General features: G+C 44.8%; 4 protein-coding genes across 10 annotated transcripts in view; all 4 read left to right on the top strand.

The window, feature by feature from the left end:
• Positions 1-25,881, top strand: part of KHDRBS1 (KH RNA binding domain containing, signal transduction associated 1) — a 39,000-nt gene extending 13,119 nt beyond the window's left edge. Inside the window, exons 3-11 of one of the 2 annotated variants that reach the window (XR_013557662.2) lie at positions 378-494; positions 2,976-3,122; positions 5,782-5,915; positions 6,629-6,830; positions 7,339-7,406; positions 8,167-8,225; positions 10,556-10,748; positions 13,374-13,433; positions 25,572-25,881. Coding sequence is in view for 1 of the 2 variants with exons in the window: in XM_078452125.2 (XP_078308251.1) it covers positions 378-494; positions 2,976-3,122; positions 5,782-5,915; positions 6,629-6,830; positions 7,339-7,406; positions 8,167-8,225; positions 10,556-10,653 (825 nt within the window). In the remaining variant the exon portion in view is untranslated. Of the gene's footprint in view, positions 1-377; positions 495-2,975; positions 3,123-5,781; positions 5,916-6,628; positions 6,831-7,338; positions 7,407-8,166; positions 8,226-10,555; positions 11,920-13,373; positions 13,434-25,571 lie in introns of those variants that run through there. The other variant, XM_078452125.2, reaches the window with a different exon arrangement.
• Positions 25,882-34,820: 8,939 nt separating this feature from the next.
• On the top strand, positions 34,821-53,406 carry TMEM39B (transmembrane protein 39B). Of its 3 annotated transcripts, XM_060625683.2 has the most exons (9): positions 34,821-34,949; positions 36,608-36,734; positions 37,243-37,462; positions 38,057-38,140; positions 38,459-38,613; positions 45,687-46,023; positions 46,960-47,147; positions 51,413-51,533; positions 52,950-53,406. In XM_060625683.2, exons 1-9 carry the CDS (start codon positions 34,946-34,948, stop codon positions 53,190-53,192), a joined length of 1,479 nt encoding a protein of 492 aa, XP_060481666.1. In that variant the 5' UTR covers positions 34,821-34,945; the 3' UTR covers positions 53,193-53,406. The 3 variants fall into 3 exon arrangements, with proteins under 3 accessions (XP_060481666.1, XP_060481667.1, XP_060481668.1); XM_060625684.2 differs by lacking the exons at positions 37,243-37,462; positions 38,057-38,140; positions 38,459-38,613; XM_060625685.2 differs by lacking the exons at positions 34,821-34,949; positions 36,608-36,734; positions 38,057-38,140; positions 38,459-38,613 and having other exon boundaries at positions 37,350-37,462.
• A 3,054-nt stretch (positions 53,407-56,460) lies between these two features.
• Positions 56,461-122,656, top strand: KPNA6 (karyopherin subunit alpha 6). Of its 3 annotated transcripts, none has more exons than XM_060621845.3 (14): positions 56,461-56,591; positions 106,679-106,812; positions 107,707-107,799; positions 108,203-108,302; positions 109,154-109,248; positions 110,222-110,353; positions 111,537-111,625; positions 112,515-112,614; positions 112,932-113,095; positions 113,282-113,360; positions 114,999-115,124; positions 115,417-115,544; positions 116,579-116,757; positions 117,367-122,656. In XM_060621845.3, the coding sequence occupies exons 1-14, from the start codon at positions 56,588-56,590 to the stop codon at positions 117,552-117,554; spliced, it is 1,611 nt and encodes a 536-aa protein (XP_060477828.1). In that variant the 5' UTR covers positions 56,461-56,587; the 3' UTR covers positions 117,555-122,656. The 3 variants fall into 3 exon arrangements, with proteins under 3 accessions (XP_060477828.1, XP_060477829.1, XP_060477827.1); XM_060621844.3 differs by lacking the exon at positions 56,461-56,591 and adding an exon at positions 86,216-86,320; XM_060621846.1 differs by lacking the exons at positions 56,461-56,591; positions 113,282-113,360; positions 114,999-115,124; ... (1 more) ...; positions 116,579-116,757; positions 117,367-122,656 and adding an exon at positions 86,214-86,320 and having other exon boundaries at positions 112,932-113,099.
• A 2,610-nt stretch (positions 122,657-125,266) lies between these two features.
• Positions 125,267-139,902, top strand: TXLNA (taxilin alpha). 2 transcript variants are annotated; one of them, XM_060621843.3, is made up of 11 exons: positions 125,267-125,401; positions 125,990-126,199; positions 126,822-127,160; positions 128,602-128,693; positions 131,802-131,972; positions 133,330-133,524; positions 134,152-134,271; positions 134,506-134,580; positions 135,083-135,175; positions 135,588-135,683; positions 136,401-139,902. In XM_060621843.3, exons 2-11 carry the CDS (start codon positions 126,022-126,024, stop codon positions 136,725-136,727), a joined length of 1,686 nt encoding a protein of 561 aa, XP_060477826.1. In that variant the 5' UTR covers positions 125,267-125,401; positions 125,990-126,021; the 3' UTR covers positions 136,728-139,902. The 2 variants fall into 2 exon arrangements, with proteins under 2 accessions (XP_060477826.1, XP_060477825.1); XM_060621842.3 differs by lacking the exon at positions 125,267-125,401 and adding an exon at positions 125,416-125,513.
• The last annotated feature ends 1,640 nt before the right edge of the window (positions 139,903-141,542 follow it).

Raw genomic sequence — 141,542 nt, 5'->3', positions numbered from 1 at the left:
TTGTCTGTTCTGAGGTTAGTCACTGCATTACCAATATTTATGTGTGTTAAAATACTAAGGGTTGTAGTGTGATAATATGGAAAGAGCACCAGATTACATTAGGAAACCCAAGTTCAAGTCTAGGAACTGCTACTTCCTAGTTGTATAATCTTAGATTATTCACCTTTTCAGTATATCCTCAGTATATCTTTCAGTAAAACGGGAATGGTAACTCCCTATTTTACAGGGTTGTTGAAGACCAAATGAGATAACATATATGGAAATGCTTTATAGGAACATGGGTATTTAGAAGTCTTTTTTTTTTTTTCCAAATTTTTATTTAAATTCTAGTTAGTTAACATATAGTATAATAGAAATCTGTTTTTATTTTCTGTCAGTTCAATTTTGTGGGGAAGATCCTTGGACCACAAGGGAATACAATCAAAAGACTGCAAGAAGAGACAGGTGCCAAGATCTCTGTTCTGGGCAAGGGCTCAATGAGAGACAAAGCCAAGGTAAGCTCACGTGAGTGAGGCAAGAAAACATACCTTCTGGAAGCCAACACTTGTATATGTACAGGATGCAAATCCTTTAAATTTGCCTTGGATATAAGAGATTATAGACCAGGTTAATTTACTTGTTTGGCAACCCAGAAGAGCCTAGGTGTGCCCTGCTGGTTGCGTGGTTTTCTTTTCCTTCTGGTTCTTAACTGTATAGTAGTAATAGAAGCAGCAGTAGCAGTTTTCATGTTAGTAAGCTTGTCTGTGAAAACTTGGAAGGGGGACTGGATGTACTAAAACTTATCCAGACTAAACACACTAAAATGTGAACAGCACATTCCCTTTCCGGTAATATGGAAAAGTGACAGCAATAACGTGTCTGCAGGCGAGTCTGAGGACTGGTTGTTTGGGTTTGCTGTTTTGTTTTTTTTTTTTTAGCCAGCTGGAATGTGAAGCCCACTAAAAGAATTTGGAAAGGAACCATGAGTAATCCTGACAACAGAACCTAATGCTTATATGTTTTTCCATGTTCTAGCCCCATAGGCTTTGTGTTTGTAAGTGCTAAAAAAAATTCCCACTAAAACGGTATTATCTTCTAGGGTCAGCTGTTTGGATGAGACATAACCAGGGTACAGCCTAAAACTTAGTTATTCAGGGCTCCTTTTATGTAGCCTGAATTGACAAACATTGTTTTCTCAGAGCCTCTTTTTGTCCCCTCACATTTCTCACTAGATGAATACAGTTATGGTTGAAGTGTGTTATTCTAGCTAATGAGATTTACATGAAATTTCTTCACTCTATCCTGATTTCCTTCCTCCCTTAGAACTCTCCAGACCATATAAGCAAATAAGAAGAGCTTGTGCTGGGACACCTGGCTTGCTTAGTCAGTAGAGCTTGCTACTCTTGATCTCAGGGTTGTGAGTTCAATCCCCACATTGGGGCTACAGATGACTTAATAAATAAAAAAAGTTAGGGGCACCTGGGTGGCTCAACCAGTTAAGCATCCGACTCTTGGTTTTAACTCAGGTCATGATCTCATGGTTTGTGAGTTTGAGTCCTGCATCAGGCTCTGAGCTGATAGTGTAGAGCCTGGCAGCATGGAGCCTGGTTGGGATCCCCCCGCCCCTTCCTTGCTTGTGCTGTCTTTCAAAAATAGATAAATAAACATTAAAAAACAGAGCGGGGGGAGGGGGTGGTGCTGGGTGGCTCAGTTGATTAAGCATCCGATTTTTTTTTTTTAATGTGTATTTGTTTTTGAGAGGGAGAGACCCAGAGCTTGAGTGGGGGAGGGGCAGAGAGAGAGGGAGATGCAGAATCTGAAGCAGGCTCTAGGCTCTAAGCTGTCAGCACAGAGCCAGATGTGGGGCTCGAATGCATGAACGGTGAGATCATGACCTGAGCCAAAGTCAGATGCTCAACCGACTGAACCACCCAGGCGCCCCAAGCATCCGACTCTTGATCTTAGCCCAGGTCATGATCTCATGGTTTCATGAGATCAAGCCCAACATTGGGCTCTGTGCTGACAGCGTGGAGCCTGCCTGGGATTCTCTCTCACCTCTCTCTCTGCCCCTCCCCCACTTGCACTGTATCTCTTTTTCTCAAAATAAATAAACATTAAAAAAACTTTTTTTTTTTATAGAGAGAGGTAAATTTTTTTTTTTTTTTAATTTTTTTTTAACGTTTATTTATTTTTGAGACAGAGAGAGACAGCGCGTGAACAGGGGAGGGGCAGAGAGAGAGGGAGACACAGGATCTGAAACAGGCTCCAGGCTCTGAGCTGTCAGCACAGAGCCCGACGCGGGGCTCGAACTCACAGACCATGAGATCATGACCTGAGCCGAAGTCAGACGCCCAACCGACCGAGCCACCCAGGCGCCCCGAAAACTTTTTTTTTTTAAATAAAAGTTAAAAAATGAAAAGCTGGTGTTTAACGGCTCTACTTGGGATTTAAGAGCAAATGCTTGGCAATGAATGGATGAATGAATGCATGCATGCTTGGCAAACTGCTATATCTGAATGGAGACTGGAATTAAGTGAGTCTCTTCTATACATCTAATAAGAGCTCCAGTGAATGCACCGAATTCATGACCAAATATTGAAAAGATATGCAAATGGCATTTGACTCAGTTCTTCTCTCTTGTGAAGACAAAAAAGTGACCCTATTTTTGCATCCATGACCAGAGCCTCCGTTTTCCCCTTAGAACCACTAACTGTACCAGAGAGGCTTCCTGGTACAGTAGGAAGAGCACTGGACTGGGACCTTTATCTGTGTCATCTTGGACAATGCACCGAATTCAGTTAACTGTTTAGCAGACCGATTATAGGTTTAGTATGTTGTGTGAATTACTGTTCTCCAGACCTTGTTTTGCTTTCTTCTTACACTTTTACTATTTCTCTCACCTGTTTAGGTTATTTTTTGCCGTCTCATTGGACTGGAGGTAACGGCATCATTTTCTCGCATTCACGTGATGATGTTTTTCTGCATTTTTTCCATAGGAAGAAGAGCTGCGCAAAGGTGGAGATCCCAAATATGCCCACTTGAATATGGATCTGCATGTCTTCATTGAAGTCTTTGGACCCCCATGTGAGGCTTATGCTCTTATGGCCCATGCTATGGAGGAAGTCAAGAAGTTCCTAGTACCAGTAAGGAATCCCACATTCTATATCTTTGAGCAAGAGAGAACTGGGATCTAGTGTTGTTGCTAAGGCAGGGGTTCTTAATCATGATCTCTGCATAATCATGATCTCTGAAATTGCATATCAAATTCTACATTTATGTTCACTTTTCTGCGGTAGTCTGTTAGTTGTACCTAGTTCTTAAAGCACTGTGCCCCAAACCCACTCTATTCTTTAATATGGTTTTAGTTATATAGCCGTATCTGTTGTCAGTATTTTGAGTCCACAGTGTGTCTGGCATTTTAACATCTGGTTAAAAAAGATTGAACAGAGTCTTCACTGAGCTAAGTGTATTGATACTAGTGTGGAACTGGGAGGTGATGATGATAAAATGGCTAAGATAGTCGTAAACCCCCCTGTACTCAAGGAATTATGTACTAGACTCTAGAGGGTTAACTAACAGCAAGAAGCTTCTAACATCCAGTGTTAGTGGATTAAATTTTGACCTAGGTACATTCAGGACTCTTTCTCCTGGAGGAATTTACTTACATAGAGTTTGATTTGAAAGAGGCATGATTGTTAACAGGCTCGACTATCGATGATATTAAACACATGGGTGTGCATCTCCTTCTGGAATGTAACTGAGGCCCAGGAAGAGTTGGGACAGACCAAGTTACCTGTCTTGGATAATTATTACCACCTGGTCAGAGGGTCCATTCTTTGAATAAGTAGAAAATGGTGTGATTCTTGCCTTTCAGCAAGTCCTGCTAGTTGTCAGAGTTAACATACTACAGTTGAATATTTAATGACCAAGGATGAATCTGGAACCTTAGGAAGCATTGAAATACTATTAACTAGAATTGGGTAAGCATCACGTTTGCATCACTAAAACTAAGAGGAGTTGGAGATACAGTTCTTGGTTTTCTTGTGTACGTAAAGTGAGGAGTTGAAACTAAACGTGGTGTCAGCAGATGTGAGAATAAGTAGAGCAAAAATTTACAGGCAGTGTGTACCTATAATGTTGAGCTCCACGAAGTCCAGCCCCGTCTCAGATGTCACAGCAGCGGCTTTGCTTCCAAGTACCTCCTCTTCGTTAGAATGTTTAAACACGAAACAGCTGATTTAAAATATCTGAGAGAAAAAAGAGCCGGTAAATTTTCCCTTGATGGAGTTCTTTTTACTCGTTTTGAGGTGTTCTATTGAAGCATCCTAGCCACCCGGTTTCTGAAGGAATAGGGGGAATGCCCGTCTCCTCTTGATCCTTAGTCTCAGCATATTTCTCAAAAGGGGTAGCTTTACAAGGCTTTCGTGTAAGTGGATCTTCTGAAAAGATGCCTGCCAGGCAGATCTGGGTTTCCTCAGCCAGAAGAATCTAGGCACGTGGGCTGTCATTGGTCATTTGACTCTCCTCTGTGGGTCTCAAGCGTCAGTAATGTGTAAGGTAGGAAGGAGGTGAAGATTAAGCGGGGGGCATCTCTGTGGTAACTAGAATCATCTATTCTCGAAGCTCTGTCCACCTGGGATATATAAAAAAGCATGGAGTGTTAAAACTGAATGGCTCTCATCAGGAAATATTGAAAAGATATGCAAATGGCATTTGACTCAGTTCTTCTCTCTTGTGAAGACAAAAAAAGTGACCCTATTTTTGCATCCATGACCAGAGCCTCCGTTTTCCCCTTAGAACCATTAACTGTACCAGAGAGGCTTCCTGGTACAGTAGGAAGAGCACTGGACTGGGACCTTTATCTGCGTCATCTTGGACAAGTTATTATTTCACTTTTCTGAGCCTCAGGTTCCTTGTTCATCCCAAACATTTGTTAAGTATCTGGTAGGTGCCTAATACTATGCTTGGGTCTGAAGTTACGAAAATGGCTCCTTTCTCACAATCTAGTGAGAAAGACAGACAATTCTAAAATGACGTGGTAAGTGCTTGGGTAGGGAAAATACACAGTGCTCTAGAAAAAGAGGAGGGAGTGGGGGTAGCATCAAAGAAAGTTTTTCAAAAGAGGTAGTATTTTAGATTAAGTCTTCTAAGAGTAAGTTTGAGTGTTTCAGGTGGACGAAAAAAGGCAATATAGTCTGATGATTCAAAGCCTAGATTTGGGAGACAGGTAATTTCTGAATTCATATTGAGTCTGCCACTTACTAGCTCTATATCCTTAGGCTGGTGGCTTTATATGCCCTGATTCTGTTTCCCAACTGTAAAATGGGAAGATCTGCCTACTTAACTCAGGGTTACCTTGAAGATTAAACTGCAGAATCTATAGAGAGCTTATTATAAAGTGCCCAATGCATAGAGCCTATCTAATGGTAGTGGCTTTTACTGTTCCAGGAAGAGGAAGCTATTTGTATGGATGGATGTACAAGTATGCCAGGTTCTGAACTACAAGTTATTTTACATGGCTTGAAAGGAGGTTGTCCATGGAGAGTGGATGGAAGTGATCTTGAGAGCTAGGTAGGGACCGATGATGAAGAGCTTCAGCTGAATAATGAGGGGGTCTGCCATCAGGACTTTCCTCAAAGAGGTGACAGGTAGGGTGCCATTTGACTTCAGAGAGTGCATGACCTGAGTCTTCATCCAGGCATTCAGATCTGGTCTTAGGATCCAAGGCTTATGTGGGCTGGACGACTTCTCAGCAGAAGGTGGAGATGTAGCACAGTACTCCTCATTATCTTTCATTTGCAGGATATGATGGATGATATCTGCCAGGAGCAGTTTCTAGAGCTCTCCTACTTGAACGGAGTACCGGAGCCCTCTCGCGGACGTGGGGTGCCAGTGAGAGGCCGAGGAGCGGCACCTCCTCCTCCACCTGTTCCCAGGTAAAAATAATGGAGGTGACTAGAAACAGGATGTAAATTTGACTGCCAGTAGCATCTCTCTCTTAGTGGTGCTCCAGCTTAGAAGGGGGCCTCAGGATTTGTACCATCAAGAGTGGAATAGTAGATGTTGGCACTTTGGTCACAGTCAAGTGCAGCTGTCCTGTTGAAACTTCTGCTTTTTTAATTTTGGACAGTTCTAGCATTTTCAAAATGGTCTCTGACTTTAGAATTTTACCTGTGACTGACCTTTGATAGAGTGTTCAGACTTCCCAAAGTGGTAGTCCGCTGATGAGACATTCACAGGTCCACAGTGGGACTGGGTCCTTTACCCACCCATACATTCCTGTGTGTTGTAATAATAGTTGATTTAAGGCATCGTGAAATCTGAACATTAAACTAACCTATGTTTTAAAAGCTCTATTTAAAGTAAATTTTCCAGGGCGCCTGGGTGGTTCAGTCCAACTGAATGTCCATTGAACGTCTGACTCTTGATTTCGGCTCAGGTCATGATCTCACAGTTTGTGAGCTTGAACCCCATGTGGCCCCATATTGTGCTGTCAGCACAGACCCTGCTTTGGGATTCTCTTTCTCAGTCTCTCTGCTCCTCTCGTGCCCTCACGTGTGCGCTCGCTCGCTCTCTCTCTCTCAAAATAAATACTTTTTTTTTTTTAAGTTTATCCTTTAAAAACATAAAAATAAATTCTCCTTTGCAGGGGCCGTGGTGTTGGACCACCTCGGGGGGCTCTGGTGCGTGGTACACCAGTGAGAGGAGCCATCACCAGAGGTGCCACCGTGACTCGAGGAGTGCCACCTCCACCTACAGTGAGGGGTGCGCCAGCACCAAGAGCGCGGACAGCAGGCATCCAGAGAATACCTTTGCCTCCACCCCCTGCACCAGAAACATATGAAGAATATGTAAGAAGTTTGAACAATGTGCCATTTCCCAATACCTAGAAGGTTGCCAAAGGCAGTTGAATGACAGGACCTAGGCCCTTAACATAGGTGGCAGGGACTGCCTGTAAGATCTGGAGTCTGCTCTCTTGTAGTGACTGTTACACTACAAGAGGATTTTTCCATTTTAAGCATGGTTTACTATGTGTGAATAGATTAAACAGGAAAGAGGCTGTGCCTTGATATATACAGTGTTTTACTAAGGGGTTTTTTCACTAGTTACTACTGATAATGCTGAAGTTCAACTTTTTACCTTGTTTCCTGCCTACATGTTTGGTTGGTTGGTGGTCCAGTTTTGTTTCATTTAAAAAGAAAATAACCCTTCCTCTCTCAGCCATTCCACAGTGGGTGTTAATTTTGGAGGGAAATTCCGCATTCTATTAATCCAGAACCCTGCCATACTCCCATGGGATGTAATTACCTCCCCTACTCTGTGTGATTCTGACTTTCGGTATCCTTTTATTTGTTCTAGGGATATGATGATACATATGCAGAACAGAGTTATGAAGGCTACGAAGGCTATTACAGCCAGAGCCAAGGGTGAGTCAGGCAACAGAAGTGCCATTTCGTGTCCTAGGGATGGATGGAGGGAGCTGGAGCAACAGAGATTTAGGAAGCACACATCTAGGGAGCGATGTGGCTTCTCGTTGGAGGGTATCTCCTTTGCTTTCCATGTCAGTAAGGCACACGGATCTGTTTCATTTAGATAACTGTGAATCTTATGGTGTAGAATCTGGAAATAGCAGATGGAAAATTCCTGAGCCGTGACCACATGGAAATAAAGGGAAAATGCCTTTAAAATTGTTTTGATTTATTATTTAAAACTATCACAGCCACATTAAAGGTGCATTAAAGTTTAAAAGGAAGCTAGAATCCCACTACCATAAGTGAGGTTATTTTCTGCACTTTTCTTAAATAACGTTTTTTGTGTATATGCATCGTATCTGTGATTGATTGTAAGCGTCTCATAATTCTACAGTGGGGACAGAACAGCATGTTTGTGTATTCTTTTCCAGCGAGCCCTATAAATGTGTGTTTGTGTGCACTGTGATTAAGATGGTCAGTTTAGAATTTTGGTTTTTCACTTTAAATTATGTGGTATCCATTTTTCTCTGCTATTGTCATTTTTTTATAAATGCATACCGCATACATGTTTTGGAAGTATTTTCTGGTTTGGAGATGGAGCAGAATTAGCGTTTTCCTGTATTATACATGTAGTAGAATGACTGAGATGTGGGGGAAGTGAAACCAAAACAGACTTAACTCTCGAGCTCTCTAACACTCTGTCTTTGACTTTCAGGGATTCAGAATATTATGACTATGGACATGGGGAGGTTCAAGATTCTTATGAAGCTTATGGTATGTCTTTATTTCCATGGTGGGCAGAATGTGCAAGTAAGTGCCAGGGAGAGTGCTGGTGACTGGATTATTGGGGGTCCGCCAGTCACCCACCTAAGGAGAAGACTTCAGAAAGCTGAGATGTTGGAGATGTGACAATAGCAGTGCTGCTCTTACTTAAATTGTGTGGTGTGCCATAGAAAGAGGAGCTCTTAAGGTGAGATGGGGTTACTGTTACTCTTGGAAAGCTAAGCGGATGTCTTAAACTAGGGCCCAGGTCCAGCTTGGCCTGGTTGGAACAGCAGACTTTTAAGCCAGTGTTGATCGTTTTCTACTTCAGGTCAGGAGAGATGGCTAGGCCTAAGTCATGTTGCAGGGCCTTTGCTGCTGGTGCTTAGGCCACATTGGTAGATAACAAGAACTTCATCGTATCTAGCTTTATTCTCCAGCCCCGCTTTGTTTTTTAAGAACAGTTTTAGCTCTCATCAAAAAGAATCTATGTAGAGGAAATGTTAGTTGAAGGGGAGCTAGATGGCAAGTAGCTGGCCAGGGCAGGTTGGATGCAAGAATAGTGCCTGTCAGTCTCAGATCTGAGGCCTTAGGGGCTGGAGCCAGGTCAGGGCAGTACTGGCACCAAGCTCCTTACTGGCTTGGAGACATGTCAGGTCAGTCCTTGATCCCAAGAGAGCTATAGAGGCTGGAATGGCAGCAGGACCAAGCTGTCTTCCCTGAGGTTTAGTTGAAAACACATTGCTCAAGAGTGTCCTCAAGAGCCAGTTATGGCCCTGGGTTAATGGGCCCCATAGGGAGTGCCATGTGGCAGTGGGTGCAGAGAGAGCAGCCTTTGAAATGCATGTATTTTCAGCATACCTGAGGGAATTCCAGAGTCCTTGGCAAGGGGCTCCTCAGTTGACAGGTCATCTTAACAGACTAGTTAACAGTCTCCCCTTACCCCTGGTTGAAAAGAAGGGGTGGGGAGCCTTTTCGAGCTGAGACCAGCTGAGCTTAATTCCTCAGCACAGTATGTAGTAGCCAGTCAGCTGCTTGCCCAGGGAAATAGTTTTTTACCAGTTCTCGTTAAATGGTACTGGACAGTTGCCATCGGTAACACTGCACCGCTCTGCTCGCATGCCACTATTTAGAAGGGCGGTGGGATTGCCCTAGGGTATTTCCCTCCATCGGCGAGACAGTACAATGGGGCCTCTGTATGTGTTTGACTAAATTACATTTCTGTTTTGCCAGAGAAGAGACTGGACTGAAAGAGGCAGGCTGCCTCTTTTGCTCCTGGTATGATGTTGCCACAGTTAATCTGTTACGATTTCTGCGTTTATAAACAGAATTAGAAAAATAAACCGTCTTGTTGGTACCAGAAGCCACTTGGAAAGTGATGGATGTAATATACCTATTACACTAAGGGTATAAACAAGCTTAGATAGGATTCTTTGGGACTTTAGATCCACATAGAGGTTTGAGACCTATAGTGATGGAGGCTCTTATTTGTGAATGCAGGCAGCTGGAGAAATACTTCAGGGATGAACTGGCTTGGGTAAAGTATGGGGGCGAGTGGGAAGAATAAGCTCATAAACACAACTCTTTTTCCTGAAAGGTCAGCTATAGAAGTAAGTGATACCTCCCTCGGGCTTTTCCCTGTGACAAAGGAAAACCATTTGAGGATGTCAACCATGGTGTCTGGCTTGTCTGGGCTATTGCCTAAGAAAGAAAATAGTGAATTCTCTTCATCAGTGCTATAAACGCATTCTGTTGTACTTCCCTCCACCAGAGCAGTGGACCAGCTCTGTTGGTGAGGAGGCCTCATGAAATGTGGCCCTTGTTTGCTTCTCCCAGAGAGCCAGAGGACACGCCTCAACAGGGAAACCTGACTTGCTGTTGGAAAGGGAGCTGCCTACTTCCATTCTGAAAGACTTCCCAAAGTTGCCACATTACCTGAGGCTTTCTGCCAAATTCCTTTGGGAACAGGAAAAAGGGCGTCGTGGACCCACTGAGACTGATTTTTGTTTTACTGTCTTGAGTAAGGTGTCGGGTTTATCCAGGTATTGGGTTATCCTGGAGTAGAGATCATGTTGCCTGTGGAGAACCTCTTTGCTGTAGATGACTCCAGGTCTTTTCTGAGCTGTTTCTCGTCTGCCCACTCCAAATTGCCCTACAGCTGGAAAATGAACTAAACTGTTCAGGAGGTCCAAGCAGAGCAAAAAAGCAAGGACCACTGGGAGGTGGCATGACACTGGAAGCGAAGCAGTGTTTCTGGTGATCTTTACCATATACTCTACTCCTGCTCATCCCAAGATGCCAGCGGCATGTGGTTTATTAAACTGTTCTTGCTTTCCCCACAGGCCAAGACGACTGGAATGGGACCAGGCCGTCGCTGAAGGCCCCTCCAGCTAGGCCAGTGAAGGGAGCATACAGAGAGCACCCATATGGACGTTATTAAAAACACACATGAGGGGAAAATATCAGTTATGAGCAAAGTTGTTACTGATTTCTTGTATCTCCCAGGATTCCTGTTGCTTTACCCACAACAGACAAGTAATTGTCTAAGTGTTTTTCTTCGTGGTCCCCTTCTTCTCCCCACCTTACTCCATTCTTAACTCTGCATTCTGGCTTCTGTATGTAGTATTTTAAAATGAGTTAAAATAGATTTAGGAATATCGAATTAATTTTTTAAGTGTGTAGATGCTTTTTTTCTTTGTTGTTTAAATATAAACAGAAATGTACCTTTTATAATAAAAAAAAGAAGTTGAGTAAAAAAAAAAAAAAAAACACCACAAACCTGTTAGTTTCAAAAGTGACATTGCTTGCTTTAAAGGTTCTGAAGTTTAAGGCTTGTTAACTTTCTCTTAGTTTTGATTTGAGGCATCCCGTAAAGTTGTAGTTGCAGAATCCCAAACTAGGCTACATTTCAAAATTCAGGGCTGTTTAAGATTTAAAATCACAAACGTTAACGGCAGTAGGTGCCACCATGTAAAAGTGAGCTCAGACGTCTCTAAAAATGTTTCCTTTAAAAGCACATGGCGGTTGAATCTTAAGGTTAAATTTTAATATGAAAGATCCTCATGAATTAAATAGTTGATGCAATTTTTAACGTTAATTGATTTAAAACAACAGCAACAACAAAATTAGGTTTGTAAAACTGACTTTTTCATTATGTGGGTTTTGAAATCTAGCCCCAGACATACAGTGTTGAGAGATACTTAGCGGGGAGTACGATTTGAAGAGGTTGATTTGGGGAGAGGGGCTGGCCACCTGGATTGAATTTGATGCAGAGCTTTTTAGCCATGAAAAACCTTTCAATAGTAATACTAATAATTAAAATTTCAGTATTTAAAAAGACAAAGTGTTTTGTCCATCTGAGATTCTGCACTCCATGTAAAGCTCACTTGGACACTTAGAGCCACAAGCTGATGATTTTTTTTAAGTTGACAGTTGTCAATATTGAACTGTTCCCAAGGTAGTTAGTGAAGTATGTCTCAACACTAGCATGATATAAAAAGGGACACTGCAGCTGAATGAAAAAGGAATCAAAATCCACTTTGTACATAAGTTAAAGTCCTAATTGGATTTGTACCGTCCTCCCATTTTGTTCTTGGAAGATTAAATGCTACATGTGTAAGTCTGCCTAAATAGGTAGCTTAAACTTATGTCAAAATGTCTGCAGCAGTTTGTCAATAAAGTTTAGTCCTTTTTTAATCAAAGTAAATGTGATGAATTGTCATTTTTTTTTGGGTGGACAATAAAATAGTTTTCTCTTTCAAATAAACTTAAATTAATTCTAAAGTTAATGGGCTTGTTAAAAATTTGGAGACATTCTTAAAAGTGGTGGGGGGGATTTTATTTTAAGTTTACCAAAAAAAAGTTTATCGAGTTGTTAAGTTTTAGTTTAAAAATAACCAAAGCTTTTTCACCCCCTGGAAGTTGTTGACAGCAGTTTTATCCGTCCTATATCACAAGCTCTAATTTCTGGAGAGAAAAAACCCAACTGAGCCGAAACTTGGATTGGTTTCCACACATAGGCCTCAGTATTTAAAGTGCCAGCCACCCTCGCTTGCACCTTCTGTAGAGCCCCCAGGTGGCCCTAAGAGTGACACCAAATAACCTCTGTGAGCTTGGAAAGAGATAGCACCTGCCTTTAGATACGACAGTTCAGCAAACCCTGGGTGCCCTTAAGGGTTTCCCTTCCAGTCCCAGAAATGCTGTTGACAAATCAGCTGGGCTGGGGCAGGATCTGGCATGTTAGGCTGGCTCTGAACTCCCTCCTGAGAGACCAAGAGAGGAAATGATGGAATTGGTTGGCCCTGTTTCCACTCCTCTGTTAATTCTCGGGGTTCTCATGCCTTCCCTAAGGGAGCCACCTAAACTGCTCGGGGGTGAAAAATCCTCTTGTATGAAGTGCCAAGCTGCCTGCAGCAGTGCATGATGGACATTTTTTTTTTTCTTTTTAAAACACACCAACAAAAAAATGTATTTGTAGATTGTGATAAAGTGTAAATAACTGAATTTTCAACCATGGTTTGAAGTCAGCTTTCAGGGCATTATGTCTTGTTTTGATGAAAAGAGATCACTCTATACCCCCCTTTTTAAAGGAAAATTATCGCAAGAGAATCAGGATGTGTAAAGCTAACATGCATCGCAAAAAACCAAAGGTAACCTAAATGTCTGATTTTAATAGCACATATTTCTCTTTTACATAAACTGTGACAGCAACTTGCATAAACAATTCTTTAGCTGTTAATTTTAATGTTAAAACTTTGCAAAACTTGTTTAATAAAAATAGCTGTAAAAAGAAAAACCATATGCTGCCGCATAAATTAGCCATAACTCTTAATAATCCTGCCCATCACAAGTGAACTGTAATGTAACCTGGGCACAAAGTCTGACATCTTAAATGACACATTGTAAAATTTCAATGAATGTAGATTAGACCTGCTGCTCCCCAAAGTCAAGCTTTCTGCTCAGCTATTTAAAAATGTACAAGGATGAGCCCCTATAGGTCCCCATATTGATATTCACAATGAAATGTTACTTAAAATTTCTTTAAAGTTGCATGTTTCTCTCCTGTAATGTGTAAACTGCATGCAGGATCTCTATCTTTTATTTTGTATGTCTTTAAAACTTCCTCTTCAAAAGACTGACCTCTTACTTCTCCATTTTCAGGTGATTGAAAACTCCTGAGGCATTTCCTGGAGTAGAATGGGTAGTGAAGACCCATGTCAGGTAGGTTAAGGTGATTTCTGCTAAGGATGTGGGACTTTTATCCTAAGTATAAAATAGTTTTGCCAGGCGGTGGCCTGGAAGGTGATCAGTGGGCACACTTTTCTTGCCTGTCATCCGTACGTATCCTATTTACAACACAACTATGTTTAAATGTTGGTTTACGATCCATACTGAATTTACTTGTTATGATCGTAGTGTCAGCTTCTATTTATTAAATCCCACTCTATCCTGTCAATAACTTACGAGGTGGGGCACTGTTTCATTTGGAGTTCATTGGTTATAAGCAACAAAGTGACTAGATAATGTAAATAAAAGGGCACTTATTAGAAATGTGTTAGGGGCTCCAGATTTAGTGTGAAGGCTAGAAAATCTGGCATGGGAACCAGATTGCAGAGAACTGGGACAGCAGTGGTAGATCATTGGAATGTTCTTGAAGACAGGACTAGCTATTTAGGTGCTATTGCAAGAATGAATGAACTCTAGCTGTGTTTGTTTGCTTTCTCCCTTGAGATTCAAGTTCTAGGGAGGGAATGTCAGACTGTATTAGCTTGAGTCACATGTTCATTCTTTACCAGGATGTGGGAAGAAAAAACTAATTATGCAAAAGGAAGCCAGAATGTTATTAGGAAAAAGGAACGGGTACTGGGAAGCCAAAAAACAATTGTCCAGTAATATTTGTATATTACAGAAGTAACTGAGACTTAATGAGGTTAAGTACTTCCCAGAGTCATATAATTAGTATGGCTAGTAATCGAGCCCAAGTTTGTTGCCAGAACCTAACATCTTAACTCTCTATATTATACTGCTTTTAATCTAAGGAAAGAGGTATTTCTCACCCTGAGGTATCCCTCAGAAAGGATAGTGTGGCATAGTAGAAAGGGCATGAGACAATGACAAAGAGAGTTGAATCTCCAAGCTTTGTTAAGTGACCTGACACAAACCACTTATTTCCAAATCTAGGGAGGAAGATGGTGATAATGTACACCTTAGAGTGGTTGGCAAACTGAATGAGTTTTGGTATGTATAAGGCCAATCAATTTGGTGTCCTATATATAGTAAATATTGGTGTTCTGGAAGAAAGGTTAACCCCCTGATTTGGGTAGGCGAGGGCTCCGGCAACTGAGCAAGCCTTCCTGCGGATTGAAGCTGTCGAGGAGCTAGGTGGATGATTCATCCCTCTGCTCCCAAGAGAGTTGTTAAGGTTAAGAGGGCACTGAAGGGAAAGGACCAAACTAGTAGGCCAAAGGCATGTACAGCCTTTGACGGTGATATCTGCCTTCTTGGGAGATCACGTCTTCCTGACCTGCTTCTCCCAGGAGCCTCTGAGATCTGGAGACTCCAGAAGACCGTGTGTGTTGGTCATGGTTCTGGGCACCTAGGAAGTCCTAAGTCTGATATTGATTATATGAACGGCAAGGCAATTTTAGGGGAAAGTCCCTGAATACAGAGAATTAGTCTTGACTCTTCCCGGGGGTAGTCTTAAGAGCAGAATTGGGGGGATGCTTCTTTCTTCATTTGGCCTACAATTTGTGCCTGGAAAAACAGGTTTTTATTGTTGGCAGATCTGGATCTGCAGCAAGTGGTCTGCTTTTTCTGAGTTTGTAGCTTAGTCAGTTAGTCCCAGTGTTTTCTATAGCTTTCTGTCACTACCTGTGAATTTTTATTATTACAGTCCTGTAAGCTTTAGATAAGCCAGGCAGGATTGGGGACCTGTCCTGACTCTGCTTCATCATATGTCTCTGTTTTGACGAAAACAAAACCTTTAATCCCTCTCTGGGCCTCAATAAAGTTGATAATAGTAGTTAACATCACTGTGTGATAATATCCTAAGCAGTTAATAAGAATTATCTCATTTGGTCTTCTTTTTTTTTTTTTAACGTTTATTTATTTTTTTTTTTCAACGTTTTTTTTTTTTTTTTTTTTTTTTTTTTTTTTTTTAATTTATTTTTGGGACAGAGAGAGACAGAGCATGAACGGGGGAGGGGCAGAGAGAGAGGGAGACACAGAATCGGAAACAGGCTCCAGGCTCCGAGCCGTCAGCCCAGAGCCTGACGCGGGGCTCGAACTCACGGACCGCGAGATCGTGACCTGGCTGAAGTCGGACGCTTAACCGACTGCGCCACCCAGGCGCCCCACGTTTATTTATTTTTGAGACAGAGACAGAGCATGAATGAGGGAGGGTCAGAGAGAGGGAGACACAGAATCTGAAACAGGCTCCAGGCTCTGAGCCGTCAGCACAGAGCCCGACGCGGGGCTCGAACTCCCGGACCGCGAGATCATGACCTGAGCCGAAGTTGGCCGCTTAACCGACTGAGCCACCCAGGCGCCCCACATTTGGTCTTCTTTACCTTTCTCTCTTAACTGTTATAAAACTTGAGTAACATAAAATTTATCATTTTAACCGTTTTTTTTTTAAGTTTATTTCTTTATTTTGAGATAGGGGAAGAGTGCATGTGTGCGCACATGTGCAAGGGAGGGGCAGAGAGAGAGAGAGGAAGGGAGAAAATCCCAAGCAGGCACCACGCTGTATGCATGGAGCTGGACATGGTGCTTGATCCCACAAACTGTGAGATCATGACCTGAGCTGAAATCAAGAGTCAGTCGCTTAATTGAACCACCCAGGCGTCCCATTTTAACCATTTTGAAGTGTACAGTTTGGTGGTTTTTAGAATATCCACAATGCCGTGCAACCATCACCACTATTTGATTCCAGAAAATTTCCATTACCCCAAAAAGAAATCCCATACCTGTTAGCAGTCACTCCCAATTCCCCTCTCTCCCCAGCCCCTGGCAACCACTAACCTACTTTTTGTTTCTATGGATTTGCTTCTTCTGGATGTTTCACATAAATGGAATTACATAATATGTGCCTTTTGTGATAGGCTTCTTTCACTTTGCATAATGTTTTCAGGGATCATCCACGTATCATTACAGCATGTATCATTACTCTTTTTTTTTAATGTTTTTATTTATTTTTGAGACAGAGAGAGACAGAGCATGAGCACGGGAGGGGCAGAGAGAGAGGGAGACACAGAATCTGAAGCAGGCTCCAGGCTCTGAGCTGTCAGCACAGAGTCCGACGTGGGGCTCGAGCTCACAGACTGTGAGATCATGACCTGAGCTGAAGTCCGATGCTTAACCGACTGAGCCACCCAGGTGCCCCTGTATCATTACTTTGTACTAGTGATAGGAAGCATACTACTTCCAAAAGCAACCCGTTTCATTTAAGACCGCTGCAAGTATTAGAAGTGTTCCCTCACTTTGAATGAGTCACTCCGATAACTTATACTGGTTCTACCTTGGACACCTGAAGAAATAGCCTGTCAAGCACTTGAAGATCCTTTTCATTCGTGTTTCTTTTCCAGTTCCAGAAGGTTTTTTTGTTAGACTTCCTAGATCTGATTTTCAAGAACTAGTAATTTGGATTTTATGTGCTGGCAGTTGTTGGGTTTTTTCATTTTGTTTTTGTTTTTTTGTTTTAATGTTTATCTTTGAAAGAGAGAGAGAGAACGTGAGTAGGGGAGGGGCCGAGAAAGAGGAAGACACAGAAACCGAAGCAGGCTCCAGGCTCTGATCTGTCAGCACAGAGCCTGATGCGGGGCTCAAACTCACGAACATTGAGATCATGACCTGAGCTGAAGTCAGACACTTAACCGACTGAGCCACCCAGGCACCCCTATACTGGCAGTTAATGTTTACTCAGATCAGTATTAGCCCCTGTAAAACCTCTGCTGCAAGCCAAATGCTGCCCGTAAGCCTACCAGCTTACAGCCTCTGGTTAGCTTCTATTAATACAAATTAAAAGACATGTTAGGATTATTGAGATACCATATGGAGATGTGATCCCCTATTGAGAATCACATGGTTGTGATTCATCCATTTAAAGTGTACAATTCAGTGGTTTTTAATATATACAGGATTGTACAGTCATCACCACATTCAGTTTTAGAGCATGTTTATCACCCCCCAAAAAGAATTCCCATGCCTCTTAGCCATCTCCCCCATCCACTTGCCTTCCCAGCCCTAACCAACCACTCATGTACTTCCTACCTCTGTTGACTTGCCTGTTCTGGACATTTCGTGTAAATGGAATCATACAACATGGGATCTTTTTTGACTGGCTTCTTTCACTTAGCATAGTGTCTTCAAGCTCCATCCATGTCGTAACACGTATTAGTACTTTATTCCTTCTAATGTCAAATACTGTTTCAAAATTGGATGTATATTGCACTTGTTATTTATCCGTTCACCCACCGATGGACATCTAGGTTGTTTCTGTTTTTTGGCCATAGTGAAAAATTCTGTGGGGCTCCTGGGTGGCTCAGTCGGTTATGTGTCCGACTTTGGCTCACGTCATATCACAGTTCATGAGTTTGGGCCCCGCATTGGGCTTTGGCAGCATGTGGAGCATGCTTGGGATTCCTTCTCTCTCTTTGTCTCTGTCTCTCTCTTTCTTTCTCTCTGTCCCTACCCTGCTTGTGTACTCTCTTTCAACATAAATAAACTTTAGGGGCACCTGGGTGACGCAATAGGTTAAGCATCCACTTTAGCTCAGGTCATGATCTTCCATTCATGGGTTCGAGTCCCGCTTTGGGCTCTGTGCTGACAGCTCAGAGCCTAGAGCCTGCTTTGGATTCATTCATTCTCTCTCTCTCTCCGTCTGTCTCTCTCTCTCTCTCAAAAATAAGCATTTAAAAATAATAAATAAACAAACAAACTTCAAAAAAATACTGGGCACCTGTGTGGCTCTGTTGGTTGAGCATTGGACCAGCTCAGGTCATGATCTCATGGTTCATAAGTTCGAGCCCTGCATCAGGCTCACTGCTGTCAGCACTAAGCCCACTTCAAATCATGTGTCCTCTTCTCTCTCTGCCCCTCCCCAGCTCGTGCTCTCTCTTTCAAAACTAAGCATTTTTTTAAAAAAATACTGTTCTGGGCATTAATGTACAAGTTCTGATGTGGACATATGTTTTCAGTTTCTTGCACGTACACCTAGGAGAGGAATTGCTGGGTCAGACGGCAGCCCTTTGCTTAACTGTTGGAGGGACTGCCAGAGACTGCACCATGTTCCCACCAGCAATGTATGAAGTTTCAAATTTCTCCACCTACACTTGTTATTTTCTGCTCTGTTTATTGTAACTATCCTGCTCGCCGTAAATTGGTATCTCATTGTGGTTTTGATTTGTACCTTCCTTAATGACTAATGTTGTTGAGCATCTTTTCATGTGCTGATCCCCTATTTGTAGGTCTTTTGTGGAGAAATGTCTATTGAAATCTTCTATCAATTTTCACATGGGACTATCTTTTTATTATTAAATTGTAAGTTCTTTATATGGTCTGGTGCTAGACCCTTGTCAGATAGGTGATTTGCAAGTATTTTTCTCCCATTTCATGGGTTATCTTTTTATTTTCTTTGGTTGTTTTTGTTTTATTCTGTTTTAAGTAGGCTCCATGCCCAACGTGGGGCTTGAACTCACAACCCTGAGATCAAGAGTCTCATGCTCTACAAAATGAGCCAGCCACGCACCCTTCTCTTTACATTCTCTGAACCACAAAAGTACCATTTTGATGGAAGTCCGAATTATCTATTTTCTTTTGTTGCTTGTGCTTTTGCTGTCATAGATACCACTGTCTCATTCAAAGTTCCAAAGATTTATACCTATTTCCATCTAGTTTTATTTCATACGTTTAGGTCTGTCGCCCATTTTGCATTAACTTTTGCATATGGTGTGAGGTGGGAGTCTCATATTCATTCTTTTGCATGTGGATATCCAGTTGTCCCAGCATCATTTATTCAAAAGACTGTTTTTCCCCGTTGGATGATCTTGGCACCCTTGTCCATACTGGCACACCAATGGACCACAGCGATATAGATCTACTACCTTTTAAAATATGTATTACTAAAAGTTACTGATATAATTGGAGTAATTTCTGACAAATAGTAGCTACTCAATAAATAATAGCTGACTGGATTATTTTGGCATCACTAAAGGCTAATAGTCAGTCATGGGGCTAGGATTTGATCCCACATATGGATATCTCCAAACCCTGTCTTTACCCTGCGTTTATACTTCTGGCTGCTAAAGGGGAAAGGAGGCTAGCTATTCTAGCTGCCATGCTTGGCCATATGTAGTTCTTCCGAGGCTTAGAGGCTGTGCTCTGCGTGCCCTTTCTTCCACTATCAACATCCTTTGCTCCTGTCCCCATCTCTCTCCAGGGTTTCTATCAAACCTGCAGGGTGTTCATGGCAATGACTGTTGCTGCTAAAGGAACACTCTCACCCTTTCTTACCTAGGGATACTACAGTTATTCAAGTAGCCTTAGGGTTTGTCCCTTCTTGCTTTCTCTCCCACCCCCTTCCACCCTGTGTCCCAAGCCAAGAATGAAGGTAAGGATGCCTCAGCAGCTGCTAGGGCTCTCTGGCTGCTAAACATGAAACAGACTCAGACTGTGTTTTGTTTTAGGAACAGCAGCCTCAGAGTCAAGACCCAAAAGCCTCTTGCCTGCACATACACAGAGTTGCACTGTACCATGTGAATAGGGGAGTAGGGGTGGTGTGGTAGTAGATGTTTACACTGAGGTTTTTGAAACTTAAATACTCCCTGCCTGGTCTCAAACCCCAAAGCTCTATGTCCCTCAAGGCTCACGGGCTCCGTCTTTCTATGTTCTTGTGCCTTGTGAGAGCCTGTACAGGCTGCTATGTGCTGGCAGTGTTACTGTTAAGTAGTCATTTAAATTTTTCCTTGGTCTGGGGCACCTGGGTGGCCCAAGGGTCCGACCTTGGCTCAGGTTATGATCTTGCAGTTTGTGGGTTCGAACCCCACGTTGGACTCTGCTGACAGCTTGGAGCCTGGAACCTGCTTCAGATTCTGTGTCTGCCTCGCTCTCTGCCCCTCCCCCACTCATGCTCTCTTTCTCAAAAATAAACATTAAATTTTTCCTTGGTCTGTTTCCATGCAGTGATCTTGACCCCACTTGGTAAGGGAAGGAGAAAGTGACATAGGGAAAATAAGCAGCTCTTCCTGGCTAAGGGAGGAGCTCTTAATTCTAATTTGAATGCCTCCTGTGTGTCCCTATTTGGTAAATGAGGCAGCTGATACTAGGAGAGGTGAAGTAATTTACCATCATTGCGTAGCAAGTTGTGGGGTGTGCCTCTCAGGATTTTTATATACTGAAGTCAATTCTCTATGCTGAGAGCACACTGCTTCTGTAAGATGACACCATATTTCATTGATACTGAGGCCATTTTTTATAAGCTGTATCAAGTACTGCAAAGAAAGAAAAAATACTGCCAATTAAACCAACACAGTAGTTTGTTTTCATATCAAGTGTAAGATGCATCCTGATTTCAGCTGTTAAAATCCGAAAAGAAAATGTATCTTAACTATTGCATTTTGTCAGTTCTAACATTTATTCTTTGCTATGTGTATGTATTACCTTATCTACCTATAAAGTAGCTATTATTGTCCCATTTTTACACAATGGTGAAACTGAGGCCCAGAAAAATTAGGTAACTTGTCCAAGGTCATGCAGCTGTTAAGTAGCAGAACTGGAATTCAAGCTCAAGCCGTCTGATTTCAGAGTCCGTGATCAGTTTCAACTACTAGATTGTGCTGGAATTTTAAAAAGAGTTTTACTTGTCAGCTAGAACCATCTCGGCCTATACAGTATTCTCTACTCTGGAAGGAGGCTGCTTCTGCAGGTATATTATTGCTGCTGCAGTGAACATTGCTGAGTCCACGTAGGTCCTTATTCTGGCTGTTACAGGTCACCGGTCTCCATCAGTTTATGGTGTCTACCTTTCAGAAGCTCAGTCTAATGGAAGAGAATAAGTCTTCAGTAGTCACGTAGTGTGTGGTTGTGCTCTGTTGCTGAACTGAATATCAAGGAGGCTGGGGGAGCTGTCCGAGGAGTCTTAGGGAGCATCGGAGAAGGGGAGTGACATTTAAGTCAAGTCTTAAAGGATAACCAAGAATTTGCCAGGCAGACAGATTCACCTAGCACCTTATTATGGCTTTAAACAGACTAATGTCAGTGCCTGCTGCCTCGAGAGGTAGTTTCACTAGCTTTGGAGCCTTAGGTGAGCTAGCCTCCCTGAGTCTCACTTTCATCATCTGCAAAATGAGAGGTTATCGTTTATCGAATAACATTGTTGTAAAGATTGAGTGAATGCCTGCAGAACGGTCATCGTGCCCTGTAGCAAGCACTCAGTAAATGTTAACTATAAATAGAGGCTGCGCGAGTAGGTTGCTGCCCATTTTGAAAAGCTAAATGTTAGGCAAAGAATTTGGTCTTCATCCTAAAGGTTAGGGAGCTGTTAAAGGCCTTGAGCATGAAAGTGACTTGAACACACCTGTGTTTGCAGTTGAGCCCAAGGTAGGTAAGAAAGGAAAGCAGAAGGGCAGAGTTTGGTAAAGTGGCACCATTTCTTTGCCAGAGAGTGAAGGGATGTTGTCCCCTCACCTTGCCTGCCTTCTGCTCTCCTCCTACCAGAAGCCTTTTGGTTCTTTACCTTTTTCAGAAAGAATAATCCTGTCTCCTCTCAGACGTTTGGGCTATTTGAGGGTGGGATGTTAGGCCTTTGCCACATGTCATGGGAGGCTTCCCACATCCTGTCCCTTTAACCCACCCTGTGAATTGGAGACGAGAACTCAGTCCCTCTGATAGAAACTTCACTCTTAAGGAATGTTGCTTCCTCACTCTGGGACCTGAATGCGTGAAGTCTCTGCCTCCATTTTAAGCTCTTAATTCTAGGCTAACTCCACTGGAATTATCATATGCAGCGACCCACTTAATTCTCACAGACAACCCTGTGAAGCAGGGATTAGGCTGGGAAACTGATGAGTCCGGGCTAGGATGACCAAAGGGCCCAAGAGCTGGAGTTCAGACCCATGTCTCTGCTCTTACTTAACTGCCTCCTGGTCTCTTCTCTGTACCTACAGTGGCCACCAGAAGATCTGCTTACACTGAAAGTAGTTCCCAGCTTTGGTGCACAGGATGGATACCCCGTGCTGTGTTTCCAGATTCGTGAAATTAAAAGAATTGAATATTTCTAAGCCTTCCCTTTCTCTCTCCACAACCTTCATGTACCTCTTGCTCTCTGGATTAATAGTCATTGCATGTTTAAAGCTAGCAAGCATCTGATGAATATTTAATAGCCTGAGCAGACAGGCTGGATACAGCTGTCTGAGACAGCAGCTGTTGGGGGGAAGGGGAGGAAGTGCACTGCCCTGCCTAACTACTTGTTCTTTTGTTCCCTGGGCTAGCTCTCGTAGGCTCCTTAGGAACAAAGGCCTATCTATGGTGGGCACTGCACCCTAGTCCTGTTGTGACCTGATTGCTCCCTGAGCTTCCAAGGAGGCTGCATTCAGGCGGCAGACCAAACCTTGTGGGGACTGGGGAGGTGGGGGGGTGGGTAGTGAGCAGATAAGTTCACTGACCTCTAAAAGCAATTTTCTGACCCCTGGGCTGAAAGTCGTCTCCTCTGTAACCTGTGCTGGCACGAGGGCGGAGGCCATGTTCTCATCCAGTGTTCCGCCAGCTGCAGCTCTCCATTCTGAGAGGAGGGAGACTGTCTCTGGAAGGGACTTGGATTTCATAACCATGCTGCTGAGGGTCAGCTCCTTGACATTCCCTGACCGCACATAGCAGCTTCTCAGCAGTGGGTATACTGCTGTGGTGAGAGTCTTTGGCTGCTGTCTCAGGCAGGAGATGGGCAGCTAGGAACTTCTCAGACAGGGACACAAGCTATCCCAGTGCTTCTCCCCACCTACCCCCAGGGAGCTTGTTGCTACAAGGAGGCCTCGTCATTTCCAGGGCAAACTTGGGGAGGATATGGAGACTCCTGAAAAAAGCCAGCTCATTTGAGACGTGTCCAGGCAGAGTCTGAGACACAGCCAGGCCATCAGCCCGGATCAATCACCTAAGTAGAACACGTTGCTAAGAAATTGGGACATCCTCCTGTTCTCAATACTGCATTAAGAAGCCTGTATGAGCTGTTGTTCCCTTGTTAACCTCTGGAGCCCACTTAGCACCTCAGTCTCTTCTCTCCAGACACTGTGGTGTGAGAACTTGAGATAGAAGAGTTTGGGTTTCAGATACAACTAATTCCTCTCAGGCTTTTGGCTCCTGCAGCCTTCATGCTTCCCATTCATGGCCAAGCTTTAGGTACAGAATGGATGCTCTCCGTTTCTTAGGCTCTCTGGGGTTGGAGTTCAGAAAAAAAGTTCTGCATCTGCCTTTGAGAAAGAGAAATACCTTGTGCTCTGATAGGATTCTTCATAAGCTTCTTTCCAGAGGTCAGTATAAATGGCCACCCCTTTCATTCATTTTATTAAAGGCATTAGCTGGGGTGCCTGGGTGGCTCAGTTGGTTGAACCTCCGTCCAACTCTTGATAATCGATTCAGGTCATGATGTGGGGTCATGAGATCAAACCGTGTGTCGGGATCCTCTCTCTCTCTCTCCCTCTGCCCCTCTCCTGCCTTGTGTGCACTCACTCTCACTCTCTCTCAAATAAAAATAAAATAAGTGCATTGGCTGATATATATTATTAGAACACCTACTATGTGCTAGACACTGGAGATTCAGTGGCAAGTAAATAGGATAAAATGGTTCCCTGCCTTCACGGAGCTTATATTTCTCAAATATGTCTTGAGTGTCCTCAAGACAGACACTAAACAAATATTAACCTCCTAAATAACATACATCATCTCAGTTTTGACAAGGGCTATGAAAGGAAAGAACAAGGTGCTGTAAGGACAGACAACAGGCGCACTAGCCTAGCTTGGGGGTTCTCTTTAAAGAAACGATGTTTAAGCTGACATCTAAAGGAAGGGTTAGCTAAGCAGACGGTTTGGGTTTGCGAGATGGTTTGGGGAAAGGATACACAGCACAGTCTACCCAGAGGGCAGTTTTGAGGCGAGGTAGGAACCTGGACCTTATTCTGAGGCCATCACTGAAGACCACTGAATCCAGGAGTGAGGTGTGGGGAGCAACATGATTAAATTTAAACATCACTTGCTGGGGCGCCTGGGTGGCTCAGTCGGTTAAGTATCTGACTTTGGCTCAGGTCATGACCTCACGGTTCATGGGTTTGAGCCCCGTGTCGGGCTCTGTGCTGACAGCTCAGAGCCTAGAGCCTGTTGTGGATTCTGTCTCTCCCTCTGTGCCCCTGTTCTGCTCGCACTCTGTCTCTATCTCTCAAAAATAATAAATAAACATTAAAAAAAAAAAAAAAACTTGCTCCTAAGTGGAAAGTGGATTATGGATTTTGAGGACCTGTTAGGAAACCTTATTTTAGTCCAGACAAGAAATGAGGAAGACCTATAATAGGGTGATAACTGAAAATGTAGAGAAGCGAATGGATCCAAGGACTTTCCAGAGCTACAATAAACATAGTTTGGTGCCTGATCAGATGTGGGAGAAGAGGACGTGATTAAGGAGGGTTCCTACTTGCTGGCTGGAACGACCAACAGAGCGGGGGGTGCCATTTTTTTTAAAAGAACAGCAGCGCTGCTAACAGGCTTTGGCATGAGAGCAGGGCCCTGCCCTGTGGCCCAGGCTTAGGATGTGTCTCTCCTGCAGATAACTCTGGGTATTTGAGGCTGAGAGGCCAGAAGAGATGGACCCCTGAGCTTAGGACCGAGGTGCTAACAATAGCTGTAAGAAGATGCCTGTTTTCCTCATTCTCTTTCCTCCAAAGTCTTTAAAGAAAGCTCTTTATCATTTTCACATCTCTGGGAAAGCAAAACCCATTTTCCCCTCTGTATAGCTGGAGGCCCCAAAGCTTGTATAGCTAAAGGCCTAGTGGTTTCAAAGCTTGTATAGCTAAAGGCCCTAGTGGTTTAGTTGATTCTGCCCTGAATCGCTCAGCTCAGGCATAGCCAAGGATGGGAGGTACATGAAGTGGGGCTCCATTTTTCATTGCCTGACTAACAGCAAAAAGACAGTTCTTAGAAGCTGTGGGCTCCTACTGCCTACCCATCTGTGCACCTAGAAACCTGTACTGAATGAAGTAACTAGAGTTGCGCTGTGGGATGAGGAGATTGTAAGGGAGGCAGCCTGGCCGAATGGGAGGCCAAGAAGCCCCCTGATAGGGTAGCTTCATGTCTCTTAATTTTCTACTTGTGTCTTTGCAGCGATCAGAGGACTCCGGAAACCAAGAGAGCTGCCTGCTGTGTCATGGCTGGCCTGAGGGCATTTGCTGAGCACAGAGAAACCCAGGAGAGATCACCAGTCTTTTCCCACTCCACCTCTTGATCTGTCTGATTTGCCCACAGAAAGCCAGCCAGGATCCCCTAAGAGAGTCTATAGGCCCAGAATGGAGTCCTCAGGGCTGCAGGGAACTGTGATGCTAACAAACCTGCTTAGGACTTTAAAGAGCTGAAGGGCACTAACAGTATCCCAAGCACAGCTTCCTAGATCTGAATAAACTGGTCACTCCCACTGTGTCCGTTCCCAGATTGCCTGCTTCCCCCTTAGCCTCCAGCAAAACTGGATGGAACCACCTCCTGTTTCCCGCCATACCACACCTGCGCTATGGGTGCCAGCCTGGGAGCCCTCTGGAGGTGCCCAAGGCTGGTTGTCACCTCTGTTACAGTCTGAGGAAAGCCAAGTGAGAAGGTTCATTTACTTTGAGCAAGTTATTTAACTTCTGGGCCTGTTTTTCTCTTCATTGCTGATTACTAACCTTGTCCAAAAGGCTCTTAGAAGGCAGGGCTTTTCCTACTTCACTTCTGTACTGTCTAGCCCTTCCCCGACACGTCTCTGGCACCGAGGAGCTCAATAAAGTTTGGTCAAGTGAAGAATGGTCCCACTCTGGTAGCTTCTGTCAGCTCTGGGAGAGAGCCAAGGCACCTTGTCTAGCTCCCGCTCTTCCTCCAGCTATATTGAGCTAGCTCTTTGGCCTAACACTTGCTCTTGAAGGATTAGAAAGTCAGCCTTTGATAGCCTTCTAGTTTCCAGTGGCCTGTGTCTAGGCCGATTTTATCCTGAGCTACCTCAGAAGTTAGGGACCTCTAATACTACATCCTTCCTTTAATAAAATAACTCTTATGGTCATTTATCCTAACAAAGGAACTAGGAAGAGGGCTGGGTTTGGAAAGAGAGGCTGTCTGCGTTTTAATTGCCTAGGACATTCTAATGAGCTTGGATTCGTTCTTAGCAGGAAACAGACATTGAAATCAGTTGATTTACTTTGGGCAACTTATTAAACCTCTGAGCCCAGTTTTCTCTTCATTATTGATTACTATAAATAAGAGCTAATAATTTATTAAGTGCTTAGACTGTACCAGGCACCTTGTCAAGTATTTATATGCACAATTTCACTTAATCCTCCGATCCATTATACTCATTTTACAGATGAGGAAACAGAAGCTCACGGATAAATAACTTGTGTAAGGCTAAGAAAAAGGAGCTGTCAGACTTCATAGTCCCTGCTTTTCACCTGTTTGTACCTCTTAACCACCACAAGTACCTTGAAACAGTAAAGTATTGTGTTTGTGTGAGATATTTGTATAGGGCGGCCAACCTTATCCAGGTTTACCTAAGACTGAGAAGGTTCCTGGGATATTAGACTTTTAGTGCCCAAACAAGGAAAGTCCCAGGCAAACCAAGATGAGTTTGTCAACTTAGGTTTGCATTGAGACACCGTCCAGAGCTGGCCACTGAGGCTGCATTTTCCTTGGCTTCTGGGTCTCTTAGGCGTCACCTTGTGGCTAGAGTTCCTTTACCTAGCATTTGAGGACTTGTTTCAGTTCAGCAGGCAGAGGAGGAGTTTGGGGCAGGGAGTTAGGGATTCACTTGGCATCTGAATGATAAATGGAGGCACAGAGCCTGGGTCACTATCTGAAAAGCCAGCACCAGGTTCCTAGGAAGCCACGCCCTCAACCCCCCCCCCCCCCCCAAAACACAGGATGTCTACCTGGGAGCTGTGGAATTACAGTAAAGCTCACAAGAGCTAAAGCCAAATCCTACATTCAAATCCTAGCTCATCACTTGCAGTATATTTTTCTGGGCCTGTTTACTCCTAAAAGGATAGTAATCCCTGTCCACTGAGTGGGCTCTGAGAAGCAAACGGAATGTGTGTGAAATACCTAACATGAGGGTCTATACATAATACTGCTCAACACTTAAGTTTCCTTCCTCCTCTTTCCCGGCTTGTGATTCTTACCAGAGTCCTGTCACCTGTCACGTCTGTCACATACAGCCTCCTCCCATTACCACTTACAGCCCTAGGGATCTTCCTTTGAGAGCCCTGACCTAGTGGCCTTGGCCCACCCACCCAGCTGCCCTTCATGTCAGTCACTTGCCCTGCAAGCAGAGAAGGGATGACATCAGCCTTCCTCCCTCCCCCCAGATGAAGCCTCTGAACTGTTTTGAGCCATAAATATTTTAGCTGGGCCTTTCTCTGGCTGTTGCCAGGGTGATGGGCTCTCAGGGGACTGGGGTGGGAGTGTGGAGGCAGGGCTGGCAGCCTGGGGCCTCAAAGCGGAGCTGGCCCTGGAGGGGCGGGTATGAAGTCTGGCCAAGAGCCAGTGCTTGCTACAGCAGTTCTGAAGGCTATGGCTCTGTCTGCCTGCCTTCCCTTTCCTGGTCCCCTCCAAGCTGCTCCTACTGCTTCCAGGCCCAGCTCTGCCCTTGAGAGCTACGTGATCTTGAGTAAATTGCTAAGTGTCTCTGGGCCTTCGTTTTAACATCCGTAACAGAAAAGTCCTTGCTTAACTCTCTGCAGCTTAAGTGGAGAAGACAAAGAAAAGGAGGTTTTATGAAAATCCTATGAAATATGAGGTTAGTTGTGATTGGAGAAGCTAGGCCTCTCTTGATAGACCTTAACAGCTGGAGTCCCAGAGCAGTGTGGATGCCACTCTGAAGATTGTTAGGGCAGGGGCGCCTGGGGGGCTCAGTCGGTTGAGCATCTGACTTCGGCTCAGGTCATGATCTCCGGTTCGTGAGTTCAAGCCCCGCGTCCAGCTCTGTGCTGACAGCTTGAAGCCTGGAGCCTGCTTTGGATTCTGTGTCTCCCTCTCTCCCTGCCCCTAACCCACTCGCATTCTGTCTCTGTCTCTGTCAAAAAGAAATAAACATTAAAGGCTGTCAGGGCACTGCCTCTCCTCCGCTTCCTCTCACTGCAGCTCCAGCTCCTTTTCTAAGGTTCCCAGGTCTAGCTGGGTTACCTGGCCTGCACGAGGTGTTCTAAGAAGGAGTTGGGCCCAGTGACTTAGGAGGAAAGTTGGTGAAAGCCTTTTTTTGTTTGAGATATAGATGCTCAGACCCCCAGATGAGGTTAGGCCCTCATCCTCTACCCCCTGCTTACATCTGGCCAGCTGCTGAACTCTAGGTTGTGGATCGATCTTGTGATTGGTCTAAAGAAGAAAAGAGCCAGAGAGGGGGCACCTAGATCCATGGCCCGTTCATACCATTAAGCAGCTCTGGATAGGGTGCAGGATTCCACATGCCCTGCCCAGCGGGCCCCACCACAATTTTCCTGTGGAGTCCGGGGCTCTGATTCCTTTGTGCCAAGCTCCCCCTGGTGGTTAACAGGTGCATTGCGGCGAAATAAGCTCTCAATAGGCTAAATTGCAGGCCACCTGAGAGGTGGAATAGTTTGCTTTATACCAAGGAGAGAAGAATCCTTGTGCCCCACTCGTAATGACAATCGTTCCATTCCTTATATAGGATATCTCCCCTACATGTTTGCTTATGTCATTAATCATCACAACAATTCAATGACAGGAATCATCCTAATTTTACAGAAGAAACAGGCTTAGAAAAATATAATCAAGTCCAAACTCTTCACTGTATGTAGTTTTCAAGAACCTAACCTATTTTTCCACCTCCATCTTCAGTTAGTCCCAAGCTGAAATGGACTTGCTCTGCTGGAACATAGCTTACCTCTGGGCCTTTGCTCGTGATGTTCTCTGTATCACATTGCACGCCCCACCCCCCTCCAAGTGCATTACCTCCCAAAACCCTATTCATTTTTGAAAACCTAAACAAGAAATACAGTATTGTCGGGAGCCTGGTGGCTCAGCCCGTTGAGCATCTGACTCTTAATTTCAGCTCAGGTCATGATCGCAGGGTCATGGGATCAAGTTCTGCATCAGGCTCTGTGCTGAGCATGGAGCCTGCTTGAGATATTCTCTCTCTCTCTCTCTCTCTCTCTCTCTCTCTCCCTCACTCTCTCCCTCCCTCCCTCTGCCCCTCTCCTCTTCCCTACTCATGCTCTGTCTCTAAAATAATTTTTAAAAGAAATGCAGTATTTTCTAAAGCTTGCATTTATTATCTTTGTAATACTATAAGACATGGGAAAGCAAATGTCTGGATGAGTACAGGTGCATGAGTAGCCCTGAGATGTGGAATGTTCGATGGAGAGACTAACATATACATGGAAGTAAGAGTGGCTCAGGAAATTAGAAGAACACGAAGACACATGGATTCTCTTGTGGAGCTTGTAATAAAAATCAGATGTAAGTATTCTTGCTGGCAGAAGAGAGAGCAAGTTCCTGGGAAACTGGGAGAGCTACAGGTGATATTTCTTCAAAGTCTTCAATCAAATTCACATTACTTTTCTTTGTACTTCATAATAGATCCGTGTTATAATAATAGTAACTAATACTTAAATAGCACGTACTGTGCACCACGCATTGTTCTAAGTACTTTACACAGACTAATCTTCATTATAATCTCAGAAGATAGGTACTAAGACTACCCTCATTTTTACACTGAAAAAACTGAGGCACAGAGAGGTCAAGTAACTTCCTAAGGTCATGCAGCTAATAAGTGGTGGAGCCAGGATTTGATTCTAAACTACAGCAGAGAAGGTGCTCTGAATAACTACACTTTAATATTGAAAACACTGCCTCACGTTTCCATGAATAAAACGGATACTCCAGAAAGCAGTATTGTGTTTTATCCTGTGGTTGCACACCCCCACTGGGTACCGCTAGAGGTCTGCATAGTCCAGGTAGAAAACTACTGATCCAGAGGACAGAATCGCCAGCCATGGCCCCAAAATAACGTGACCAAGGAAGAGATCCCAACTCTAGAGACTCAATGACACAGGACTGGCCTGGAGCCAGTGACATTTCCTCAAGAACCGAGACTCCTGGAGGAGCCAATAGAGAACAAGTTATTAGGAAATGAAGATGCAAAGAAGGGAAGCAAGGGCTTCAGGGTCACAAAACAGCTGGGACACGTGGCCACGGATCTGGAAAACAAGAACCTAACCAACATCCTGCCATCTTACGATTCTTTCCCCCAGGGATCCTATAGGAGGCAGATGTGAAAAGACTAGGACCCTACATGTTTCTGCTAGATGCTGGGATCGAAGTGTACGTTGTTCTGGATTATTTCAGTTGCAGTTGTCAGACCCCAAACACAAACTGGCTTTTTATAATAGAAAAGTCCATAAAGGATTCAGATATGGCTGGACCCAGGGGTTCAAATGATGCTATCAAGACAGTGTCAACTGATTTTTTTTACTTTTCTGTGTTTCCTTCATTGCCTGAGTTCTCCCTCCCTAAAAGGTGGCAACGTAGCCACCAGAAGCTCCAAGTTCATATCCTATTTGCTTTGACATCCCTGGGGGGCAGGGGAAGGAAGTATTTCCCAGTTGTTCTAGCAAAAGTCCTAGGATAGCATCTCATTTGGCCTGAGTAGAGTCAGGAATCACCCCTGCTCCAAAATTGATCACTGTAGCCTGGAGTGGCAGGATGGAATGCTTTGATTCACCAGGCAGGGTTATCTGCCCACACTGAACTTGCAGAGTAAGGCAGCCCCACCAGACCACATGGACTGAGAGAGTGGGAGGGAGGGTCGTTTCGCAAGGGAAAATCAAAGTGTTTTAAACAGAAGGAGAATGGATGTTGGGCAGGCAAAATCAACAGACAACTGATACAAGGTGGGCAGGAGACACGGGTAATGGGTTGCATGCAGAGCAGCCCATTTGAATGGCCTTCCCCTCTTACACTGGGTTACTGGGTCGTACGAATGCCCTCAAATCAATTAAGCAAACATTTCCTGAGCATTTGCCACGTACAAGGTCCAGCGCCCTTCCACGTAATAGACGGATAGCAAGACCTGCCCCTGCCACCAGCCCCAGTAAGGCAATTACTGTTACGCTTCCTCCCATAGGAGCATAACAGACAAACTCTTACTCGTCTCTCAGAAACCAGCTCTGATGTCATCTTTCAAGAAGCCTTCTCTTGACTACCTCCCCTGTCAGACTCAGTCACCTTCCCTCCACCTCTGAACTTGGTACATACTGCTATTGTTATCACACTGTGCCATAATTTATTGATTCTTCTGTCTTTCCCAAGGATGAGCGGCACTTCTGTATCCCTAGTGCCCACCGTATAATAGATGTTCAAAAACATTTTTTGACCTGAGTTAAAATGAGTTCCCAGGAATGGCTCAGCTTCAGTCTTTTATGGACCATTCCTGAAACCACTTAGCTTCCCTTCCCAACTGGCTTTCCTTTTATTTATTTATTTATTTTTTTTTTAATTTTTTTTTCACGTTTTTATTTATTTTTGAGACAGAGAGAGACAGAGCATGAATGGGGGAGGGGCAGAGAGAGAGGGAGACACAGAATCAGAAGCAGGCTCCAGGCTCTGAGCCATCAACCCAGAGCCCGACGCGGGGCTCGAACTCACAGACTGTGAGATCGTGACCTGAGCCGAAGTCGGACGCTTAACCGACTGAACCACCCAGGCGCCCCGCGGCTTTCCTTTTAAGAACCAGTTTGCTACTACCTGAATTCAACTGAACTGATACACATTTGAATACCTATCAGGTGGGAGGTAGTTTAGGCTTTGGCAGTTCAGAAATTAACAAGATACATTTCAAACTCAGAACTCTAAAGAGATCAGAACCAGCTCTACTATCAGAATTTCTTTGGCCGAAGCAAGAAATCTCACTGATTCCTACTCTACTTTGTGAGCTGGTCATTCTCCCTCTCTTGGCCTCTTTTCCCCCAGATGGGAAGGCCTGACTTGGTGTAAAATTTGTAATTTAATAGATATCTATGAGTTGAATTACACCACGTTTCCATTTTGCCTAGACTAAAACCCTTGGAGCAATAGGGGGCGCCTGAGTGTCTCAGTCACCAACTTCTGCTCAGGTTATGATCTCCTGGTTCGTGTGCTGACAGCTCAGAGCTTGGAGCCTGCTTCGGATTCTCTGTCTCCCTCTCTCTCTCTGCCCCTCCCCCCCCCCCCGTCTCGAAAATAAATAAACATTAAAATAAATCAGTAAAAATGTTGGGGTAATACTTGATCTTCTCTTTCTTCCATACACCTATCCAATCTGTCCACAAATCCTGCTCACTTTACCTTCACATCCAGAATCCAACATGTCTCACTCCCTCACTCAATCTGGTACATTCCATCAACATCTCTTGCTAATATCATTGCCCTATCTCTATCTGTTCTCCCTGCTTCCACCCTTGTGCCCCTACAGTCTATTCTCACACAGCAGCCAGAGTGATTCTTTAAAAATGTAAGTTCAGAGTTGCCTGGGTGGCTCAGTTGGTTGAGTGTCTGACTTCGGCTCGGGTCATGATCTCATGGTTCGTGGGTTCGAGCCCCATGTCGGGCTCTGTGCTGACAGCTCAGAGCCTGGAGCCTGCTTCAGATTCTGTGTCTCCCTCTCTCTCTGCCCCAACCCTGCTCATACTCTGTCTCTCTCAAAAATAAATAAACATTAAAAAAAATTTTTTTAATGTAAGTTCAGAGGAGCCTGGGTGGCTCAGTCAGTTAAGCATCCGATATTCAATTTCAGCTCAATTCATCCACGATCTCACCGTTCTTGAGATCAAGTCCTGTGTGGGGCTCTGTGCTGACAGCACGGAGCCTGCTTGGGATTCGCTCTCTTCCTCTCTCTCTGCTTCTCCCCTCCACATGCACACACGCACCCTCATGCTCTCTCTCAAAATAAACTTAAAAAATAAAATGTAAGTTCAAACCCTCCATCTTCCCCATCCCATTCAGAGTAAGTAGGAGCCCTATAGTGTCCACCCCTTCTCACATCCCACTCTCATGTCTATTTCAGCCAAGCCAAACTGACCTTGCCATTTCTTAAGTTAAAAAAAAAAAAAAAATTAATTTATTTTTGAGACAGAGAGAGACAGAGTGTGAGCAGGGGAGGGGCAGAAAGGGAGACAGAATCCAAAGCAGGCTCCAGGCTCTGAGCTGTCAGCACCAGAGCCCGATGCAGGGCTCAAACCCACAGACTGTGAGATCACGATCTGAACCGAAGCCAGATGCTCAACCAACTGAGCCACCCAGGTGCCCCTGACCTTGCCGCTTCTTAAACACATTAGCTGGGTTCATACCTGATTTTTTTTTTTTCCCCTCTGCCCAGCCCAGAATACCCGTTTTCTCTGGATGTCTACATGACTCACTCATTTCCTTCAAGTGTTTGGTCAAAAGTCACCTTCACAGTGAAGCCTACTCTGACTGTCCTGTTTAAAATTGCAACCTCCCATACCCCTCTCCTGTTTACCCCCACAATTATTCCCTCCTGATATACTACAGAATTTACTAATTTTATGTCCATCTCCTCCCAGTTAACTGTAAGTATGAATATCAAATATCTACTAATTCATTCAATTAATTGAATATTGATGTCTATTACGTGCCAAGCACTGTGCTAAGCCATGGAGCTACCAGATGATTAAGACAGTTTACAGGTTTTGTGAGGGAAGAAATCATAACACTTGGTAACAGTACCTCATTTACTGAGTGTTTCCTGTGTTAAGTGCTTGCCATGCATCCTAATAATAATGATGGCTAACATTTTTAAAAACAGCCCCTGTTCTGTGAGCGTTATCTCATTCAATCCTCACCAAGACCTATAAGGTGAATATTACGAGCCTCATTGTAAAGAGCAAGAAAAAAGATTTCAAGGCTCAGAATTGGCAGAAGCAGGATTTGAACTAAGGTGGTGGCAGGAGAAATATTTAGGATTTAGGGTCAGCAAAACTAAGTGAAAGAGTGGGTGTGGGGGGTCGAGGGAAACGATTCCCAGGTTTTCGCTAGGGTGGACCAGAGAACAATAAGGCTAAAGACAAATGAAAGCCCAATTTGGGACGCGTTGAATTTGAGCCGCCGGGGGGCCACTCAAGGATACAGTCCATCTCGCGCAGGAGCCGAGGGACGGTTCCGGTCCCCTCCCTCCGGCCTGAAGAGACGGTGGGAGAAGGCACGCAAGGGAAAAGCAGGAGGTGACTTCCCTCCCTCTGGGGTCTCCCGAGCAGCAGCTGCTGCAAGGGCGTAGGGGACCTGGAGACAAAGAGAGCGCGCAGGCACCGCCTTTGTCCGCGCGGCCCCTTTAAGAAGCGCGTTCCCAGCTTCCAGCCCGCCTTGTATGCAAATTTGGCGGCCAGGCGGGAGCGCGCGACTGATACCCGGGGACTGGGCTGCGGCGGTTAGTCCTCTCCCGGCCGCCGTCGCCTCCGACATATTGCCCGCAGGAGCTGCGGCGGCGGAGCGGAGAGCGCCGGGGGGAGGAGATGGGTGAGCGGAGCGGGTCCGGCTCGGCCGGGGAACGGGCAGACGTGGGGGTCGGGATGGCCAAGCTGCTGATTGCTCCCCCACGCGGACAAGATCCCGGCGAGGGAAGGGGGAGGGGATGCGGGGCACAGAGGGGCCCCGCCCCCTCCTGTCGCTTTGCAGGGTGGGGCCTCGGTTATAGGGGCGGGGCATTGGCGCGGTAGGCGGGGCTTCTAAAAGGGAGAGGGCCCGTGGGGGCTTGGGCTTTGGTGAAGACCCGCTCACCTGGGTTAGAAGCGGGGACGGGGCGTAGCGGTAGGCGGGGCCTTACTGCTGGGGCGGAGCTCCTGGGTTGTAGGCGTTTGTTCGGGGGCGAACTTTCTGGGTTTTCGGGCTTTGCACGAGGGGCGGCGGGGCGAGAAGACCTTCCGGACCTAGGGAGCCCATTCTGGAGCCGCGCTTCTGGGCAAAGAGAGCTTTTATTGGCTTGTGGGCGCGTATTCTGGGCTGACAACTGTGTGTAGGCGGGGCTTCTGGGCCTAGGGGCTTTACGTGGGTGTAGAGCTTCTAAAGAGAGGAGAGTGGGTGTGGGCAGAGCTTTTGGACTGAAGGTGCTTATGTGGGATGTTTTAAGCCAGGTGTAATAGTGTATGAACAGAGCTTCTGGGTTGGAGCCTGACTGGGGGCAGAGCTGAACAAGTACTTTTTGGAGACACGTGTGAGAAAACCTTCTGAGCTGGGAAGCTAGGCGAGTGCAGGCTCTGTTGCCATGAGGTGGTTTGAACAGGGATGTAATTTTGATTAGGACTGGGGTGGTGCTTAGGACCTTTGTGCAGGGCTTTTGTGCAGGATGGTGCCTGGGAGTTTGGGCTACACTGACAAGCTTAGAGAAATAGGGTTTGGGTCCACAACCACAGCATTCTCCCAGAACCCACATCCTTGACCCTGTGCTCAGGTCCTGGTCCTGACCATGAAACCCCAGGATGCCTACTGAGCTGGATCTTGGGCTCTTGAGAAAAAGACCTCAAGGGTGCCCAGAATCATAAGCCTAGAGAGGCTTGTAGTATCTGAACAGGACAGCGTACGCCAGAGCTAAGAGCTCAAGCCTCAGACCCACCAATTACCCGTGACACAGTGTAAACTCAGTTTCCTAATCTGTGGGAAACCTATTTTGCTGGGTTCAGCCACTCATCAAGACAGATTTATAGAGCACTTAACTTTATGCTGGGCTCTGTGGTAGGGGGAGGGGATACACAGTGAAAATGACAGCTAAAGTTAATGACCTCACTGACTTCCTGCTCTAGTGAGAAAGACGATACATATGTTAACAAGTGAATAAGATAAATTCTAAGACTGAATTGTGAAAAAAGTAGAAATAAGAGGGTTATGGGGGCAGATGCTTAAAAAATGGCAGTCAGGAGAGGGCTCTCCAGACATACAGCAAGGATAAGAGGTAGCAACAAGTTTGATTTGCTTAAGGAGAGAAAGGACAGGATGGCTGAAGCTTGGAGGCCAGGCAGGGAATGGGAGATGAGGTTGAAGCCGTAGGCAGGGGCCAGATCAGAGGTCTCTGTGATTGAATGATAAAACGAGACACCAGGTAACTGGTAGCCAGTATCATTGCTGTTATCCTTGATATATGCCCTCCGGCTTGAGGATCTATTTTATGTTGAGTCCCACAGGAGGACGAAGAGGTCCCAACAGGACATCCTACTGTCGAAATCCACTGTGTGAGCCAGGATCGTCAGGGGGCTCTGGTGGGGGCCATACTTCCAGCGCATCAGTCACCAGTGTCCGCTCCCGCACCAGGTAAACCACCTCTGTGTCTTGCCCCTCACTGTGGGCTCACAGGCGCAGTATGAACAAAGCTCTCTCTCACTGGGCTCTAGGATGTGATACCCCAGATCCCAGACGGGGGCTTAGAGTGCAGTGAGCAGCAAAAGACCCAGAGTGGTGGTCACTTGGGCAGATGCAGAGGGATATAGTATAGTAAGCCCAGTTACAGGATTCCACTTACAATTCCGCTCCTGATTTTCTGGTGGCTTCAGCAAGTTGTCTCCGTTCATTGGGCCTCCTTTTCCTCATCTGTAAAATGGATCTAATAATTCTTTCCTTCCTGGGGAATGTTGGAAAGCCTGAATAAGATTAGGGATAGGAAAAGTGTCTGTCGGCTCCTTTGTCTGACAGGCAGGATTAGGACTCCGTGTTTGCCTTGTGCTGCTTTTCTGACCCAACCTCACCATCCTTTGCCCCAGAAGCCCTTCTTGGTGGGGTTCGCAGGACAGCTCCTGATGTTTTTTCCCTCCCCACCTCCCAGGAGCAGTTCTGGGACGGGCCTCTCCAGCCCCCCTCTGGCCACCCAGACGGTCGTGCCCCTACAGCACTGCAAGATCCCCGAGCTGCCAGTCCAGGCCAGCATTCTGTTTGAGTTGCAGCTCTTCTTCTGCCAGCTCATAGCCCTCTTCGTCCACTACATCAACATCTACAAGACAGTGTGGTGGTATCCGCCTTCCCACCCGCCATCCCACACCTCCCTGGTAGGTGCCCAGCTAGGACCAGCTCTGTGTGTGTGTGTGTGTGTGTGTGTGTGTGTGTGTGACGTTTGGCTTCAGTTTAACACAGCTTACCAAGTGCCCTGTACATTTGGCCTCATGCCGGGCATAGAACATGTAGAAGGAACAGAAAATGAATGATTCCTGAACACTCACCCGAATTGCTCAGTACTGCATTAGGCGGTTCAAAGGTAGTGGAGATAAATTGGATAGATTTTGCCTAAAGGAAGGCAGAATCTTAAGTCCTGTGGGGGAGAAGAGCCACAGGCATACCTGAGTATTTTAAGGAGTGGAAAGATCTCCGTGTAGAAAGAGAGGTTCAGGGACCGGAGCATGGGTGATCAGAGCAACAGGGCTCACACACCACTCTCTTATCTCCAGGGACTGTCCCACTTCCCTCCTCTGGGTCCTGTTCTCCTCCTCTAGGTAATTTCCTGGCCTGACTCAGCTAGAGACTTGTGAAGGTCGGAGAGTGGGGATAGTCCCTGTGGAAAGGACCGGGCAGGGGGAGGTGGGTTTGAAAAAAGCCCGTATATGGGCAGGGGGCCCACGTGACCCCCAGCCTCTGCCCCCTGACAGAATTTCCACCTGATCGACTTCAACTTGCTGATGGTGACCACCATCGTTCTGGGCCGCCGCTTCATTGGGTCCATCGTGAAGGAGGTGATTGGGTCCTAGAGGATGACCGGGGACTGGGGACTCGCCTTTCCCCTGGGGGTACCAAGGAAACACGCCTAGCCCTTCAAGCCCAAGGCATTTTCCTTGGGGCTCCCTTTGAACTTGGTTGAAGAACATTCCTCACATCCCGTTACTCTTGGAGTTTCCTGGGCGCCAAGGAAAAGCATTCACCTTGCCAGGTTCTGTCCGGCCTGCTGCCCCATGGTTCCCTGGGTGGGATCACAGGTCACGCTGGGTGGGATTTGGGCACAGTCCCCGTGGCCTATCCAAGGCCCCATCCTGTCCTATCTCGCCCTGACCCAGGCTTCTCAGAGGGGGAAGGTCTCCCTCTTTCGCTCCATCCTGCTGTTCCTCACCCGCTTCACCGTTCTCACGGCAACAGGCTGGAGTCTGTGCCGCTCCCTCATCCACCTCTTCAGGACCTACTCCTTCCTGAACCTCCTGTTCCTCTGCTATCCGTGAGTACCCCTCACTCCACCCCTCACTGCCTAGCACCTGGCTCCTGACCTCTGCCCTGAGTGTGGCTGGGTCAGCAGGCCCCCATGCCTGGAAGACTCATGGCAGGGCAGCAGCAATATCCTCTCACGTTGTCTGAGAACATCCCCCTGAGACTAAGGTGATTAGTTTTTTGCAGGAGCAGAAACTGAGACAGCAGGCCTAATTTACCCAAGGTGCCACCAAGGGGGAGGTCAGAATGGGACTCAGATTTGAGTGTATATGCCAAAGGAACAGTTCCTGATAGGGGTGCATGGGCTTTGTCTCCCTCTCTCTTTCTTCTCTCTCTGGTTCTTTCTCTTTCTCTGTCTTTTTTTGTATGTTAATGTTTATGTAATCTCTCAGTGCCTCCCCCAGGTCTGTGTGCATGCGAGCACCTGCGTGTGTGCATGTCTCTGTGTGGGTGTCTATGCATGAAGTGTGTGTGCATATCTACACGTCTATGCGTGTATGTCAGTCTTTGTGTTTGTTTTGCTCACTCACTCCATCTCACCAGAGCCCAGATTATTGAGGACGGAAAGACAGTGTCTGGAAAGAGCCCAGGACTTCCCCCTTCTGACCTAGAACCGGGGAGAGCTTTGGCAAGATGTCCACGCTGGCTGTTCTTGGGGCAGGCTCCTGGCTGCCTGGGCATTTACAATCATTTCCCAACCCCTGGGCTTTCTGGTTCGTGAACTTCCTCAGGCTGGGCCATTTCTGTGTCCCGGGAAGCTTCAGAGCTGGATACTCCTCCCTCTGTACCTTGTATGACCAAAAGGGCACTGTCATGGGAGGAGCCCCGTCACACTTGTTTCAGTTATATCTAGTGTTTAATTATAAGAGTGACACATGTGTCATATAAAAACATTAAACTTTACAGAAGCTTTTAATGTAGAAAATGAAAGTCCTATAGAACACCAGTCCTCCAGAAAACCATTATTTGCAGCATATCCTTCCAAATTTTTCTTTCCGAGCATACACACGTATACTTTTTTTTTTTTTTAACAAAAAAGGAATTAAACTATGCATGATATTGTACAATTTACTGCATTTTTTTGCATCATCATATAACTTGGGTATTTTTCCATGGCAATGCATACAGGTTTGCCTCATTTTTTTTAAATAGCCTATAGTATTCCATTGTGTAGATTTTTCACAGTTGTACTTGTCTTCTATTGGTGCCCTTTTGAGGTGTTCCTAGCTTTCCCTATTGGAGACCGTGAGGTAGGGAACATTCTTTTGCATACATCTTTGCCCACTTGTCCAATATTTCTGTCAACAGGTTCCCAGAAGTAGAATGACTGTACTGAAAGGTGCAGTACATTTTTGATAGATGATAACAAATGGTTAGAGCCGTCAATAGTTGCCTTAATTTTCTCACTTTCTGGTTGCTATCCAGTGAATCCATTCTCTTTGGGGACAGGTATCATTTAGTATTCATACTTTGCCTTTTTTTTTTATTATTATTTAATGTTTAAATTTTTATTAGCATAAGACATACATAGCCTAACAAATCAGTCCAGTAGTGCTAAAAAGCTTATGATGAACAACAGCCTCCAACCCCACTTTTTCGCTTTTTATTTATTTATTTTTTAAGTGTATTCATTTTGAGAGAATGAGCACGAGCAGAAGAGAGGCAGAGAAAGAGGGAGAGAGAGAATCCCAAGCAGGCTGTGCACTGTCAGCACGGAGCCCGATGCGGGGCTTGAACTCCTGTACCATGAGATCATGAGTTGAGCTGAAATCAAGAGTCAGACACATTTAACTGACTGAGCCCCCCAGGCGCCCTACTTACTAGCTTTTTAGTCCCACTTCTCCAAAGCGATCTCTCTCACTGTTTCTGACTTTCAGTGTTTTTTGAGTTACCTCCATAATTCTAGTATCTTTATTCCTTTCAAAAAGGAGTTACCTCCATAATTCTAGTATCTTTATTCCTTTCAAAAATTTATCATTGATTTTATAGCTGGATAATAGGTTTACATAGTTAAAATTCAAAATGTATAAATATGTATAAAAATGTATATAAGAACATAGAATGAAGAAGTCTCTCTTTGGCTCCTGTCTCTTAGCTACCCAGTTTCCCTTCCAAGAGGTAACCACCACCATTTCTGGTTTCTTGTATATCCTGGAAATAAATGTTTTATGCATATACAAGCACACACAATACATACATTGATTCCTTTCAATGACAGGTGAAGATTTACTTAATTCACCCTTCCATCCATACTATTCCCAGTATTTGATAACTTATTATTTTTATTTTTCTATTGATTATCTTTTCCAATAATATCACCATGCCTGTATTTTTTATCTCATCAACAATAGTATCTTAATCCCTTTAATGTAGACAATAATGTTAGGAACTCTACCCTTCCACTTTTCCTCCCCTCTTCCTCCTCTCACTTCCTGGCAGCTATACTCTTATGTTGTTAAGCTTGACATTCACATTCTCCTATATAACCACATTTAAGTCTTCCATTCTTTGTTTAAGGTTAATTCTAAAAGCTAAAAAGCAATAAGTAGCCTTGATGTTATTATGAATATGAAAATACCGTTCACTTCAGGACCAAGTAGTGTGCATAGATAACGTTCCTTCTCTGTGGTTACTGAGTTATAATCTTGGACCTCTTAAAAAAGAAAGTTCTTCATGTCAAAGTCAAATGGTTTCTCTTTTCTTACATTCCATCAATTGCTTAAAATCATGCCACATTTTAGTTTGCTTCGTATTTAGATTGTAACTGTCTAATACAGGCTCTTTTTTTTTCCTTGGAGTTCTAATTGCCTTTCTTTTTTCTTGTTGACAAAAGAGTGATGGGCCTTCAACATATCCTCAAGTTTATCCAGCCTCTCAATCATGCTACCTGTTGCCTGGAGTCCATTTTTCCCCCTAAAGACATCCTTCCTGGAGCCTTCCATCCTCCTGCTCCAGTCTGGAGTGGTTGCTCTTTAGGCCTGCTGTACAGCTCTCAGCCTGGGACTTCCCTTCGCTGCCCTCCTGGGTTGGATCCACTGTTTCCTGGATCCCATGTCTTCTTTCTTGGTTTTCTCCCTTATTTTGCTGGAGTGCGTTATCAGGTAATTTCCTTAACAATGGGTGTGGGAGGTATATACATTTAGAGGCCTTGCATGTCTAAAAATGTCTTTATTCTGCCTTCATACTTGATTGATGGTTCAGCTAAATGTAGATTTCTAAGTTCAAATTCATATTCTCCCAGAAGTCTGAAGATATTATTCCATTGTGTCTAGCATCCAGTGAGAAGTCTGATGCCAGTTTGATTCCAGTTACTTTGTAGATGACTTGTTTTTTCCTTTCTAAAAGCTTTTAGAGGTAGCCTGTTTGTCTTTTGATTAGTTGAAATTTTATAAGGAGGTGTCTGGTGTGGGACTTCGTCAGTCATCGTATCTGTACTCTAGGACTTTTTAACCTGGAGATTTGGCTATTTCTTCAGATCAGGGAAATTTTCTCCTATTATTTCTTTGATAATATCTTCCCTTCCATTTTTTCTATTCTGTCTAGGACTTCTGTTCTTAAGGTGGTAGACCTCATAGAGTGATCATCTGTTTCTCTTATATTTTCCCTCATATTTTTCATCTCTCTCCCTTTCTCCACCCCCCCATCCCCGTCTTTCTTCCCCTCTGTCTCTCTCCCCCCTCTTTCTCCTCTCTCTCTTTTTTTACTTTGTCTTTAGGGAGATTTTCTCAACTTTATCTTCCAGCTTTTTTATTGAGTTTTTCAGCAAATTTTTTTTTTTTTTTTTTTTTTCCAACGTTTTTTATTTATTTTTGGGACAGAGAGAGACAGAGCATGAACGGGGGAGGGGCAGAGAGAGAGGGAGACACAGAATCGGAAACAGGCTCCAGGCTCCGAGCCATCGGCCCAGAGCCTGACGCGGGGCTCGAACTCACGGACCGCGAGATCGTGACCTGGCTGAAGTCGGAGGCTTAACCGACTGCGCCACCCAGGCGCCCCGTCAAATTTTTTATCTCTCAGACCTCTTTCTTGTTTTCTGATTGTCCTTTTCTCATAGCATTCTGTTCTTGTTTTAAAAATCTCTCATGTTCCCTCAATTTTGTCTTTCCACTGGGGTCAATCTTTCGTTTCCTGCTGCTAGGCTTCTAAGCATCGTTAGTTTCTTCAGTTGTCTCTTTACACTTACAAATGAAGGACTGAGTAGGTTGGAGCACACTTCCTCTCCCTCTGCCATTGTATATATGAGTGGGAGCTTTGGCCAGGGATTCTAACTATAAGAGCAGGACACGACAGACTGGCAGACTTTGCTTTAGGATAAGTGAGTTGTGCGCCCCCATAGGCCAGAAACCAGGGTGAGGGGGTTACCCTAGGATGCCCCCATTAGAGATATCAGTTCTCCCCAGGGTAGTTTATTCACATTCTTTACAGAAGAATCTTTCAGGGTAGATTGTGTGAGGTGAATAAGGGAATAAATGGACTGACTCTTATAAATAAATACAGATCTTTGTTTAATCCCATTTGTTCAGTCCTGCTGCTCACTTCTACCCTTTATCAGATGTGTCTGCTTCAAGCCAGAGTCTCTCTTGGGTCACTGGGCAGATAAGCTCCTACCCCCAGTACAGCCCTCGCAGCATATTCTAGACCTACGCCATCCAGTTGAGCAGCTTCTAGCTACCTGTTATTATTGAACATTTGAGAGAAGTTCGTTTGAATTGAAATGTGTTGTTGTAAGTGTGAAGTACACATCAGATTCTGAAGGCTTAGTACAAAAAAAGAAAGTAAGTAAAGATCTCATTGGTAAATCATGATGCCATGTTGAAATGATAATGTGTGGCATATATTGGGTTAAGCAGAGCATTCACATTAATTTCATTTTTTTTCAAAGTGTCTACCAGAAAATTTCAAATTACATATGTAATTCTCATTATATTTCTGTTGGACAGCGTCGCTCTGTTGATGGCTTCCTTCCTCCTCTGCCAACATGTTTCCCGCTGCTTTCTAAATTTGTCAAAATCGCTTGTGAACCAATAACCCCACTCCCATTCTTTTTGCTGATATGAATTTATTACCTACTTTTATACGGTCACGTCTTGAGTGGAGAAGGTGAGAGGGAATCTGCCATCTTGCAGTGAAGCTGCTTCTAACCTGTGACCCGCGGAGCAGTCACTTGCTGTTGCCAAATAACGTAATTGTATCTGCAGTTCTCCTTAGAGGCAAAACCAGGGAGATTCTTGAGTACTTGCCCTTAAATTTGAGTCGGAATCCCTCGTATCACCCTGATCCTACCGGTGCTCCACTCCTTCGTTCCCACAGGGTATCCTGAAGAATATTTTGGGAGTCCCATTACAGTCTTCTTTTCTGTCCCACAGAATCCCTGGTCTCTCTTTTCTAAGCAAAATTTTACGGATCTTCTGCTTTGGGTCAAACACCATGCTGGGTGTTGTTACAAGGTTTGAAAGAGGGTATTTATGAAAACACTAGGTGTAATACCTGAGTGTAGAGGATCAGTACAAGCTATGTAATTTAAAGCAAATTAAGGAAACTGAGGCTCATAGAGATGAAATGACTTGCCCTAAATCAGAGTGCTAGTCAATAGCAGAGCTGGGATTTTAATCCTGGCCTGTTTGACCCTAACGGTTATGCTGCTGACCACAGTTCTCAAAGTAATCTTACTTAACCTTATACCAGGGAGAATGGTAGCATCCCCATTTTATAGACCAGAAAGCAAAAACCCAAAAAGGCCAACTGCTTACCCAAGGATACTCATGTATTCCTTCTTGGAACATCAGGGAAAAGGAAGAAAAACGCTACTCTGGGGAAGAAAATGTAGCATTCTCATTGGCCCTAACTCGTAGGGGCAGCCCAGGGACCTTTCTGGGGCTGTGTCTGAGGACCTGGGGAAATTGACAAGCCCCAAGCTGAAAAAAGGAACGCCTCGAAATAGCACCTACTACACTGTTCCATGGACACGTGCTAGGCTAACTTAGCTACTTTTCTCTCCCTACATATTTATTTATACTTAAAGTAATCTCTATGCCCAATGTGGTACTTGAACTCACAACCCCAAGATCAGGAGCTGCATGCTTTACCAACTGAGCCAGCCAGGCACCCTGGCACTTAGCTACTTTCTATAATTATCTATTCTCCTGGCCTTTAGGTCTATCTAGTTTTCTTCTCAAAAGATACCAGCCATACACTCAAAATACCCCACACTGAGTAGCACCAACCCTAAGGGTACTACTCAGGGAAAGGGATTTGTACTGTTCAAGGGCCCATTTCAGTGCTTGGCACATAATAGGCACACGGTAAATACTGTCCCTGAACTGCTTTCCTCCACAAGCTGAAGAGCTGCCTTTAATGTATGCAGCCATAACAACTTAGACCTCTTGTGGTACCGCGTCCGTTTTTTGTTTTGTTTTGTTTTGTTTAAGTAAGCTCTGTGCTGAGTGCGGGGCTCGAACTCACATCCCTGAGATCAAGCGCTGCATGCTCCACCGACTGAGCCAGCCAGGCACCCCTTGTACCTTTTTTTTTAACTAATGAATTACTCTTAGTATTTGTTGATTATGCGTCTCGGTCTTTGGTACCAGACAGTTCTGGGTTTGAATCCCAGCTCTATTGCTTCCTTATCATTGGGTAAATTTTGGGAATCCGCTTCACTTCTCTGAGCCACAGCTTTCTCAAAAGGGTACAAAATAACCGTACCTAATGCATTGTGTTCTTAGGAGACACACAAGAAGAGAACGTGTGTGAGGCACTTAGTACAGTGTCTAGAGCATGGAGTGTGCCTAAGGAATGTGGGCTGTTAGGATCACTGTTGGTCAGCAATAGACTGTGAGGCAGGGCCTTGTCTCCTACTTCCTACTTTGTTCCCAACGCTCGGCACAATGCTTGGCCTGCACTCGATGCTAATACGTGTGTTGAATGTCTTACCGGAGGATGGCTGTATAGAAGGATGGGTAAATTCTCTCCTCTGAGCAGCCGGGAGAGCTAAGGCCCAGGGAGGAAAGAAGATTCCCTCCGTGGGTAAAGATTGGGATTGTGGCCCATGGGCAGGCCTACCCTCACCACTGTCTTCCCCAGCAGGTTTGGGATGTACATTCCGTTCCTGCAGCTGAACTGTGACCTGCGCAAGACAAACCTCTTCAGCCACATGGCCTCTGTGGGTCCCCGGGAGGCCGTCAGTGGCCTGGCACGGAGCCGGGACTACCTGCTGACGCTGCGGGAGACGTGGAAGCAGCACACGCGACAGCTGTACGGCCCAGATGCCATGCCCACCCACGCCTGCTGCCTGTCCCCCAGCCTCATCCGCAGCGAGGTAGAATTCCTCAAGATGGACTTCAACTGGCGCATGAAGGAAGTGCTGGTCAGCTCCATGCTGAGTGCCTATTACGTGGCCTTTGTGCCTGTCTGGTTTGTGAAGGTACGTAGCTCAGCCCGTGGAATGGGGGTGGGGGGGAGCTGCCCCGCAGGAGCCCTCCCCCTTGCGTAAGTAACTGGACCGTTTTTGACAAGATTCCCATCTGTTCTCTTGAGGGCTAGAGTGACCGCTACCTCGATTTTAGAGTAGAGAGCACAAGGCTCCCTGAAAGGGAGTGGCCTGCGCAAGGTCACCCAGCCAATGATTGGGACATGATATTGCTGTTCATAATACTTGATTGATAACAAAAAGCAGTGATGTTGTATTTCACTGTGGCTGTTTTGGCACAGGCATGTCACAATGTCCAGCTTCATCAGTAAGTAGGAAAGCCAGGATTCATCCAGACCTGAATGACTCCAAAAGCCTGTGCCTTCTCTCTTGCTCGTCTGGCCTTCTGGGAAGGTACCTCCCCAGCTGACAGTAGGCTGGAAACATTTCTCCAGGGGTAGACTGCGCTGAATGATTTGAGGCTGAGAGGACATAATATTTCTTGAACACCTACAATGTGCTAGAGCTTTCAGGAGTGTGATAATCCCCCTAACGCCTCTCATAGGTGGTTGGTAGCTATTCTTATCCGCATTTAACAGATGAGGCAGCTAGAGCACAGAGAAGTGAAATGGTTTGCCCAGCATCACATAGTTAATAAAGCAGCAGAGTCAAGATTTGAACTGATGTCTGTTGGACCCCGGAGTCTATGCTCTGGCTCAGAGTCGTAGGCAGCGGGAGCAGTTTTTATGTAAGAGGAGCTTGTGGAGAACTGAGTAGTGGGCACAGGGTCTAAGCCCATGATTAAGCCTTCTTCGTTAGGTATTTGATCCTTGGTCTCAGGCCCCCACTGAGGGCTGTCCTGGTTTCCGAGGCAGACAGAATCAGGGAAGGGGGAGGGAGGGAGGCCATTATGGACATCCCAGGCCTTAACCCACCACCCCCTGCCCCCAGAACACGCATTATTATGACAAGCGCTGGTCCTGCGAGCTCTTCCTCCTGGTGTCCATCAGCACCTCAGTCATCCTCATGCAGCACCTGCTGCCTGCCAGCTACTGTGACCTACTGCACAAGGCCGCTGCCCACCTGGGCTGCTGGCAGAAGGTGGACCCAGCGCTGTGCTCCAACGTGCTGCAGCACCCGTGAGTCGCCCTGCCCTTCTCTGCCCAACCCCGGCCCTCCTGGTCAGTGTCTGGAGTTAGTCCCCTCCTCCGTCACCAACTCATTCATTCAGTCAGCAGGTGGTTGTTGAGCACATCTGGTGTGCTGGGCCTTGTGGCCAGAGGAGGGTATGGCAGGACCCAAGGCAGACATGTCCTCTGTCCTTAGGTAACTTGCAGTGTGCTGGAGATGTGAGGAGGCCAGGCAGTAAATTCACAGACTCGTTGACTTTCTCATGCGCTGACTGTTCTTTATTCAGCTCGTTGACCAATATGCTCTTGCATTCATTCATTGCTTCTCTCCTTCTGTCCCTTGCTCACTCATCCATTCAGTCATTAGGTCACCTCCTTTCCAGCAGGCATTTACCTCTACCGAAGCCATAACCAGCCTGGTGCTATGTATTGGACAGAGGAGCTTAGACTTTGACCTACAGGCAGAGGGGGGCTGGGGGGGTTTTGAACAGTGAAGGAACCCATTCCATCTGTCTGGTCAGAGGATATGTGCTGTGTTAGCCCTGACCGTGGTTATGGTGAGCCCTGGCCAGGGAAGCAGAGCCACGGGGAGGAAATGACTGAGACAAGGTCCTTGAGGAGTTCACAATCTGGTGGGGGTGACAGCCGTACACAAATCGTTAGGATGATGGGCCGAAAGAAGCCCAGCTGCAGGACGGCCCTGCAGAGGCAGAAGTCACCTGCTCAGGAGCCCTGAGGTGCTGGGCCGGCCTCCCCTCAGCCTGGCTCGTCCTTCATGGTGCCTTTACCGCAGTACTTTTCTCCCAGGTTACCCTAATTTTCCTGCCTGCTTTCCCCCAGTAGACCGGAAGCTCCTTGAGGCTGGGCCCACCTGAATCCTATCTGAGCCGTGGGCCGAGCACAAGGTGTGGCAGAGAAGAGGCCCCCAGACAGATTTGTAGGGGTAGGCCCACCAAGAAGCAGAGATGCAAAGGAAGGCCACAGAAGCCAAGCTTCCTGATGTTGGCTGTCAATGCTAGTTAGGGACCCTCCCAGGCTCTGTCCAGGTGGTCCAGGAAAGGGGATGAAGATTGCCAAATGGGCTCAAAGGGGGCTCGGCTTAGCCATAGCCTCTGAGGGGAGCGAGGAGTAGAAAGATAGAATATAGCTAAGGGGCACCTGGGGGGCTCAGTCAGTTGAGTGTCTGACTCTTGATTTTGGCTCAGGTCATGATCTCAGTGGGGTCATGGGATGGAACCCAGCATTGGGCTCCATGCAGACCGTGGAGTGTGCTTAAGATGCTCTTTCTCTCTGCCCCCTCCCCTGCTTATGTGTGTGCGCGCTCTCTCTCTCTCTCTCTCTCTCTCTCCCCCCCACTAATAAAAAAATAAAAAAATAAAATGAGAAAAATAAGAATATAGCTGAACATGAGGGAGGTACCTGTCTGTAGCTCACCGTGGTCCACAGAGAAGACCCAGGCTCCTGCACATGGCTTCCCAGCCGCTACACTGGGTCCTGCCAGCCTTTTCTGCCTCATCTCTTACCATGCCTCCACTCATACTCTGCCTTAGCCAGACCAAACTGCTTCAGATCCTCAAATTCTATATGCATGTGTGTATCCAGGGTTTTGCATATGATGCTTGTTTTGCCTGGAACACCCTTTCCAATTCTTTTCCTGATTAATTCTTATGCATTCCTTAGCACTTTGCTTCCTCCACCAACACTTTCCTCACCACCCAGGATGGGTTTGGCGCCCCTCCCCTGTGTTCCCACAACCCCATAATATCATGATCATTGCACCTAACACTCTGCTGTGTTTGCTTAGTTACTTGGCTGTTATTCCAGGAGTAAAGCTGCCGGTCGTCAGGGTCCTTGCCTGTCAAGTACTCAGCCATCTCACTCCCAGAGTGCCTGGCTTATAATAGGGCCACAGTAAATTTTTGTGGTTCATGTCTAGTCTTTTTATAAGGTAAAATTTACATATAGTGAAATGCATAGATCTTAAAGTGTATAATTCTTTGAGTTTTGATAGTCATATATACCCACATAGCCCACATCGAATCAAGATGTAGAACATTTACAGCCTCTGAAAATTTCCTCCTAGCTTTTGCCAATGACCGCCCCCTCACCACCACCACCCAGACAACTATTTTTCTACATTCTTTCAAAACTAACCATAGGGGGGGTGCCTGAGTAGCTCGGTTGGTTGAGCATCTGACTCGTGATTTCTGCTCCAGTCATGATCCCAGGGTCGTGGGATCAAATTCCGCATCGGGCTCCGTGCTGAGCATGGAGCCTGCTTAAGATTCTCTCTCTTGGGGCATCTGAATAGCTCAGTTGGTTGAGCATCTGACTTCGGCTCAGGTCATGATCTCACGGCTCATGGGTTCGAATCCCCCATTGGGCTCACTGCTGTCAGCACAGAGCCCGCTTTGGATCTTCTGCCCTCCTCTTTGTCCTTCTCCGCTTGCCCTCTCTCTTTCAAAAGTAAATAAATCTCAAAAAAAAGATTCTCTCTCTCTCTCTCGGGGTGCCTGGATGGCTCAGTTGGTTAAGTGTCCCAACTCATGATTTTGGCTCAGGTCATGATCTCACGATTCGTGAGATCAGGCCCCACATGCTTGGCATTCTTTCTCTGCCCCTCCCCTGCACACGCTTTCTCTCTCAAAATAAAAATAAACATTTAAAAAAAAGATTCTCTCTCTCCCTCTGTCCTTCTCCCTCACTCATGCGTGTACATGTGCTCGTGTTCTCTCTTAAAAAAAAAATTTTTTTTTTTAATAAATAAACTGACCACAGGTTAGTTTTGGCTGTTCTACAAGTTCATGTAAATGAAATCTTGGGTTCAGTTTCTTTTTCATTCAGCACATCCCTGTGAGTTTCATCTGTGTTATTAGGTATAATGTGATAGCTGGTTTTTCTTTTTTGTTTTCTTTTTTTTAAGTTTTATTTTTTTATTTTGGGGGGGGGGCAGAGAGAGAGAGGGAGACGTAGAATCTGAAGCAGGCTCAGACGCAGGGCTCAAACCCACAAGCCGTGAGATCATGACCTGAGCTGAAGTCAGACATTTAATCAACTGAGCCACCCAGGTGCCCCTCTTTTTGTTTTTTTGTTTTGTTTTGGTTTGGTTTTTTTTGAGAGAGAGTACCGTGCAAGCAGGGAAGGGACATAGGGAGAGGGAGCAAGAACATCTCAAGCAGGCTCCATACCTAGCACGGAGCCTGATGCGGGGCTGGCTCTCACAACCCTGAGATCCTGACCTGAACTGAAATCAAGAGTCGGACGCTTAACTAACTGAGCCATCCAGGTGCCCTGATGACTGGTTTTTAAGTGAATGAATCAACAGGGTAGGAATGAGATAGAGTTTTTTGTAGACAGCAATTCTCTGTCCTCTGGCCCAGGACCCCGGGAGTCCCTGTGATATCTGGCAGAACACTGGAAGATTTGGAAGATCCCACCATCTCAATCACATGCTTATTGAAGTCCCTCTGTGCCGGGCCTTGTGTCATGCTCTGAGGTCGTAGAGATGAATTGGATACCATCTCTTCCGTCAAGGGTTCCCAGATTAGTGAGGGATACAGGGAAATACATAAGTGATAAAACACTGGGGAAAGTGGACCAGTAGCAGGAGATTCAGGGAGCAGTTGAAGAATGCTGAACTCTGTGGGGAGTTTGAGGAAGGGTTTCTGGAGGATCCTGAGTTTGGAAAGAGCCTGCCGGAAGGATACGGCATCAGGAAGTGCAGTTCAGTCGGAGGGAGAGACTTGCGCAGAGACATGAAACGGTAAGCTGTGCTGGAGGAATTAGAGACCGTTCTGAATGGCTTGTGCCTGAGCTGTGCGGTGGGAGTCACAGAAGGGCCTCAGCGGCAACACCACATCCCTGGGGACTTGACTCCGAGAGCACTGAAAACACTTAAGGGGGTTCAAGCAGAGAATAGGCTCAGCTTGGTGTTTTACAAAGACCACTCGGGCAGCTGTGTAGTAGACCAGCTGGAGGCTAGAGGTTAAGAGCAGGTGAGGAAAATGCACCCAAAGAGGGAAAAGGGTTTTCTGGACGGTCTCTCAGACATGAATGACAGCCCTAGGCCCTCTGCCTCCCAGTGCAGTGAATTTCTCATGATTGTTACCCCATTTTACAGAGGAGGCAGCTGAGACCCAGAAAAGGAAAGTCACTGTGTCTAAATGATAGAAATGGGAGTCGGGGGCCCTGGTGATCACGCCAGGCCCAGGCTTCTGGTACCCCCTTTTGTGGGTGAGCTGGGCATAAGGGGCACTGTTGGGCTGTGCCTCCAGGTGGACGGAAGAATGCATGTGGCCGCAGGGCGTGCTGGTGAAACACAGCAAGAACGTCTACAAGGCAGTGGGCCACTACAACGTGGCTATCCCCTCTGACGTCTCCCACTTCCGCTTCCACGTGAGTCTCCTCCCCTGGGAAGGAGGGGTGGGGCCTGATCTGGAGAGCAGGAGGATCCCGGACGGGAAGGTGATGTCCTAGCAAGAGACAGCTATTTTCCGCATTTCCCAAATCCAGCGGAAACTACACACTGTGCAGCACAAGGACAGCCATACCAGTGGTGACTTCATAACTGCAGCTCACTTGGTGGCTGATCCTCGAAAACACCGGGTGGAGGCGGGGAGGATGATACAATAAAAGAAGAGGTTCTCAGTGGCGAAAATAAGAACTATCCCCATTCCATATGGTGCGCCAGGCACAGTGGTAAGCAGTTGCCATGTAGCCTCCGTGCAGTCTTCGCCTGTGTGTGAGAGAAACACCACGGCTCTCCCCATTTTCCGAGACTGAAATTGGCTCAGAGGGTCTAACTCGTTCAAGGGTGCCTTGCTCGGAAACTTGGGATCTGATGGTCATGACTCCTGGACTCAGCATTATGGAAAGGGTTGCTCAAAATCATTGAGGCTAGTGGTCTCCATTTTATTTACTTATTTTACTCTCAAAAGCCTTTTTTCCAACACAGTCATAGACTGAAGTCTGGTATATAGGACCTCCTGGCACTACTCTATTTGAAAGAGTTGGAACTCCCTTCAGTTCCCACTCACCACTGCTATAGCCCCTAAAAGACCTCCTCAGAACCCAGGGTTCCAAGGAACACAGTTTGAGGAATCATTGATCTGGGTCATCTCTTCACGGTAGAGAAACCCGAGGCCCCGACAGGAAAGGGACTTGCCCAAGGTCCTGTAGCCTGTCAGGTTCAGAACTGAGCCTGGCATGCTGGTTTCTTGGACTCCCATTTCCTGCCACTTCTCTTCCCATCCTTTAAGTAGCTCTTGAGGTCAGGTACCTTGGTCCCTGCAGAATTGAAATTCCCTAAGACGTTGATTGCACTTTGGAACGGATGAGAACATTTTTCTCGAGTCCCCACACTCTGTCTTCCTTTGTAAATACCAGGTCAGAGTGAGGTGTCGCCACATGCCCTAGAAGCTTCTGGCCTAGATCGGGATGCTACCCATGAAGAAGTGGGTTTCTCAGACTGTAGAGTCTATGATGACTTTCCATGCCTGTGTCGTAAGATTCTAATTTGTTCAGGCCTGACTATACCCAGGAGGATCACATAAAAAAGGTGTCGATTATAGACCAGAAAAAGTTTGAGGGAGTAAGCGAAACCTCTCAAGAAAAGCTTCCCGGAAAAGAAACACCACAGGCAGAGGCGGAGAGGTGGCAAAGCCCGTGTCCAACCTCACAGTCTTCCTCCCCACCCAAGTCTGCATGGGTCCCCCAGAGCTTGTCCCCTTCCCTGGCCCACCCCAAACCCCCATCCGGGAGGCAGGCTCCTCGAACATACTTTCCAGTCCCTGCCTACCCTTTCCTGGGCAGTTCTTTTTCAGCAAACCCCTGAGGATCCTCAACATCCTTCTGCTGCTGGAGGGTGCTGTCATTGTCTACCAGCTGTACTCCTTAATGTCCTCTGAAAAGTGGCACCAGACGATCTCCCTGGCGCTCATCCTCTTCAGCAACTACTATGCCTTCTTCAAGCTGCTGCGGGACCGCTTGGTATTGGGCAAGGCCTACTCCTACTCGGCCAGCCCCCAGAGGGACCTGGACCACCGGTTCTCCTAAGCCCCAGGGTGACCCCAGGGACAGCATCCAGGCTTCAGCCAGGAGCTCTCTGGGAAGGGGCTGTTGGGGAGGGTTGGGTGAGGGAGCAAAAAAACACAAAAACAGACAAAAAAATTGACCAGAGCTTTGTATTTTTGTTACATACTGTTTCTTTCTTTGATAATTGATGTGATTATGAGGGGGGAAAAAAGTCCTATTTTTATACTCCCATTAAGCCTGTGTGTCCTGTGTTTCTTTCCCTTCTTGCCTGTCAGGCAGAGAGCAGAGGTTAGGATTCTGGGCCAGGAAGCCCTGTGTGTGGCTTCTGGGGTCCTCATGGGTCCTGCCTGCTCCAGTGGAGAGGAAATGAGACACCAGAAGTCATGGTGTTTACCGCTGGCTGAATGCTGTGTATCAGACATTACTCTCATGTGTATTATAAGCCTTGTTTCAATCCAACTTTTATGTCAACCCTAGGAGGTAGGTACTGTCACTCTAACTCTATAGGTGAATAACAAGCTCAGAGAGCTATAGTGACTTGCCGAAGGTAACACAACAGCCAAAAAACCCTCCCAAAAGACAACACCACTATCCTCTCAAAATGTGATGTCCTGATTCTCTCAGCATGCAGTCACTGAGACCCTGCTCTGTGTCAGGTGCTATGGTAGACAGGACGCCAAGACAGAAACAGACAGGTCACACTACACTGGGATGGGTGTTAACAGTTACAAGACAGCAGCGCAGGAGAGAGCATGTTTAATGCTCTAAGAATTTCTCGAAGGAGGGGACAGTCTGAGTTGTCAGGCACTTTCTAGGTGGGCAAACTGGGGGAAAGGCACTTCAAGCAGAGTAAAGGAGACATGTAATACAGAGATTTGGAACATTCTGGTGTATTTGGGGCAGGTAAGCAGAATGGTTCCTAGAGCAGGAAGGATAGGGAACAAGGGGTGGGGGTGGGGTAGAGCTGGAAAATTTTGCAGGAGGTGGATCAGGGTGGACCAGTGGTTCTAGGCCAGGGAGGGTGTGTAAGCAAGGTCAAGCGCTAGAGTGGAAACAAAGCTGCTTGGAGGACCACCTGGCTCTTACTGGACAGGCTAGAGGGCTCACCCTGGGAAAAAAGGACAGTCATAGCCACTCGTCTTCTCTGTTTCCTGAGCCCTTTTTGGCCACAGGATATGCAGATGAGTCTGTGGCGGTGTATGGGAGACAAATATTGCAACAAAAACTTTTTGGTGTCGAGGAAGGCATCATACTAGGTAAGCATGAGACAGATAAAAAGAAAGATGTACCTTAGACAACCAGGAGACAGAAACATACCTTGTAAGCAAATCAGAGTGCTAAGTGCTGAGGAAAATGTGTGTCCAGGGCACTGGGGAGCAGAGGATAGGTACTCAGGCTCTGTCTGGAAAAATTGGGTTTTTTAGGGAGGGGAGAGTTGAACTGGATCTTGAAAGTGAATTTGGGGGCGCCTGGGTGGCTTGGTCGGTTAAGCGTCCGACTTCGGCTCAGGTCATGATCTCATGGTCCGTGAGTTCGGTCCGTGAGTTCGAGCCCCGCGTCGGGCTCTGTGCTGACTGCTCAGAGCCTGGAGCCTGTTTCAGATTCTGTGTCTCCCTCTCTCTCTCTGCCCCTCCCCTGTTCACGCTCTGTCTCTCTGTCTCAAAAATAAACGTTAAAAAAAAAAAAATTTAAAAAGAAAAAAAAAAAAAAAAAAGAAAGTGAATTTGTTCACCCTATGGTCAAGGGGGAAGGGAGGGCATTGCATTCCAAGCAGGGGAAACAGCATATGCAAAGGCACAAAAGATGCATATTTGGGGAAAGGGGTTCCTCAAATATGAATGGAACCTGGGTGGCTTAGAGGAGAATAGCCCAAGAAGTGAATAAGGACCAGCCTGTGTGTCAGATTGAAATGTTTGAGCATTACCTAAGGGCAGACAAGTAACTAAGCTGAGGAACAATCTGACAAATTCTCTGCTTTTTTAAATCTGATTGTTTAATATTTATTTTGTAAGTACCCATGCCGCATATGCACACACATGTGGGGTAAGGGCAGAGAGAGGGGAAGAGAGAATCCCAAGCAGGCTCTGCGCTGCCAGCCTGGAGCCTGACACAGGGCTCAATCCCACGAACGGCGAGATCATTACCTGAGCCGAAATCAAGAGTTACAGACTTAACCAGCTGAGCTACACAGGTGCCCCATAAGGTCTCTGCATTTCGGAAATGGTGGGCACAAGTGGGAGAATCTGGACACAAGAGACCAGTGAGGATCTGGCAAAATAGACCAAGAGAAAATGAAGAGATCTGACCTTGAGGAGTGGAAGTAGGAAGAGAAAGATAATGCTCCCTTTCCTGACCCTGAGTTCCGGATTGGCTTTTTGAGTTATTTCCCTTAATGGCCCAGGCACAAGCCAGACACACATGTAGAAGAGGCAATATGTTGTGGCAGGACTTGGAAACCCAGGTCCCTCACTCTGCTTCCAAAAGACAGTTCCCTGTGGGCCTAGTGACTTGAAGATGTAGCCTTTCCCTGTTTGTTGAGGTGGGGGACAGGAGAGCTGGCCTGTCATGCAAAACGGAGGTCTGATGTGTACCAGCCATAAATTCCATGATTCAAAAGGCACGTGAACGCTCAGAGCCTCAATTTCCTCATCTCTAAAAAGGGAGATGATATCCCTCACTTTGTGTAAGTCTCAGGCCTGTTCATTTGTTTGTTTATTCACTAAACTATTTATGGAGCACATACCATGTGCCAGATACTGGGCTAGGCGCTGGAGGAGATACGATGATGAACAGTACAGAACCTACCACTGCCCTCAGCTTGCTGGTGGGGTGGGCGGGGGAGGATGAAATCCCACGGTCAGCTAGAAAGCCCTGCATCTGTCTCCTTATTTTTCCATTTGTCTCCCAATAAAGTCATGATCTGGTTTACTTTTGCTTTCTTAATTTCCTTATCTCCATATCCTTAAGCAAATCTCTTCCCCCTCTCCAGGTGATCCCTTACTCACATCCAGCTCAGGGTCTATGATTGGCTTTAACTACGGAGAGGAAGGAATGTGCTTCTGGGAAAAAATTTTTTCAAGGAGAGGTGGCTTCATTATACAGAGGAAATAGGAGCAGAAAAGCTGAGAATTCCTGAACACACTTGACTTTCTTTAGTATCCCTCCTAATTATCTCCCTCCACCACTCCTTTTATAGTCCATCCCTATTCTCCGCCTTCAGTAGCTGCGGTCTCTTTAAGTGCGCTCCTCCCCGTAAGCTAGGCTGGGGGGCGGAGAGCGCGTTTCTTCCCGGGGTTGAATGTTAAGTTGTTTGTCCGTTTCGGGCTGCCGTCCTGCAGATCCGCCATATTGTCTGCTGAAGCTACTGCTGAAGCTGCCGCTGCTGCCGCCGCCAAGTAGGAGCGAGCGGAGCCGCGATGGGTGAGTAAGGACACCAGGCAATTGGGGACTCGAGCTGAGACACTCCTGGGGCGTGGGGCCTAGCGGGAGCCTGTCTCCGGTCTGCGGAAAATGTCTGAGGCCCCTCCAAATAGGTGTGAGGGGAGAAGCCAGGCCGGGAGAGCAGCTCAGGCCAGTTTGGGGCCGGGCTAGGGCCCCTGCGGGAGCAGTCTTTGGGGGCTGATTCCGGGAGCACCTTGCCACGCCTGGAGCCCCCACGTGGTGGCCTTGGGCCGGAGCCCTCGCGTTCCCAGGGGCTGGAAAGGGGCCGACCCTCCGGCCTGCGCCGAGACCACGGCTGGGGGGACGGGCGCCCGGCGGCAGGCCCGGGCGGCGCTCAGGGAGCCGTTTCCAGGCGTGTGTTTGACCGACGCGCATCTTGACTAGATTCGGGGCTCCTCCGAACTCGAGGGAAATCCTGCCTACGTCGCGAGTGGAGTCCTCTGGTGAGGGAACGCCAGGCGAGCTAGCTCCAGGCCCGTAACGAGGGGCAGCCATGCCGAAAGCAGCCTGGGCCGCTGAAGGCCGGCAGAACTTCCCGAGCCGCGGGCGGAAATGGGGTGGTTCGGTTGGACTCAGTGACAGCCTGGTAGTAGAAAATCACAGATCGAGACCTCGGGGCCATGTGTGGTAGATCGGGACTTCAGGTTTGTGGGTCTGGCACTGGTTAGGAGAAAAGGAGCGACCTGTTGCTGTCTCTCTGAAGGGACTCCGGCGGGCAAGGCCTGTGCTCAGGGATAATACGATGGCGAAGTCTTTGGACTTAGCGACAGAACCATCAGTGAAGAGATACTTCCTCTTAAGCGTTAAAATCGATTCATTTTGCTAAACTGTTCCTACGCGCGGGTATTGTTCTGACTGCTTTACATGTTACGTTTTTCTTAATATGCACAAGCTAGTGAGCCAGTTACTACTGTTACCCCTGTTTTACAGGTAAGGAAACTGAGGCTTAGAGAGAGGTAAAGTAACTTACCCAAGGTCATACAGTTAGTGGCTATACCCCGGTGATCCAGACCCCTAGGTTATAGCTGCAGTTCTTTATGGCTTGGCCCCCTAGTGGTTGGGTTGGAAAAGGGGGAAGAAAGCTTTTAACCCTAGGCAAAGTTGTAAAGGTGTTTTTGTGTGCTGGTGTGCCCACTTTGAAATCTTTAGTCTGAAGAAACTGAAAAACTACAAAGTAGATTGCTAACTCCAGCAGTTGTGTGTGGAAGGGAGTGCTCAATGAGGTTCTGGGATTTAGTTTTGTAAGATCCCAGATCCTGAAGAAACAAATTACTCCCTTGAGCAAGGCAATGACTTTTTTTTTTTTTTTTTTTTTTTTTTTTTTGCAAGGCAGTGACTTTAGAATCAGATCTGGGATTATAATCCTGCCTGCCACTTTCTAGCTCTCATCAGTTAAATATCAGATAGGAAGAGAAGTCACTTAAATATCACATGCAACAGTGCACATAGGAAGCATGTAGCACAGTTCACAGTAAATGTTATTTCTCTTCCCTTCTGATCCTTCCTTTCCTCATCTCTAGAAGGAGGGGACAGAGTGTTATCAAGATGTTTGAAGACTAAATAAGATAACAAGTGTTTAGAAAACAGCCTAGTACGGGCTCTGCAGGCATCAGAACAGATTCTTTTCTACCTGCAGTAGCATTCCTTTCCCTTAAGCACTCTGTTTTTCAGAATCGAGTGTCAAGCCTGATAGGTTTGTCTAACTGCAGCTTTATGAAGTGAAACATTTGGGGGACTTTTATGTTATAGATTTCTGTCGGCCTTCAATTTTAGAAACACTTCCTTCAAAGGGAAGGAGCTAGTGTTTACTTTATTAAGCGCAGTGAAATAAGTTTACAGCTTGGGAAACTACCTTAGAGAAGATAACACAGCTAGTAAGCAGCAAAGCCAGACATGAGATTCTTACTCATTTTGCTGTACATAAACCTCTTAGAAGAGTTAAGGTGTGAACTAAAATTAGTCCTTTTCTGGTAGACTTTGAAATGAAAGTTATTTTTTTCTTTTTTCTTTTTTTTTAATGTTTTGTTTATTTTTGAGAGAGACAGAATACGAGTGGGGCGGAGGCAGAGAGAGGGAGACACAGAATCCGAAGCAGGCTCCAGGTTTTGAGCTGTCAGCACAGAACCCGACGCAAGGTTCGAACTCCCAAACCATGAGATCATGACCTGAGCCGAAGTCGGACGCTCAGCCATCTGAGCCACCCAGGCACCCCTGAAATGAAAGTTCTTATGTGGAGCAACAAAGCCTGACCAAGGTCCTGAAGGGGCTTTTTAGTATAGAGTCAGGTGGCCTCCTTTTTTCTTTCCGACTCCATTTCAGATACCTCTCTCCTATCCCACTTGGTCTTTCCGCACGTCCAGCTATTGGTGTGTGTGTTTCTGGCTGGTCTTTATACACATGATGGGAGTGAAACTAGCGTAAGGATACATTTAATCCTAACATGGGATCCGAGGTGGTTTGGGTTATCCCCATTTATAAGTGAGTAAACTGAGGCTCTGAGAAGATTAGGTGACTTGTCCAAGGCTGGTGGTCTAGGCCCTTTGTGTGCTTCGAACACTAACACAGCCTGTACCACACCTCCATGAATCTAGAACCTGCTGTGTTTCACTGCCTGTCAGGTGTGCTCCACTCAGGCCCTGGCCTGTATCCTATACTGTTTGTCCTGTGCCAAACTTTATTAGCTTTAACAGACTTCTGTAGTGACTTTCACTGCCATTAGGAGCCCTGTGGGGGTGATGCTTGCAGCTCTGGAAGTTACTTATTCTGACCCTCCCTAGCAGAGACCACAGTCTTTTAAGACTAAGTCTTGGCAGACACTGGTTGTTTTATCAACCATTCCTGCCATTTTGCTAACCAGGAATCTGGCAGCCCCTCCCCAGCCCCAGGGATAGGTCTTGATTAATATAAACTATAAACCAATCATTGTAATTCTGTCTCCCTAGGCAGTGATTGATTTAGGCTTGGCTATGTGATACAGCTCTGGCTAATTAGATAGGAAGGGAAGCCTGAGGGATTTCTGGAAAAGCTTTCTTTATTTAAAAGAGATTTGTTAGTGGGGTGCCTGGGTGGCTCAGTCCTTTAAACGTCTGACTTTACCTCAGATCACGACTTCATGGTTCTTGAGTTCAAGCACTGCATGGGGCCCTGTGCTGATAGCTCAGAGCCTGGAGCCTGCTTCGGATTCTGTGTCTCCCTCACTCTCTCTGCCCCTCCTGTGATTGCACACACGGCTCTCTTGCGCTCTCAAAAATAAACACTAAACATTTTTATTTTTTTTTAATGTTTTAATGTTTTTATTTTCTTTTCTTTCCTTTTTAAAAATTTTAATGTTTGTTTATTTTTGAGAGAGGAAGAGAGACAAAGCATGAGTGGGGAAGGGGCAGAGAGAGAGGGAGACACAGAACCCAAAGCAGCCTCCAGGCTCTGGGCTGAGAGCATAGAGCCCAGTGCAGGGCTCGAACTCACAAACTGTGAGATCATGACCTGAGCCGAAGTTGGATGCTTAACCAACTGAGCCACCCAGGCACCCCTTTATTTCTTTTAATGTTTATTTATTTTTAAGAGATAGAGTGAGACAGAGCGTGAGCAGGGGAGCGGCAGAGAGAGAGGAAGACACAGAATCCAATGCAGGCTCCAGGTTGTGAGCTGTCAGCCCAGGGCCCGACGACACAGGGCTCAAACTCACGAACCACAAGATCATGACCTGAGCTGAAGTCTGACACAACTGACTGAACTGTCCAGGCACCCCTGTTTTTATTTTATTTTTGAGAGAGAGAGAGAGTGTGAGTGGGGAAGGGGCAGAGAGAGTAGGAGACACAGAATCTGAAGCAGGCTCTAAGCTCTGAGCTGTCAGCACAGAGCCCAACACGGGGCTTGAACTCATGGACGGTGAGATCATGACCTGAGCTGAAGTCAGACGCTTAACTGACTGAGCCACCCAGGCGCCCACCCCAAATTTTTTTAAATAAAATAAAAGAGATTTGCCAGGGGGCTCATGGGTGGCTCAGTCCATTGAGCATCTGACTCTTGGTTTTGGCCCAGGTCATGATCCCAGGGTCCTGGGATTGGGCTCTACAAGGGGCTCCACGCTGAGAGTGAAGACTGCTTTGGATTCTCTCTCTCCCTCTGCCCCTCTCCTCAACTCACATGCTCTCGTTCTCTCTCAAAAAATGAAAAAAAAAAAAAAAATTTGCCAGGTTTTATTTTATTTTTTGCCAGCATATATTTTAACTCAAGTATCACCAAAGTGTGAGAGCCTCAAAAAAAAAAAAAAAAAAAAAAAGAGAGAGATGGAAAAGCTATAATAATAGCCAGCACTTAAATAGAACTTGCTATGTGCTAGGCACTAAGTACTATAATATTAACTCCTTTATGTCTCAGATTATCATGTTCTAGTTGATGAAACAAGCACAGAGAAGTTCAGTAACTTGTGCAAGGTCAGAGCTAATAAATAGAACCACGTAAGTTGTATGGTTCTAACCAACATATGGCAATTAAGGGCTATGTTCTGCCTCTAAAAAGGAAAGAGCCCTTTTCTGACTCTGAAATTGCCATTAGTAATGCTGGGGTGATGAGGCAGAATTTATAAATAAGAGCAGGCAGCTTGAAGAGTGAGAATAGAGAAGATGGGAAGAATCTGATGTTTTTAAGCTACTGAATTAGGCAACTTTGGAACTGTCTTATCTCTTGGTTTAACTAGGATACTGAAGGCCAATTCTTGTTTGTTTTTGGCTGCAAGTAACAAAACCTTTCTGATAACACTTTCAGGTCAGGAAGTAACTTAGCCCATTCTTCTTTTAGTTTCTCTCCAACCTTGTGCACCCACCCCACCATTTGTAACAGCTACTTGCAGAGATGGCACTGAACCATCAGTCACCACCTAAGTGTCCCACAAGCATCAAGCTCACTCCCCTTTCCTGACCTGCTTTTCCTGCATTTTTGTTAATGGTAATGGTAGGACCACTGGCCCAGACACTAGGGCATCTATCCATCTTTGGTTCCTCACTCTTTTCTTCCATTTCTGTATTGGCAGTTGAAGACTATGTGATTGTGTTACTGAGGTCTCCTCTAAATTGCTTTGTGTAGGTTTTTCTCACAGCATAGACCCACAAAGAATATTCTGTGCTCTTTAACCTTACTGAGTCTCAGGCTCATCAAAGTGAAAATATGGATAACAGTATTTATTAAAATTAATGAAGATTTGTGAAATATTAGATGTAAGCAAATAGTGTAAATTGTACAGGTATTAATTTAGAAGCCCTCCAGAACTTTTCCGTAGCCTCCTGTACCACTGCTGTAATTCTTCTGCAGCAGCGTCGCTAAAACACCCATTTGATCTGGTCACTCTAGTCCTTAGCTTAGGAACCTTCATGGACTTGCTGTTATCTACGGGATAAAATCATAACCCATACGATATGGTATTCAAGGCCTTCCTATTGATTTTACTAATCTTACTCTATTTAAAGATGTATCCACATATCCTGCATTCCAGTTAGACTACCTCCTTTGTAATTTAGCATTACTGGCAGAGAAGGTAACACAAGTAATTCTTTCCCCACCAATCTTTTCCTATGGAAATCTTGCCTGATTTTCAAGGACTAGTTTATTTTCATTTTATTTTTATTTTTAAATGTCTATTTATTTTATTTATTTTTGAGAGAGGGAGAGGGAAAGAATCCCAAGGAGGCTCCGTGCTGTCAGCAGAGAGCCCAGCATGTGGCTTGAACCCACAAAATCGAGATCATGACCTGAACTGAAATCAAGAGTCAGACGTTCAACTGACTGAGCCACCCAGGCACCCTTCAAGGTCTAATTTAAATGCTACCTCCTAGGGGCACTTGGGTGGCTCAGTTGGTTAAGTGTCTGACATGACATGGGTTCAGGTCATAATCTCAAGTCCATGATGAGTTCAAGCCCTGCCCCTGGCTCTGTGCTGACAGCTCAGAGCCTAGATCCTGCTTTGGATTCTTTGTCTCCCTCTCTCTGCCCCTCCCCAGCTCCTGCTCTGTCTGTCTGTCTGCCTCTCTCTCTCTCTCTCAAAAATAAATAAACATTATAAATAAATAAATAAACAAATAAATGCTACTTCATGAACTCTCAAATGCTTTTTGCCTTCCAAACTGGAAGTGGATTTCTGATTTCTGTAGCACTTTCTTCTTGCCTTTCCTGTAGCCCATTTCATATTCTTTTCCTGTGTTACAGTTAATCTGTAATATAATTCGTTCTTCAACCAGTAACTTAATTTCCAGTCTTAGAGTTCTCATGTCTAAAATGGGGATAATAATATCTATGTCATAGGATTGTTAGGGGGATTAAATAAGCTAATGAATGTAAACCATTTTAGCATGGTGTTTATTAGCACATAGTACTCAGTAATTTCTTTTAGTCAGTGAATAAATAAAGGGCTTACTGTATTTCAGGCCGTATGCTAAATATAGATTAATCAGTTTGTCTTTGAGGAGAAGGCAGTAACATGAAAACTTGTCAGAAACATACTTTTAGGGGCCAGGCAGTTATTCAACAGTTATTCATCAATTTCAGCAGATGTTTATTGAATACCTAGTATGTGCCAGGGACTGTTCTGCTCCAGGCCCTGGAAATATAGTGGTAAACAAAAGAGACAAAAATCTATCTTGTGAAATGTCAGAATTTAAATTCTAATGGGTAATCAGCTACATGGAGACTAGCATGCGAGGACTATGGAGCTCCATGCAGTCTATGCAGCTCTAGCCAATTGTTGCCCTGGGGGACTGTAGGTCTAATATTGCTGTATTGCATAATTTCCCATTCCTTTCATCATCTCTCTCCTCTTAAAGTTAGAAATCCAGATTTTCATGATATTTCTGGATTAAACATTGATAAATGCTACAAGTTAACTCTTAAAATCTAGAAAGCTTAAGCTAACCAAACATAGGATATTTGAGGCCAAATATAGCCCAAGAACATCCGGTTTTACTTGTAAAATATTAGAAAATAATATTCCATGTATTTTATAAAATATTTCTTAGTTTATGTATTTTACCAAATTCTATGTGTTTAAAAAAAAGTTTTATTATTGTTTCTTTGGGGTTTTTTTTTTTTTTTTTTTTTTAAGTTTATTTTGAGAGAGAGAGAGAGCGTGCTTGCCGGTGCAGAGAGAGAAGGAGGAGAGAAAATCCCAAGCAGGCTCTGCATCGGCATCACGCTGCCTGATCACAGGGCTCAAACTCATGAACCATGAGGCCATGACCCGAGCCGAAATCAAGAGTAGGATGCTCAACTGACTGAGCCACCCAGGTGCCCCTAAAAAAAACCAACAAAAAACATTTTAAAAGGATGAAGACAGACATTTTTAGTCTTACGGATCGTGATTGCATTACATATTCAGTAGGGACTCTTTTTAAGCACAATATACATTTGGAGTAAGATGCACAAGAGATTGTAAGTCCATATTTTAACTAGTCTTCTAGATAATTTTAAAATTTTGGCTGGCTTAGATCTGACTAGCTGGCCATAATATTTTGTTTTGTTTTATTGTGATGTGGCAGGTGGAATTCTGATACTTGGGAGATCTTTCTTCCAGGGACGTCAGCTCTGCTGTTTTTTGTTCCTCTTGTGATAACATTATTAACATTATCTTCCATTAAGTTTCTTGATGGTACTCCATACCATTTATCCATTTTGCAAATATTTAGTTAAAACTAGATAGTTTGCAAATCCACTTAACTAGGCTCACAAACTACAGTATGAGGCACTGTCTTAAATGTGAATGAACTAGTATCCTCACCTTTTTGGTATAACTTTTAGTCTTCCTTCAGGAAAATTTGGCCATCTGACTGACAGATAAACATTGCCACATTGCCAGTATTAATAGGCTTATATGTGTATGTACACCCATGATAAAGGTAAACCTTACTAATGCATGTATTAGCATATATACATATATGTATTTCTTCCTATCTCCTACTTAAACTTGCATCCCATACTTTGGAGAGCAGTATAAAATGGTAAATATTTGGATGAGGCAGTCCAGAATGCTATGGGCACATATAGTAAGGGGGTCCAGCCCAGCCCAGGGGAATCAGCGAAGGCCTTTAAGCTCAGTGAGATCTGACCTATCGATGAGAGTTGTCAGTGGGAGGGAGAGAATGATTATTTCAGAAACAAAAGATTGGTAGACTAAATGGATTGGTAGGATGGGGGGAATGATATTTGGACTTTATCTTGATAATAGGGAAATGCCATTGAATGGTTTTAATCTGTGATACCAAATTTACTTATTTCTATAACTTGGACAGCTCTAGGAGGATGAATCAGACTGCAGTAAGATTCCAACTAGGAGGTTCTTTAAAAAATTTTTTTAAAGATTATTTATTTTTGAGAGAGAGAGCAGAAAAGGTGCAGAGAGAGAGGGATACACAGAATCCGAAGCAGGCTCCAGGCTCCGAGCTGTCAGCACAGAGCTCGACGCGGGACTTGAGCTCACGAACTGTGAGATCATGACCTGAGCCGAAGTCAGACGCTTAACTGACCAAGCCACCCAGGTGCCCCTAGGAGGTTCTTCAAAAGTTGGTTCTTGGGGCGCCTGGGTGGTTCCGTCAGTTAAGCATCCGACTCTTGATATGCCTCAGGTCATGATCTCTTCATGGGTTCAAGCCCCACTTCAGGCTATGCGCTGGCAGCGCAGAGCCTGCTTGGGATTCTCTCCCTCACTCTCTGCCCCTCCCCCACTCACTCTGTGAAAGGAAATAAATAAACTTAAAAAAAAAAAAGTAGTTGGTTCTTAAGTAGTGCAATAGTCCTGGCAAGAGAAGATGATGATGATTGAGGTGGTAATGGTAGGGAATAAGAGAGTTAGGAATTTGAATTAGCAGGACTTGGTTATCACCTGGAGGCTGATGGGGCCTGTGGGGGAATTAAAAATTGCAGGACTCCCTGGCCTCTTGCCTTAAACACCAGAGTGGATAGTGATGCTGTTAACTGAGATGAGTTTAAATTTCAATATTTTGAGGTATCTCTGTGATCTCCAGAGGAAGCTGTCTCAAAAGTGATTGGATATACAGTTCTGGAGCTCATGAGGGGTCTGGGGATGGAGTTAGGTGTTTGATCATCTATTTATCTGTATATGGTAACTAAAACCATGGAATCACTGATGTAATCATGGGAGGTGTACTGAAAAGAGAACATCAAGGTGCATCAGCCTTCACATGCAAGAAGAAGAGGATCAGCAGCCAGAATTGGAAGAAGAAACCAGTGATTAATGTTTCAAAAACCAAGGAAAAAGTATTTCAAGAAGGAAATGGTTGTCAGGGTTGAGTGCTGCCAAGAGCACCAGCAAAATAAGTACTTAAAAAGGTTGGTTGAATTTAGCATCATGCACCTGACAGTTGCTTTTACAAAACGAGTTTTGATGGTATGCAAGCAAATTGGAGCAGGCTAATGCAAGAGGAGAGGCAAACTGTTTCAGGAAGTTTGAAGTATATCGAGAAAGAAGAGGTTAATGAGGCTCTTAATAAAGTCTACCCAAGAAATCACGAAGACTGGAGTTAGGGCAATTGGCAGTAGGAATGGAGAAAAAGAATCCAAGAAATAATTAAAGAAATAAAACTGGCCATTCTTAGTGATTGGATGTGGGGATAAGGGAAAAGGGGTTATCAAGAGTAACTCCCACGTTTCTGGTTTGAAAAGCTGGGAAGATGTTGGTACAGACCCCTAATTCCTGTATGTGTTTTTCTTAGCCTTTTTTTTTTTCATTATCACCCTCCTAAGGAACCCTTTTAGACTTTTTCCTCCCCTGATGCATCCCTCCAATGAAATTTCTTTTTACATACAGTAAATATATCTGTGCTTTCTTTATGCATAAAGAGTAAGCATACAGTTGGCTTTTATTCAAAGTAAGGTTAAAATTTGGGGTTAAAAGGGGCTCCTGGGTGGCTCAATTGGTTAAACGTCCGACTTTGGCTCAGGTCATGATCTCACAGTTCATGAGTTCAAGCCCTCGTCGGGCTCTGTGCTGACAGCTCAGAGCCTGGAGCCTGCTTCGGATTCTGTGTCTCCCTCTCTCTCTCTGCTGCTCCCCCCACTCACACTTTGTCTCTCTCTCAAAAATAAATAAACATTTAAAAAAAAAATTGGGGGTTAAAAGTTAAAAAGCTGTTTGCGTTTAACTAAGTTTTATAGCTGGTATTTGTTGAGTAACTTTTAATATACTTTATTTACCTATACGAATTGTAAAGTATCAAATTACACATGCAAATTAACATTTATGAATACCTAACAAATGTAATTAAAAATTTTTTTAATGTTTATTTTTGAGAGAGAGAGAGAGTGCGCGGGTGCGCATGAGACAGCGTGAGCAGGGGAGGGGCAGAGAGGGAGGGAGACACAGAATCTGAACCAAGCTCCAGGCTCTGAGCTGTCAGTACAGAGCCCCATGCAGGGCTTGAACTCACGAACAGCAAGATCATGACCTGAGCCAAAGTCAGACGCTTAACTTAACCAACTGAGCCATCCAGGTGCCCCCAATATAATCAAATTTAAAAATCATTCACAGCTGTTCCTTTTCCCATGAAAGCTTCTTGTTTTCCAATAATAGAAAAAAATCACGGGGCACCTGGGTGACTCAGTCGGTTAAGCGTCCGATTTCGGCTCAGGTCATGATCTTGCAGTTTGTGGGTTCAAGCCCCGCGTCAGGCTCTCTGCTGACAGCTCAGAACCTGGAACCTGCTTCAGATTCTGTGTCTCCCTCTGTCTCTGCCCCTCCCCTGTTAGCACTCTGTATCTCTCTGTCTCTCAAAAGTGAATAAAAACATTTAAAAAAAAAATCACTTTCTTAAAATTATTTTTTGTCAAACTTTATTGTTATTATTACCTAACTTAGAGAGAGAGAGAGAGAGCACGAGCAGAGGGAGGGACAGAGGGAGAGAGAGAAAATCTTAAGCAGGCTCCATGCTCAGCACAGAGACTGAGGAGGGTCTCAATCCCACCACCCTGGGATCATGACCTCAGCCAAAACCATGAGTTGGATGCTCGGCTGACTGAGCCACCCAGGCTCCCTATTATTGGTGAACTTTTAAACTGCTTGATAGGAAAAACTTACAACTTAACTAGCTTTTCGACACTCCTTTAGCTATTGTTGACATTTCTCTTTTCAATACTTGGCATAATGAATCATGACAAATTTTAGTCTGTGGAATTAAATAACAAAGTATAAACTTTAATTACCACAACCTTTGTCACACACAAAAGCACTGAGTATCAAACATATTAAATAACATCCACAGGCATGACAGTCATGCATAAGCCACCTCTCATATGACTTCAGGACCCAGTGGTTAGTCAAGAGAAAGTGCCCCCGTCATAGCCATCTGTTCACCATAGATTTGTAGTACAGATCTTGCATACTTATTGTCTGCCTTTCATGAAATTAGTGTCAATACTGTTCATGTAATACTCAAGAAAATCCAATGAGAGAAATTAAATACTAAGAAATAAGACTTTATTGATAATGTTGCACTTTGGAGCACCACATACCATTGTAATATCTAGGTCCTTCCCACTCCCCATGAACCAGTTTCACCCTTCTGGCTGCAGTATTTACCCCATTGAGAATGCATGTCTTGAAGAAACCATTTAAGCCAGATATTTCAGAATTCTGATTATTTAGATTTTAAAAGGGATTATAGTGCATATAAGTTGGATAGCACGTCCAGCAGGGTGTGGGATAGAGTTCTATATATATAATCAATTATTGTTAATATTTTGTAGCAAACCATTAAGTGAGATAAAGAAGGGCTGTCATCTTGTGTTTTGTTCAAGTTTTAGTAAATGTGTTTTGAAGCTATATTTACTACACTTGATCTTAGCCAAAAGGCCGAGAAGCAATGAAGCTATATTTACTAAAAACCTTATTTTCAGAGCTCTGTTGAATTCAGAATTTGAAATAAGGGATTGTGGATTGTGAATTAAGAGAAATGTATAAGGAGCAGATTTATGGGGAAAGTGATAACTTAAATTTTTTTTAATATATTTATTTTGAGAGAGCGTGCATATGTGCCAGTGGGCGAGGGGCAGAGAGAGAGGGAGAGAGAATGGCAAGCAGGCTCCACACTATCAGCACAGAGCCCAGTGTGGGGCTCGAACCCATGAACTGCAAGATCATGACCTGAGCTGAAATCAAGAGTTGGACGCTCAACTGACTGAGCCACCCAGGCACCCCTAAATTTTTTTTAAAACATGCTTTTTAAAAAGATGCTTATGGGTTATGGTTGGAAGGTACCTCTTGGGTATTAGGTGTGGACTGTAGATGTAAATTTGGAAATTATCACCATCTTCCAAAGAGGCAGTAATTGTCTAATGAGACGTGATTGGAGTTGCTTATTTTGGGGTGAAGTAAATGGTAGAGAATAGGCCCTTTTTTTAAAACTCTGGCTCATTGGTTCCTACAGCCTAGCTCTGGAGGGAGTGAAGGTGGAAGAATAAAGATTAAGAGAAAGGAGCTACAGTGTCAGGAGAAAGGAAAAGGAAAAACCACCTGTTATGGAAAGCAGGAGAATATAGCTGTCCTCTTTGACCATAACTTCCTAGGAATTCCCCTCCTGGGAGGTGAGGCCTTTTTAGAGGAGGAGCTGAGAAGAAATCACCTGTCTCCCAAATTGGCCTTCTTTCCCACTACATCACATTGGAGGGCGTTGATAGGATTTGAGGGGCAACATTGGCAGAGAGGATTCCCTTTGTGTGGCCTCTCAATCTGGCACTCCGCTGTATTGTCCTGGGCCCTTTATATATGGGGCCTCAGAAGATTGCCTTCCAAAATTGGCTCCTCCTTTTTGGATTATTATATATAGGTTAGAGAAATCTCTGCTCTTGGAAAAGCCCTTTCTCAGATTACTAAAAGTTAAAACAAAGAGCTAATCAGAGAGATTTGTGTAATCCAACCTACAGACTTGCAGAACCCTCCTTGTTCAGTGACTAAGGCTGGAGCAGCATAGTGCTGCAGAATAGAGGCCCAGTAGTCAGCAGTTCACTGTTCTAACTCAGAGACATTTTGCTGTGGACCTTTGTTTTTATACCTCTCTAATCAAACTTCTTGTTCCTCAAACAAATCTTGGGCCTTCTAATCTTGTAGTCTTTGCTCCTGGTGAACTGCTTTCCCTCCCTACCCCTATTACCTTCAGAAATATTAACATCTAGGGGCACCTGGGTGGCTCTGTTGGTTAAACATTCGACTCTTGGTTTTGACTCAGGTCATGATCTCAAGGTCCTGAGATCAAGCCCTGCATCGGGCTCCACACTGAACATGGTTAAAATTCTCTCTCCCTGTTTCTTGCCCCCGGCCCCAAAATATTAACATCTAGCCTTCAAAGACCACTGTAGAGCTTACGCTCAGGACACAGTTCTCACTCCCACCTTCTGAACTCATTGAATGCTTAGATTCATTGTCTTTTTATATTCTTGATGCTATGACAGTTGTAAAGTAAGTTATAAAGCTTCCTAAAGGCAGACTCCTTTACACAGTGCCTGGCACACACATTTTTTAAAATGAATAATAAATTACTTTTCTATTTGAGTCAGTTTAGGGATTATTTGGATTTTATATATGTACATATATATGTATAATATATGTATACAATATGTGTATATGTAGATGTATTTATAGAAATGTATAATATATTTATATAAACACACAATAAATTTATATATAAATTACAGTGTATAAATATATAATATATATTTATGTATACAATATGTGTATATGTAGATATATTTATAGAAATGTATATTTCTATAAATACACAATAAATTTATATATAAATTACAGTGTATAAATATATAATATATATTAAGTATTATATAAATATATGTAAATTATATAATTATATATAATGATTTTATTTTTACCATTTTTTTAATTTTTTTTTTTTTTTTTTTTTTTTTTTTTTTAGCGTTTATTTATTTTTGAGACAGAGAGAGACAAAGCATGAACGGGGGGAGGGTCAGAGAGAGGGAGACACAGAATCTGAAACAGGCTCTGGGCTCTGAGCTGTCAGCACAGAGCCCGGCGTGGGGCTCGAACTCATGGACCGCGAGATCATGACCTGGGCCAAAGTCGGCCACCAAACCGACTGAGCCACCCAGGTGCCCCTAATTTTTTTTTTTTTTTTTTTTTTTAATTTACATCCAAGTCAGTTAGCATACAGTGCAGCAAGATTTCAGGAGTAGATTTTTTTTTTTTTTTAATGTTTATTTTTGACAGAGAGAGACAGAGCATGAGTGGGGGAGGGGCAGAGAGAGAAGGAGACACAATATCCGAAGCAGGCTCCAGGCTCTGAGCTGTCAGCAGAGAGCCCCACGCGGGGCTTGAACTCCCAGACCGCAAGATCATGACCTGAGCCAAAGTCGGATGCTCAATCGACTGAGCCACCCAGGCGCCCCCAGGAGTAGATTTCTTAATACCCCTTACCCATTTGGCCCATCCCCCCTTTCCAAAACCCCTCCAATAATCCTGTTTGTTTTCATATTTAAGAGTCTCTTATGTTTTGTCCCCCTCCCTGTTTTTATATTATTTTTGCTTCCCTTATGTTCATCTGTTTTGTATCTTAAAGTCCTCATACGAGTGAAGTCATATATTTGTCTTTCTTTGACTAATTTCACTTAGCATAATACCCTCTAGTTCATCCACATAGTTGCAAATAGCAAGATGTCATTCTTTTTGATTGCTGAGTAATGCTCCATTGTATATATATACACCACATCTTCTTTATCCATTCATTCATCCATCGATGGACACTTGGACTCTTTCCATACTTTGGCTATTGTTGATAGTGCTGCTATGAACATTGGGGTGCATGTGCCCCTTTGAAACAGCATACCTGTATTAGTGCAATTGCTGGGTAGGGTAGTTCTATTTTTAGTTTTTTGAGGAACCTCCATACTGTTTTCCAGAGTGGCTGCACCAGTTGGCATTCTCACCAGCAGTGCAAAAGAGATCCTCTTTCTCCGCATCCTCGCCAACATCTGTTGTTGCCTGAGTTGTTAATGTTAGCCATTCTGACAGGCATGAGGTGTATCTCATTGTGGTTTTGATTTGTATTTCCCTGATGATGAGTGGTGTTGAGCAGTTTTTCATGTGTCGGTTGGCCATCTAGATGTCTTTGGAGAAGTGTCTATTCATGTCTTTTGCCCATTTCTTCACTGGATTGTTTGTTTTTTGAGTTTGATAAGTTCTGTATAGATTTTGGATACTAACCCTTCATCTGATATGTCGTTTGCAAATATCTTCTCCCATTCCATCAGTTGCCTTTTAGTTTTACTGATAGTTTCCTTCACTGTGCAGAAGCTGTTTCTTTTGATGAGGTCCCAATAGTTCATTTTTGCTTTTGTTTCCCTTGCCTCTGGTGACGTGTTGAGAAAGAAGCTGCTGTAGCCTAGATCAAAGAGGTTTTTGCCTGCTTTCTCCTCGGGGATTTTGATGGCTTCCTGTCTTACATTTAGGTCTTTCATCCATTTTGAGTTTATTTTTGTGTATGGTGTAAAAAAATGGTCCAGGTTCATTTTTCTGCATGTTGCTGTCCCGTTTTCCCAGCACCACTTGCTGAAGAGACTGTCTTTATTCCATTGGATATTCTTTCCTGCTTTGTCAAAGATTGGTTGGCCATATGTTTGTGGGTCCATTTCTGGGTTCCCTATTCTGTTCTATTGATCTGAATGTCTGTTTTTGTGCCATATAATGGTTTTATTTTTAAGTAATCTCTATACCCAGTGTGGGGCTCAAACTTACAACCCCGAGATCAAGAGTTGCACGCTCTACTGGCTGAGCCAGCCAGGTACCCCTAATTTTTTCTTGATATTTTGAACAGTGTGAGTGCTTAGGAGATATTAAGTGAATATTTGGGGGTTGGCTTAAATGGAAGTTGAGCTCTTTGGTTTCTCTACTTTAATTCATCTTAGTTCCTTGTAGCACTTAGTGGTGTTGGCAGTTGGGTCTCTCTAAGAAGGTGAGAACTGCCATATTCTGCACAGTCTATAAAGGATAGTTGGAAGTTTTCTTTTGGAGAAAAAAATGTTTGGACTGTAGCTATCCTAGTCCTATCCTGTGTTTCTCATCACCCCTTACTTCCCACCCCTAGGTCTGACCATTGCACTTACGTATAGACTCAAGAGCCAAAAGGACTAATAAATTTATAGGAGAATCAGTATTAGAGAACTAGTATCTGGGACTGTCAACACCTTGTTGATTCACTACTTCAGTGTGCCATACTTCACTTAGACCTTGAGCTTTGAATGCATAGTTGTGTATGCACGTAAGTTTCCCCATGTGGTCTTTTAGCCAAACCACCTAGTTTATAGACTCAACTTTGTTTCCTCGAGTGATGACTACTCAGCCCAGTCCTGTGAGGATCTGCCAGAATAGAAGTAGCCTTAGTATGGCCCCATTCTGATCTGACCCACTTGTCCTGTAGAGGAGCCTCTCCCATTGTCTTGATGACTAGCATTTTTGACAAGCTTGCAGATAACACCCTGAGAGCCTCATGCTGTCCTACCTGTTTCACACTGTTTCCTTGTTGGCCATATTTCCTGGTCATGAACTGCCGGGGAGAAATTTGAGAAGTTTGAAAAGCTATTACCAAACCTAATCCTAAATTATTTTCATGTATGTTCTCAATTATCTTCAACATAACTCTGAAGTAGACAGGGTAAGGGTAGGAAAATTGAGATACAGATAAATGACATCCAAGGTTGTACATTTATTAAGTAGCAAGACCAGAAATCAGTTTGTCTGGCTTTGTAGCCCCTTTCACCAGTACCACAGTGTTTCCAGTGTGCCTTTTGGTGGTCCATCCAGCACAGCTGCCTTTTCTCAGCCTAACTATTTATTTACTTTTTTTTAAATGTTTATTTATTTTTGAGAGAGAGAGCACTTGCGGGCTTGTGCCCCCGAGCACAGGGGAGGGGCAAGGAGAAGGAAACAGAGGATCCGAAGCAGGCTCTATGCTGACAGCAGTGAGCCTCATGCGGGACTCAAATCCATGAACCATGAGATCATGACTTGAGCCGAAGTCAGATGCTTAACCAACTGAACCACGCAGGCGCCCTACTATATCTTTCTAATACAAACCCTTAAAGACATTCTGTCCATTTACGTAATGTTGAACTTCTTGAAAACATTTTCAAACCTTACACCATACTTAAATGACATTTATCTCCCTTCATCCTATTTCCCTCAACTTGATATCATCAATGCAGCTGCCGCCACCGAGACTCCCTCCTACACACACAAATAGGGTGGAGGGCTTCTAAAACAAGGATTAACTCAAATGGTTGTTTTCGGTTTTTCTTTGAGGTGGCAGACAGCCTTGAAATGACTGCCTAACCACTTGCCAGTCCCTACAGTTTTCTACTTCTGTTCATATCAGTGTTGTTATCTAATATTTTGTATTCCCTATTCCTGGCAAGAACCAGACCACACCTCATTTGAGGGATTGAGTCAGGCAATGATTAGGACAGAAGGAACATTTACACTTCTTCAGAAAATAACAAGGGAGTCCCCTTGTGGCTAGTATGCTATTAAGTATATGTAATGGAGAGAGCATTGGCTTTAGAAATACCTGGATTAGACCCATTAAATTAGCTGGGTCCTTCTGTAAATAATGCCTTGGTCTCCCTACCTCTAAAATGGGGGTTCTGTATGAGTTTAGCCTTAGGAGCTAAGCAAATCATTACTAAATTATTACCAGTTAAATTTGAATTTCCTTGGAAAAATCTTGAATTTTCCTTCTATGGAGGTTAAACATTGACTTTGGGTTATTTCAAAGATCTTTCAAAAGGGAGATCTTGGCTTTTACTCTGGATTTAGTAGATAAAACCTTTTCATCATGGGTAGAGACTTTGGAAAGCATTCTGTGCTGAACTCAAGAAGATGGCTTCACATCTAGCAGTGAGGACACAGATGTATGATTTTCTTGGCAGGAGCATCATGATCTTTGTCTGCTTTGGGGAGTCTGACAGAGGTCTCCTAGTGGGACACAGAAGTAAGAAACTTGACACAGAAAATGAACTTGTATACTGCAGCAGTTTCTTGGTTTAATAGATTGGTTTAATCATAAAAATCATTAACTTTGAAGACATCGCAATTAAAGATAAATTCATTAAGAAAGAACTTGTGTGGATCACTGGTTTATTTTTATTATCCTCATGTGCTAGGTATTATATCTAATGCCTAAATTATATACAGGTGTCCATTTGCAAAAGAATAAAGTTGGACCCCTCTGCCTTACATCATATACAAAATTAACTCAGTGGATCAAAGACAAATGTAAAGGGTCAAAGCCATAAAACTCTTTTAAGAAATTAGGAGTAAATCATGACCTTGGCTTAGACAGTAGTTTCTTAGATATGACGTCAGCAGCACCAGCAACCAAAAAAGGAAAAGTCAAAATTTTAAACTTTTGTGTTTTAAAAGTCACCATCACGGATAATGAAAATTATGTAAGTGTTTGCTCATTGCTTCGTTTTGGCTGCCAAGCAGCTGACATGTCAAAATTCAGATCAATTTTAATAATGGATTCTTTGGGTCATCCTTGTCTGTATTCATCTCTTCTGTTTTTTATACAGATTGGTATATTTCTATCCCAGATTTTTGTTTTTGTAATTTTATTTTGTTGAATTTATTGTAAACCACTTTGGATCCTTTGGAAAACTGAAGTTTAAGATGTTGAATGGAACATTTGAGAGCATGTTCGTGGTGTGCATTGTGCCATGGATTCTTGCTCTCAAAGATTTAATAGTTTAGAAGTGAAAGGTGGTGGGTTGTAAAGTACAACAGTTCATTGGAAGTTGTCATTTGGAACCATTTTGGGGTAACGACTCACAGATAAACAAAGCTGGATACTAGTTAATGTGACAAGGACAGATTTTAATCATTAACATACTATTGCAACAGGGAAAAGTGTGAATTAAATTCAACCTCGATTTGTACAGGGGTAACTGGGCATTTTGAAGGGAGGATGAGAGAATAGAGGGAGCAGAGAAAGGGGGCTCAGAAGAGTCAGGGAAGTGAAAAATTACAAAATGTGAGAAAGAGGGGTTGGCCTGTCTGAAACCCATCTGGGTTTGCTAACTGGTGCTTACTGACATTAGACTCTTACCCTCCCACAGAGCCTGGGAGACAGGGGCCCTGTTTTCAGGTGTTGGTGGAACAAATAGTAAACTCTTTTTGCAACCTTGAGATTTTCTTAAGCAGGCACTTTAAGGGCAGGGGGCTATGGTCATCCTAGGAACCATGAGTGTTTTGTTCAACTATTATTAGGCCATGGTTGAGGCCTAGTTGAGAAAAGTTTCAAAGGGGGCTGGATAGAGTTTGGTTAAGGAGAGACTCTGGCACAGGTAAAAATCTGTTTATCTGTTGAAGCTTGGGGAGGAGGAAGTTCATGGCTGACTCTAAAGCCAGGTGAATGGTAATGGCGTTAACTGAACTAGGGAAGATACGAGAAGTAACTGGCTTAAAGAGAGGGTGAGGTGGAGATATAGCCAGTAGGCATTTGGAAATACACTTTCAGGCAGGAGGCTGAGACAGTAGGGATTTGGTTCTTGGTATAAAAGTGGAGGTTGAAGGGGCAACTGGGTGGCTCAGTCAGTTGAGCGTCCGACTTCAGCTCAGGTCATGATCTCACAGTTGGTCAGTTCGAGCCCCGCATAGGTCTCTGTGCTGACAGCTCAGAGCATGGAGCCTGCTTCAGATTCTGTGTCTCCCTCTCTCTCTACCCCTTCCCCGTTCATGTGCACTCTCTCTCTCTCTTTCAAAAATAAATAAACATTAGAAAAAAATTTTTTTTAAAAAGTGGAGGTTGAAGCTGGGAAAGATTACTTGCGGGAGCTGCTCCTGCTGTGATGAGGACCAAAGGTAGAACTTTGATGCACACTGAGAGTGAGAGATGGGCACTGAAGAGGAACACAGTATGAAACCTGAGGATTGGTAGGAAAGGCAGAACTGGGATAGGGTGGAGCTGTCAGAATGATGGGTAGAGTTTTAAGAAGGCAAAGGTGATCATCAGTGACAAATTAGAAAGTCAAACAGAATCAACATTGACAAGGTCACTGGATTTAGTAGTCTAAAATGTTTTTCTGAAGCGTGTGTGTCCTTTTTTTTTAATAGCTTCATTTTTTTGACTGAGATGAACATCATGGTATATTATCCTTTTTTTAAGTTTTTATTTATTTATTTATTTTGAGAGAGACACAGTGCGAGCAGGGGAGGGGCAGAGAGAGAGAATCCCAAGCAGGCTCCGCACTGTCAGCACAGAGCCCTACGTGGTGCTGGATCCCACAAACCATGAGACCATGACCTGAGCTTAAACCAAGAATCGGACATTTTAACCAACTGAGCCACCCAGGTCCCCGTGTCCTGCTGTTTTACAACTTTTTTTTTTTTTTTTTTGCGTGGGGCGTAGGGGTGCTGTTTGTTCATTTATGTATAGAGAGAGCAGGGGAAAGGAGGAGAGAGAGAGGAGAGAGAATCCTAACCAGGCTTCACTATCAGACCTGAGCCAAAATCAAGAGTCAGGAGCTGACCACCCAGATGCCCCTACAACTCTTTTTTATTCGGTTTTCTGTCAATTCTGGAAGAAACCCTTCTAAAATCTGCCTTTGGAAATTCTGCTCACTCCAGTCACAGAAGATTTCTTTGCTGTACATTTCTTCACTAACCTTACACCTACTGGCAAACACTTATTATGCAACTCTTACAGCTAAGCCTTGTGTCTGGGGCAGTGTAGGTGTTCAGTAAATATTGAATAAATATTTGAACAGTGACTCATTAACAAATTCTTGTGTATCTATGATAACCATAGATGCTGGAGATACAACAAAGGTCCCTGCCTTTGCGGAACTTAAAACATCCTACGGAAGAGAAGAGACACAGACTGTAATAGTGTAATAAAGGAAATAAAACAGGTGTTCTGACAAAAATAGAGTAGCTTACTTTGGGTTAGGGTAATGAGGAAAGGACCTAGCAATTCTAAGAGCTAGGGAAGAGCATTGTGGGCAGAAAGAAAACAGGAAATGTAAAGACTACACCCGGAAGCAGCCTCTAAATACCTAGCAGTGGTCTCTCTGGTTTTATTGTGGTGACTTATTGTGGTGACGGATGGAGAGTAAGGGGGAAGAGAGGAAGAGGTAGGTTGTTTTTTAGTAGCCAGGTGAGATATGGTAGTGACTTGGATGGTGTGGGGGTCAGAAATTGATAGATATGTAAATACATTCAAGATACATTTAGAGATAAAACGGACAGGTTTTGTTAAGAGATTAGATGAAAGAGGAGAGAGAAGAGAAGGAATCAAGGATGGCTTGAGTAACTTGCAAATGCTGTTGCTGGCAGGGGGGTGAGTAGAAGTTATAAATGGAGCTAGTTTTGGATATCAAAGTAAAGATTTCGATACGTGGTTGAATATATGGGTCTGGAGCTCAAGGGAAAAGGCTGCACTTGGGACATAAATTTGGAAGTTATCATGGGAATGAATGAAATCGCCTAGAAAGAGAGTAAAGATAGAAACCAGTATCTAGATGTAGTGAAGACTGAGAAGACTGGGTGAAGTTGGAAGTGGTGCCAAGAGAGAACCTTCTCCAAGAGAAGGGATTAGTGATTAATATTGAGGGCTTAAGAAGAGAACAGAAATTTCTGTCTGTTAGATATGGCAGTGAGGTTGTTGGTGAACGTGATAAAAGCAGTTTCTGTGGAATAGAAGGAGTAGAAGTCAGGGTTGAAGAGTTAGAAGAATGAACAGCACACAGATTCAACAATAGTGGTAATACCTCTTTTAATAATGGTCGTTTCATTGTGCTTTATATCTTACACACAAAATATGTAATATTCAAGAAACATGTCAGAACAAAATCAAAGTGAATGTAGACTTAGGATATGTAGATGACCTTTTTTAAGTTTATTTACTTTTGAGAGAGAGAGAGAGTGTGGGCAAACAGGATAGGGACAGAGAGAGAGGGAGAGTCCCAGAGAGGGCATAGAGCCTGACGCTGGGCTTGAACCCAGGAAGCACAGCCTGAGCCAAAGTCAGATGCTTAACCAACTGAGGCACCCAGGAGCCCTGTAGATGACTTTCAGGAGAGATCTGGTTACCATCTTACCAAATTTATGATCATTTAGGCAGCCTACCATTACATGTCTCCTAATGTGATGAGTATGAAACACAAAGCATCGCCTATATGTGTTCTTGCCAAAAAAATATTGTGAACCTGAATCTGTTCTAGCCTCTAGACCTAACTTCCATTTTACAGGAAACACAGGAGATAGGCATAAATTAATGACAAAAAAATGAGAATGTGAGGCATTCATTAAGACAACTGACCTAGTCTTCACAAAGTCAGTATCACAAGTAAATAAAGGGATTGAGGGAGGGCTGCCTGGGTGGCTCAGTCGGTTGAGCATCCGACTTCAGCTCAGGTCATGATCTTGGGGTTTGTGAGTTTGAGCCCCGCGTTGGGCTCTGTGCTGACAGTTCAGAGCCTGGAACCTGCTTCAGATTCTGTCTCCCTCTCTCTCTGCTCCTGCGCTTGCGCATGCGCTCTCTCAAAAATAAACATTAAAAAAAATTTTTTTTTAAAAGGATTGAGGGAGAGGATGGGGATTTTGTAGATTAAAAGCGACCAAATGTTGGAATAATGATAATGTAATTTTTTTAAAAATTTTTTAAAAATTTACATCCAAGTTAGTTAGTATATCATGCAACAGTGATTTCAGGAGGAGTAGATTCCTTAATGTCCCTTACCCATTTAACTCATCCACCCTCCCACAACCCCTCCAGTAATCCTCTGTTTGTTTTCCATATTTAAGAGTCTCTTATGTTTTGTCTCCCTCCCTGTTTTTATATTAGTTTTGCTTCCCTTCCCTTATGTTCATCTGTTTTGTATCTTAAAGTCCTCATATGAGTGAAGCCATATGATATTTGTCTTTCTCTGACTGACTAATTTCACTTAGCGTAATATCCTCCAGTTCTGTCCACATAGTTGCAAATGGCAAGATTTCATTCTTTTTGATGGCCGAGTAATGAATGCTTCATTGTATGTATGTGCGTGTGTATGTGTGTGTACATACACACACACACCACATCTTCTGTATCCATTCATCCATTGATGGACATTTGGACTCTTTCCATACTTTGGCTATTGTCGATAGTGCTGCTATAAACATTGGGGTACATGTGCCCCTTCGAAACAGCGTACCTGTATCCCTTGGATAAATGCCTAGTAGTGCAATTGCTGGGTCGTAGGGTAGTTCTATTTTTAATTTTTTGAGGAACCTCCATACTGTTTTCCAGAGTGGCTGCACCAGTATGCATCCCCACCAGCGATGTAAAAGAGATCCTCTTTCTCTGCATCCTCGCCAACATCTGTTGTTGCCTGAGTTGTTAATGTTAGCCACGTTGACAGACGTTAGATGGTATCTCATTGTGGTTTTGATTTGTATTTCCCTGATGATGAGTGATGTTGAGCAGTTTTTCATGTGTCAGTTGGCCATCTAGATGTCTTTGGAGAAGTGTCTATTCATGTCTTTTGCCCATTTCTTCACTGGATTGTTTGTTTTCTGAGTTTGATAAGTTCTTTAGATTTTGGATACTAACCCTTTATCTGATACGTCATTTGCAAATACTGTCTCCCATTCCGTCAGTTGTTGCCTTTTAGTTTTGCTGATTGTTTCCTTCACTGTGCAGAAGTTTTTTCTTTTGATGAGTTCCCGATGTTTTTTTTTTTTGCTTTTGTTTCCCTTGCCTCTGGTGACGTGTTGAGTAAAAAGTTGCTGTGACCTAGATCAAACAGGTTTTTGCCTGCTTTCTCCTCGAGGATTTTGATGGCTTCCTGTCTTACATTTAGGTCTTTCATCCATTTTGAGTTTATTTTTGTGTATGGTGTAAGAAAGTGGTCCAGGTTCATTTTTCTGCATGTTGCTGTCCAGTTTTCCCAGCACCACTCTCTGAAGAGACTGTCCTTATTCTATTGGATATTCTTCCTGCTTTGTCAAAGATTGGTTGGCCATATGTTTGTGGGTCCATTTCTGGGTTCTCTATTCTGTTCCATTGATCTGAGTGTTTTGCCAATGATAATGTAATTAAAAATATATATTGTTTGAAGCTACATATTGAAGTATATATAGATGAGATGTCAGGAATTTGCTTAAGTGATTCAGGATCTGGGTGTAGATAGAAACAGAGATTAATGGCTACTAGTTGATGATTGAATCTGAATGATTGCATTGAGATTCACTTTATTTACTCTTCTGTCTACTTTTGTACATATTTGAAATTCTCCATAATAAAATTTAGAAGACTAAATACAGTGGGTGAACCTTGACTGGATTCTGGTTTGGGTTGAAAAAAAGCCAACTAGCTATAACAATCATTTTGAAATAAGAAAAATTGAGTATGGACTAGATAATAGGTGTTTTGATAATTTTCTTAGGTTTGAAATTGTGGTTATGTACGAAGGTCCTTATTATGAGGCACATACTAAAGTAATAAGGGTGAAGTGCCAAGTTGTGCCATTTACAACTTTGGTATATTCAGTTTGGGGTGCCTGGCTGGCTCAGTCAGAAGAGCATGTGACTCTTGATCTCAGGGTCATGAGCTTGAACCCCACTTTGGGTGTAGAGATTAAATAAACTTTAAAAAATATAAAACAAAATGTGTATAATATTTGTAAAATATCATTTGTACATCTGATGGAGTAAAACAAATAGGGCATCGTTAAAAAGTATTGAATCTTAGGGGTGCCTGGGTGGCTCAGTTAAGTGTCTGACTTCAGCTCAGGTTGTGACCTTACAGTTCATGAGTTCAAGCCCTGCTTTGGGGTCTGTACTGACCGCAAGGACCCTTGGGGGATTCTGTCTCCCTCTCTGTCTCCACCTCTTGCCCGCTCATACCCTCTCTCTCAAAATGAATGAATAAACATTTAAAAAAACTTTTGAATCTTAAAGGAGAGTTTATAGATGTTTATTATGCTATTTCAATTTTTCAGTGCTTAAATAATTCATAATAAAAAGGGAGCAGAAAAATTATTTTGGTCTTCATGAGAATAGAGAAATGGGGCAGTAGTTTGGATGGGGGGTGGTAAATGAAAAGATACACTCACAAGTGACTGGCTGATTCTCAGGATAAAGAATTGCAGGTGGTGTGGCACCTGTCTGGCTCGGTCGGTGGAGCATGTGACTCTTGATCTCTGGACTGTAATTCCCAGCCCCATGTTGGGTGTAGAGATTACTTAAAATAAAATCTTTAGGGGCGCCTGGGTGGCTCAGTTGGTTGAGCCTCTGATTCTTGATTTTGGCTCAGGTCATGATCCCAAGGTTGTGGGGTCACGCCCCATATCTGGCTCTATACTGTGCATGGAGTCTGCTTAAGATTCTCTCCCTCTCTCTCTCTGTCTCTCTCTCCCCCACCCCACCCCAAAATAAAGAAATAAACATTTTTAAAAATAAATACGGGGTACCTGGGTGGCTCAGTCAGTTAAGCCTCTGACTTTGGCTCAGGTCATTATCTCGCGGTTTGTGGGTTCAAGCCCCATGTTGGGTTCTGTCCTGACCCCTCAGAGCCTGGAACCTGCTTTGGATCCTATGTCTTCCTCCCCCCCCCCTTTAATATTTATTTATTTTTGAGAAAGAGAGAGACAAAGCATGAGCAGGGGAGGGGCAGAGAGAGAGGGAGATCTCTTTAGACAAACATCTTGGCAGTTTTCAGTTGCTCCCTCTTCGTATGAGTACTAATTAAAGAATCAATTGCCAGTAATTCTCAAGTTAAAATGACTGAGTACATAGATCAGTATAGACAGAACCTAGTCTAAAGGCAGGAGCCAAATTGAATAGAAATATATGTGTGTTGGCGGGGGGGGGGGGGGGGGGTTGGAAAGAAGGGAATTCTCAGAGGTTGGATGAAAAGTGGATGCCTTTAGAATTAGAGGGTCTAGATCCCAGTCCCAGGTTCACAATTTTTTTTAATATTTATTTTTGAGAGTGAGAGAGACAGAACATGAGTGGGGGAGGGGCAGAAAGAGAGGGAGACACAGAATCCGAAGCAGGCTCCAGGCTCTGAGCTGTCAGCATAGAGCCCAGTATGGGGCTTGAACCCACAGACTGCGAGATCGTGACCTGAGCTGAAGTCTGGCAGCTTCTCCAACTGAGCCACCCAGGCACCCCCCCCTCCGGGTTCACAATTTAATAGCTGAATGATCTTGTGTGAGTCATAACACCTCTGAACCTGGCTCCTTAGCTATTAATTGCTATTTAATTACTGTCCTCAAACCAAGAGTTTAAAACAGCTGATTTCACCCTAGCCCCTGTCAGATTTTGTTTGGCTGGCACAATGTTGTAAAAACTGAGTATGAAGGCAGTCCCTGATGTAATATTATAACTGTCCTGTAAAACCTGGGATGTGAGCAAATTTGTTTCTTTATCGGAGATGGAGTAGCCCCCAACTGAGAATTCTGATGGATTTGCTGCTACCAATAGCTTACCTTTTTGGGAAATGAGAAGAACCTGGAGTTTGCAATCAAATAGGTCAAGGTTGATGGATTAGCTTCCTGGCTTGTTACCCTCTGAGTCTCATTTTTCTCATCTGTAAAATGGATTCTCAAAATTATTGTGAAGATCAGATATTATGTCTACAAAAAACTTGGCACATTAGCAATTGTTACTAGCCTGCTAAGGCTGTGGACTCTATATCCTGGTATACTCTTATTCCTTTCTTTTCTTTAAATGTTCATTTATTTATTTTTGATAGAGAGTGAGTGTGAGTGGGGTAGGGACAGAGAGAGGAAGAGAGAATCGCAAGCAGGACTTGGCTCAATCCCATGAACCGTGAGATCATGACCTGAGCCAAAATCAAGAGTCAGACGCTTAACTGACTAAGCCACGCAGGCGCCTCTCCTTTCCTTTAAATTAACTGGAATATGGCCGTAGTGGAGTTTTTGTATTTGTTTTTGTTTTGTTTTTTTAATGTTTGTTTATTTTTGAAGGAGAGAGAGAGTGTGAGCCGGGAAGGGGCAAAGAGAGGGAGAGACAGAATTTGAACCCTGCTCCAGGCTCTGAGCTGTGAGCACAGAGCCCGACGCGGGGCTTGAACTCAGCAGCCATGAGATCATGACCTGAGCTGAAGTCAGAAGCTTAACGGACTGAGTCACCCAGGCGCCCCTGGCCATAGTATTTTAACCCAGGATTCTTTGTGTGTGTGTGTGTGTGTGTGTGTGTGTGTGTGTGTGTGTGTGTGTGTAGAGAGAGAGAAAGCGAGCACGAGCGAGAGCACGTGCTAGCTTGCATAAGCAAGGGAGAGGCAGAGAGAGAGAGAGAATCCCAAGGAGCCTCTGCACTCTCAGCACAGAGCCTGATGTAGGGCTTGATCCCAGGAACTGTGAGATCATGACCTGAGCTGAAGTTAACTGACTGAGCCACCCAGGGGCCCCCAACCCAGGAATCTTATGTTGATACATATTAGCTAGATAATTCCTAGTGAAAGGTATGAGAGGCCAACTAAAAAAAGCCATTTTTTTAGCCTAGGAGGAATCAGATTTCTTTCTTGAAGGAAGAGGCCTTAAATTGAGAGATAACCATTTATCTTTTTTATCCCTCTTCCCACTATCATTAACTAACCTTTAATGCATCATGATGAGTTGTAAAGCTTCCTAATTGTAGCATATGCCCAACAGTGAGTCTGCATGATTTAAAGCCTCAGCTCATCCTTGATGCCCAGGCAGCTACAATGACATTTCTTTAGAAAGCTTCCTTCTGCAGTGATCAGCGTCCACTCAGCTTAACACCAGGGCAAGGGAACTGATTTGAAAGGACTGACTGCTTCGTAGTGTTCCAAGTCCCATCTCCGTTGAAGATTGTCAGGTCATTACCTAGAAAATAATGCTAGTTCCCTTATTTACTAAATATAGCTCTTTTGGGCTTTTTCTAGGCAGATGCCAAGTGATTGCTTGGTAGCTTTTTGAAGTACAGACCATGAACATAAGGCTTTGATTTGGAAAGTCCTAGAGCCAGCAGGTATACAGGATGTGAGCTTGAAGGTGTAGTAGAATCATTCCCATCCCACACACAGGACAGCTGGCTATATGTAGTATGCCTTTTTCTGAGAACATGTGCATAATTTTAAAGTTGTATGAATCTCAAAAGAGACTCTGGGGGCACCTGGGTGGCTCAGTCAGTTAAGCATCCAACTTCGGCCCAGGTCATGATCTAGCAATCTGTGAGTCTGAGCCCCATGTCAGGCTCCAGACCTGGAGCCTGTTTCAGGTTCTGTGTCTCCCCCTCTCTCTGCCCCTACCCCACTCATGCTCTGTCTGTCAAAAATAAATAAACATTTAAAAAAATTAAAAAAAGAGAGACTCTGATTCTATCAGTCAGAGCTTATATTATTTTGCTAGGGCTGCCAAAACAAAGTAACACAGCCAAGATGTCTTAAACAACAGGAATTTATTTTTCCACAGTTCTGGAGGCTAGAATTCCGAGATCAAGATGTCAGCAGGGTTGGCTTTTTCCGAGGCCTTTTTCTCTCTTTGGTTTATCAGTGGCTGTCTTCATGTTCACGTGATGTTTTCCCTCTGTGTGCATCTATATCTTAATCTTCTCTTTATAAGGACCCTAATCATAATTGGATTAGGGCCTTACCCCAGTATCCTCACTTTAAAAATACCCTGTCTGGGGGTGCCTGGGTGGCTCAGTCGGTTAAGCGGCCGGCTTCGCCCAGGTCATGATCTTGCGGTCCGTGAGTTCGAGCCCCGCGTCGGGCTCTGTGCTGACAGCTCAGAGCCTGGAGCCTGTTTCAGATTCTGTGTCTCCCTCTCTCTGACCCTCCCCCGTTCATGCTTTGTCTCTCTCTGTCTCAAAAATAAATAAACGCTAAAAAAAAAAAAAAAAAAAATACCCTGTCTGGGGGTGCCTGCGTGGTTCAGTCGGTTAAGCATCTGAGTTCAGCTCAGGTCATGACCTTGCAGTCCTTATGTTCAAGCCCCCCATTGGGCTCTGTGCTGACAGCTCAGAGCCTAGAACCTGCCTCAGACTCTGTGTCTCCCTCTCTGTTTGCCCCTACCCTGCTCACACTCTGTCTCTCTCTCTCAAGAAAAAAATAAACATTAAAAAAATAAAAAGACCTTGTCCGCCGGAACTTCAAAATATGAGTTGTAGGCAGGGTACAATTCAGGACATAACAGTGTGTGTGCCTGTTTTGTATCATTGCTCGTCCCTTGGTTCCAAAAGTTTAGAGAGTACACTGTAACATTAGCCACTTATTTCCTAAGAAATGGGAGGTATAACTTCAGGGACCTATTCACTTTGAGAGAATTCCTTGACTAAGAAAACCCAAAGGCTGTCTAAGACAGTCAGGTGCTAGAAAAGGTTATTTGTATTCTGGATTTCTTAATCCAGTCTCTGCAAGTAAGGGAGTGCATGATGAAAACAAACCCTTTGCCTGTTGGTCCCTAAATGAGAGCCCAGCATTCCTTTGGTTGCTGATTCCAGATATGCTTCTGTGGTTGTTCCTTCTTCCAATCTAACCTCCCTTGCCTGCCTTCTCCGATGAAGTCACAAGCAAATATTTGTGATGGTTTCTTGTCACCATGGTGACTAAAGAAGCACATCTTGGTTCTCCTTCCAGCTTTGTTGTCAGCTTTGCTCGAAGGAAGGGACAGCCCCCTGGGAGAGCCCAGGCTCAGAGTCATGAAAAACCATGTGTCAGGTAATGGGGGACAGCGGTCCACAGTCCTGCCTTTAGGAATCTGTCCTGTGCCTGTTAGTCTCCAGGCACAGGGGTAATCAGTAACCCCAAAGGGAGGCCACTGCATTCCCCTAGAATGTTTTTTTTAAATAATAAATTCACTTGGGACTTGCCAAGTGGGTGTGTAGGCTTGCACATTTTAAGACCCTACCGCCGCAGTTGGTTCACCGAGCTACTTTACAGAATGACGGTGCCTTCTCTGAAGTTTCATTTCCTCAGTTTCTCTAGCTCCGGAATTCAGCTCTTTCTTCAACTTCCATTTTCATTTCTCTTTCACTCAGATTCTCTTAATAGACTCTTCTCTCCCCCCCGCCCCACTCCATTTATGTACTTCCTTATTCTGTTTCCACCCCCAACATGATTTCCTGGTTGAAGAAGCAGCCCCCATCTTCTTAGGAGATTTCTTTTTAAACTCTCGTTACAATCCCCCAACCATGCTACAAAGGGGGCAATCTTAGTTGTTCGTTCTGTGTGCCTATAAAACTTATTTTTCACCCCATTAGCAATAAATACTCTTGATAATTTCCAGTTAGAAATTCAGAGAATCAGAAAGGCCTCTAAAGGACTTATGGGTTAACATAATCAGCTTCACTTTCATCAGGTCTTTAGATAGTGAGATTGTTTTAAAAATGTAAATATTGGGTAAGGTATGATAAAGCCCCTCTGACCACGGGAAGAGACAGGAATGCGGCATGGAAGGAATACATTTGTTACACTCACAGGTCTCAAAGAGGAAGCCACTGCATGCTTGCAGGGTCACAGAAGAAATACATATGTATATATATACATATGTATATATATTGTCTGTGTGTGTGTGTGTGTATTTTGAGAGAGAGAGAGAGAACACACAAGCAGGGGGAGGGCAGAGAGAGGAGGACAAAGGATCCAACATAGGCTCCACACTGACAGCAGCAAGCCCAATGGGTGCCCAAACCCACAAACTGAACCGAACAGTGAGATCATGACCTGAGCCGAAGCTCAACCCTAGGCCAGAGACTTTATTAAGGTTTCTGAGGGAAAGTGAAGGCAGGGCAGAGTAAACTGTTTAGGACTGGCAACTTTGAATTAATCCAAAGGATTTTGGTCTGTAGGAGTGGTTTCTACTTGCCTACTACCTCACCAAGAGATATTAAAGTGAAGGAATATTGTCTCCTGGGTGTATAGATAAGGTAGAGGAGGAGATATGGCTCTGGACTTTGCTGTTAGGCAAGTTGTTACCTTTAGGCATTAGCCATGGGAGGGGCAGTCTGTCCCTGGGTCTGTAAAGGTCCCAAATGCTGAAACATCAAGAACACAATGTAATGGGCACCTGAATGGCTCAGTTGGTCAAGTGTGTCCCCTCTTGGTTTTGGCTCAGGTCATGATCTCACAGTTCATGAGTTTGAGCCCCATGTCAACTTTTTTAAGTGCCAACACTTAAAAAAGAACACAGAAAATAAGAAAATAGAGTTAATACAATTGGCTCTGTAACTGGTGAATGCAAATAGACAAATATGGTATCTAAAAAAACATATAGAACAGGGATTCGGTGTTAGTTTTAATTGGCAGAGGTATGCTGCAATTAAAACTTTGGTAAAGGGGGGCTCCTGGGTGGCTCAGTCGGTTAAGCATCCGACTTCGGCTCAGGTCATGATCTCACCGTCCGTGGGTTCGAGCCCCACATCGGGCTCTGTGCTGACAGCTCAGAGCCTGGAGCCTGCTTCAGATTCTGTGTCTCCCTCTCTCTCTGACCCTCCCCTGTTCATGCTCTGTCTCAAAAATAAAATAAACATTAAAAAAAAATGTTTTTAAAAAAAGAAAACAAAAAGCTTTGGTAAAGAGGCGCCTTGGTGGCTTAGTTGGTTAAGCATTAGTTGGTTAAGCATTGGACTCTGTGCATCATGACAGCTCAGAGCCTGAAGCCTGCTTTGGATTCTGTGTTTCCCTCTCTCTCTGCACCCCCCCCAACCCCCACTCCCCTGCTTGGACTCTCTCTCTCTCTTTCTCAAAAAAATAAACATTAAAAAATTTTTTTTTTTAATTTTGGTAAAATATAACATAACTCACCATTTTAGCTTTTTAAAAAAATTTTTTTGGTTTATTTTGAAAGAACTCACACACAGGAGGGGCAGAGAGAGATAATTCCAAACAGGCTCTCACTGTCAGTGCAGTGACCCTGGGCTCAAAGTCAGCGAACCGTGAGATCATGACCTGAGCTGAAGTCAGACACTTAGCCAACTGAGCCACCCAGGCGCCCCATTCAATTTTTTTAGATATACAAAAGTGTAGAATTTACAGTCCCACCAGAAATGTACCAGATGCTAATTTCTCCACATCCTTGCCAACGCTTGGTATTTTGTTTTCTTTTGTCTTTATTATAGCTATTTATTAGGCATGAAATCAAATCTCATTGTAGTTTTGGGTTTGTTTTTTTTTTTTTAACGTTTATTTATTTTGGGGAGAAAAAGAGAGCACAGCAGGGGAGGCGTAGAAAGAGAGAGGGAGACACAGAATCAGAAGCAGGCTCCAGGCTCAGCTGTTAGCACAGAGCCTGACGCGGGGCTCGAACTCACAAACAGCAAGATCATGACCTGAGCCAAAAAGTCAGACACTCAACCTTCTGAGCCACCCAGACACCCCTGTAGTTTTTTTTTTTTTTTATTGTTTTTTTTTTTTTTTAATGTTTGTTTATTTTTGAGACAGAGACAGAACATGATCAGGGAGGGGCAGAGAGAGAGGGAGACACAGAATTGGAAGCAGGCTCCAGGCTCCTAGCTGTCAGCACAGAGCCTGACATGGAGCTCAAACTCATGGACTGCAAGATCATGAACTGAGCCAAAGTTGGAAGCTTAACCGATTGAGCCACCCAGGCACCCTTCATTGTAGTTTTGATTTGCATTTCTCAAGACTATGTTGAGCATCTTTCCATATGCATATTAGCCATTTATGTATCTTCTTTAGAGAAATGTATACAAATTATTTGTCCATTTTTAAATTGGGTTGTCTTTTTGTTGTTGAACTGTAGAAATTCTTTGTATATTCTTGATATTAAATCCTTACCAGATACATGACTTGGAAATAATTTTCCCATGCTGTAAGTTGTCTTTTCACTTTCTTGTTAATGTCTTTTGTTGCTTGTGTTTTTGATGTCATAGTAAAAGAATCTATTGCCAAATCCAAGGCCATAAAATTTTTTTTTCTATGTATTATTCTAAGTATTTTATGGTCTTAGCTTATATTTAGGTTGTTGATCCATTTGGAGTTAATTTTTGTGTATGGTGTAAGCCTGGGGTCCAACTTCATTCTTTTAGATATTAGTTGTCCCAGTAATATTTTTTGAAGAGAGTATTCTTATTCCGTTGAATGGACTTGACACTCTTATCAAAATTATTTGGTTGGCCATAGATGTATGAATTTATTTCTACACTGTCAATTTTATTCTATTTATCTGTATGTTTATCCTTATCCCAGTACCACACTATTCTGATTACTGTAGCTTTGTAGGAAGTTATAAAATCAGGAAGTGTGAGTCTTCCAACTTTATTATTTAAGAGTATGTTGTTAGTTTCCACATATTTCTGAATTTCTAGCTTCATTCTGTATGGTCAAATTTATTGAGAATTTATTGAGACTCTTTGTGGCCTAACATGGTCTGTTCTGGAGAATGTACCATGTACACTCGAGAAGGTATATTCTGCTATTGTTGGGTGGAGTGTTCTATGTCTTTTTAGGTCTGACTGATTCATAATGTTGTTGAAGTCCTCTGTTTCCTTATTAATCTTCTATTTAAGTATTCTGTTCATTATTGAAAGTGGTGTATGGAAGTCTCCAAGAACTATCGTAGAACTATTTTTCCCTTCACTTCTGACCATGTTTGTTTGCTTCATATATTTTGGGACTCTGTTTTGGTGCATATATGTTTTATAATTATTATATCTTCTTAATGAATTGACCGTTTTGTCAGTATATAATGTCGTCCTTGATCTCTCATAAGAGTTTTTGACTTAAGGTTTTTTGTCTGATATTGGTTAGCTATTGCAGCTCTCTTTTGGCTACCATATGCTTGAAATATTTAAAAAAAAAATTTTTTTAATGTTTATTTATTTTTGAGACAGAGAGAGACAGAGCATGAACAGGGAGGGTTAGAGAAAGGGAGACACAAGAACCTGAAGCAGGCTCCAGGTTCCAAGCTGTCAGCACAGAGCCCAACGCGGGACTCAAACTCACAGACTGTGAGATCATGACCTGAGCCAAACTCGGATGCTTAACCGACTGAGCCACCCAGGCGCCCCGCTTGAAATATTTTTTTCCATCCTTTTACTTTAAACCCATTCGTGTCTTTGGATATGCAGTAAGTCTTTGTAGACAGCATATAATAACTTAAGAGTTTAATCCATTTACACATATTACTCTGATAAGGAAGGACTTCTGGCATTTTATTCTTTGTTTTCTTTAGGTCTTCTACTTTTTTTGTCCCCCTCTTCCTCCAGTTACTGCCTTTTGTGTTTAGTTTAATTTTATGTGTTTAGTTTAATTTTATGTAGTGAATGGTTTTGATTCCCTTTTCATTTCCTTTCGTGTTTATTTTTTATTTCTATTTTGTATATGTATTTTTTTAGATGGTGTGGTTACCATGGGGATTACATTTAACATTCTAAATTTATAGCTATATAGTTTGAATTGGTACCAACTTCAAAAAATCTGTTTCTGTACAGCTCCAATTCCCCCTTTATGTTGTTGCCGTCACACAAATTACCTCTTTACACGTACCCATTATATGCCCAGTAACATACATAAATTTGTAATTAGTTTATACACTTGTTCTTTAAATCATGTAGGAGATAAAAAGCAGTTACAAACCAATAATACTGATTTTTATATTTACCCATATAGTTACCTTTATTGGCTTCAAGTTACTGTGTAGTGTCCTTTCATTTCACTTCATTTTCAGTTTAAAGGACTCTCTCTAGCATTTCTTGTGGAGCAGGTCTCATGGTAACACACACTGTCAGCTTTTGTTTATCTAGAAGTGTCTTAATTTCTCCCTTGTTTTTGAAGCACAATTCTGTCAAATGTAGAATTCTTTGGCTTTCTCCCCCCCTTTCAGTTCTTTAAATGTGTCATCCCAATGCCTTCTGGCCTTCATGGTTTCTAATGGAAAATTGACTTGTATGTGATGAGTCACTTCTCCCTTGCTGCTTTCAAGATTCTCTATGTCTTTGGCTCTCAATAGTTTGATTATGTGACTAGATGTAGATCTGAATTTATCCTCCTTGGGATTCATTGAATATTTTTATGGGTAGATTCATGTTTTACATTGAATTTGGGAGGTTTTCTGCTATTATTTCTTAAATTTTTTCTGTCCCTTTCTTTTCTGTTTCTTTGACTCCCGTAATACTTTTTGGATATGCTTGTTGGAATTCCATGGACTCCATTGGCTCTGTTACTTTTCACTCTTTCCTCTCCTCAGAGTACATAATTTGTGTTCCTGTCTTCAAGTTTGTTGGTCCTCTTGTTTGTTCACATGTGCTATTGAGCCCCTCTAGTGAATTTTTCATTTTAGTTATTTTTCAACTAACTTTACTTACTTTTCAACTCCAGAACTGCCTTTTTTTTTTTAATTAATTAATTAATTTAAGTAATCTCTGCACCTAGCATAAGGCTCAAACTCACAACCCCGAGATCAAGAGTCACATGCTCCTCTCAACCAAGCCAACCAGACGCCCTTCAACTCCAGAACCTCTGGTTGATTCTTTCTCTATTTGTTGTTCTCATTTTGTTCTGCATTGCTTTCCTGATTTCCTTTAGTTGTTTGTCTTTTTTTTTTTTTTTTTTTTTTAGTTCTTTGTATTTAAGACAGTCGTTTGAAAGTCTTTGTCTACTATCTCTAGTAGTAGGGATAGTTTCTTGTCAATTTATTTTGTCCCTTCAAATGGGCCATACTTCCCTGTTTATCTCCATTATTGGCTTATTACCTTTAAAGAAGTTTCTTAATGGGAAGACTTTATTTTATATGTACTTACATGTTTACCATTTCTAGTATCCTTCCTTTTGTAAAGATCTGAGTTACCATCTGGCATAATTTTCCTTCTACTTAAATGTAGTATTTCTTTAAAAAAAATTTTTTTAATGTTTATTTATTTTTGAGAGAGACAGAGACAGAATGGGAGTGGGATAGGGGCAGAGAGAGAGGGAGACACAGAATCCAAAGCAGGCTCCAGGCTCCGAGCTGTCAACACAGAGCCCGACACAGGGCTCGAACCCACGAGCTGGGAGATCATGACCTGAGCCGAAGTCAGACGCTCAACCAGCTGAGCCACCCAGGTGCCTCTATTTATTTTCAATTGAGAGAGAGACAGAGTGTGAGTGGGGTAGAGGCAGAGAGAGAGGGAGACACAGAATCCGAAGCAGGCTCCAGGCCCTGAGCTGTCAGCATAGAGCCTGACATGGGGCTCAAACTCACAAACTGTGAGACTATGACACAAGCCCAAGTCGGACACTTAACCAACTGAGCCACCCAGGCACTCCAGCTGTAGTATTTCTTCAATGCCTGTCTGCTAGAGACAAAGTCTCAGGTTTTGTTTGAAGAAGTCGATTCCTATTTCATTTTCATTTTTTGAAAGTATTTTCATTGGGTATAGAATTCTAGTTTGACAGGTTTCCTTCAATACAATTTCGTATTTCATTATCTTCTGACTTGCATAGTTTCTTTTTTTTTTTTTTAAGTTAATTCATTTTGAAAGAGAGAGAGAGAGAGAGTAGGGGAGGGAGGGGCAGACAGCAAGGGGGAGAGAGAGGATCCTGAGCAGGCTGTACACTGCCAGCATGGAGCCCAAGCCCAATGTGGGGCTTGAACCTGAGCTGAAACCAAGAGTCAGTTGCTTAACCACCTGAGCCACCCAGGCTCCCTGACTTGCATAGTTTCTGACAGGAAGTCAGGTCATTCTTATCTTTGGTCTTCTGCATGTAATGAGTCATTCTAGCTGTTTTTAAGATTTTCGTTATCACTGGTTTTCAGGAATTTGACTATGATGTCCCTTAGTGTGATTTTCTTTGTTTTTACCATTCTTAAGGTTTAGCATGATTTCTTGGGTTTATGGGATCAAGTTTGGAAATGTTTCACTCTTTGTTTCTTCATAAGTTTTTTGTCAACTTTCCTCACCCCCCACTTTTTCCCCTGTGAATGCAGCTACAGATAAATTAGGCATTTGATAAACATCGCATGAGCCACTGTGGCATCATTTTTGGTCTGTCTCGATTGATTTTTCTTCTTTCTGTGGGTGTGTCATGTTTTTCTGCTTCTTGGCATATCTACAAGTTTTTAATTGGATTTTTGATGTAATTTTTATTGTCTTTTTTTTTTTTGAAGGATGTAGAGCCTTATAGGTAGTTGTTACATTCTGCCCACTTGATCAGTTGAAGTGTTGTTTGGAAGCTTTGTTAGTAGTCTTGTCTAGGGACTTTTCCCCCCCTAAGTTTTATATATTTAAGTAATCTCTACACCCATCGTGGGGCTTGAACTCACGACCCCAAGATCAAGAGTCCCGCACTACTCTGATGGAGGCAGCCAGGCACCCCTCTAGGGATAGTTTGATCTTACTCTTAAGGCATAGCCCTTTTTAGGGTTCACTGTATGCCCTGAGTGATCAGTGAGGAATCTCCATTCTGATTCATCAAATGCTTTCCAGCCGTGTGTGAGCTCTGGGAACTGTTGAGTTTACAGCTTCCCCGTTGCTCTTTGCCTGACTCGTGAAGCTTCTTCACCTCACACCTGTACATCCTTAGTCTCTATCCCAGATTTAAGGGAACCCCAAGCAGATTTCCTGAGCTTTTTTTTCATGTATTTTGCTCTTCTCTGGAACTCTGCCTCACAATTTCCAGCTGTCTTAATCTCCTTGATCTCTTTCCTCAACTAGTGAGATTGCTTTGCTCTTTGGTAACTGTCTTCCTGCTCAGTGGTCTAGAACGTGCCTCCAGGCAGAAAGCCAAGGAGATAAGTTAGGGCTCACCCTCTTGGGGATCACAGATTTTCAGTGCCTTGTGTCCAATACCTGAAACAAGTTTACAGCAGGAGGATAAATCCAATCCCTGTTATTCCACCATGGCTGGAATGGAAGTGATAGCTATATTTGTAATGCCTAACAAAATAAGACAAAAAGGAATTATAAGGAATAATTAAAAAACAACAACAACATGGGGCACCTGGGTGGCGCAGTCGGTTAAGCGTCCGACTTCAGCCAGGTCACGATCTCGCAGTCCGTGAGTTCAAGCCCCGCGTCAGGCTCTGGGCTGATGGCTCGGAGCCTGGAGCCTGTTTCCGATTCTGTGTCTCCCTCTCTCTCTCTGCCCCTCCCCCGTTCATGCTCTGTCTCTCTCTGTCCCAAAAATAAATAAAAAACGTTGAAAAAAAAATTTAAAAACAACAACAACAACAACAACAACAGGAACTGGTGTTCAGACAGACTGTTCTAAATGTATGTACCTCTAATAAAATTGTCATAAAATATATAAAGCAAAATAAAACTACAGGGTGAGATGGATACATTTACTGTTGATAAGTCAAGAAAAAAGTTAGTAAAGTAATAGAAGAGTTGAATAACAAGGTGAACAACTTGATTTAATGGACATATGGTTAATAGAATGCCATGCACAACTATTAAAGAATACAGATTTTTCTCAAGCACACATGGGGCACTTACATAATTTGTATACATATTGAGCCGAAAAAGCAAATCTCGATATAGATGGTTCCTGACTTATTATTATTTTTTAATGTTTATTTATTTTTGAGAGACAGAGCATGAGGAGGGGAGGGGCAGAGAGAGGGAGATACAGAATCCGAAGCAGGCTGAGCCCGGCGTGGGGCTCAAACACGTGAACCGTGAGATCACGACCTGAGGTGAAGTCGGATGCTTAACCGACTGAGCCACCCAGGTGCCCCAATGGTTCCTGACTTATGATGGTTCAACTTACAATTTTTCAACTTTACTATGATATGAAAGCGGAAACACATTCAGTTGAAGCATTACTTTGAATTTTGATCTTTTCTCAGGCTGGTGACATATGGTACAATACTCATTCCCAATCCTGGCCAGCAGCAGTGAGTCACAGCTCCCAGTCAGCCACGTGATCACAAGGGTACACAATTGATAAACTTAAATCATTCTGTACCCATACAACCATTCCTTTTTTCACTTTCAGTGTAGTATTCAGTAAGTTACATGAGATAGTGAATATGTTACTATAAAATAGGCTTTGTGCTGCATGATTTTGCTTGGCCAACTACAGGCTAAAAGAGTATTCTTAGCACATTTATGGTAGGCTAGGCTGAACTATGATATTCAGTAGGTTACGTGTGTTAAGTGTATTTTTAACTTAACCAGGATCATCTTAACAGTGGGTTTATCAGGACATAGCCCAGTCATAACTCAAGAAAGATCAGTAAATTTAAAAGAATCCTTGAGACTCTGATCACGGTGTGATTAATTATATTAGAAATAAATAACAGAGGGGCGCCTGGGTAACTCAGTCGATTAAGCATCTGACTTATGCTCAGGTCATGATCTCACGGTTCATGGGTTCAAGCCCCGTGTCAGGCTCTGTGCTGACAGCTCACAGCCTTGAGCCTGCTTCGGATTCTGTGTCTCCCTCTTTCTCTCTGCCCCTTCCCTGCTCATGCTCTGTCTCTCAAAAATAAATAAATACTAAAAAAAATTTTTTTTAAAGAAATAATAACAGAAAAGTAAGTCCCCAAACATTACTGATTAAAAAAAACACTCATGGTTCAAATAAAACCAAGGGAAATTTGGTATTCAGAAGTGAATTACAATGAAAATATTATTTTGAAGGAAATTAAAAAGACTTTTAGGAAGATAATAAGCAAAATACAAAGTCTGAATATTAATGACTTAGGTACACAGTTTAGAAAGAAAAGTAGTAAAGAGAAAGAAATCATACAGTAGAGAGAGGATTAACAGGCAAAATTTGGATCTTTCAGAAGACTAAGATTAGTCAAATCATAAGATTTCTAAAGAATAAAAGAGGATACAAATAATATTAGAAATGAAAAAAAAAGAACTACAAGTAACTAAGGAAATTAAAAAGAACATTAACAACTTTATGCACACCATTGAAAAGACAAATTCCTAGAATAACATAACTTAATAAAAGTGACTCTAATAGGATGTCTGACTAGCCTTATAATCATGACATATATTAAATTAGCAGCAAAGACTGTTCTCACAACGAAAATGCCAGATCTGAGTGGTTTTACAGAGGAGTCTTGCCAATTTTTTAAATTAATTCATTAATAAAAATTTACATCCAAATTTGTTAGCATATAGTGCAACAATAATTTCAGGAGTAGATTCCTTAAGGTCCCTTACCCATTTAGCCCATCCACCCCTCCCACAATCCCTCCAGTAACTCTCTGTTTGTTCTACATATTTAAAAGTCTCTTATGTTTTGTCCCCCTCCCTGTTTTTATATTAGTTTTGCTTCCCTTCCCTTATGTTCATCTGTTTTATATCTTAAAGTCCTCATATGAGTGAAGTCATATATTTGTCTTTCTCTGACTAATTTTGCTTAGCATAATACCCTCTAGTTCCATCCACATAGTTGCAAATGGCAAGATTTCATTCTTCTTGATTGCTGAGTAATACTCCATTGTGTATGTATATATGTATACACACACACACACACACACACACACACACACACACACACCAAATCTTTATCCATTCATCCATCGATGGACATTTGGACTCTTTCCATACTTTGGCTATTGTCGATAGTGCTGCTATAAACATTGGGGTACATGTGCCCCTTCAAAACAGCATACCTGTATCCTTTGGATAAATGCCTAGTAATGTGGTTGCTGGGTCGTAGGGTAGTTCTGTTTTTAATTTTTTGAGGAACCTCCATACTGTTTCCAGAGTGGCTGCACCAGTTTGCATCCCCACCAGCAATGCAAGAGATCCTTTTTCTCCACATCCTCGCCAACATCTGTTGTTGCCTCACTTGTTCATGTTAGCCATTCTGACAAGCGTGAGGTGGTATCTCATTGTGGTTTTGATTTGTATTTTCCTGATGATGAGTGATGTTGAGCAGTTTTTCATGTGTCGGTTGGCCATCTAGATGTCTTCTTTGGAGAAGTGTCTATTCATGTTTTTTGCCCATTTCTTCACTGGATTGTTTGTATTCTGAGTTTGATAAGTTCTTTATAGATTTTGGATACTAACCCTTTATCTGATATGTCATTTGCAAATATCTTCTCCCATTCTGTCGGTTGCCTTTTAGTTTTGCTGATTGTTCCCTTCACTGTGCAGAAGCTTTTTCTTTTGATGAGGTCCCAATAGTTCATTGTTGCTTTTGTTTCCCTTGCCTCCAGAGATGTGTTGAGTAAGAAATTGCTGTAGGAGTTTTGCCAAATTTTTAATAAATAAGTTATTTAACTCTTCTTACTTCCAGAAAACAGGAAAAGAGGGGATACTTCTTTTGATAATTACACCAAAGAATAATATGAGAAGCTCCTATACTTTTCTTTTGTCCTCATGAATAAGGATACAAAAATTCTAAACAATATTAAAACATAAACAGCAGTATATAAAAGGTGTAATTTATCCTGACCAAGTGGGGCTTATCATGGGTAGTCTGTAGTCTGGGGCACCTGGATGGCTCAATCTATTAAGTGCCTGACTTCAGTTCAGGTCATGATCTCAGGTTTATGGGTTCAAGCCCTGCATCAGGCTCTGCACTGACAATGCAGAGCTTGCTTGGGATTCTCTACCTCTCCCTCTTTCTCTCCCCTCCCCCACTAGTTATTTTTCTCTCTCTCTCTCTCTCAAAAGGAAAGGAAATCTATAGTTTGGGGCACCTGGGTGGCTCAGTCAGTTAAGCGTCCAGCTCTTGATTTTGGCTCAGGTCATGATTTCACGGTTCATGAGATCGACCCCCATGTAGGGCTCCACAATGAGTGTGGAGCCTGCTTGGGATTCCCTCACTTCCACTGTTTCTGTCCCTTCCCCCTTTCTCTCTCTCAAAAAGAAAAAAAAAATTTAAAAACCTAAAAAAAAAAAAAAGAGAGAATCTTAGTTCAGTTCATTCATTATGCCTTTTAAAGAGAAAAACCATATATCATCTCAGTAGATGCAGAAAAGTGATTGGATAATATTTAACAGTGGGGCTCAAACTCACAAACCATGAGATCATGACCTGAGCTGAAGTTGGACGCTTAACCGATGCAACTGAGCCACCCAGGCGCACCATTTGTGAAGAAAATTTTAAATCTATTGAGTAGCATTAACGAAAACAAACTAAGGGCTCCTGGGTGGCTCAGTCGTTTAAGCATCCGACTTCGTTTCAAGTCGTGATCTCACGTTCATGGGTTTGAGCCTCATGTCAGGCTCTGTGCAGACAGCTCGGAGCCTGGAGCCTGTTTCAGATTCTGTGTCTCCCTCTCTCTCTGCCCTTCCCCAACTCACGCTCTGTCTCTCTCAAAAATAAATTAACATTTAAAAAAACATAATAGTAATAAAAAGGAAATCAAACCAAAAAAGGGAGGGTGAGGGAAAGACCCACATGACCTCATTTCGTGAATATGGAATTTCAATACTGGTAACAGTAGTTCTGATTTAAATCCCAATAGCATTTGTTTAAGGTTTGGCAAGCTGATACAGATTTTCTGAAACTCAAAAAAGAGCCAGCCCACTTCTCAAGGTTTATGATTGGAGGACCAGCTCTACCAAATGAAGAGATTTGTTAAAACTTTATTTAAAAACTGGGATAGGGGCGCCTGGGTGGCTCAGTCGGTTGAGCGGCCGACTTCGGCTCAGGTCATGATCTCGTGGTCCGTGAGTTCGAGCCCCGCGTCGGGCTCTGTGCTGACAGCTCAGAGCCTGGAGCCTGTTTCAGATTCTGTGTTTCCCTCTCTCTGACCCTCCCCCATTCATGCTCTGTCTCTCTCTGTCTCAAAAATAAACGTTAAAAAAAAAAACAACTGGGATATTGGAGGGATAGAGCATGTGACTCTTGATCTCAGGGTTAAGCTTGATCTCCATGTTGGTCTAGAGATTACTTTAAAATAAAATCTGTTGGGGCGGCTGGGTGGCTCAGTTGGTTAAGCATCTGACTTCAGCTCAGGTCATGATTTCATGGTTCATGAGTTCGAGCCCCACATCAGGCTCTGTGCTGACAGCTCAGAGCTTGGAGCCTGCTTCGGATTCTGTGTCTCCCTCTCTCTCTGCCCTGACCCCACTCACACTCTGTCTCCCTCTCTCAAAAATAAATAAATGTTTAAATAAATAAATAAGATAAAATCTGTTAAGGGCCTCCTGGGTGGCTCAGTCAAGTGTCCAACTCTTGATTTCAGCTCAGGTCATGATCTCGTGGTTCGTGAGTTCAAGCCCTGCGTCTGGCTCTGCGCTGACAGTGTGGAGCCTGCTTGGGATTCTCTCTCCCTCTCTGCCCTTTCTCTGCTCATGCTGTCTCTCAAAATAAATAAACTTTAATTTTAAAAAATCTGTTTAGGGGCGCCTGGGTGGCTCGGTCGGTTAAGCGTCCGACTTCAGCTCAGGTCACGATCTCGTGCTCTGTGGTTCGAGCCCTGCGTCAGGCTCTGTGCTGGCAGCCCAGAGCCTGGAGCCTGCTTCCAATTCTGTGTCCCTCTCTCTCTGCCCTTCCCCCATTCATGCTCTGTCTCTCTCTGTCTCAAAAATAAATAAACGTTATAAAAAATATATATGTTTAAAAAAATGTGATTGAAGCAAGATAGAAATTGACCAATAGTAGAGATTCTAACACTAAACTTGGTCACAGAGGGTGATTTTCTTGACGATAGGAGTGGCATAGTAAATAAACCGTGCTAGGACAGTTGATTTTCCACATGGAAAAAAATGAAATTGAATCCCTATTTCATATATAGACATAAATTCATAGATGAAACATTTGCATGTAAAAGGCAAACTTTAAAACCTCTAGAAGACATAGAGGCAGGCGCCTGGGTGGCTCTGTCATTTAGAGCGTTCCACCTTGAGCTCAGGTCATGATCTCAGCGGTTTGTGGGTTCGAGCCCTGCGTTGGACTCTTTGGGAGCCTGGAGCCTGCTTTGGATTCTGGATCTTCCTCTCTCTCTGCCCCTCCCCCACTTATGCTCTGTCTCTCCGTGTCTCAAAAATAAATAAATTGGAAAAATAAAAATAATACCAAATAAATAAAATCTCTTGAAGACATAAGAAGCTATCTTTCTGACTTTGGGAGCATTAAAGGATTTATTAAATAACAAAAAGCTAAGAATAAAAGAACATTTTTTTTTTTTTTAAATTTTTTTTTTTTTTTTAACATTTATTTATTTTTGAGACAGAGAGAGACAGAGCATGAACAGGGGAGGGGCAGAGAGAGAGGGAGACACAGAATCTGAAACAGGCTCCAGGCTCTGAGCTGTCAGCACAGAGCCCGATGCGGGGCTCGAACTCACAGACCGTGAGATCATGACCTGAGCCGAAGTCGGGCGCTCAACCGACCAAGCCACCCAGGCGCCCCTAAAAGAACATTTTTAATTACATTATAATGAAAAACTTCTTGTTAACTCCATAAGGTGAAAATCAAAAAAACTAAAAAGCTTCAAACTGCTGGAAGATATTTGAAGACACTTTATTTATTTGTTTGTTTGTTTGTCATTTTGAAAGAGAGAAAACAAGTGGGGAGGGACAGAGAGAGAGGGAGACAGAATCCCAACCAGGCTCCACACTGTCAGCACAGAGCCTGATTCAGGACTTGAACTCGTGAACCGTTGAGATCAGGACTTGAGCCAAAACCAAGAGTCGGACGCCTAACTGACTGAGCCACCCAGGTGCCCTGCTGGAAGATATATGTAACACACATAACCAACAAGTGATTAACAACTAGAATATCTAAAGAGCTACAAATTAATAGGAAAGGGGCTAATAATTCAATAGAAAAATATTCAAAATACACAAATGGATTTTTTACAGGAGAAACATAGCTAATAAACATGAAATCTTACCTCATTAGTAATCTGGGATGTGCAAATCCTTATCTCAGTGAAAGACCTTACTATACAGAGTAGATTGGCAAAAGTGAAAATTCCAGGTAATAAGGTATATATCAACAGAAGCCTGTTGTGTATTGCTAGGATAGTATAAATTGACATCACATAAAGATGTGGTTTATATATACAATGCAATACTGCTTGGCAGTGAGAATGAAATCCTGCCATTTGCAACATGTTTGGAACTGGAGGATGATATGCTAAGTGAAAGAAGTCAGAAAAAGATACATGTTTTCACTCATGTGGAACTGGAGAAACTTAACAGAAGACCATCGGGGGAGGGGAAGGGAAAAAATAGTTTCAAACAGAGAGGGAGGCCAACCATAAGAGACTCTTAAATACAGAGAAAAACTGAGGGTTGATGGGGGGGCAGGTAGGGGAGAGGAGAAAATGGGTGATGGGTATTGAGGGCACTTGTTGGGACAACCACTGGGTGTTGTATGTAAGTGATGAATCATGGGAGTCTACCCCCAAAACCAAGAGCACTGTATGTTAACCAACTTGACAATAAATTATATTGAAAAATAAAGTGGCGCCTGGGTGGCTCGGTTGAGTGTCCGACTTTGGTTCAGGTCATGATCTCACGGGTCTTGTATAGGGCTCTGCGCTGACAGCTCAGAGTCTAGAGCTGATTCTGCCGCAGATTCTGTGTCTCCTTCTCTCTCTGCCCCTTCCCTGCTTGTGCTCTGTCTCTCTCTCAAAACTAAGTAAACATTAAAAAAATATATATAAATATAAATTAAAATTTCTCTTAATGAAATGAAAAAAAATTTAAATGTTGGCATCACATGGAAGGCAACATGGTACTAGTTCATCAAGTTTAACATTAACCTGCCTACAGCCCAGCAATTAATTCCTTAGAGTTCTCAAAGTGTGATCTGCACAATATTTCAGAGGACCTGGGAAGTGAAGATTAAAATGTTATCTGCCGATGACATGATATTATACATGGAAAATCCGATAGACACTACCAGAAGTCTGCTAGAACTGATACATGAATTTAGCAAAGATGCAGGATACAAAATCAATGTACAGAAATCAGTTGCATTCTTATACACTAATAATGAAGCAACAGAAAGACAAATAAAGAAATTGATCCCATTCACAGTTGCACCAAGAAGCATAAAATACCTAGGAATAAATCTAACCAAAGATGTACAAGATCTGTATGCTGAAAACTATAGAAAGCTTATGAAGGAAATCGAAGAAGACATAAAGAAATGGAAAAACATTCCGTGCTCATGGATTGGAAGAATAAATATTGTCAAAATGTCAATACTACCCAAAGCTATCTACACATTCAATGCAATCCCAATCAAAATTGCACCAGCATTCTTCTCAAAACTAGAACAAGCAATCCTAAAATTCATATGGAACCACAAAAGGCCCGAATAGCCAAAGTAATTTTGAAGTAGAAGACCAAAGCAGGAGGCATCACAATCCCAGACTTTAGCCTCTACTACAAAGCTGTAATCATCAAGACAGCATTGTATTGGCACAAAAACAGACACATAGACCAGTGGAATAGAATAGAAACCCCAGAACTAGACCCACAAACGTATGGTCAACTAATCTTTGACAAAGCAGGAAAGACTATCCAATGGAAAAAAGACAGTCTCTTTAACAAATGGTGCTGGGAAAACTGGACAGCAACATGCAGAAGATTGAAACTAGACCACTTTCTCACACCATTCACAAAAATAAACTCAAAATGGATAAAGGACCTGAATGTGAGACAGGAAACCATCAAAACCCTAGAGGAGAAAGCAGGAAAAGACCTCTCTGACCTCAGCCGTAGCAATCTCTTACTCGACACATCCCCAAAGGCAAGGGAATTAAAAGCAAAAATGAACTACTGGGACCTTATGAAGATAAAAAGCTTCTGCACAGCAAAGGAAACAACCAACAAAACTAAAAGGCAACCAACGGAATGGGAAAAGATATTTGCAAATGACATATCGGACAAAGGGTTAGTATCCAAAATCTATAAAGAGCTCACCAAACTCCACACCCGAAAAACAAATAATCCAGTGAAGAAATGGGCAGAAAACATGAATAGACACTTCTCTAAAGAAGACATCCAGATGGCCAACAGGCACATGAAAAGATGCTCAACATCGCTCCTCATCAGGGAAATACAAATCAAAACCACACTCAGATATCACCTCACGCCAGTCAGAGTGGCCAAAATGAACAAATCAGGAGACTATAGATGCTGGCGAGGATGTGGAGAAACAGGAACCCTCTTGCACTGTTGGTGGGAATGCAAATTGGTGCAGCCACTCTGGAAAACAGTGTGGAGGTTCCTCAAAAAATTAAAAATAGACCTACCCTATGACCCAGCAATAGCACTGCTAGGAATTTACCCAAGGAATACAGGAGTACTGATGCATAGGGACACTTGTACCCCAATGTTTATAGCAGCACTCTCAACAATAGCCAAATTATGGAAAGAGCCTAAATGTCCATCAACTGATGAATGGATAAAGAAATTGTGGTTTATATACACAATGGAGTACTACGTGGCAATGAGAAAGAATGAAATATGGCCCTTTGTAGCAACATGGATGGAACTGGAGAGTGTGATGCTAAGTGAAATAAGCCATACAGAGAAAGACAGATACCATGTGTTTTCACTCTTATGTGGAGCCTGAGAAACTAACAGAAACCCATGGGGGTGGGGAAGGAAAAAAAAAAAAGGGGGGGGTTAGAGTGGAAGAGAGCCAAAGCATAAGAGACTCTTAAAAACTGAGAACAAACTGAGGGTTGATGGGGGGTGGGAGGGAGGGGAGGGTGGGTGATGGGTATTGAGGAGGGCACCTTTGGGGATGAGCACTGGGTGTTGTATGGAAACCAATTTGACAATAAACTTCATATATTGAAAATAAAAATTAAAAAAAATAAAATGTTATCTGCTGATTCAAAATGGATCAAAGACTTAATTGGTAGAAACTGAAACTATAAAATTCCTAGAAGAAAACATGGGAAATAAGACCTTGGTTCTTGCCAATGATTTTTCGGATATGACACCAAAAACACAACAAAAGCAGAAATAAACAAGTGGGACTACATCAAACAAGAAAGCTTGAACCAAAATGAAAAGGCAACCTATAAGATGGGAGAAAATATTTGCAAACCATGTATCTGATAAGGAGTTAGTATCCAAAATATATAAGGAGCCCATACAACTCAGCAACAACAACAACAACAAAAACCCCCAAGTACTCCAATTAAAAATGGGCAAAGGACCTGAATAGACGTTTTTCCAGAGCAGACATAGAATCGCCAACAGGTACATGAAAAAAGTGCTTAACATCACCAATCATCGGAGAAATGCAAATCAAAACCACAATGAGATACCACCTCACACCTGTTACGATGGCTATTATGAAAATAGATTAATTAAATAACGAGCTAAGCGGCAAAGAAAGACAAATACAAATACATGTACATGTAGAATCTGAAAAGACCAAACTCCTAGAAACAGTAGATTGGTGGTTGCCAGGGGTGGGATTGGGGAAATGGATGAAGGTGGTCAACAGGTACAAACTTTGGTTGTAAAGTGAATAAGTGCTAGGGATCTAATGTATAGCTTGTGACTACAGTTAACAGCACTGTATTATATACTTTAAGGTTGCTAAGAGAAAAATAAAGGCTGCCTAGTATTCTGTTGGGGTGCCTGGGTGACTCAGTCAGTTAAGCATCCAATTCTTGATCTCAGGGTCATGAGTTCAAGCTTCATGTTAAGCTCTGTGCTGTGCATGAAGCCTACTTAGGTAGACAGGTAGGTAGGTAGGTAGATATGTAGATAGAGCGAGTGCGTGCACGCGCATGCGTTCGTTGCTCCTTCGGTCAAGCATTTGACTCTTGATTTCAGCTCCAGTCATGATCTCCTCATTCTTGAGATCTGAGCTGTCAGCCTGGAACTTGCACTGGATTCCCTCCCTCCCTCTCTGCCCCTCCTTTCCTCTCACTCTCTGGATAAATAAATAAACTTAAAAAAAAAAAACAAAACAGGTTATAGATCACTTATATCTCTATAGCTGGAAAAAAGTTGTAAAGATGTTATTTGCTGTTTTTACTATTTTGACATTTGTACTGCAAAAGTAGTACAAAAGCAATGATGGGAAAAGTTCTGGTGTCTTAGCACAAATCAACACAGTGGCACCAAAGTGTACTAGTAGTCTGTATATTTGCCACTAGCTTACTCACTGTTGGGGGAAAAAATTGCTATGTCCTTGATGCAACAGGACAAATCCAACCTTTGAAAATGTGTCTGGAGGAAGATCGCCTGTGGTAATTAAGTTACTAGCTAAATTAGACGCTTTATAAATTGAAACTGTTTTTAAGGAAAAAAGAGACAAACTGGAAAACAGACTTAACTTAGACAACAAACTGATGGTTACCAGAAAGGAAGTGATGGCAGGGGCATGGGTCAAATAGGTGAAAGGGACTAAGAGCACACTTACCTTGATGAGCACTAACTAGTGTATACAGTTGTTGAATCACTATATTGTACGCTGATATAACACTGTAATTAATAGAACACTACTTGTTAACTATCCGAGAATTTTTTTTTTAATTGCCGCTATTTTCACTGACTGAATGACAGACTATTATTCAGACTTAGATATTGGGCAGATGTTTTCTCAACATGCATGCCATTCAGGATAGCATTTTCCTTTTGCCTGGAGTTGGGGTGGGGCTGGAGGAGCCTGTGATAGAATGAGAGCCCACAAGTAGATTCAGGCATATTGGTAATGTTCTAGTTTAGATTTGGTGGTGGGTTTACAGATGTTCATTGTATTATTTTGCTTGGTAACATTATATTTCATCTCTTCGTTTTTATCAAATATTACAGAATTAATTAAAAAAAATTTTTTTAATTTGAAAGATAGATGGTGGACGTTAAAGATAACAGTGTCTCACTGAATTAGATGTTTTCAAGTTTATTGAGCAAGTCAAGTTTTCTCTGTTGTCATAGAGGGATCATAACTTGTGACCATTTACCATATGGCCTAGCATCGTTCTAATACTTCACAGTAGTATTAACGTATTTAATCCCTCCCACAACTCTCTGAAGTAGGAATAGTTATGTCCATGTTTTAAAGATGAGATGTCAGGTGTTAAGTTATTGAGATTATCAGCCCTCCTCGAGGAGCTTCAGTCCGCCTGAGTAGGGGGGGTTGGGAGGCCGGGTGGAACCGAAGCCCAGTGAAAAGGAAATGCTGTCCTCTTAAGAGCCTTTATATTTGTATCTTCTCTTTTTCTAGAGACCATGGCGAGCCCAGGGAAAGACAATTATCGAATGAAGAGCTATAAGAACAATGCCCTAAACCCTGAGGAAATGAGACGAAGAAGAGAGGAAGAGGGCATTCAGCTCCGGAAGCAGAAACGGGAACAACAAGTAGGTTAACCTGAATATGCTCAAACATACTGTTCAGGGAAATGATCCAGCTGCCATGGTTGGGCTGCTCCTTGCATTTATTCTTCCTTTCCCCTTGGGAAAACAGCTTAGCTCTGGGGCCACTCATCCAGCTTTCTTTATTGTAGAGAAGTGTTGGAAGCTTCGAAGAAAAGAACCAGTCCCTTACTCCTTTTCCACAATTTAGAACAACGTAGACATCATGTATGTCTTCTGTATAACATTCTAGTTCTAGCCCCTTGTTGCCTTCTCTCTTCTTCACCCCTACAGTCAGCATTAGGCCTGGCGCCTTAAGAGGTTCATCAGCTGTTCTGGACTGCCTTACTTCTATGTCTTCAGTCCATTCTCTGGAAGTCTCCCTAGGACTGAGACTGTATGAATGCCTTATCAGCTATGCGCCACCACACACCACCAACCGATTGGTGCCTTGCCCCGGTCTAGATGCTGTCACCTAACCTGCTTGTGCCCACCCTCTTGCTTTACTGTTACTCCTTTCCTTCAAAGCCTTTTATATCCATCACCTTTTATACAAAGGGCACAGAAATCTTTAAATGGTCTCTTAGGGGCACCTGGCTGGCTGGCTCAGTCGGTAGACCATATGACTCTTGATCTCAGAGTCATGAGTTCAAGCCCTGCTTTGGGCATAGAGCTTACTTTAAAAAAAAAAAGAGAATGTTCTCTAAAAAACGTCAAACAATTAGATATAAAACAGTCAAGTGCTTAGATATCTTTCCATGTCCATATATTAAGCTTGGCATTGTCTCAACTATCCTAGCATTTCCTTGGCAATTATTGACATAATTTAACATCGGATCATTCTTTGTTTTCTTTATTACAGTGAGTAGTTTTACCACTATATCTTTTCTTTACTTTCAGCTTTTTAAACGGAGAAATGTGGAGCTGATTAATGAAGAAGCCGCCATGTTTGACAGTCTCCTCATGGACTCCTATGTGAGCTCTACCACTGGGGTAAGGCCCTTACATGTGCTTCAGGAAGGCCTGGGAAGTACCAACGTGTACAGAACAGGCAGTTCACATCATCCAGTGGCTTTGGCAACAACCATGCTAAGCTCTTTCTTCCATGGGCCCTTTTGTAGCTGGTTGGCTTAAAGAATCAGTAGGGTTACATCTGTGATGGAGACACCTGAGAAAACATTTTAAGGGAAGCCCTTATTTGCCTCAGAGGTTAGGAATCATTCAAATATCCCAACTTGAAGCAGCCATGAATTAAACAAACACCTTCTCCTGAGCCTGCTGTTATGCCATCCTCTTGCCCTCAACTCTTTAACAAGCAGGATGCCAAGCAGGGGTGTGTGCTCATATCTAGCTCTAGTGTTGGTTTGCCAAGTCTTAAATCTGTCTTATGTTCTAGGAGAGCGTGATCACACGAGAGATGGTGGAGATGCTCTTTTCTGATGATTCTGACCTACAGTTAGCAACCACACAGAAATTCCGGAAACTGCTCTCCAAAGGTACAAATCCTGGTCTTCCCCAGGGAGGCCCTACGTGATTTAACCTTATGTTTCCTTTCACTGACCTCATTTGCTGTTCCCCTTCACTCGTTCTACTCTAGTCATACTGCTTTGGTGTTCCATGGACAAGCCAGGCACATTCTTACCTTTGTTCCCTCTGTTCCCTCTGCCTGATATCCTCTGGTTGCAGATACCTGTGACGACTCCCCACTTGCATGATCATATTCTAGGTTCTCAACAAGCCTCCCCTGATGCCCTGTATAAAAAAGCAGATCCCCTTCACTCTCAGCATTCTTAATCTTACCCTGCCCTACCTCTTTTTTTTTCCCCATTATACTTATTAATATAATAGAAAGTCTCTCCTCGTTAGGACATAAGCTCTGTAAGGGCAGAGACATTTGACTTTGTTCACTGTAGTGTTCTCAGTACCTGGAACTGGCACATAGTTTGTACTCAATAAAGATGTGATGTATGATAGGAAAAATACTTCTTGTCTCAGTAAATGAAGCAGTCCTGCCGAGAAAAGAATGCTCTTCTTAGAAGGGAAATATTTAGACTAGGGTTGCCCATTTCTTGGGCTTTCTTTTCCTTAATTACTTGCTTGCTTAGTTTCAGGAAGCCAAAGGCAAGTACACCTAAATTAGGGATTGGTTTTCTCTTTAGCATCCTAACTAGATCACACAGTTCAAAAATGACCGACTATTGTGAAAACCACCTCACCAAAAAGGAGTTTGGAAATGTTGATAAGGACGGTCAGGACTACCTAGGAAGGATGATAAACCGACCCCAGTGAATGCACCAGCCGAAATCTCTCCTGACTTTTCCTCTCTTTCCTTTCTCCCCTCTTCCAGAGCCTAGTCCTCCAATAGATGAAGTTATCAACACTCCAGGAGTGGTGGATCGGTTTGTAGAGTTTCTGAAGAGGAATGAGAATTGTACATTACAGGTGAGGACTGGTGTAGAGGGGTACCAGATGAAAGCCCCTTTTCCAAGAAATTGTAGTTGAGTGTTTCTATAGACGCATCTCTCAGGAAATAGACAAGTAATATGAGGAACTATTTAAGAGATGCTTCAGAGGTCTTGGCCTCAGATAAGAGAGCCAAAACCTCTTCTCTAAAACAATCTCGAAGGACACCAGAATAGGACAGGCTGATTATTCAGTTATAAATCAAAGGTTCTGGGGTGCCTGGCAGGCTTAGTCGGTAGAGCATGCGACTCTTGATCTCAGCGTTGTTAGTTTACTTAAAATATATATCTACTTTTTTTTTTTTTTAACATTTATTCATCTTTTGAGAGACAGAGAGAGTGCAAGCAGGGGGTGGTCAGAGAGAGAGGGAGACACAGAATCTGAAGTAGGTTCCAGTCTCTGAGCTGTCAGAACCTGACGTGGAGTTCGAACTCACAGACTACGAGATCATGACCTAAGGCGAAGTCCGGACGCTTAACCGAGTGAGCCACCCAGACACCCCAGTGATCTCGTACCTCTAATTACCTGTGTGACCTGAAGCAAATCATTTAGCTCCTCTGCGTCTCTCTTTTCAAAAATGAGTGATGAGTCGATGCATTAAAACTTAACCGGAAACTCAGCTGAAAGGGACTTTGAGTCACACGTGTCACTCTAATACTGGTTTCAGAAACGAAGAATGTGAATGAAGTTCAGGGAATAAAGCAACTTGCCAAAGGACTCGGGTGCTATGGTAGTGCAGAGCTAGACTTGGGACCATTGAAGCCCAGGTCCATTCTTCCCATTGTGTCACATCACTGCCCATACTGTGTTTTGTCATTTAAAGGAGAAGAGGAAAAGGCTCAAGTTTTAGTGTTTTAGTCAGGGGCAAGAGGCCTACTGCTCTCAACCAGCTGGTAGGCATGGCTGCTCTGTCTGGAATGACCTCTCAGTCATGGCTTAATCTCACTTCCAGTTTGAAGCTGCCTGGGCTCTAACGAACATTGCCTCTGGAACCTCTCAGCAGACCAAGATTGTCATTGAAGCAGGGGCCGTCCCCATTTTTATAGAGCTGCTTAACTCAGACTTTGAGGATGTACAGGAACAGGTAATGCTCAAGTTTGGCTTAATTCTTGATAGTACATGTATCATAATAACAAATACATTTGGTCTTTGTCCCCGGTTCCTAAAAATTCCTAAACACCTTGGAATTTTCTGAGTGATAGGAGTGTCTTTTGTTATTTATAATGGAACACACCCAATGAGATGACTGGGTGGGGTTCCTAGATAGCGTCAAGATGAGGGGGTTGTCATCAGAACCCCCAACTCTTCCATCCCTCCACCCCACCTCCCCAGAGAGCTTCTGGGTTGGTGAATACATTGATGTGGTGCCCTGCAGAGGGCACAGAAGTTCTGCACCACCCTGACCTCTCTCCCCATACCTTGCCCTATGCATCTCTTCCATTTAGCTCTTTCTGAGCTGTGTCCATTACAGTAAGCTAGTAAATGAAAGTAAAGTGTTTTCCTGAGTTCTGTGAATCATTCTAGTGAACTGCTGAAACTGAGGAGGGGATTATGGGAACTTTTGCATTTATAACCAGTTGGTTAGTAGTATTATGACACCCAGGAATTGCGACTAGTGTTTAAAGTGGGGGTAGTATTGTGGGCCCGAGCCCTTAACCTGTGGGGTCTGCGCTAACTCTAAGCTTAATGTCAGAATTGAATTGGATTGTTGGACACAAAAATGGTGTGGGAGAATTGATTGCTGGTGTAGGGGAAAAAACATAACATTTGGCATCAGAGGTAGGTAGTATTGGAAAAAAGACACCACAGTACCCATTTCTCACTATCTACGCATCGTAGAGATAAAGACACAACTTGCATTTCTTCACTGGACTTTATTGATTGGATAGAAAATGGAAAGTGGTACCAAGATTTTTTCCTTCGTTACTACATATGGAGTAGATCCTATCAGGCTGCAAAAATGCAACTTTCCAATCGCTTTCTCTTTTTCTGGAGAGTGGGCATAGGGAGGTCTTGGTTTGGCTTCTTAGGCTGCAGTAAGATGTCAGCCTATCTTTCCCACTAAGCCAAGAACTCCCAGAGGAAAGGCCGTCCTAGAACAAGTGCTCAATAAGGATGTCAACAAGGAGGGTACCTGATCCTGTTCAGGATGTCTTGGACCTTGATACGGTTTTTGTCCTAGTTACTGATGGGTACTCACTCTGGTGTAAAATATTGACAGGAGCCACTAGAGTCTGTGAGTGACAGTTCCACCGTCCCCTTTTCAGGCAGTCTGGGCACTGGGAAACATAGCTGGAGACAGCTCCGTTTGCCGAGATTACGTCTTGAACTGTTCCATCCTTAATCCTTTGTTAACGTGAGTAATTATGATCATCTGCAGCTGGGGCATCTATAAGGCAGACACATGGCAGATCTTTTCGGGGCAGCTTACATTAAGATGTTAGTAAATGCAAAAACACTAAAAGTATGCTCATTGCCAAGGTAAAAGATTGGTATCTTTTGAGAGTAAGAAGATTGTGCCACTGGTCTTTGCTGAGTACAGTCTTCTGTTTCCTGACTGTATGGCACTATAGATTCTAGTGTTGGTCATACCTACCTCATCATTGAGCCAGAAGAGAGAGGCAAGACTAGCCCATCTGGAAAAATCCAACCTTCTCTAAAGAATGCATTGATTTATCATTTTATGCATAGGTACATTGGAGAGCTCTGTTGTAAAGCACAGATCAAAGACCCCATGAAGGAGCATAGGAGTCCTTCTCCCGTCCATCCCTCCCATACCCTCAAATAGAACTTCATCTAAACCAAAACAGATAGATAAACTGTTCTTCCGAGACCACAGCCCCGTAGACTACCACCATAACTCTTTCTTGGGCCCTTCACAGACCTTTAGCTTTTATTTCCAAGGAGAAATAAAAGTATTCCTTGTTTAGATCTCGTGGCCACGGTTAGAGGCACAGTATGTCCTACCTTAAAAGGTTTTCAGACCTACTCAAATTCCAGCCCTTTGTCCTTATTAGCTGTGGTCTTAACTAGCCACAGCTGGTCCTAATTCTCTGTGAAGATGTAGGTCAGGCCTCCTGGTCCAGACAAGCACAGTTAACTTAGGTCTCTGGGTTGGAAGACAAGGTGAGGCTGCAAAAATCTTAAGGGTCTGATTGGACTTGCTCCTGGGGTTCATAGGTGACAGCCCTGTGCCAAGGGCATCATTGCTCAGGATCTGTCTTAAGACTTTGCTGTTTCCCTAGACTCCTTACGAAGTCCACAAGACTGACAATGACACGGAATGCAGTATGGGCCCTGTCAAACCTCTGCCGAGGAAAGAACCCACCCCCCGAGTTTGCAAAGGTAAGAGAGCTTACCAGTTCCTGAGTGAAAGCAGTTTCCTTCATATGTAGGAATTTTGATATGGGAGTTTTCAAGTCTTTGGGTTACCCCTTAGAGTCTCAGTCCCTGGGAAACTAGAAGAGGCAATTGTCAGTGAAGTAGGTGATCTCATGTATCTTGGACAGCAAAGTCAAAAAGGTAGTTCTGATGGTATAATGTAGGAGAAATCTCTAGGGCTTAGAATTACTTGTAGAGGAAGGGACAGCAATGTTAGGGTTAGTGGTAGAGCTGACGTAGCCCTGTCCCTCCATGAGTCTCTCTCACTCTGCTTCCAACAGGTCTCCCCTTGTTTGCCTGTGCTGTCTCGCCTACTCTTCAGCAGTGACTCAGACTTGCTGGCAGATGCTTGCTGGGCCCTTTCTTATCTGTCCGATGGCCCCAATGAAAAGATCCAGGCGGTCATAGACTCTGGAGTCTGCCGAAGATTGGTAGAGCTTCTAATGTGAGTGGTCTGATTAGAAAGTACAGATTCCCTAAGTTTCTCCCAGGCTCTAACTAAAGAACTGCAATAAGCATTCTGCTGCTTTCTGCAAAGATCTAGAGCCATGAGAGTGCTGCCAGCCTTGGTGGTCGGCAGGCTGGTAACTGTGTGCTGGCCCTCTACTGATCGGTTCTCCCTTCTCTGTAGGCACAATGATTACAAAGTGGCCTCTCCTGCCCTGAGAGCAGTTGGTAACATCGTCACTGGAGATGACATCCAAACCCAGGTAAGGAGGAAGAGAGCTGTTTATAGACAAAATCCTTCCCTGATGTTGTGTGTGGGGGGGGGGGGGGGGAGGGGGGTAGAGTGGGCAGTGTGGTAAGGAGAGAAAGCATGGGCTTGAGTAAAAAATTCCAACTTTGACACTTCCTGTATGATTGTGGGCAACTTAGTTGCCTTCATTTCTTCTACAAGTTGGAAGCAAATCATCTTCCACTGGGAGCTTTTGAAGGAAAACTGAGTGGAATAAACTGCCTTACTACTTGAGACGTTATAGGGTAATTCTCAAGTTTTGGAGTCCTGGTCCCCATGAGACACTAAAAGCTGCAGAACCTTATCCCTACTTCCTATACCTTTAGAATCCCATCTCATGTTAATAATACTTCCAGTGAGGGCACAGTAGGAACAGTCCTTTGTTCAAAGGCTAGAGATCAGAGTATTGTTTAAGTCTTGAGTTGGCATAATTTGGTAGGATTCTTGACAAATTCTTGAGTGATCTCACTCAAACCCACACTCACTACCTAGGTCATTCTTGTGTGTGTGTATGTGTGCACGTGCGCGAGCGTGTGCATGTATGTGCGAACATTCATAACATAAATTGTACTGCTTTTACCATTAAGTGTACAGTTTAGTGGCAGAAAGTCCATTCACCTTGTTATCTGTCAACACCATCCATCCCCACAACTTTCCATCATTCCAAACTGGTTTTCTGTACCCATTTAATAATAACTCCCCATCCTCCCCCCCCCCCCCCCTTCCTCAGCCCCTGGTAACCATCATAACACTTTTTATCTCTTAGGAGTCGATTGCTCTAGGTACCTTATATAAATGGAACTACATATAGTTGTCCTTTTGTGTCTACTTATTTCACTTAGCATAATGTCTTCCAGGTTCATCTGTATGTAGCATGTGTCATGCCTTCATTCCTTTTTAAGGCTGAATAGTAAGCAGTCCATTGTATGCATATATCCCATTTTGTTTATCCATTTGTCTGTTGATAGATTCCTGGGTCGTTTTTACCTTTTGGCTATTATGAATAATGCTATGTTGAACAATGTGTACAAAAGTATCTGAGTCCCTGCTTTCAGTTCTTCTAGGTACTACCCAGAAGTGGCATTACGGGATCATATGCTAATTTTATGTTTAAGATTTTGAGGGACCACCATACCATTTTGCACACTAGCTGTACCATTTTATACCTCCAATAGCTATATACTAGGTTCCAATTTCTCCACAACCTTACCAACACTTGTATTGTCTGGGTTTTTTTTATAACAGCCATCTTGATAAGTGTGAAATGGTATCTTATTGCAGTTTTGATTTGCATTTCCCTAATGATTAGCGATGTTTGGTATCTTTTCATATGCTTATTGGCCATTTGTATTTCTTTAGAGAAATGTCTGTTCAAGCCCTTTGACCATTTTTTAATTGGGTTCTTCAGTTTTTTTGTGTTTAGTTGTTAAGAGTTCTTTATACATTATGGATATTAATCCTTATCAGATATGATTTGCATATATTTTCTCCTATTCTGTGACTTACCTGTTCACTCTGTTGATGGTATCTTTTGATGCACAAAAGTTTTTAATTTTGATTAAGTCCAGTTTACCTAATTTTTCTTTTATTGCCTGTGCTTTTGGTGTTCTAGGTCATTCTTAACTGTTCAGCCCTCCCTTGCCTCCTCCACTTGCTGAGCAGCCCCAAGGAGTCAATCCGGAAGGAAGCTTGCTGGACCATTTCAAATATCACTGCTGGCAACAGGGCTCAAATACAGGTACAAGCAGTGGAGGGGAGGGCAGGAGCAGATGGGAAGGCATGGGAACTTGAGCAGTTGTGGGTTATTTGCTTCCAGAAGAAAGAATTTGTTTCCCTTTAGAAATTGGAGCCAATATGTGCTATTAAAGATTCTTTCTAAGAAGCCAGGTTCCTCTGTAGCTTCTCTACGGGGAGAACAGAGGATTCCCAGGAAGAGGAAGATGTCTGAATCATAACTGATTTTGTAGGCTAGATTTGCTTACTCTTTTTGAAGTGACTTTCTCTCTACCATGCTCCCCATCTTCTCTCAGGCTGTCATAGATGCAAATATCTTCCCTGTGTTGATCGAAATCCTTCAGAAAGCAGAGTTCCGTACAAGGAAAGAGGCAGCCTGGGCCATCACCAATGCCACATCAGGAGGAACCCCTGAGCAGATCAGGTATCACATTCATTTTTCATTGTCTTGAGTGGTGTGTATACTGTCCTTCTTGGTTCATGGTCTGCAGTGACTGCTAAACTGCCTTTTCTGGAATAGATATGCCCTAGATCTAAACCAGCAGCTGGTTTAACTGGTAAGATGCTAGATTGGTACTGAAATTTGGAACAGATTGCTCTAAAGCATGAACTTCTTTTCCTTCCTAGAGAATAGAGACCTATAACACAGACATCCATTTCTCCTCTACTTCTTTCTCCAGAGAAATTTAAATCCATGTAATTCCCAATTATCCATATAAATGAAAGAGAACCAAACTGTGGCTCATTCACAACAGCTTCTTTGGGAAATCACTTTTGGGGGTGACACTTGGGAGAAACAAACAGAAAGCCACTGTATGTGTGTGCATTCTTTGATTCTGGTTTCCGTTATCAACATGAGTAGGGGTGATGGGAACTGGACAAGTGTTTTGTCCTCAGATTGTGGCCCAGGAAGAGAAGTAGGAATAGATTCAACATATTTAAAGCCTTAGGAGAAAGGGGATAGCCGTTGGTTAAGCTTTGAAGGACACAGGGTTGCAAAAGCCCTTTGGGACAGGAAAAGCATAAGTAAAGGCACAAGAATCAGAAACTTGGAGATGTTTACACATTTGGAAGGTAGGGTCCTTGGAAGAGAATGATGGGAGGTGATGGGAGATGATGGGTAGGAACCTGATTGTAGAGGGTCTGTTTTGTCATGCCTATAGAGCTTGGACTGAAAATTTTAAGCAGGGAAGCAATGTGTTCAGAGTGGTAACATTACACTAAGGGGACATTAGAGATGAGAGGAATCTATGACAGCCTTCCCCATGGAAATGAACTAGACTTGGAGCATTGGGAGGATGGAGAGACTGAGATAAAGGATAGGTGGTTGTGAAGGCTCAGCAAGAGGGGGTTGCTCAGAGACCTGATGTGTGAGGGAGACCCACAGGCCCCACAGCACCTGCCTAGCACCTCCCTTGCGCTTTGTTAATTTAGAACTTGCCCGGTCTCTGCCCTTAGGTACCTGGTCTCACTGGGCTGCATCAAACCCCTGTGTGACTTGCTGACTGTGATGGATTCGAAGATTGTGCAGGTGGCCCTCAATGGGCTGGAGAACATCCTTCGGCTTGGAGAGCAAGAGGGCAAGCGCAGTGGCTCAGGGGTCAACCCCTACTGTGGCCTCATCGAGGAAGCCTATGGTATGTGCCCTCTCCCCAACCTCACCTCTGCCTTCAGTAGAGAAGTTCTAGGTCATGACCCAGGGACTGTGAGCCCCCAAAGTAGTATACATGTGAGGCTGTGGGATTTGGGGGGTCATCATTGAATGCAAAGTTCTATCCCATCATATCCTTCTCCCTCTGAGGAGCAGTAGATCAGTTCTGTTTTTTGATAGGTTCCGTCTAGTAAGGAGGTATGGCACAGATGCAAAAATACAGCTCTAGAATTGATGAGAGAATCAGGCACTGGAAGGTATGCTTCCAGCTGAGTGTCTAGCAAGTCCCAGTAAGAGTGCTCATCTTACAACTTTAGAGAGACTAATGATTTACCCAGGCCACACAGGTAGTTAAAAGCAGAATCAGGACTAGAACTTCTGGCTTATAGCTGACATTTTGGGTTTTTTCCTTTGGGGTTATGTAGTTTTAGGAAAAGGTCTTAATTCTCTTCTTTCAGGTCAAAGAGAGATCTGATCATATTACTTGGTAAACATTAACATACCACAAGGAAGGAAAAACGGATAAATATTTCATGGCCCCGTGGAAAAGCAATCACAGTTCACTCTTGTCCCTCCTTCCTTTTTGCCACCATAGGCTTGGATAAAATTGAGTTTCTCCAGAGCCATGAGAACCAGGAGATCTACCAGAAGGCCTTCGACCTCATTGAGCACTACTTTGGTGTAGAAGATGATGACAGCAGCCTGGCCCCCCAGGTGGATGAGACACAACAGCAGTTCATCTTCCAGCAGCCTGAGGCCCCCATGGAGGGCTTCCAGCTATAATGTCTGCCTCCGGGGAGGGGAGGGGATGGGAAGCACCACCAACCAGCGGAAAAGCAGCCCTCTGGTGGGCGGGAAACCAGCCCCCCCATCATCAGCCACCATACACCTCTGCTGCCCTGGAAACTGTGCTCTTGACCTGCTCCGCCCCCTTCCCTGGAGGGAGCACCCTCTGGACAGACAGAACCATCTGAGGCTCACATTTGGGTTTTGTGACAAGAAGGGGACGTGTTGGGTTTTCTTCCTTACACTATATTTTGGCTGCACATATGTCTTTAACCCAGGAGCCCCAGGGGTAGACAAAGGAGGACTGAGGTAATCAATTTTGCACCTTTTTTTAATTTTATTTTTTCTTTAGTGGTGACTTCCTTCCCTTTTATCTTCCTTCATCCTTCCCAGTTCTCTGCCCTGATCTGTGTAACTCTTATCTTGGGTACTTGAGCAGATGGAATGTTCCAGAGGTGGGGGGTGGGAGGGGAGGGGAGAAATCCAAAACAAAGTGTTCTTGCTCTGACAGAATATTAATCTTGTATGCTTGGATTGAGTTATTTAATTTTTTTTTTCTTTTGCACATTTTTCTTGTATTAAGATTGCTCTTTCCAAGAGCCATGAGTTCCTGGTTTTAGGAATCCCAGCTGCCAGCATGGTCTGGGACTAGAGGATGAGGGGGAGGTCACCATGAGACAAAGGCCCCTTCCTCCCTCTAACCCCTTTCCAGACCTCTTTAGTTTGGGAGATCTCCTTCCCTCTCCAGGGGCAAGTACACCAGTGGGAGGGGAGGGGAGGAGCACAGGCCTTCAGATGGGGCTTCCCATGTGTCGCTACTGATCCCATGTTTCCTACCCACCTTCCTATGGTGCGACCCAACTTCATTTGTTTACTTGAAAAATTCCCCTCGGAGTTGAATGAACCTCTGAGGTAGCTGTATTTTCTCCTAAGCACGAGACAGGGGGCTGTGGGCCTTCCTCTCTCCTGAGGAGAAAGTCCTTGCTCTGGTGACCCATAAGTTGCAGAGGAGGCTGGAGTGAGAGCGTCATGTATTGGGATAGCCAGGGATCCCTGCCTTTGGCCTTTCTTCTTCCTCTTCCTCTTCCTCTTCCTCTTCCTCTTCCTCTTCCTCTTCCTCTTCCATAGTTGGATCATGTATATTTTACTTCCAAAGGAGAGAATGTCAAAAAGTTCTGTATTTTTTTATATTCTATATATTAGGTAGGTCAATCTTAATTGGTCTCAAGAGGAAGAACTGTCTGTAATTTCTAGAAGTAGGATACTGTGAGGAAGACCAAAAAGAGATGGGGAAGCTCCTTTGCTCAGGGAGCCTGAGCTTGGTCCTTTTCCTCTCTGCTTAGGTTCTGGGCCACCAACCTGGGACCAACCCTTAGCGCTGGAACCTTTCCATAGCAGGTCAGCCTGGTCTGATTGTCCCAGTACCTGAAGGGAGCAAGGATGGCCCCAGGGCCCAGTGAAGTCTACCACTCTAGTCCTTACTGCTAAGCGTCCTGCTTATATTAGGAAACCCAAAAAGCAGTCTGCCTTCTCAGATTCAGTCTCAAAGGCTCTGTCCACATAAGTTATCACACATGGCTGCTTCTCCAGTTATCACAGAACTTAGCAGCCTCCGGACTTTTGTGAGAGTCGCTGGTATCTTTCCTGTTTGGGAATTCTTGGACCTGGTTTGGGTCTTGCCCTTCCTGGTGACAGTTATAATCCTAATGCCTTTTCTCTTTGAGGAAAGCTAGAGTGATGCTTCAGTGGCTTGCCTGCGCTTTGGTGGATTACAGGATAGTAGAGCCCAGTTGTTGGGGAAAAGGATGGAGAAAGCTGCTGGCTAAGTGTAGACCAGCTGCGGAGCTGTGGGCACAGTCGGGTCCCTGCACCGAGCTGTAGTTCCCCTTCCCCAGAGACTGTGCCACTCTTGCTCCCGTTCCCACATATCCCCCCCCGGCTCAGGTTAAACCTATACCCCTCTGCTTACAGATCTAAAGTTTAGGTGCTCACTGTCGGCCATTGGTCTTGAATTTGCCCTCTCCTTCTAGTGTTGAGATCCAACTCCAGAACCATTTTCTAAGGAAGGTGGTTTGGGGCTTGTGGTTGTCACTAAAAAGTCACACCAATGCTGTTACACTTTAGTGAGTCAGATGCTATTCTTCAGCTTAAGAATGACAACTACCAACCCACAAGTAGGCAAGGGGCAGGACCCTTGTCACTTAGCCAGCTGACTCCATCATGAAACTATTCTCCTACAGTTCAAAGAAAAGCCACCCGCCCCCCGCGCGCGCCCCCCATCCTTATCCAAAGGGCAAAGCACTTTAGTAGGACCTATTTTATACATCTCAAGCAATAGTTGAGTCCCTGACATTGGGGCCAGATTTTTCTTGTGAGACATACACATCCTGCTTTTCCCAACTGCGCCTCTAAAATCTTACACTTCAGATCTGGGACCTGTACCAGATGGAAGATTCTCTTTTGATCTTCTGGCTGCTGCTTAAAGCCAGTTTTCTCCAAGGACTTCAAAGGTGAAGTCTCCCAGGGCACAACATGAGGACAGATTTCTCATCAGATAAAGTGGCCTCTAGGAGCTTTCCTTTGTTGGTGTCTTCCTCAGACCATATTTTCCCATTATTTCCCTCTAACCTACCCTTTCAGCCAGCAGGTAAGATTCTTCCAGCCCACAGGGGCAGTAATGCCACCTTCTCTGTCTCCTCCTCTCCTTTGGCCCTCTTGGGAAGCAAAACATTATTTCTGTGGCCCAGCCTTGACAGCCACTCTTTGTGGGCAGCCCCCACTTGGACTCTAGACCCTGGCCTTGGTGAAGTCGAAGGCCGCTTTTTGGTGGATTTCTGAATGGATGTTGTAGGGATGAAGGGGCTCCCCAGCCTGTTGTAGGGAATAGCCTGAAAAGACCTGTTTTTAGAATCTCCCTATGTTGGCACATGGCTGGTCTATCCATTTTAAGATCTCTGGTGGAGGTGGAGGTATCTAGGTGTGGATTAGAGGACAAGGAGCCGCCTTCTTAGCTCAAGTGTTCTAGTACTGTTTGGAACAGTGCCAGCTTTTCTTTATTGCCAGCCCCTCTGGTTATCCAACCCCCTACATCTTCTCTAGTACTAATAAAGTCTCTAGTCTCAGAAACCTGCCTTCAGTTCTGAGCTATCCCCAGTGACTGACTGCCTCACCTTGGTGTTGGCTACAGCCTTCCGGTAGAACCACATGGGTTCCACTTTCAGCTGGCCAGCCTAGTTACTTGGGGCACTGTGTACAAATGACCCTTCGGAGGAGCAAGCATTGATGACCTCAGCTTTCAGGAACCCTTGCTGTCCGCTCCCCCCCCACACACACCCCTTACCTAGAACCCTTAGACCTACTCCTACTCTTTGCCCTGGAAGCCACTTTCCCGGAGCCCTGTTTTTTGGAGCTAAACTGCACAGATTATAGCTGCTACTGTACTTGGTCAAGGAAGAGCAAAAGAAGGCTCTCAGGCACACTCTATTTCTCTCAAGCCACACCAGTTTAAAATGAAAACCGTCTTAGCAGAATGAACTGCTGGATTTCCATTTTCTCATGTCTACTACCTGCCTTTCCTCTACATCCTAGAGTTACCCATTCTAGCAGACTAGAAGGGAAGGAGATGAACACCTAACAGTACTTACTCCTCTTCCCACAGTGTCCTTTGGAGGCCTCAGCTCATTTGTTCTGGCCACATCTCCTCCCTGAGACTCATTCAGCTTGGTATCCATCATCTCTGACTCCTCAGTAGATTCATCTTGTGAGCTCAGATTCTGGAGTTTGAGTTGAAGGCAGGGAGCTGTAAGGAGAACAGGCTGGCTGGAGGCCTCAGGACTGTGTGTGCCTCCCTGGAAGAGGCAAGGGTGCAAGGCTCAGTGTGCTGAACCATAGGAAGTGTTCATAACCAGCAGCAACATCTTCCAGGTAGGACTATCCTAGAAGTGAGTGCGTGAGACTTGAGAATTTGCTCAGAGTAGGTTTCTTCCACAGCCGTTTAGGATTTCACATTGTAGACCAATCTTGTCCAGTATTTTTTCTGTTTTAACTTTTGAATTCTTTTGTTAAGCCAGCAAGCTGACAATTTGGCCCTGCGGGGATCCATGTGGTAGACACTAGCTGCTCTTTGGCCAAGGCCTTCATAAATGATTCAGTCATCCCACTGTCTACCCCCTAGCCCCACCCCCACACTAAGACCACGATAAGGGAAGAATTTGAAGTCCATACCAATCAAGTCTGTGAATTAAAGCTGTTATTTTTCCTCTGAGATGGCATTTTGCATCAGGCCTGGGGTATGTGTAGAACCAAAACTAGGTGTGGGAGTCAGCATTAACTTTTGGGTTGGGCCCAGAGCATCCAGGAAAAGGTTTGTGTAGTGTGTTACAGAGGTCTCCAGTGGGTCTGGGCCTACTGTGCTACTTCTGGGCCAGCCTGACTGCTGATGTTCACATTAGCACATACCTGAACGGCCAGACTTGCTCCCCTGTGTAGGTTAGATTTTCAGCCCTTGGGTTTGGGGAGAGAGAACTCTGCCATGCCTTGGGGGCAGTGAAGGAAGTCAAAGCTCAGATCCAGAGACTGGCTGGGAACCTCCGACTCAGGATGTCTTTAATGAGTCCACCTCTACAAGAACTCTCAGGCCCTGGAGCTAGGTACTGTCTCTTTCAGCCAGCTTCTGTGGGAACTGTCTGACTGAACCACTGAAGAAGCATGGGGGGTGGGAAGGCGGTATGAGGTCCCAGCCACCCAAGACAGACTGGATGTCCTTCAAAAACAGCTTGGGTTCCCAGCTAAAGACCCTGGGAAGCTGAATCAAAACTTTTTCCTCACTGGTTTATTCTTTCCAAATTCATTTGCTTTTAGTTTTCCAAAAACTATAAACTCTGGCTGTTTTCCATGTTCTCAGGGCCCCTGGGTAGACAGACAAAGCTTGATGATTTCAGAGCAGACATAGGCCAAGAAGCCGTGGCATTGAGTGTGCTGAGTCCAGACAAATGATATTTATATACACATCCAAATTTGAAGAGAAAATGTATTTCTTTAGGTTTCAAACACTGTACTAGATATAAAGCAAAAATAAAAACCTGTTGCAAAGTTCTAAATTGTCTTCTTTGGAATGATCCTAAACTAGAGTTTTGGGAAGTGAATGAGGAAAGGGTGTTTAAACTTAGGGCCTAACAATGGAATTAGGATTGCAGCAGCTTACTCCTGCTACAAAGAATTTTTTTAAATCCGCTTTATTGAGATATAATTGGCATACAGTAAATGGTACATATTTAAAATGTACAACTTGATAAGTTTTGACATATGCACCCATGAAACCATCACAATCAAGACAGTGAACATATCCCATCACTTCCAGAATTCTCCACAAGCTCCTGTGGAATTCCTCCCCACCCAACCCCCAGCAACCACTGCTGTGTGTTCTGTCACAATACTTTAGTTTGCATTTTCTAGAGTTTATAGGATTTTGACATTTTATCAGCCCCACTCCTAGCCCTTTGAGCCCTACTCACATTTAGATCAATTCCAGGACAGAGATTACAAACAAACAGCCAAAAAGCTGATTCAACCCAAAAGGAGGATTTTGGTTTAATGTTTATTTTGAGGGAGAGGGAGGGAAAGAATCCCAAGCAGGCTCCACACTGTCAGCACAGAGCCCGACTCGGGGCTCAATCCCATGAACCGTGAGATTATGACCCGAGCCAAGATCAAAGAGATGCTTAACTGACTGAGCCATCCAGGGGCCCCCCTTGCTAACTTTTTTTTTTTTTTTTTAAAGATCTATCTTGAAAAATAAGCTGGCACTACTAGGTCTGAGTTTCTGCTTGAAAACAATCTGCAAGAGCTCTATTTTACCACAATCTCCACCATTCCAGTCTCCTTGACTGACTGGCAGGTATTAATACTGCTATTTTCTTTTACCGCAAAGGAGAAAATAACTTTCAACCCATGTTTCTTAAATTTTCTTATTCCTTGCCTGCCTACTCATTACCCAGCTGGCCTCTGTAGGCCACTGTTGATCCTTCCGGCTACGTTATTCCACCCGTCACCCCGTGCATATGTTGTTCTTATGATAACTTTATCTCTGCCTAGAACACCCTCTTCCCATGGGAATCCATCAAGGCCTGATTTGTATGTTACCTCCTCAAGAGATTTCCAACATGTTTGTCTGGAAATAATCAGGGCCTTGGTTCTCAGAGACCTGGATTCCAAACCCTTCTGGCTTGAGTTCCACCTTCAGCCACACTGACTCTCAATGTTACCTGGTAAACAGCAGACTAAGGGATGGGGGAGAGCATTGCCCTGCAGTCTAACTGAGGAAAATACTGAACATCTTGAAGAGCCCCAAAACAATGCGTGATTTGCACAACTTCATTCTCAACCTCACTGTCCCAGACTGATGCTAGGCTGTAGGACTAGAATTTAACCAATAGTTCTTACAATGTTCATTGACTCATAAGCAAATAATTTCAACATCCCATTACTATGCTGTTACAGAGCTCTATCCAGACCGAGGAGCTGTGACAGACTGCAGAGCACTAGGAAGGCTCTGAAGTGGCCTTTGTGCTGGGCCTAAAAATACTGTTTTTGCCAGAAGGGCATTTTGAAAGCTGGAACAGCACCTGCAAAAACTGGGAAATCCTGGAAAGATTAAGAGTATACTGGAAGCAAAAAAGGCAGAGGGCATGGACAGAATTGGCTGGAAACAAAAGTCAAACCATTTAGGCATTAAATTCCAGGCACGTGGGTTGTTGGGTGTTTTTCTCTTGTCTATAGGCAGCTGAAAAAAGAACTGATCTCACGTTTGGAGAAAGTTTGGGTTCTCCCCCCCCTTTAGCCCAGTGCAACTGGGATTTTGTCTGTAGAGGGTGGGCCAAAGAAAAGGCTCAGGAATCTGCTGTGGCCAAACTGCTTGCAGAGGCCCCTCAGACCCTTCCAAAGAAGAACTAGGGCTAGTAATGGAGAAGAGATGGAAATAATTTCACAAATTACCTTGACTCATCCTCAGGGAAAGTGTGCCGTGGTTATTTCTCCTGGGTACGAATCAGGGTACTGAACTGTAGTTAAAATGGGTACTGGTGCCAGACTTCCTGCTTTTGAATCCCTGCCTGAGCCACTCATTAACGATGTGACAAAGTTATCTTTTATCTTACTGTCCTCAGATGCAAATGGGAAGAACAAATACTACTGTTCTTGATAAGTAGTTACGAGGATTAAGCTAGTAGACGGGAAAGCACACGGTAAGCTCTCAAAGAACGGCTATAGTTATGAAGAGTTTTCATTTGAATACAGAAAATGAGGCCCTGGGAGAGACTGTCTGGTCACACAGCAAATTAGTGATGAAGTTAGGACTGGAACGCATGTCTCCAGATTCCCAGCCCAAAATTCCTTCTATCCCTTGTCCTCGGAGTTCCTCCTAGTCATAGATGTTCACAAAAGGGGGGTAAGGCTTGTCGGGGCGTGCAGGAGAGAACAGCCAGTAGCAGGGCTTTGGACTTCTGCATGACAGAAACGGGCTGGACTCGTGTATCCGTGTAGAATGACTAGCTCCTTTCAGACCTCCTGGGTATCCGGCTCCTACGACTAAAGTTCTTTCCATTGCATCTTGGGAGATGGGGGCGTCAGCCCCGGCGCCTGGCGGGACTTGTAGTCCTTTCCCTCCCCCGCCTTCCCAACTCCCCCACCTCAGAGGCCGCCGTCGCTTCATCTTTCCCAGCAAGCCCCGCGAGAGTGCCGGCAATCGATTGGCTGTAGCGGGAGAAGGCGGCTCGGCCGGCAGCGGTTGCCCAGGGTTTCCGGTGCGAGGCCGGAGCGGGCGAAGCTGTCGGAACGTCGGCAGTGAGGTTCGTGTAGCGGTCTGGGGGAACGAGGCGACCAGAGGGTCTGTGGGCCTGAACGCTCTCGGCCAGTGGTGGGACTCACGCCGATTCCGCGCGAGGACTCAGGCCAGGCGGGGTACGGGGGGGCGGGGGGGTGGGGGAGGGGGGGCAGGGCTGAGGCCTTTGCGCATGCGCTGGCGGGCGGTGCGCGCGGCTGGAGGGCGCGCGGGGCGTGGGTGGCTGCGCGCGCGGGGGGGCCCACGTGGGGCCTGGGGGCCGGGGGAGGGATGGGAATCGAGCGTCCCGCCACGTCAGTCTCCGGCCCTGAGCCTATCTCGCGCTGGGCCTGCAGCGAGGGGGTCGTGTAGTGCCGAGAAGCGGCTTCGATCGAGAAAGGAGGCCTCGCCTGCCCCGCTTCTGGAGCGGCGTCCTGCAAACCTGCCTGGGCGCATCGAGCTTCCTTCACTGGCCAGAGGCAGAACCGTTGGCTCCCTCCCGTGAAGGCCGGCCGGCGTGTTCTAAGAAGCTCTGAGCACCCGGTACCGGGATCTCGGGTCTAGGCTGTGAAGACTATTGAAGTCTGGAGAATAGAGAGTGTGTTTGTTTCTATAGGATCCGCGCCCAGCCTAGCACCGCAGACCACAATGAAGAACCAAGACAAAAAGAATGGGGCTGCCAAGCAGTCGGGCAACACTTCCAATGCAAAAAGCAACCCGGGGCAAGCGGAAGCAGGACCAGAGGGAGCCCAGGGGCGGCCCAGCCAGTCGGCTCCTGCGACAGAAACCGAAGGTTCTTCCAGCCAGGCTCCGGGGAAGACTGAGGGTGTGTGCCAGCTCTGCTTTCCAGCGGGCAGGGGGAGGAGTTTGTGGTGCGCCAGGGTAGCTTCTGGAGTCAGAGGCCTTGGCCGCTGTCTGTGCCACCCGCCCCCCCCCACCCCCAGATCCGCACAGCTTCCCGGAGTGGGGAGGGTGGGGGGGTGATAGCGCCTCCCACTGTATGCACTGGAACAGAACTCTTGAGAGAAGGCTCTGGCAGGATTAAATCAGGGGGCAGCCAAAGAAGACACCCAACCAGCCAACCCGGGTTAGAAACCCCTCATTCACCAGTGGGTAACTGCTCTTCATATTGGAGCCATTCCTGGAACTTTTTTAATAGCAAGAAATAATTCTTGCGGTGAGGAGAAGGGTATGTACTAGACGTTTAGCTCCAGCTGGTTGCCAGCCCTATGTGCTGGATGCTTTATTTCCTTGATTTGTTTGACACTCACAAAACACATGGTTGGGCAATAGTTGGACATAGTTGTATCATTTTATAGGTAAGTAAACTGATGCTTAAAGAAGGTGGGCAACATTTAACCCAAACCGGTAAGTTTGGGCCTGGAAATTCCAACTGCTGGTGTAACCATCTTGTTTTTCATTTTGCCCCTTGTTCTGCTCTGCTGTAGGAGCACAAGCCAAAACTGCTCAGTCTGGGGCCCTCCGAGATGTCTCTGAGGAGCTGAGCCGCCAGCTGGAAGACATCCTGAGTACATATTGTGTAGACAACAATCAGGGGGGCCCAGGTGAGGATGGGGCACAAGGTGAGCCTGCTGAACCCGAAGATGCAGACAAGTCCCGGACCTATGCCTCGAGGAATGGGGAGCCTGAGCCAGAGACCCCAGTAGTCAATGGTGAGAAGGAGACCTCTAAAGGGGAGCCGGGCACAGATGAGATCCGAGCAAGTGACGAGGTCGGAGACCGAGATCACCGAAGGCCACAGGAGAAGAAGAAAGCCAAGGGTCTGGGTGAGCAGAGGGCAGCTTCTTGTGAGGCTGGTAAGGTGGGGAGTTTGGACCCAACATTCCCTGGGCTAACCTGCTCTGCCAGGATTCAGAGGAAACTACTTCCCAGAGCAGCAAGTTACGTTAGTTTGATCTAAGCTGGGGCTGTAGGCCGTAGTACAGAGAGGTGTGTGAGTTGTTCGTTGCATAGGGACTTCTGGCCTTGGAAGGAAGTAAGAACCAAAATCTAGCTTGCTTTCTCTGTCTTTGAGAAAATGGAGAGGAGGCCTGAGTGGGCTCCTATGTCAGCCAGCACTGTCTCTAACCTGCACTGTGAACTTGGGCAAGACCTTTCTCCTTCTGGTCCTTAGTTTTCACTTGTCTACAATAAGATTTAGACTAGGCCAGGGTTGAAAACTCAAATAAGCCAAGTTAGACAGAGGGCTCCATGAAGACCAAGACATCGCCTACTTCATCCAAAGAGGTGATTGCCACTTGGTCCCAGCTTGTTGATAGCATGTAACATTACAAGCTAAGTATAGCCATGAAATTTCTCTGGAGTTTTAGCAGTTAACAACTAATATGCTAGGAGGCAAACAAAACCCGTCTTTGGGTTGGATTTGGCCTGTGTACATGTGCTTTGGGGTCTCCGCACCGATCTTTTGGAGCCTCCCAAGGTTGACACTCCAGGAGCCTGATGCTGTGCTATGTACAGCGGCCTTCCAGGGAGACAGAAGGCAGACTCGACTCAGGCACAGTGAGGGGAAGTCATTGGAGGGTTGGGCGGCTAATGTGTGTTAAAGAATCAAAGTTAGGTGATATTATATCCATGTCTTAGTCCCTGTTTCCCCACCTCCTGCCTGTCATCCTGATTGAAAGAAGGTTTTTTGTTTGTTTTTGTTGTTACTTACTCTTGGAGTCAAATATTGGAAGGTATATGTGTTTTAAAGTTCACTGTCTGGAAGGGGTGGGGGAGGGAAAAAATAAATAAAGTTCGCTATTTGACTGCCTCTGTTGAAGAGAGTTTTGTAGTTCTCAAGGAGACCTCCTTTTTGCATCCTTCTTTCATAAGGGCCTTCCTTGCATTGAAACAGTAGCACGTAATTTGCAGATGGGACATTTTTTTTTCTCCTGTTGGTAGAGCAGGCAGCTTTTGTGGTCCCACCCCTGGTGTTCACCAGGGAGTCTTCACATATATTCAGTCATTCATTTATTAAGCATTTGTTGAGTATGTCCTCTGAGGTGGGCACTGGGGACGGTACCGGGCAGTACTGGGACCACAGCAATAGGCAGAATTGGGTTGGCAGCAAACCTCATAAAGCACACACGGTCTAACGGGTCGGCAGCCAGTTCAACAAACAGAAGCGTAAAGTATGAGGAGAGAGGGCTGCGGAAGAGTGTGGGCCCAGGCCTGGGGAGACCCCCAGAGAAGGGGGTACATTTTTTTGCTCCCTGTGCTTTGCAGGGAAGGAGATCACGTTGCTGATGCAGACACTGAACACGCTGAGCACCCCAGAGGAGAAGCTGGCAGCTCTGTGCAAGAAGTATGCTGAACTGGTCAGTTCTCCCCCTTCTTGCACCCGCCCTGCCTTGGAAAGTCAGCAGGCCACCTGGCATGGGGTGGAGGGTGCAGGGGCAGGTGGGTGGCTTAATTGCTCTTCAGCCTCTCTGAGTCTTTTCCCCATCTGTTAAGTGGGGAGTCAAGTCCCAGCCGGCCTCTTCCAGGCTGGCTGTAAGGAGAAGCTTCACATTCCAGTGGTCGAGCCCTAGCTTCCTGGCCACCGTGCCAGACACCATGTCAGCTCACCCCTGTGTGCTTCGGCGTACATCTCCCCAAAATATGGAAACGCACAGTGCCATCGTCATCACACTTGACAAGACTAGCATTAATCATGTGATGTTCTTTAGTACACAAATTTCCCAGTTGTTTAAAATATCAGTTTGGTGACAGTCGGGCCAGAGGAGGTCTATTTAATACATTGGGTCCTTAACTTTTTTTTCCTTTTACTCCAAAACAGTCTTCATCTTACTGCCCACTGTTTTCCCCATGACATTGATTTATTGCAGGTCACTTATTCTGTAGGGTATCTCACTTTCTCACTTGGTGGTAGCATTTAACTTGTCCCTTTACCTCCTGTAGATAAAATGGAAATCAGCTGTAGAAGCTTGATCCGATCTGAGTTCAGCTCTTTTGATCAGAACTCTTCATAAATGGTCCTCTGTAGAGAAACAGAGTGTGCTGCTCCCACTTTCAGTGATGGAAGATTGTCCACTGGGTTCAGGTGGGGCCAGCCAGGTTCCTCCCTTGACAGGTTTCCATCAGAATTTGAGTGAACGGATTCATCCACTGAGGGTCATTGCCTAACTACTTATTTTTAAATTCTTTCATTCCATTTACATTTATTACCTGGAATTCTATAGAGAAGTGGTCTCATTTGTAAAATGGGGAAAATCGCATCTGCCTACTGGGGTTATTATAACCACTAAATAAAGGACAAGGTACGAAAAAGATAGCACCCCTTCAGAATGAGCCAGCTAGGGAACACTTTATGAAGCCAGAGAGGAGGAGCTGAGTCACTAGGGTGATGTTCTCAAGTAGACGAGGAGGTAAGGGCCAGAGCATGAGGAGAGGGTCGGCTGTGGTGGGAAGCACGGCTGGGGCCCGGTGACTGGAGGAGAGAGCAGGTGGAGGTGGATGGGCAGGGGTGTAGCTTGTGCCACCCCGTCTGGTTGCTTCTGTTCCCAGGGAGATGGGATCTCCCTGCTGGGGCTGAGGAGAGGTGAAAAGGAGGAGGAGATAGTTGTCTGGGGGCATCTGGGTGGCTCAGTCTGTTAAGCGTCTGACTTTGGCTCAGGTCACGATCTCACAGTGGGTGGGTTCAGGCCCCACGTCTATGCTGACAGCTTGGAGCCTGGAGCCTGCTTCGGATTCTGTGTCTCCCTCTCTCTCTGCTCCTCCTCTGCTTGTGCTCTGTCTCTCAAAAATAAATATTAAAAAAAGAAAAGAAGTAGTTGTCTGGAAGAGGAGTGTGAGTGACAGGAGGGATGTAGTTGGGCTGCAAGGCAGACGAGGGTCTTCCCCAGAGGGGTGGTCACAAATTTAAAGTGCAATTCTTCAGGCAGGGCTGGTTCAGTGCCAGTGCAGAGGACTCAGAAGGTTGATATATCAGGGTTGGGGTTTATCAGGAAAAGGGGGCAAGAGAGTTGAGGATGTAAGAAATCTAAGCCAGGTGAGAAGGTCGGTGGTCATTTAAAGGAGGGTTTGGGGCCCCTGGGTGGCTCAGTCGGTTAAGCATTGATTTTGGCTCAGGTCATGATCCCAGGGTTGTTGGATTGAGCCCTGTGTCAGGCTGAGTGTGGAGCCTGATTAACATTCTCTCCCTCCCTCCCTCTCTCTCTGCCTCTCTCGTGCTCACACATGCATGCACACACACTCTTTCTCTCTCTCAAAATACACTTCTATTATTATACATGTTTTATACATAAAGTAAAGAAGGGTTCAAGGAAAGTGAAAGGATGGTTGGGTCATTGAGTTGGAGGTCCAGTATGGTAGAATTTCTGGGTCCACAGATATTGGAATGAGCTAGAATGATAGGTTATAGTTGGTCCTGCCCTGGGATGAGATAAGGGAGGTGCATGTGCTTCTGGGTAATGACAAAGTCTAGACCTGACTGTCCAGGACAGTAAGCACTGGCCAATTGAAGTACGCCTCGTCTGAGTTTGGATGTGTTGTAAGTGTTGTAAGATACACATCAGATTTGAAACACCTGAGGAAAGGGGAAGAATTAAATATCTCCAGTGTTTTGCATTGATTGCAGGTTGAAATTAAAATATTCAGGTATTAGATTAAATAAATATTTTACTAATGTTAATTTCATCTACTTTTTACCTTTTTAATTTTTTTTTTTTTTAACATTCATTTTTGGGAGAGAGAGAGAGAGAGAGAGACACGGTGTGAGCAGGAGAGGGGCAGAGAGAGACGGGGGACACAGACCGAAACAGGCGCCAGGCTCTGAGCTGTCAGCAAAGAGCCCAACACGGGGCTCAAACTCATGAACCATGAGATCATGGCCTGAACCAAAGTCGGACACTTAACCGATTGAGCCATCCAGGCGCCCCTACTTTTTACCTTTTTATTGTAGCCACTAGAAAAACTATAATTACATAACTGAGTCACACTGTAGCTGCGTTGAATAGGCTCATGGGAGGGAAGCTGATCTGAGGAGAGGACAGGGTCTGAGGACGAAGTTAAGGTCTGTCCATAATATAAGACCAAAATGATAACAGCAATCATGGTGAGAGAAGTGGTGCTAAGTCTCGGGGTAGCAAGAGGGAGTGATGGGTCTAGTGAGTACAAGGAGGGGGTGGCAGGAGATCTCGTCTGAGGGCATGAGTGTCCCAAGAGTTGAGGGAGTGTAATGGCCTGAGAGTCTTGAGAGGTGTTTCTTGAGTCAGAGCAGTCACAGAAACTGGGATCTGCACCCCTGCTTGTCCTGGGCACTTGTCTCTGTGTCCTCGAGATGGGGCCTCTGGGTTTATCGAAGTGTGTAAAGCTCCCACACCACGTCCAGCTGGAGCTGTTACAGCCAGGGTCGGGAGATGGGGTTGGGGAGGGGCCCTTGGGAAGAGTCCCACGGGGCACTTACTTGCCCTCCCTGCCCCCAGCTGGAGGAGCATCGGAACTCCCAGAAGCAGATGAAGCTGCTACAGAAGAAGCAGAGCCAGCTGGTGCAGGAGAAGGACCACCTGCGTGGGGAGCACAGCAAGGCCGTGCTGGCCCGCAGCAAGCTGGAGAGCCTGTGCCGCGAGCTGCAGCGCCACAACCGCTCCCTCAAGGTGGGCACCCCCCGCCCCCAGCTCCTCTCTGATGGGCTTTGCCCTCAGCAAGTAGCGCGGGCTTGGAGCAGAGAACTAGATGTGCCCAGCGGCGCCCTAACCTTAGAGCATCTAGTCACCACTTGACCTGGACTAGTATCCCGTAAGGTGAGGGCCGAGGTGCTGGGGGAGCCCAGGACGCAGGGCTTCAGCACCGCTCCGTTCCCTAGCAGTTCGCAGGGAGGCCGGGGCCCTGCACTGCCGGGTGGCTCCTCTTGCAGATTCCAGCAGTCCCGGATGCTGGCTCTTTTCTCCCGGTTCTGCCTCTCCTAGGAGGAGGTTCATGTGGTCAGAGCCTAGTCACTGCTGTGACCTCTGGGGGCGGTTTTTATGTGAATCCTTTGTCCCTCACAGATTTGGGTTGGCAAATATGTGGTAGTTGGCAACTTGTTTTGCTCATTTTTAGTTTGTCTTTGAAAACATTTCAACTTTAACATAAACTTGATGTGAGAGATTCAGAGGTGACAAAAGTATAACAAAGGTGACAGTTGCCCACCCTCCTCAACCCCAGTGTTCCGCAGAAACTGCTGGGAAGTAACTACTTACATGTAAGTTTACCTACAGACTTTAGACTTTTCTGAACACGTATGTAGTCTTATAGAGGATATTCTAAATGAAATAGCTATACTTCTATTGTTTCATATTCTGTTTCGTTTTGTCACTTTGCATAATGAATGCCTCTTATCAATTTAGGAGTAACTCATTTTTAACAGCACTGTTGTATGGATATACTGTATTTCATCAGTGCCTTAGTTAAGGAATCGCTGGGGTTTTTTCTAACTTTTCACTATTACATTAGTAGAGCAAAGTGAAAATTCTTGTTACATATATCCCTGGCTAATTATATAGAATTTATCCGTAGGATAAGTCTCAGAAGTGAAATGTCTGGGTCAAAGAGCATGCACGTTGTAAACGTCAATGGTTTAGCCAGATGGCCTTCCTGCCAATATGTCTGTGTGCCTGATTCTGCGCAGTCTAGCCAACCCTGGGATCACTGCATTTGAGTTGGTTGGGGGTGGGGAGGGGAGAGATGAAAGCACAAAAATTAAGACTTCTTAACCTGAGGTGTGGAAAAAAGGGCTTCGGGAGATCTAGGCTGCTTTAGAATGGCAGTTACGTGTATGCCTGCGTTTTTCTAGGAAGAGAATCTCTCACTTGATGTCACCTGATAGACAGAGGGGTTCGTTAGGAGCCCTTTTTGCATGACTTCTTGGAACCTGGCTGCTCCTGACTTGGAGAGCGGGGGGGGTTGTGGGTACAGACCATTGCTGGCTGGGGAGCAGCGGGTGATGAAGCCGGGGCTGACTTCTCTGCCCAGGAAGAAGGTGTGCAGCGGGCCCGGGAAGAAGAGGAGAAACGCAAGGAGGTGACCTCACACTTCCAGGTGACACTCAATGACATCCAGCTGCAGATGGAGCAGCACAATGAGCGCAATTCCAAGCTCCGCCAGGAGAACATGGAGCTGGCCGAGAGGCTCAAGAAGCTGATCGAGCAGTATGAACTGCGGGAGGAGGTGAGGCGTCCCTCACAGCCATCACCCGTCTCCAAGCCACCTCTCCTTCGCTGCCCAAAAAGCGTATAAAATCCCCACGTCCCTTTTTGTCCGTTGCTTTGACCTCTGAAGTAGTACTTGAGTCCATCACCTTCTCTCCGTTCCTGCCCTCTCGCCTGGTCCCGGCTCCCAGGGCTCCTCCGGCAGTTAGGACTGCCACTCCTCGAAACGTGCGCGTCTTGGGGCGGGTCTTTGCCAACTGAGCTAAGCTGTTGTGTTGGTGGAGGTGTCATTTCTGTCCTTTCTTCCCATCTGCAAGGGAGTCGGGCCACAAAAGGGAGGGTTGTTAGCCCAGCGGAGTGAACTCTTGGGGCTGGAGGTTTGAGGGTGTTCATTTCTTGGCTTCCTGGGAGCCGATTTCATCCCTGTGCACACCCAGGACTGACTGGAGAGAAACAAGGTGAGGTTGGGAAGTAGGTCTTCCGGGGATCTGGGGCCCACGTGCTATGGTAGATGTGGGAGTCAGAGCGAGATGGGAGGATGGGCAGGAGACCCTCGGCTCTGCAGATGGGATGTCCCTGCAGCCGCCAGGCCTCCCTGAGAAAGGGCGCCGCTGACCGGTGGCCCTCCCACCGTGCTTTCCTGCAGCACATCGACAAAGTCTTCAAACACAAGGACCTGCAGCAGCAGCTGGTGGACGCCAAGCTCCAGCAGGCCCAGGAGATGCTGAAGGAGGCCGAGGAGAGGCACCAGCGGGAGAAGGATTTTGTGAGGCTCGGGCCCCGGGGGTGGAGGGTCTGGGATGAGGTGGGTTGGGTTCCAGCTCGGCTCATAGTTAAGCTGGTAAGGGAGAGGCTGCCGCCTGGCCAGACCAGGACACTTTTCCCTCAGATAGCAGTCTGAGAGCAGGAAGCCTCGGCGGGCTCTGGGGCCTGTGGCTTAAAAAGGCCAAACAGCCCCTAGGGGTTTCTGACAGGATCCGGGGTCCTGTCTTGGAAACAGCTCCTCAAAGAGGCAGTGGAATCCCAGAGGATGTGTGAGCTGATGAAGCAGCAGGAGACCCACCTGAAGCAGCAGGTGAGACCGTGTGTGTCCTGACCCTGTGCGTCTGAGGCCCCTCGCTGGGATCCATCCTGGGGGAGGGAAATAGGACCCTCGTTCTAGGACCACTTTGACTGCTGTGTGACCTTGCTGAGCCTTTGTTCCCTCTGGACCCGCCAGGCACCTGTGGTGGTGACCAGGTGGCTAGGTGAGCTTGAAGGACCTCGTTCCTAGTTGGAAGCGTGTGCTACTTTTGAGGAGGCAGCGATGCGATGGTTGTTTTTAACTACATAAGTTGTACTTAATTTCCGAAGGAAAGTTTGAAAACAAACATAAAGGCAAAACGTAAGGCAGCATAAATCCTGCTTTCCAGGCTTAGCATCTTGGATTCTGTCCTTCCAAATACACAGTTTTTTGCTTTAAAGAAAAAGGGTACCTCAATAGAATTGTCAGGTCAGAGGTCCAAGCGTGGGTCTGACCGTGTTAACCAGAAGTGCCCCCCGGAGAAGCCTAATCTTTGGACTTCTTTTTCACCCAGCTTGCCCTGTACACGGAGAAGTTTGAAGAGTTCCAGAATACTCTTTCCAAAAGCAGTGAGGTGTTCACCACATTCAAGCAGGAGATGGAAAAGGTAACAGTGTCCAGACTGCATAGGCTCCAGGGCACAAGTTGCTTCATTCAGAATTGAGCACTGGGCCTATCGTCAGGAAGCCCCAGCCCCTGGGGTGCTTTGTGTGGGGAGCTGTTTACAGTAACAGTGTGATTGTCAGCAAAGGTGGGCTGTAAGGAGGCATCAGAACCTTTCCGCCCCCTCAAGCATCACTGATATGTGCATCCTTCAGGTTGTCCGAGGGGAAGGGGCAGCCTTGTCATTTTCTGTTGTTGGTGGTGGCACTTAACTTGAGATGTCCTGGTGTGGCACCAAAGGCACCGACTCTGCCCTGTAATGCCTTGCTCCCTCAGGACTGTTCCCCACCTTGGAGACACAGATGCGTAGACAGTCTGGCCCCTGACCATTTCCTTCTGTCTGCCCCATAACCCAGATGACTAAGAAGATCAAGAAGCTGGAGAAAGAAACCACCATGTATCGGTCCCGGTGGGAGAGCAGCAACAAGGCCCTGCTTGAGATGGCCGAGGAGGTGGGCTGAGTGTGCTCTGCCGCTGGGGGGAGGCGGGTGCAGTTTTTGAGTGTTCGGCCCTTTCCTCTACTTTGACCAGTAAGTCCTGCAGCTGGCACGAGGTGAAGCTGGGACTCACGTGTCCATCTGTCCAAGTCCAAAGGCACTGCCAGCTGTTTCCCTGTGGGAGATGGTGAGCCCAGTAGCAGGTCTGCAGTAGAAGCAAAGAGAACAAATGGAAGAAAGAAACACAGGAACGGAAAAACTAAGGGCTACAATGATGGACACAGTTTATGTGCAGAGTAGTTCAGCTACTTTGATTTCGTGGATTGAGATGTAGGAGAAGGGAACTGACTGCTGGAGTAGCTATGTATGCCAGACCCTCCTGAATGATTTAGATAATGCCTGTTCATCGAATCTTCTCAAGATCTGTGAGGTTGGTGTTAGTAGTCCATTTTAACAGATAAGGGAGTAGGCTCAAAAGCCAAGTCTTAACTTTGCCAAGGTCATCTGGTGGATAAATGGAGAAACACACTGTCATGCCCCCTCTCTGCACCACACTGCCCCCTACCTACAGCCACGTCTTGGCATCACACCAGGGCTGTTTTCCTAGGAAGGGACCAGCTTTTGACTCCGGTCTGCTCCCAGCATCATTAAAGTGTGGATGTTTTCTACCAAGAGGTACTGTTGCATGGGGGTTTGATGGCATGGCACTAAAGGCTCCATTTCTCCCCCTAGAAAACACTCCGGGACAAGGAGTTGGAGGGCCTGCAGGTAAAAATCCAGAGGCTGGAGAAGCTGTGCCGGGCGCTGCAGACAGAACGCAATGACCTGAACAAAAGGGTACAGGACCTGAGTGCTGGTGGCCAGGGCTCCCTCACTGATGGTGGCCCTGAGCAAAGGCCAGAGGCTCCAGCTGCCTCCAAGGAGCACGGTGGTGAAGGGCCTGGGGCTCAGTCACCTAGCTCCCCAAGGGCCACAGAAGCTCCTTGCTGCCCTGGAGCACCAAGCACAGAAACACTCGGCCAAGCAGGGCGCCAGGAGCCCACCTCCACCACCGCCTAGGGAGCCTGGCACGGGGGGCATGCTGGGAAGGGAGCAAGCCGCCCAGCCGGGCCTGGCCCATGCAAGGCTCCCGCCGCCAAGCAGTCCAGTGCTGAGGCCCAGGGTGCTCTGACCTGGCTGGCATCTGACACTTCGCAGTTTTGGATTTTGTGGGTCAGTTTTACATACATACGGCATATGTGCAAGGCCTCCTACATTTCTATCTGTAAGTGTAAAGTGGGCTTGCACTGGAGGTGGGGGTGTGTACAGGTGAAGTCACTGGCTCTTCTAGGAGCTCGAGAGTCTTAAAAAAGAGCTGTCATCTGTAGCTGCTGTCACAGTGAGCTGGCAGGACAAGTGACTTGAGCATTCCCCTGCCTGATTTGAGGCTTAGACCCCTCCCTAGACCTGCCCTTCAGGGCTCGTGACAAGTGACACACTCAGGCCTTGACTGTGTTTCCCTTGTTAGCCGGGCTTGGGCAGTCCTGGCTCTCCTAGCTCCCCTGGAAGTTCCTTTGCTTCTCAACCTGGAGAAGGGGTCCCCGGGCAGAGCCCTGGCAGGGCCCTCACAGCCAGGGATCCAGCTGCTGTCCTGCCTCGGACGGGGGACCAGGGGAAAGTTGCTTTGGGCTGGTACACTGTTAGGGAGCCCCCGGGCACCACTTCCCCTGCCCTCAGGTGGTGCCAGGACCAGGCCAGTGATGCTTCTCAGTAGCCTTATCATTCACAGGTGCCTCTCTAGCCTGCACAAATGATTGACAAGAGATCACCCAAAGGATGCTTTCTGAAGGTTTTTGTTTTTTGTTTTTTTGTTTTGCACATGACAGTGTGTGTGTTGATCTGAGGGAGGAGGAGGGGTCCTGGAGCAGTTGGGTCTCCAGTGCCACCACCCTCACCATCCGACCTGGTACCTTTGCCACGTTGATGCTGAGGTTTCCTGTTTGGTGAAACCAGATTGTTTGTGGTAGGAGAAAGGAAAGGGCATCTAATGGTTTTGCCACAAGCTTGCCTTTGTGTTTCAATCCTGGGAGGCCACCGCTGATTCCCATCACTACTGTCTCCATGTGGAAGTTGCTGGGCCCCGTGCCCAACTGTCCCTTTGGCTTTTATGAATCTGTTTCTGCTTCTGACCCCATCCCTAATGTGCAATCCTTGAGATTTGCCCTGGTTCCATTGCCCAAGGAATAAGAGCTGAAGTATGTCCCCCTTGACATTCCACCTCCCAGCTCTTGTCTGATAGCTAAGGGATAGAGTGAGACTTGACAGCTGAGCCTCAGAAATCCACAGGTGGCTGCAAATATTTGTGTCTGGTCCCTGCCCCCCAAACTTGCTACTCTAGACTGAAAGTTCTGCTGGTTGCACACTTGCCAGGGCACTAGCCGGTCTGTGCAGAGCAATTTTCTGGAACAACAGAACGAGTCTCAGACCCAGAGGCTGGGCTCTGCTGGGCTTGAGGTTCTAGATCCCACCTCTAGCCAGGCTTTGGCTTCGGTGCAGCTGAGGGAGGCACAGGGTCATAGAGCTTTTTTTGCTGGATTTCCTTAAAGCTGGTTCATTATCCTTCAGGTCCCTTCATCTTGCACGACCAGCTCACTCTCCACACCTTTTACTTCAGTCCATCACATAAATAGGTTCATGAAGAGTGTTAAGTACTCCTGAATCATGTTATGACCTCGAACAGAGATGGCAAATGAATGGCACACCATTGTTCCTCTGCCCCCCATGGCAGATACCACTAATTGGCCTAGAGTGTTTTCCACTAACCTCTGGAATATCCTCATTAACCAAGATTCCCCCAGCAGCCAGTAGAAGTGTTGAGACTTACTTGCCATCCCTGGCTGAGCTTCTTCCCTCCTGTGGAGAAATGTTCCTGAGATCTTTCCCTCTGAAATTCCTGTGTCTGGAATGGTCCCTGGATATGCCTTTTCCTGCCCCAATAAGGCCTTCTTCCAACAATGCCTGTGTCAGGCTGAGACACATAAGAACTGCCAACCCCATACAGGGTTTGCTGGGTTCTGGAAGCACAGGAAAGAGGCAGAAGCTTCTGCCTGCCTGCTTTAAATAGCAGGAGGCGTGCAGTAGCCCATGTGATTGCCTCCCTTGCTTCAGCTACCTCGTAGAGCTTATGGGGTGAGGGGGGGGGGGGGCGGGCAGGGAGCTGTTGGAGCCCAGTGTGGTGGTGGGGAATCATGACTGTGCAGCACAGCAGCCCTCTGAGACCCAGTCTAACTACTGTGGGGCTATGGTGAGCTACGGTGTGGCCCCAGCTCGTCTTCCCAGGTCCAAAATCTAGGTCCTGGGCAAGTCAAACCTTTGCTCTCAGCTCCAGCCATGTCTAGGTATCCAGACCAAGCTATAGATGGGAATCCCATTTTCTCTCTTCCTCTCCGTTGACCACATCACATCAATCACTACAGCTGCTCTGTTTGTTCTGCTTTCCAAAGTCAACCCAGGTACCTGGGTGCTGCCCTCACCAGCCAGGAGCCTGGGCCAGATGTGGGGAAGGTGGCCTGTCTGAATGAAGGCCAGTGCCTTCCTCACCAGGGCAGGTCCCGTGCACGTGACCTCAGTTTTAGGACCAAGTGCTGTGTTGGATTCTTCAGTTGCTAGCTTTTCCTCCAGGGGACCAGAGCCGGCGAGGCTCACAGCCTTGAGCCCTTGTCCCTACTGACGGTAATTTGTGTTCAGGACCTTGTCCAGCTGAGAGCCTCACATACACCAGATTGTGAAGAGGTTTCGGCAGCACTTTGTTATAATTTGTTTTCCATGAGGCTTTCAGACCATGGGCTGAGCTCAGGCACTTTCTGTAGGAGAATGTTCTGTCTGTAAAGATGGTTATTTCCATTCCTCCGCCCCCATCACCGTGGCCCTGCTGAGGGCTGACCAAGAGGCCAGTCGAACTGCCCATGGCTTTGGGGAGGGTCAAGGCCTGCTGAGTGGATTATCCAGCTGTGGCTCCAGCCCTCCCACCTTTGCAGCACAGAGGTGGTCACCCCAGGGACAGCCAGGTATCTGCCTGGGGGAGGGGTGCTGCCTTCTGTCCCTGTAACTGCTTCCCATGTGGCTCAACCTGGCCGCCCAGATTTGTTTTAAAGCTGTGCTGACAGCCTCTTTGTCTCCTTTTGGTATTCACAACAGCCAGGGACTTGATTTTGATGTATTTTAAACCACATTAAATAAAGAGTCTGTTGCCTTACTTGTTTCTCTTTTGACCTTTGTGGTCATTGGTGCTTCTGGATCCATCTAGCCGGCACTGACTTGTCTGGCTCTACTGCAAAGCTTCTGGCTGTGCCCAGCTTTCGTGCATCTTCCAGAGCACCCCTCTGGCTGCCTTCCAGGAATTACCATGGGCTAATGCATTTGAGCTGCACAAGCAAAGCCGTTGCCAAAGTTGGCATGATGCTCATATCCATAGAAGGATCAGATATTTTTCATTCAAGTCAGAGGTTACCCCTGCCCACTAAGGGTCAGGCTAGTGATGAGGAAAGATACTACATTTTATTTATTTTTGAGTAATCTCTGCACCCAACGTCAGGCTTGAACTCACAACCCCTGGGTTAAGGGTCCCATACTCTACCACTGAGCCAGCAAGCACCCTGGAGAAAGATACTTTCAGATACAGAAAAGTCAGTGGTGCTGTGGGAACATAAAGGAGGTCTCTGTCCCCTTCAGCAAGGAGATAGGGGTGGACACCTGGAAAGGAATTATGACCCAAAAGGCAGGTAGAAGTTTGACAACTTAGTAGCGAAGTAGTTTACCTAGAAATGCAGGTGCCCAGGATGGGTAGTGGGAGATCACCAGGAGCCTGTGTGCCAAGTTAAGTGATTTGGGCTAGATCCACAGGGCAGGAGGACCCACTAAAGGTATGTAGGACATTGGGAAGATGGACAAAGAAGGCATAAGGTAAGGAAACCAGAGAGTTAGGCATAGGCCAATTGAGGCCCAAAATCAGATGGCTGGATACTAATCCCTGCTGCTCAGGGCTGTCACAGGCCGCATCCTCTGGCATTGACCTACCTCTGAGTTCTTTTGATTTTGTACATTCCTTGAGAAGACCACATTCTGCATGCAGTCCTGAAGAATGGGCTGGTTTCTTAAACACTCCTGTTCACCCTGCCAAGCCTAGGCGCAAAAGTTTAGGCTCCTGTATGGGAGGCATCCTATTGGGGCTTCACCAGCACCCTATTCTCTCCGGAGCCTGGGTTTGGTCTGGCACAAGGGATGGTATGTGAATGCCCAACAAATAAATGGCAGAGACAACTAAAGGGCCCTTCCCTCCAGGCCTCCATGAGCAGTTGTGTCCACACTGGCTGTGACAGTCCTCTCAGAGCCTCTGCCTTTTCTAATCAGGGTCCAAATGGGTTGATACTTTTCTGTGCTGGTCACAATGGTTTCCGTCAAAGATCCTTTGGAAGAAGTCCGGGGAGGCTGCCGCAACTCTTAAAACTCACAAAGCATCTCTGAGAATAACCACCCATAGTGGTGTCTCAGGACCTGCCACCATTTTCCTGGAGGAGCCCTGGTTCTCCTCTAGCAGCTGGAGGACAGCAGCTTCCCAGTTGTCCTCTCTGCCTGTGCAGACCCCTCCTTCCAACCTCTGGTTATTTAAAAAGCCCTGGGTTAAAGTGTCCCCTGCTGGGACAGTCTAGGTGTTGGAAGAACCTGGAAAAGAGCCCCTGCATGGGTGCCTGTGGGAAGGATTAGGTGCAGGAAAGCTGTTCCTGCCCATTGGTAGGGGAAGGTGAACAATGGGGCTCTGCACGTTGCTCTGGGGCAGTTATTTGAGACTGCAGGGCAGCCTGGCCAAGGATAAGCCTGTCTCCTGTTGCATCAGAT

The sequence above is a fragment of the Panthera onca genome, chromosome C1, assembly GCF_046562875.1.
Source record: "Panthera onca isolate mPanOnc1 chromosome C1, mPanOnc1 haplotype 2, whole genome shotgun sequence".
Lineage (NCBI taxonomy): Eukaryota > Metazoa > Chordata > Mammalia > Carnivora > Felidae > Panthera > Panthera onca.
The sequence above is the reverse complement of the archived record's forward strand: the minus strand, read 5'-3'. Positions and strand labels throughout refer to the sequence as shown.

Bases quoted from the DNA above. Each gene is read 5' to 3' on its own strand.
- TMEM39B (XM_060625683.2), top strand. The intron at 37,463-38,056 runs GTAGGTGCCCAG...GCCCCCTGACAG, and splicing joins CGCCATCCCACACCTCCCTG to AATTTCCACCTGATCGACTT. The intron at 46,024-46,959 runs GTACGTAGCTCA...CCCTGCCCCCAG, and splicing joins TGCCTGTCTGGTTTGTGAAG to AACACGCATTATTATGACAA.
- KPNA6 (XM_060621844.3), top strand. The intron at 111,626-112,514 runs GTGAGTAATTAT...CTGTTTCCCTAG, and splicing joins ATCCTTAATCCTTTGTTAAC to ACTCCTTACGAAGTCCACAA. The intron at 113,361-114,998 runs GTAAGGAGGAAG...TTGGTGTTCTAG, and splicing joins GAGATGACATCCAAACCCAG to GTCATTCTTAACTGTTCAGC.
- TXLNA (XM_060621843.3), top strand. From the start codon at position 126,022: ATGAAGAACCAAGACAAAAAGAATGGGGCTGCCAAGCAGTCGGGCAAC. The intron at 127,161-128,601 runs GTGAGCAGAGGG...TGTGCTTTGCAG, and splicing joins GAAGAAAGCCAAGGGTCTGG to GGAAGGAGATCACGTTGCTG. The intron at 134,581-135,082 runs GTGAGACCGTGT...TTTTTCACCCAG, and splicing joins AGACCCACCTGAAGCAGCAG to CTTGCCCTGTACACGGAGAA.